The 137,383-nt window shown below is 40.4% G+C and overlaps 9 protein-coding genes and 1 non-coding gene across 11 annotated transcripts; 5 read left to right on the top strand and 5 right to left on the bottom strand.

Moving 5' to 3' along the window:
* Positions 1–21,048: 21,048 nt before the first annotated feature.
* mmp17b (matrix metallopeptidase 17b) lies at positions 21,049–34,254 on the bottom strand. 2 transcript variants are annotated; one of them, XM_063498801.1, is made up of 12 exons: positions 34,163–34,254; positions 31,670–31,864; positions 31,373–31,505; positions 31,120–31,273; positions 30,877–30,985; positions 30,624–30,801; positions 30,098–30,274; positions 27,659–27,761; positions 24,754–24,827; positions 24,490–24,639; positions 23,448–23,726; positions 21,049–23,318 (listed from the first exon to the last, which is right to left on the bottom strand). In XM_063498801.1, the coding sequence occupies exons 2-12, from the start codon at positions 31,796–31,798 to the stop codon at positions 22,936–22,938; spliced, it is 1,869 nt and encodes a 622-aa protein (XP_063354871.1). In that variant the 5' UTR covers positions 31,799–31,864; positions 34,163–34,254; the 3' UTR covers positions 21,049–22,935. The 2 variants fall into 2 exon arrangements, with proteins under 2 accessions (XP_063354871.1, XP_063354879.1); XM_063498809.1 differs by lacking the exon at positions 34,163–34,254 and having other exon boundaries at positions 31,373–31,468; positions 31,670–31,742.
* A 3,657-nt stretch (positions 34,255–37,911) lies between these two features.
* trnaa-ugc (transfer RNA alanine (anticodon UGC)) lies at positions 37,912–37,983 on the bottom strand. The gene has a single exon. It is a non-coding gene; the product is annotated as a tRNA-Ala (tRNA).
* A 657-nt stretch (positions 37,984–38,640) lies between these two features.
* zgc:154054 (Alpha-1,3-mannosyl-glycoprotein 4-beta-N-acetylglucosaminyltransferase B-like) lies at positions 38,641–66,801 on the top strand. The gene is made up of 15 exons (XM_063487605.1): positions 38,641–38,731; positions 43,350–43,523; positions 45,128–45,256; positions 45,580–45,713; positions 47,346–47,392; positions 49,161–49,274; positions 50,426–50,501; positions 51,010–51,124; positions 51,222–51,352; positions 51,724–51,831; positions 56,108–56,301; positions 60,445–60,523; positions 64,785–64,851; positions 65,518–65,630; positions 66,575–66,801. The coding sequence occupies exons 1-15, from the start codon at positions 38,641–38,643 to the stop codon at positions 66,590–66,592; spliced, it is 1,590 nt and encodes a 529-aa protein (XP_063343675.1). The 3' UTR covers positions 66,593–66,801.
* A 1,147-nt stretch (positions 66,802–67,948) lies between these two features.
* On the bottom strand, positions 67,949–72,037 carry LOC134645369 (short coiled-coil protein B-like). Its single transcript, XM_063498788.1, has 4 exons — positions 71,883–72,037; positions 71,237–71,305; positions 71,073–71,153; positions 67,949–70,177 (listed from the first exon to the last, which is right to left on the bottom strand). The coding sequence occupies exons 2-4, from the start codon at positions 71,250–71,252 to the stop codon at positions 70,035–70,037; spliced, it is 240 nt and encodes a 79-aa protein (XP_063354858.1). The 5' UTR covers positions 71,253–71,305; positions 71,883–72,037; the 3' UTR covers positions 67,949–70,034.
* A 686-nt stretch (positions 72,038–72,723) lies between these two features.
* mgst2 (microsomal glutathione S-transferase 2) lies at positions 72,724–74,607 on the bottom strand. Its single transcript, XM_063487592.1, has 4 exons — positions 74,468–74,607; positions 73,465–73,564; positions 73,012–73,164; positions 72,724–72,894 (listed from the first exon to the last, which is right to left on the bottom strand). The coding sequence occupies exons 1-4, from the start codon at positions 74,526–74,528 to the stop codon at positions 72,795–72,797; spliced, it is 414 nt and encodes a 137-aa protein (XP_063343662.1). The 5' UTR covers positions 74,529–74,607; the 3' UTR covers positions 72,724–72,794.
* A 3,354-nt stretch (positions 74,608–77,961) lies between these two features.
* setd7 (SET domain containing 7, histone lysine methyltransferase) lies at positions 77,962–87,815 on the top strand. The gene is made up of 8 exons (XM_063498755.1): positions 77,962–78,086; positions 80,385–80,514; positions 81,862–82,063; positions 82,165–82,354; positions 83,597–83,678; positions 83,774–83,891; positions 84,370–84,527; positions 86,868–87,815. The coding sequence occupies exons 1-8, from the start codon at positions 77,990–77,992 to the stop codon at positions 87,058–87,060; spliced, it is 1,170 nt and encodes a 389-aa protein (XP_063354825.1). The 5' UTR covers positions 77,962–77,989; the 3' UTR covers positions 87,061–87,815.
* An 876-nt stretch (positions 87,816–88,691) lies between these two features.
* On the top strand, positions 88,692–94,981 carry zgc:113425 (uncharacterized protein LOC541425 homolog). Its single transcript, XM_063498777.1, has 6 exons — positions 88,692–89,368; positions 89,637–89,696; positions 90,597–90,728; positions 92,035–92,181; positions 93,791–93,845; positions 94,493–94,981. Exons 1-6 carry the CDS (start codon positions 89,204–89,206, stop codon positions 94,600–94,602), a joined length of 669 nt encoding a protein of 222 aa, XP_063354847.1. The 5' UTR covers positions 88,692–89,203; the 3' UTR covers positions 94,603–94,981.
* Positions 94,982–95,051: 70 nt separating this feature from the next.
* On the bottom strand, positions 95,052–105,966 carry rab33ba (RAB33B, member RAS oncogene family a). Its single transcript, XM_063498767.1, has 2 exons — positions 105,511–105,966; positions 95,052–99,041 (listed from the first exon to the last, which is right to left on the bottom strand). Exons 1-2 carry the CDS (start codon positions 105,730–105,732, stop codon positions 98,547–98,549), a joined length of 717 nt encoding a protein of 238 aa, XP_063354837.1. The 5' UTR covers positions 105,733–105,966; the 3' UTR covers positions 95,052–98,546.
* An 8,085-nt stretch (positions 105,967–114,051) lies between these two features.
* On the top strand, positions 114,052–116,088 carry LOC134637212 (piggyBac transposable element-derived protein 4-like). The gene is made up of 2 exons (XM_063487579.1): positions 114,052–115,436; positions 115,547–116,088. Exons 1-2 carry the CDS (start codon positions 114,177–114,179, stop codon positions 115,970–115,972), a joined length of 1,686 nt encoding a protein of 561 aa, XP_063343649.1. The 5' UTR covers positions 114,052–114,176; the 3' UTR covers positions 115,973–116,088.
* Positions 116,089–121,817: 5,729 nt separating this feature from the next.
* Positions 121,818–123,851, top strand: LOC134637202 (piggyBac transposable element-derived protein 4-like). The gene is made up of 2 exons (XM_063487568.1): positions 121,818–123,202; positions 123,310–123,851. Exons 1-2 carry the CDS (start codon positions 121,943–121,945, stop codon positions 123,733–123,735), a joined length of 1,686 nt encoding a protein of 561 aa, XP_063343638.1. The 5' UTR covers positions 121,818–121,942; the 3' UTR covers positions 123,736–123,851.
* The last annotated feature ends 13,532 nt before the right edge of the window (positions 123,852–137,383 follow it).

Raw genomic sequence — 137,383 nt, 5'->3', positions numbered from 1 at the left:
AAGACAATGAGTTGAATGGGTCCTGTCAGATGAGTAATAGAAGCATCGCGCCTTGCACTCTTTCCCACAAAGAGCACAAGGTGCTGGACCCTACAGGTTTTGCACGAGGTGAAGAAGCAGGGAGAGATTTGTACTTCTCTTGATTTCTCTCATGAGAAAGTTGACACTTCTGATGGGAAGCACATCAGAAAGAGATTTTTTCTATAACTTGCTTGTTTTAAGCTGGTTTTAAGGTCCTTCAAAGAGAGTGTGTCGCTGTCTGCTCCACTCCAGGGACTGCCCATCTGCCTGCAGTGAGCTCTGTTGCCAGATAGAGGCAGTGTACAGTGTATTTGACACAACCAGTTAGGTTCGTTTCAAATAAAAGGAAGCCTTCTGACATCCAGCATTAAAGAGAGGGAAGCCATCCAACGTGATTTTCTGTGGGAGCTTTCACATATCTCTCTTCCTCTGTCTGACTGTGGGTGGGCAGCCACTAACCAGTCTCTTTCAGTGGTAAGGCAGAGCTTCTGGAGACTTCAGGCACACCTGTTGCCCATCACCAGTTTGTACTAAGCCCAGCTTCCACTCTCACTTATTTTCCACTGTCACCCTGCGAGCCTACTCCCCTACCTCAGGCCTGGAAGATGTGAAGAGAAATACTTTTTGTTTTTAAAGTACCTTACCGGCTGGAAAGAAAAACACACTGCATTAACCTCTGTTTGGTGACCCACTCACAGTCACTGACCAGAGTTCCACCAAGTAATCTATGTAAGCATCCTCTGACACTCACCTGGATTTGGTCCAAGCCTGCAAACTGATGAAGAGGAAATTAAGAATCTACCTGATTAAGAACTGTGCTTCTGGAGAAAGTCATTAGTGTGAATTCTTAAGACTCTGTTCATTAAAAGCTTGATGGTAAAACACCATTCAAGGCAATTTATAAGGACTGTAGTCATCTGTATCACAAGCAGAACTCAGATCCTGAAACAAAAATGTTGAGGAGAGGCTGAATCCTTCATTTCAGTGTAGAGCACTGTGTATGCTCTTTAATGGGGGTTAAAGGTGGTGCTCAGGTTGATCCTCTTCAATCAACCTTTAAGCTCAAGAGAAAAACCTTAGTTGGTTGCTTGTTCAATTACCCTGTCAGGGACCAAGCAGTAAAGCATAAAGGACACAGGTACTTAATTAAAAAAAGGGGTTTTATTGACCCAAAAATATGAAAATATATTTAACAAGGCCAAAAAACTTAAACAGGCAGACCAATAAAAGAGGTCAACTTAATAGACTAAACTCAAGATAACAATTAATAAAATCTCAAACAAACATAAGACAAACTGACCTGCTGAAATGACACAGAGGGAACTTAAATACTGGTTTAACTAAACCAAATGACACGGGGGGGGACGACGACAAAATGGCTGCCATATTACCAACTAATACAAAACAATTAAACAAACTTGAAACACCCCCCAGGCAATGAAGCATGTGGTTTCATCCAGTTAGGCTGTCAGTGATACTTCAGCTCTCCCAGCTCTTTGCCAGACAGGAGAAGCCAAACCCCAGGAAACTCAAACAAAGAAAGATGTATTAATACAACATAAAACAGAACTTTGACCTTGCAGTGTTAATATGTGTGCACGCCATATAAACATTGGAAGGTGTGATGGAAAAATAAATAAATTTAATAAAGAAACAATATTGAACAATAAGTAGAATATATTAAAGTAGTGACTGCAAAGTAAACTAAAGTGAATCAACTGGTGGTGAGGTGTGGAGCTTACCATGTGTGGCTTGCCATCACATACCCCATTACGTTCCCTTCTTAATGTTGGTGAATTTCAACGAATTAAGTCATTATAAGAATGTGACTTTGTTTTCAACTGTAACCTTTGTTATCCAACAATAAAAAGGGTAGTCTAATTTTCCTTTGAAACCTTGCCAGTTGCCGTGTGAAATAAATTTTCTCAAGCAAATAGTATTGAAAAAAGATATATTTAGCAGCTTTCCACATCAAAAGGCGTTCTCTACTTTTTGCAAGTTTGACACAGGACGCAGTTGAACACAGCAATAATTCTTAGAAAGTAAAACCACTTTGCCACATCTGAGAGCTTTATCAGAGAGAGCTGCGAAATGGAAGAGTCCACGATGTAAGAGCCGAGAGACGGCAAAAAGTTATTTTAGTCCCAGGTTAGTCTCTGGTGTAAATAAATCAAGCTCAATCTCATTACATTCTCATGAATCCTAGTTTGAACAGTAGGTTAGATTTGGCAGGTATTTCATGTCCTGACACAACCCAAAAGGCTGGTTTGTGTTTCCAGCTGGAACTTAACCTGCTTACCCAACAAACTTGGAACATTTTTTAACAATTTGTTAAAAACCTGTCAGTGGATGTAGTGTTAATATTACTCATGAATTGAAAGTGGTGGATTAGCACATTGTGTTTAAGCAGTAACCACTTTTACCTTCCCGTTAGCTCCTTTTCATTTATCAGGTTCTTACTATGACTTTACCTTTCTATGTGGTGGCTGCATGTTTGGAAGCTGTTAGTGTCAGTTTGTTTCAGCTGTGGTGCACTCTCACTTCCTTTTTAGTTTCACTAATGCACATGTGCAACTCTCTCTCTCTCTTTGATTGTGGTTTTTCTTGAAAGCCTATAGAGGGAAGCAGAATCCAGTGTACAGGCTGGTTTTTCTTACCTATCCCTCCTCTGTTCCACATCAAGGAAAGCATTTTGGTAACTGAAGAATAAAGTTGTCATCAGCATCAACCCGTCTCTTCTGTGCTGTACATACAGCATGGTCAGTATTACATTTTGTGCCAGAAAACATAAAAAACTGTATTCTAAGTTATGTTTTCAAAGAATATTGATTTTCTATAGAAAGGTGGCAGCAGCAGTGTTATGATTTTGTTTGCTGGTTGGTTTGTTTGGTGCTGTGTTGTAAACGGATAAAAGGATTTCAGGGAGAAAAAACTGATCAGGAAGATCAAAGAGATGGTGGGATATTTGAATGCCACAGAAGAATACGAGAGCTCAGGCAGAGCTGTGTCATTGCAGCATGAAAGCAAAAAAAATTGTTGTGTAGAGAAAATCACGACTACAATCAGCATTATGTTCTCAAACCAAATGGCATATTTGAAAACATTACAAAAAATAATCGGTAACAGGTAAACATTTTTAATTTGCACTTTAATAAATAAATAATAAATAATATAAATAGAAAGCAACATTAGAACATATCTGAAAACAGGTCAGCATCAATAAGTTAAATTCCACAAAAGAACTGCTGTCATACTGAGATAGTGTCTGATTTACTCATTGACAGATTAAATAGATTATTTATGAGGTACAGGGACCTACAGGGCACTTAAGCTGACTTTTCTTTTGTTGAGAACTTATACGGTGGTCCATTATTTTCCCAAACTACAGAGCATACTTAAATATGCGGCCAGTCTCTATCATAGAGGAAAAGGAAAGTGTAAACAATAGTATTTTTCTGTGAAAAGTAGTCGAACACAATTTCATATAAGCTAACATCAAATGTTGCAGCAAATCACTTTAACCAGAATTTCCATGAACACAAAAAATTCAGAATAAATCTGGATGCCAGTTGTATTTCGACTGAACAATCAGGTTGGCGTCGGGGTTTTACTTTCTACTGTTGTAACACTGAAGCAGCGTTTTCAGCTTCTCATGAAACTCTTTTGGTTCGATGAGCGATGGATATGGTTCTGTCGGCACACACCCAGACGCCGTGATATTCTAAAGGAAAACACATTAACAGAGATTAATGTTAAAAAGTGACATGAATAATTTTAGGTTCAACATAAATTAACAGTCATGATCCCTTACCTGACAGAAATGTTTCAGGCGTTCTGACAGATTTGAGATGCGTTGGTCTCCTGTACAGTTGAGTAACTTGATGCCCTCGATAAAATACTGAATGGGAGAGCTCTTTTCAGAGAAACACAGTAACATTAGTACAAACTTTGGGAATCCTACTTGTAAGTAGCTGTAAGCATAAGCATAAGTATCCTACTTATGCTGTTTAACTCCGAGAATGTAGCTGGTTTAGTCCTACAAGTTATAACACCGTAGTAAGTACGCCAGAAGTTGTCAATTTACACAGACATTCGTTAGAAATTTGATTAAAATGGTTTAAACCCACAGACTGAATTTAAAAGTGAACAGTGAATCTGTAACATCCCCCATTTTCTCAATTTAACACTTGTACCACAATTATACTTGATTTTTGAAAGCATACCTCAATTTATACTCTAATGGGAACTATAATTGAGAAACATAAACATCATATTTGAACTAGTTATGAGACCACACACAGGATAGTCTTTTCTGTGGTCACAAAGCAACAGAGATGAGCGCTGTTGCTACAACACAGTGGCGACAGCACTTTTTAAATGATGATTGCAGTTCATGAAGCAGCTTTCATGCCCAGTTGTGTCCTAACAAAGTATAAATCCAAAAGTAAGCACTTTTAAAGGATCTTTGTGCTAGTTTTCATTACATGTCTCCCTACCCTACATCTACGTGCACCCCTTTTAAAACCTCTCATGATTGAAAATTAAAGCACTTGGTAATGATAATTCCGACTTACCGATTGTGATACAGAGATGTTTAACTGCTGAGAAAACACAGTGAGAAAACAGTGATGAGCCATCATATTCTTGAATCAGTAAACCAGCAATTGTCCTTGTGCTGTTGTTAGGTCACATTTCAAGAGTTACAACTTGTTTTACTTTTTCCAACTACTGACAAGAAGGAAAGTGAATGGGTGCACTTTATAAGGATGTGTTTCTTTACGTATGGAAAAAAAAGAGATGAATTAGAAAGAAAGCATCCTCCAGTCAACAAAGCTGCACATGAGTAGCTGAAATTAGTTCAGATGAGATAAGAGTGAAGCAAAGAGGAAGTGGTAAAGATGCAGAATAGAGCATGCATGATACAAAATACATTTGTGAACGTTTTTGAACATTTTCTAGTGACAGTCAAAAAAGCATTATCAGTCTGTTTGCTTATTCACATTTAACCTTGTGTGAATTGTAATTTTATATTCTATTGTTGTTTTTTTTAAATTTGCTATAGTTCTGTTCTTTGTTTAGAAATGATTTATGAATGCAAGCTGTGTTGTTAGTCCAATCTCTTCCCTCCTGTTATATAACAGATACAATCACAGTCACAGAATGGAAGCACGGGAAATAAGTCGGGAAAACACTAACGCTAATGACCAGTGTTAGAACAGAATTTGTTGTGCACTGAAATACTTACTACTCATGGTTGAATGAATGGAAATAATGTAGGAAGCAGGAATACAGATAGACATTGTTCAGAAAGAAAGAAAGCAGAGGCCGCTAAGGGCTGTCTAACAGGCTTATGAATTTGAACTCTGATCAATTAAAATGACAGAGAACAGAGAAAGTTGGTGAGAAAAGTCATAAGTTCAAGCAACAAAAGGTGTCAAATGGAAAACAATTGTAGGCTTACAGTTTTGCTGGATCTGTCAGAATACACCTGTCAAAAAGAGAAACAGAGTTGAAGCAACAGCAGTAACAGACATCCTAAATGTCAAATAGACGCCGAGCAGCAACATCGGCTACTTTATCAGCTATCTATTCCGCACTTCACCCACACAAAGTCATCAGTTTTCTTGTAGCTTACACGAGAATGGTGCAGGCGAATCCCTGAGAAGAGGCTTTTGATTCACCAATTCAAAGTTTTACCCCTGGCATACTGAAACCCTACATTACATGTCTATAAAACAACCTAAAAATTGAACTTATAGAAAGAGAAACACTTTGGATAACAAAGTAAGTAATCAGATAAAGCAGACAGGATTACTTTTGAAAGACACAACAACATCTGACTGCTTTTTAAAAGATGGTTTTGTGCATAATTTTGTTGACTTTCTTTACAGTTCTAAGTACCACCACATAAAAACAATCACAATACAATTTTTCACTCACTGGTTGGTCAGCTTACCTTCAGAGCTTCAAGCTCTGTGTTGGTCGCTGATGCTGATTGTGCTGATCGTGCTGATCGTGCTGATGCACAATTATTAGTAGCAGGAGCTGAAAAGGATGAAATGACAAAAAGAGCCAGAAGCATTGGGAGCAGCATCCATGAAGAGGTGGAGGTAGAGGATCCAGTCATGATGACAATAATAGATATAGACCTGAGAGCTTACACTGAAATATTCTTTTAGATTTTCAGTCAATATTTTAATTCAAAATAATTGAATGATAGGCTGTATTTTCAAGCTCAGATCAGGTCCCTGCAAAGGTACTGTTAACTGTTTATACAGCTTTATCAGTTTTCTAAAACGTCCCAAGTCTTGTTGTACGAACCTTCTCCTGAGTTTGTGGATAGGTGATAGCTTGCCACCTTTTTAATACACCGGGTCGACACATTTCCAAACTTTTGGGGAATCCCTACTTGTTTGTCCATTAGGTTATGCTCCCACACAGGACGTCCTTAGTCAGTTGGACCCTGACATGGTGGCAAGACTGATACAGCATGTTTGTGCTCATGCTAGCCACATATCAGTGAGATCTCACTACTTATGACTGTCGCGGCATTTCCTCACCTCTGTGAAGATCTGGCCGTCACTGTACAGAGGAAAATAAGTCAGATACTTTCTCTTTTGTAGTTTGGTGGCTGTGCACTGAAATCAGGTTTTATCCAGCCAGCTCTGAGACTTGGTGTAAACTTGGTGAAACATGTAACAATGTAGCACAATGGTAGAACTTGGAGAAAATTTAATTTGATTGTATTTATATAGCCCCAAATCACAACAAGTTTGTCATATTGCAATGATAATAATGCAGTTTATTGATCCCCATGGGGAAATTACTCTCTCTGCATTCTGGGCTAAGTGAATGACCAGTTTTATTATTTTGTTGGCTATTATATGCACAATGCCAGTTACAAGCTACCAGTCTTGGCACAAGCAGCGAAAGCAGATATGAGGAGATGTGTGGAGATGAGAAATGAAATGAGAAGAAAAATTCTCCCTTGTTTTCTTGTGAACCTATAAACATACTGAAAAATTATGCAAGTAACTGACATTTGTTTGTTATAGAAATCTGCATCTTGCTGTTGTTTAGTAAGATAAAATGTGTCAGATAAAGTTGGATGAACAAATATTAATTTTCATGTAATTACTTGTACTATTGGAAACTGTAAAGTTCGACCTTTTATTATGAAAATAAATGTTGGCATTTAATAAAAGTCAATGTCAAAAGTCAAATTCACCCAAGAAAAGCTTAATAATCTTTCATGTTGTGTTTGGGTCCAATCTGACTGATTTACAACTCAAAACACTCATAAATATTGTGTTTTACATCTGATTGCCACAAGGCCTTCTGACATCCTCCAGACTATGCACCTGAACATATAAAAGTGATGAGCACCTCTTTCATTCAATTTTGAGTGTTTTAATCAACCTTGTTACACCTGTGGGAATCCACTCACTCACTCACTCACTTACTGACTGAACGACCCACTGACGGAATTTGGTGGCGAAAAATGTTTTTGTGCTAATTTAAGAGCAGTTAAATCAGACTGGTCAATCTTAACCAGGAACACTAAAGTAAGGGGCGGGAGGTGAACACAACCGGAGGGGTAATCTGTGCTTCTCTTTTTACTGTTGTTCCTGCAACATCTGACTGTGAGAAAAGGGGGATGGAGAATACACTGTAGTGGAAGAATGAGTGAAACAGAAGACTCGGATTTACTTAACATTCTCTTATTAATTGAAATTAAAATCAAGCCTTTCAGAACCTTAACTCTGTGTTTTATGTGACAGAAAGAAATTAAGGCAAACATCTCTAATTTGCACGTCTTCACCCAAGCCATGCAAATGATCAGTTCTGAATTTTGATCAGATTCTGGAAAAGCATTCATTATGATTTTGGTAGAAGAACATTACATGGGAATCAGGAGCTGAAAACAAGCAGTACATGACCAAGTTTTCAGAGTTCACTAGAAGTGTTCAATACGAAGTGTATTTTACCCAGCTGCAGTGAAGGGTTGCTGCTGTGGTGAAGACAGATATTAGTAAAGTGTCACTGTAAAGTTTCAAGATTAGCTTTATGAACCATCCCCATCCTTGCATTTTGAAACTAGACACTTCGCTCTGTTCAGCTTACCATTTGCCAGTCACATCAGCTTTTGACATATCGTGCCTTTTGAACATGTTAAAGTAGTTAAAATATGAAATAAACACAAGAGAATAAATGATTCTATTAAAATAAATACTAAATAAACATTGATGTTTTTGTAAAAACAAGTTTTGAGGAGTGATTTAAAAGCAGACAGCTTTCTAACTGCAGCTGCTCCATCTCTTTTGCATTGAGGCGGGCTGTGGGAACAGTTAGGAGAGGTGGGGTTAGGTCAAAGTAATAAATAAAAGTTTAAATGAGTTTGGTATCTTAAACTGATTTAAACTGGTTTGGTATCTGGTAGCCAGTGTAGCGTAGCAAGGGTAGGAGGGATATGCAGTCTTTGATAAAAGTTTTGAACAGACTGGAGGGACATGAGGGAAATATTCCTCTTCCATACTGGTCGATTGCTTGTCATCTTTATTTTAGTCATTAGACACCATCTTGCTCAATTATTCCATTACATTCCCCTGGAATTACCAACCAAGACACTTTGTTAATGTCGGTGGCAATGAGGGTGCAAACCTCACACAGAATTCCACTGATGAATTAAAATGATAACAATGTGGCTTTGTTTCCTCAGCAAAACTAATTTTGCTTTGAAGGTTTTCAAGCTGCCTTGTGAAAGAAAGAAGACAAAAAGTTAAAAGATTTTTTTTTTTAAAGAGGTATCGGTGACAAACAAAACAAAATCTAGCACATTTTCGCACTAAAAGCCTAACATACTGTTAGTTTGTGACACTGACAAACTCAGCAGCGATTCTTAGAAAGTAAAACCACCTCGCCACATCTGAGAATTGCTGCTTTATCAGAGGGATACGAAATGGAAGAGTTCAGGAAGTTAGGGTGCACAGAGGTGCACGTTGCTCTAGTATCGAGCTAGTCTCCAGTATAAATGAATTAAACTTAATTTTATACCCATAAATCTCCATTTGAACTGATCCGTGTTATGTAATTCATTTTGCTTTGCTAAATGACCTCATATGCCTTTGTTAAAAAACAAAACTAATTACAAAAAAGAAGCAGAACACCTTTTCATCTTTCTTTCAACAACATGTTATAAAAAGGGTTATAAAGTAAAGTTTTGTGTATCTACAACATTTTGCTGTGTGATGTTGGCCCACCCTTTGCAGCTATAACAGCTTCCTCTGGCAAGACTTTCCACGAGGTTTAGCTGTGTGTTTATGGACCTTGCCGGCCTGACAGGTCTTTAACATGGCAGTATCACTTTACCCAGCTGTGCTAGCTAATTATAGGTCACTCTCCAACCTTCCTTTTATCTTCAAAGATTCTTAAAATATCAGGTTTATTTAAAGCAGGGGTCTCAAGCTTAAATGAGCTGTGGACCACTGCTATCACTGTCATCTCCTGTGAGGGCCACTTTAGTGTTCAAGAAGCATAAAAATACAAGCAAACAAACAAATGAGAAAACGCAAATATTTCCGAAAATGTAATGTTTTGTTGTAATTTTAAAATTTCAAATTTTGTATAACAAGACAAATTTTGTCCTCTCACTCTTAACTAACTGAAGCCTTTCATTGAACTACCAGTTAAACACTTTGGCACTCTTCTTCTGTCCGGACCCGTGGCAGCACCTCTGCTGTAATTTTGTTCCTATTTGATGAAATTTAATGCAGACATAAGTGTACACATTCGTTTTTGACTGCTAGTGAAAATTGTTTCGCTCTCTCACACGTGTGTACTCTCTGCTGTACATATTAAATCATTTTTTGCTTTTTAAAAAACGTATTTTAACATTGCACTCAACAACGAACAGAACAAGTAACTTCAAGGATCAAACTGCGTTGTATTTATTCACGTCAATATATGGGGTCACAAATATGGGTGGCGTGAGCCGCAAGTGGCCCCTGGGCCACGAGTTTGAGACCCCTGATTCAAATCATCACAGCGACAGTGATTCGGAAATCAGAGACTTTTAATATTAGGCTTCAAGCTTTCCTTTCTAATAAAGCATATAGTTAGGCCTGGATCAGGTGACCCTGTCACGCTGCACAGGCCTCGGCTGCTGGGGATTCCCATGATGCATTGAGCATTTCTTCTTCTCCTCATTAGTAAAGAGTTGTGAACAAATGCATTTACTGAGACTTTAAAGACAAACTTCAGCTCTCAGCTTTACTTATTGCTTTTGCAATAGGAGTCGGGAAATTCAAATAAATTTCCATACCTGAACTTGTTTTTGCTTTGTTGTGATTTTAATAAATAAATCACCCTGTCTAATGTTTCTTTAACTTTATGGATGTTTTCTTCTTTGGGGACTTGATGAGCACTCAGGCCATATTTTTATACATTTACATTTACAGCAGTTGTTGTACTCGTAGATGTAACAATGAGTTTTGTTTCTGATTCACCAAAGTCATGTTTTCTAATGTAAACATCTTTGCAAATCTTTAATTTGTGGAGCCTTTCATTCAGACCAAAGTTCACTCTAAATGTTCTGTAAGACATTTTCATCTGACGTTGCTGATAAGTAAGGTCACCAAAAACACCAGGACACAAATTTGTCAAGGGGTCATCAAAATTATTCATCATGTTGTAGAAACGCATTGTAAACAATCCTACGAGTGACTCACACCTCGTTTGTCAGCTCACTGAGGTTAACCACTTTGCAAATATGAAAGTGTTACTAAATAAACACAAAAGGATGTGAAATGAGTAAGAGACAGTCGGCATTCTCTGTTTAGACATTTTGGGGAAAATACTTGTTTTACTTTTTGCCCAGATAGGATCAGACCTGTTCATCTCAGTAGGTGATGTCCATCAGAGGAGGTGGGGTTTGTGTTACTTCACCAGTAAGCTGAGCTACAGTGGAAGTGGCAAACACAATGCAGAGTTGCCCTTTCTGCTGTGATTAGGCAGCAGAAATACGAGGCCCTTACTCTGCGATTACTGCTGATGAAATTTCAGTATTTTACACTTGTTTCAATAACATTTAGCAAACTCAAGAAACGTATTATACATACATACACACACACACACACACATATATATATATCTATATATATATATATATATATATATATATATATAGATATATATATATATATATTTGGAGGATTTGTTGTGGTGGTGATGGAAACGCTGTACCTTGATATAATACTTGATATCCTTTTCCGAACGCAAGGAGCCGAGGCTCCTGAGACCTTTAAACTTTATCACGTATTCTGACATCATCAACTTGGCCAGCAACTACCTACCATAGGCTTTAGTGACCCATTTCTACTATTTATACACCTTAAAAAACATTTTACCAGTTTAATGTCATGAAGATATCATCACATTTACTTCCACAGAATTTGAATATTGAATCTTATGACACAAAGTTACCCGGCGACAAGAGCAGGATATGTACTGTTATAGTTAACATTTAATGATCTTTTTGTCTTTTTACCATCACTTTAATTTTAAATTCTTACGAGGCGTCTCTGATTCTTACATCCTATTTGGAAATTCAAACGTTTGGAATGTAAACAGAACACACCATGATAATTTACGTGATGCTCTTTGAAAGCAACAGATAAAAACAATATAGTAATATAGTAAAAAGCCAAAACAAAACTCCGATGTACAAATCCTGGAATTACCTCACATTTGACTTAAGATAATGGAAATTAGTAACAATAATAAAAAAAAACCCTACTTAAATTTTTACACATCTGGCATCGAAAATATGTTTTTGGTGTGTGTGTCATCAACATGTAATCCATTTTTTTCTGGCTGCAGGACATTAGACTATTTGATGCAAACAAACACAACTTTCTAGGGAAACAACCTCACACCATCTCTAAGTATGTTTGTGGTTTGGGGTTTCTTTAGTGCCTCGAGGTCTGGGAAACTTTGAAGCATGAAACTTTGAAGATAATCTGAGGCCATCTGTCCAAAGTTTCAAAGGCTGAACACACGCTAACCTTTTCCTCAGAAAAACATTGAAAGCTAAAATGTATTTGCTGAATACATAAATGAATGGAGGAGTTGATTTTCCTTGTGATTTTGTGATTTTCACCTTTATCTGTGGCTGATGAAAGTAAAATAAATTTAAAAAATCAGCAAAAATGTGATGTAGCCGACTCACTAAACTGATATGGTTTATAACACATAAATATATCACATCGGTAGGATATGCATAACATAAAATGCTACAACAATAAATAATTTCTTAATTAAATATTTTTGTTTATAGCAAAGTGTAATATACAAATCTGTACTTGCCTCCTGTACTTAAGATCTGGGCGGCGTACTGTTCCTCACTGGATCGTTGTACTTACCTCAGTTAGTGTAGTCTCTTCTTAGTGAATTCCCTTGTGTTTCCTGGTTTTCTTCAAACAGCTAATTCTCCACCTCCTTGTACAGATCTCCCTGGATCTTGGATGAGGATGAGTGAGGATCTGCGTGGAGTAGATGGAGTGTGTTTTTGCCACAGACTGAACGAAGAACCTGGAGCCCCCTTCCCCAGATCACTATATATGTATATATTTCACTTGGTGTTGATATTAAATTCCCCCTACGACTGCACAGTTTGAGACATGGCTCACCCAATGTGACAGCATCATATCTGAAAAAACAAAACAAAACACTTAAAGATTCTCTTTATTTCCTGTGTTTACTAATAGCTCTATCTCTAATATCTCTCTCTCTGTGATAATAATGTCTGCTATACTGAGACACAACACATTTCCTTATGAAATATCTCCATGCCTGCAGTAGTGGGCCTACTGTTGCTTTTAAACAAATGTTTAACTGCATGTATCTGACTGTTTTGAAGCGGTTAAGTTAAATTATATTGTACATCAAATTATGTGTGCACTGATTTCTGTTTTTATTTCAAAATGGAGAGGTGTAACAATTAAAATGTGCACGTTGCTTTTCAAAAGACAACAGTCTAACATTTCTACTTTATGAACTCACTCCTCAGACTGCTGTCACTGTCAGAGAAAGTGAGAAACTCCTTGTCCAAATCTTCCCCCACAGGCCTCTGGGATGTCTGTACTTTCCCCTCTCCTCCTCTATTTCCCCCAACTTCAGGTAATGCTGCATCTTGCTTATTTGGCTAACGTCAAAAGAGTCAACAAAGTGCATATACATGTATACTCACGATGCTTACATATCAAAATTAAGTTGAATGAAAGAAAGCTTCTTGTGATTCTCAGGTCAGAAATGCTCCCATCCTTACTGAGCTGCCAGAGCCAGACTGCACACTTCCCGCTTTCAGCTCATAGAACAACTTGAGTAGCACGTTTCCATTTAAGCTGTTACCTGTAACGATAGATAGCATCAATCTTATGTCTTGATGATGAGCCTCTGAGATTAAAGTAAACTTTTATTATTTATTTAAATTGTACAAATTACTGTGAATGATGTTAACCAAACTCTGTGTACTCAGGCTCTAATCATGCTTTGCTCCATATGGTTTCCACAGCCTGCACTGTTCTCCCTGCCTCAGCTCTTTCTGAGGGTCCTTGACTTTAGAAAACATTGTTAGGAAAAATTGGGTCTGTTTCAAAAAACTTAACTTGAAATGACAACTGCAGAACTGATCCAATATGGCTTTATAATGATGCAAAAACAGCATTGTACGACATGTGCTGGGTTGGCTGGCAGAGTTCCTGCAAAGTTCCTGGACTTATTAGCAACTGGTAATAATCGTTGGTAAGGACTGGAAGATGGAGACTTGTGGAAGCAAACCAGTCAAGGATACGTGGTTAGAATTGTCTCCTATGGCAGTTGGAGACACGATAACTGGCGCCTGATATCAGTCACCACCAGTTTTAACTGCTTAGACGGATGCACATTCTCATATAAAACTCTGTGAACTACTGGGAGAGGTTACTCTCTTCACGGACGTTGGCTGCAGCTGTGCGGATTTCTGAACACAAGAGATCCACGTACATGCTAATATTTAGAAGTCAGTAGAAGTCAAAACCTTCTACTTGTCAGCTAGATCCCATTCCTACAGTTTTGGTTAAGGCATGTCTACCTTCTTTGCTTCCCCTAATATCTCCCATAATCTATTCTTCACTTACCACTGGAACTGTTCCTGCTTCCCTCAAAATTGCTGCCATCACCCCAATATTGAAAAAAAAAAACTGGTCTAGATCCCAGTAATTTTGAGAATTTTCGGCCTATTTCCAATCTGCCATTCCTTTCAAAAATTCTTGAGAAAATAGTTGCCACACAACTCCACTCACATTTAACTAATAATAATCTGTATGAACAGTTCCAGTCTGGTTTTCGCCCCTCCCATAGCACTGAAACAGCAATTATAAAAATAACCAATGATCTTCTTATGGCAGCTGACTCCGGTTTACTTTCCATTCTTATTCTCCTCGATCTGAGCACTGCTTTCGACACTATTTCTCACTCCATTCTTCTCAGTAGGCTAGCCTCCATCGGTCTCTCTCATACTCCACTAGCCTGGTTTAAATCATACCTGTCTGATCGCACTCAGTTCATTCAACTCAAATCCTTCACTTCTCAACCCTTTCCTCTGACCACTGGCGTGCCCCAGGGATCTGTCCTGGGGCCCCTTCTTTTCATTATCTACCTTCTACCGCTCGGACACATTTTTCGTAAATACAATATTCAGTTTCACTGTTATGCTGATGACACCCAGCTGTATCTGTCCACTAAACCTGATTCTGCTCTTCCCCCATCCTCCCTCACCCTCTGTTTAGCTGAACTAAATTCATGGTTCTCTTCTAATTTTCTCAAACTCAATAGTAATAAATCCGAGCTTCTCTTGGTTGGCACTAAATCAACATTATCCAGAACCAACAGTTTCTCTGTTACTATCAATAACTCGCCGGTCTTCGTTTCTTCCTCTGTGAAAAGTTTGGGTGTCATCCTCGATAGTATTCAACTTTCAATTCACACATTAATAATGTCACTCGGTCTGCATATTTTCAATTGCGCAACATTAATCATCTCCGTCCTTTTCTCACCTCACATGCCACTGCCATTCTTGTCCATAGCCTTGTTACTTCCCGGATTGATTATTGTAATTCACTTCTTTTTGGTCTTACTCAAAAATCCATCCACAAGCTCCAATGTGTCCAGAATTCTGCTGCCCGTATTATCACCAGGACCCCTTCTACTCACCACATCGGCTCCCGGTCAAGTATCGTATCAATTTCAAAATACTCTTGTACACATTTAAGGCTATTCATCATCTCTCTCCTCCATATCTCTCTGATCTGGTTCGGATCACCGCCCCATCTCGATGTCTTAGATCTTCTTCTTCTCTTTCACTCTCCGTCCCCTCCCACCGTCTTGCCACCATGGGGAGCAGGGCTTTCAGCTGCTCTGCTCCTCGACTCTGGAATTCCCTACCTCCTGATTTAAGAAATATCTCTTCCTTCTCTCTCTTTAAGTCCCAACTCAAAACTCACTTGTTCAAAATAGCTTATCCCACATAACCTCTCCACTCTGCTATTTTAAATTTGTTTTATGTCTTATGCTTTTATTATTGTGTAAACTGTTTGCTTTTATGTTGCTTTTATTATTCTACCATGTACAGTGTCCTTGAGTGTTCTGAAAGGCGCTTTCAAATAAAATGTATTATTATTATTATTATTATTATTATTATTATTATTTAATCATCTAATGACTTAATAAACAACAATCACAAGTTAAGCCTTTTGGCTCGTGATTCCTCAAAGTACATCTGTTGTCACACTTTAATAATTATTTTGCTTTAACATCCATCCATTGGAGCCTGTCCAGCTTCCAGATTTATGAATGCATATATAACATCTAAGATATTTGTATTTGATTTTAGTTTTTGAGGTATTAAAGCATGTCAGTAAATGATATGTGAGTGACCCTTGATGTGACAGGTTTCCACAGTGGCCCTTAGTAATAGTTTGACTCACCTGCTTAAACATTTGAAGAGTTTTGGATAAGGTTGGTTTTTTTTGTTTGTTTCATTTGCTCAGAAGTTGTGGTTTAAATGACACCTCATTAAATGTCATCATTCATTCTGGCAGTATAGAGTAGATTCATGATAACTAACCTACTTCCTTTCACTGAATTTCAATCTTCTCTCCATTTCTTTTTTGTTTCTCTGGAGGCCTGACTTGTTCCATGATTTGAGCTTCCATGGAACATCGCAGAAAAACCTGTCAGTCAATTTGAAAAGTGAGAAAGGTCTTTATTTCTCAGTTCTGAAATGTTGACTAATTTATTGGTGGAAAGGGCTCTGTGTGGCCTGACCAACGTGATGGTGGCGATAGGGAGAGAGAAGAGCCGCTGGGTTGTCTTATCTTGTTTGGTTTGAATGCAGAAGCACAAGGTTTTCCACCAGTCTGCTTATGAAAGTGAAAAATCACAATGTTTCTCTGAACAATCCCCAATTCAGTGAATTCTTTTCACAAGAACAATGTTTCTCAAAATGTTTGCACTTTTTGAGGTTTTAGCTTTTTTTACTGCCTTCTTTGTGTCTCTCAGTAGTTGTACATACATTAATAACTGAACTCAAACATCTGAGGGCTGCAAGGTGTTCCTAATGAAACGCTTTGATTTTAGTGATGTCACTGAGTTAAAGTATGTTCCAGGTTTAGATGCACATAATTTTCCACAATCTCATCAGAAACTACTCTTGTTGAGTTGAATGAGAAGCAATGCAGCTTATCTTATTGCTGCTCTTTCTATGAGTGTAATGGGAAAGCCTCACAGCTGAACTTGCAGTAAAGACCGTTGATGAGGTGGAATCTTAAGATTCCCCTTTTCAGTGTGTAACTTATCCAGCTGGGGGAGTTCCAGTGTGGGATGTCACAGGGTTGATACTAAAAATGAATATATATACATTTATATATACATTTAATTTTATATATATCTATCTATAGATATATAGCTATATCTATAGATAGATATGTGTGTGTGTGTGTGTGTGTGTGTGTGTGTGTGTGTGTATGTGTGTACGGGTTCGTACTATCCTGGTGGGGACCAAAATCTGACTTTTACTATCCTGGTGGGGACTTTCTGCACCGTGGGGACCAAAATCCAGGTCCCCTCGGGGTTGAAAGCAATTTTCACACTCAAAATGCGGTTTTACTGTCAGGGTTACAATTAGGTTATGGTTAGGTTTAGGGTAAGGGTTAGGGTTAGGCATTTATTTTTAATGGTTAGGGTTAGGGTAAGGGGCTAGGGAAAGCATTATGTCAATGGGATGTCCCCACGAGGATAGCAAACCAGACATGTGTGTGTGTGTGTGTGTGTGTGTGTATGAACAGAATCAACTTCTGGAGATTTACTTACTTGGATGATTGAGCATGCATCAAGACGACAAACATTTAGTTTTGCTCACTCAGAAGAATCAAGTTATTCTCAGTACTGTTTACTCACAATGAATAAGTTACACTAACTTAGTTATTTTAAGTTTATTTTTTTAACTTTACTTTTTGCATAATTTTTCCCCCAGTTCTGTGGACAAATTAGATTTCCCAGTGTATGTATGTTCACCACTCAAGACTCTGTAGAGTCTTCAACAGCATGTTGAAGCACATGGCAAACGCACACTTCATATAATTGAAGGGAAAAAAATCTGCTGCCATCTACCAGGATGATGAAGATGAAACAAGGACGTTTCAGGAAGATTATGACCCAAGAACAGCCAAGAAAACTCTTAAACGGTTTCAGAGAAATAAAAAATAAAGCTGCGCGAATGGCCCAGCCAATCACCTGACCTGAATCCAACTGAAAATCTATCAAAAGAACAAAAAAAAAAAGTTTTTCCCCGCTCGCACCTGCAGGTGATTTGGGTCCTCTACCAGAGGCCTGGGAGCTTGAGGGTCCTGCAGTATCTTAGCTGTTCCTAGGACTGCGCTCTTCTGGACAGAGATCTCCGATGTTGTTCCTGGGATCTGCTGGAGCCACTCGCCTAGCTTGGGACCGCACCTAGTGCTCCGATTAAGTTGAAAGTTGAAAGCCTTTATTGTCATTATACATAGTATAACGAAATTAGAAACAGCTCTATAAAAGTGGACACGTGCTTATAGCACATTATAAAAACTATACAATAATTTAACTATACACTTACTATAAATATAAATACACAGTACAGTACTGACAGAGACAGACAGGCAGAGAATTGATGATATTTCAGTGCAGATTACTTTTTGTACAAGTTTGAGTTGAGTATGGTGATGGCTTTGGGGAAGAAGCTATCCCTGAGTCTGTTTGTTCTGGCCCTTATGGATCTATAGCACCTGCCAGAGGGCATTAGGTTGAAAAGATGGCAGCCGGGATGGGGAGTGTCCTTTAAAATGTTTCTGGCCCTACTAAGACAACGGGAGTTGTAGACGGCAGACAAGGAGGGCAGGGGGCGGCCGATGATTTTTTGTGCTGTGTTTACCACCCTCTGCAGTCTCTTCTTGTCTGCCTCCGGGCAGCTGGCGTGCCACACTGCCACTGCATAGGTCAGCAGGCTCTCGATGGTGGATCTGTAGAAGGTCACCAGCAGCGGGGTGTTTAGTTGCTTCTTCCTGAGCACCCTTAGGAAGTGTAGCCGCTGCTGGGCTTTCTTGACTAGGGCCGTGGTGTTAGCTAACCAGGAGAGGTCTGCAGAGATGTGGACGCCAAGGAATTTGAAGGACTCCACTCGCTCTACACATTCTCTGTTGATGTGCAGGGGGGGCAGGGGCAGTTCTGTTCTGCCTGAAGTCCAGGATGAGTTCCTTGGTCTTGGTGATGTTAAGTGCCAGGTTATTTGATGCACACCATTCTCCCAGTCTCAGGACCTCATCTCTGTAAGCCGCCTCATTTCCCCCTGTGATCAGCCCCATCACTGTTGTGTCATCAGCAAATTTGACAATGATGTTCTCTGGGTGGGCGGGACTGCAGTCATATGTGTAGAGGGAGCAGAGTAGTGGGCTTAGTACACAGCCCTGGGGAGAGCCGGTGCTGAGAGTGCGAGGGGAAGAGAGGTGAGGACCCAGTTTCACCCGCTGGGGTCTGTTGACCAGGAAGTCCTTTATCCAAGAGCAGGTGGATGGGGGGAGCCCCAGGTTGGCTGACTTGGTGATCAAAATGTCTGGTATTATTGTGTTAAAGGCAGAGCTGAAGTCAATAAAGAGCATTCTGACATAGTTCCCCTGTTGTTCCAGGTGGCTCAGTGCTGTGTGGAGTGCGATGGCTATGGCGTCCTCAGTGAATCTGTTAGTCCGGTATGTGAATTGGTGTGGGTCCAGAGTGGGGGGGAGGCAGGTTCTGATGTGCCCCAAAACCAGTTTCTCAAAGCACTTGGTGATGACAGGGGTTAGTGCAATTGGACAGAAGTCAGCTGCAGTAAGCCGCTGCGTCTGTGCGCGCTGCCATCTTGGTTTCAGAGAAACTCTGTCTCTGATTACCACTGGGACCACTGTTACTTTCACCCTCCACATCTTCTCCAGCCCTTCTCTGAGCCCTTGGTACTTTTCCAGCTTCTTGTGTTCCTTCTTCCTGATGTTACTGTCATTCAGTATCACTACATCTATCACTACGGCGGTCTTCTTCTGTTTGTCTACCACCACTATGTCCGGTTGGTTAGCCATCACCATTTTGTCCGTCTGTATCTGGAAGTCCCACAGGATCTTAGCTCGGTCATTCTCCACCACCCTAGGGGACGTCTCCCATTTTGACATCAGGACTTCCAGGCCATACAGAGATGTTCCTGTATACTATGCCGGCCACTTGGTTATGGCGTTCCATGTATGCCCTGCCTGCTAGCATCTTACACCCTGCTGTTATGTGCTGGATTGTCTCAGGGGAAACTTTACACAGCCTGCACCTGGGGTCTGACCCCAGCCTCTATGGATCTTGTGCTCAGAGCTTGTTCCTGTGCTGCCATGATTAGTGCCTCTGTGCCGTCTTTCAGTCCAGCTACTGGTGGGATTTCTGGATGTCAGCCACTTCCTCTACCTCCCAGTATAGGATATGTGTGTGTGTGTGTGTGTGTGTGTGTGTATTGGTGTGTTTCTTTGGAAAGGTATTTTATTTCCCAAATGCCCCATCCATAGACATACATAGACATCCATAGACACTGGAATGCTTGATTTAGACCTCTATGTAGTAGCTTACGACGTAACCTGAAACCCCTTTTAACTCGGTGCCATAATCTTCCAACCCATTCAAGAATTATGGCACCAACATCAGGAAAAATGTTCATGAGAAAATAGAGAAGTACCAGGGGAAACAGCAGTCCCAATGGTAAAGGAGCTGTAACCCACAAACTGGAAGAGTGGGTCCTGCAGATACCAGGTACAACATCAGAGGACTCTGACCAGTCCTATGATACAGCGCCAGTGGCGCTCTGTTAAGACAAGGAAGGCAAGGACTGACTGCCTAATCAAATCTAAAAATAGTCATAAACTAAAATGTACTACAGTAAAAATGATCTCTCACCTTTCATTTCAGCATCATAAAGCTCCTTGTCTGTTTGTATCTATCTTTTACATACCTGCCATCTTGTGGCTGCAGATGGCTATTGTCACTGGAAGCATTCACAAGAAACCTGATTGGTTCTTGCCATAATATGAATTCTAACAGTTGTTAAATAGAGCTGTCAGCTGTGTACCAACCTGACTTCTGCACTGATGGTCCCAAATCCCATTAAGAAGGCAAGAAATTCCAGAGATGAACCCTGACAAGGCACACCTGTGGGGTGAAACCATTTCAGGTGACAACGCCATGAAGCTCAGTGAGAGAAGGACAAGGGTTTGCACTGTCAACAAAGCAAAGGGTGGCTCCTTTCAGGAATCTCAAATATAAAACATATTTAGAGTTACTGATCAATTTTTCTACTATATTCCCCATTTGTTGTGGATTATGGAGTTGAAGCAGCAGCTGCAGAATGCTTTGACAAAAGTTGACATATTTCAGTCACTTCATTTCAAACCCTATTTACAGGAATATCATGATCAAAATCTTGACTGAGTTCAGAACAAGCAGGCAGTCTTTAAATAACAGAAGGGCTCATAAGCACATCGAACTAAGTAAAAAGCATGTGAAATACCAGCAGCAGGCCAGAACAACAACCTCTAACAACAAAAGACAGAGGAGGGAAAACGCAGTAAGAAATGCTTTTTCTAAGAGAGCACTTCATACATGCCAAAAATGACACCATTAAAATGCATAGTTTATGTAAATGCTGTTAAGATGAATGGAAAATGGGTAAAAATAAATGGTCAGAAAATAGACCAGCGGTCCCCAACCCCCGGGCCACGGACCGGGAGCGGTCCGTGAGTCATTTGGTACCGAGCCGCGAGAGTTGAGACTCGGGTGTGAAATGTATGGTTTTCAGGGTTTTTATCATTTTTTAGCGTTATTTTGTTATCGTTTTTTTCGTTAACTCGGTTTTCCTGGGTCCTTTCACGTGTGTTATGAATAAATCTTCTTTTTTTCGGTACCGGTACTAGTTTTATTTTGTTGTATTTATCCACGACACCTTAAAGGCCGGTCCGTGAAAATATTGTCGGGCACCGTGGCGCAAAAAAGGTTGGGGACCGCTGAGCTAAACTATTTCTCTCATGTGTTGTTATGTGTTCAGAAGTGATTGTCTATTCTTATTTAATTCACTTAATGTACAGAATTCACCTGCTTGTTGCATACATGGTACGACTGCACATTCACCTAATGTATATATTATATATAATGTTCTTCCTCTCTCCCCCTTTTGCACAAGTCGAGGAGCGTGTCAGGTTACATTTCATTGTGTGTTATACTTGTATAACTATGCATGTGACGAATAAAGAACCTTGAACCTGAAATATGTGGCAGGATAATGTTTTTAAGTTTGATAGCTGTCCTTAAGTGATGTCACCTGAGTCAGTGTCAGCTGCTCTTTGAGTTATTAAAAGTACAAATTGGTTGGTGTACATTTACACTGCTCAAATCTGCTGCATGCTAAAGGCTACGTCCATCACTGACTGCCCTGTTGGAGGTTGTGTTCAACTGCAGTAAACACAGGCTTTGATAAAAGAAAATAATGTAATTTCTTGTCTTTCTTCATAGATTTTTATCCATATTTTTAAACAGTGTGTGCTTGCAGACTGTCACCTATGGGACGCCAATAAGAGAAATTAACCAGGAAGGTGAAATGACTCAGTCAGATAGTCATAATAAAACCACTACTCCACTTTTTGTCTGTATAAAGAGAAACTTAGTTTAAAAGCTAAGGTGGATTTGGGGTGAACTATGCAGGTGAAACTGGTCAAATTGAAATTAAAATATTATAAAAAATATATCAAAAATGATATTAAAAATGATCTCCCTTTTAATTTTAATTTCCCCAAACCACTTCAATTTTCTAGCGTGGTGAGTGTCTGTGATGCCTGGGATAGATTAGTATTGCTGTAAAGTACGAATGTAAAAGAAAAGTAATACAGAGATCCATACATACATTTAAAACACTGACATCTGTAAATACAAACATGTCAAATTATCAGTCAGTTAATGTCTGCGTGATTATTATTATTAGTATTATTATTATTTATTATTGTTGTTTTTGTTAATAATTGATTTTGGCAACTTCAGTCCTTCACAGATGGAACCAGTTTCTGGTCATAACTCACAATATGATCGGTATGACTGGCGGACAGGTAAATAAATATGCCTCCTAATTAAAATAGCACTCGTAATTAGCACCGCTGCTACCTGAAACCAGCAGCACATATCTAATCTCACACTCAGACAGGAGTACAGGGCGAGGATGTGAGTGCTTGTGGAAAGGTTGTACACGCACTCTATTTAGTCCAATAAAACCTCCGTTTTTTCTTTCATTGTGCACCTTTAAACAGCTAACAGTGCCCATGTAAACTGCAGCAAGGCAGCTATCAAAAATGTCGTCCTGCCACCCAGGGCTCCGTTTCGGCACGTGCATTTTGTCCAGATGTGAGAACCTCTGTCCAGCACCTCTTTGTGTTTAGTTCTGTCTCTGTCCTGCTTTCTTTTTATCAGTTCTTCCTCCTCTCCCCGATATCTCCAACTCTCCCTGAGCTCCTCTCTTCCTCCAGGTGATGACAGTGAAAAGGAGAGGTCCTGCATCCCAGGTGAGGATGAGTCAGTGCAGCCCAGCCAGTCTGCAGCAGAGGATCGTGGGTATCCATCATGCAGTGATGAACCTGGAAACATGAACTTCCAGTAGGACTCTCCTTTAAAGAGATAGACAGAGCCTGGAGAGAAAGAAAAGAAACTTCACTGAATTTAGTCTGGTTCTAGTTGTAAATTGATAAATTAAGTCAACTTTGTCCGTTTATTTGATCCTTTAATAGAAAGATCCCACACATGAATCAGATCCTCACCATTAGTGTCTGTAGTGATTCCATTCACACCTTCTTTAAGTAGTTGTGTCCAGGTGTCTCCTTGATTCTCTTGTTTGGCATCTCCAATTTTTCCCCACACAGCCCCCTCCTCTGGGTCCCAGACTAGGCCCCATCTCTCTAATGCTCCTGCTGCCTGCTCGTCATCATCATCGTTATCAGTGTCTGCTAAATCTAAGCTGACGCCCGTCCTGAGAGCAGACAGGGGCTGAGGGTAACCTTCTTGCAGAGACAGGTCCTTGAAGAGCCAGAACTGGTGACCTGCAGCGAGATGTCACATGAAAAGGTTAGTAAGTCAGTTTGATGATTCGCAGTGAAACACCATCGATTGTTTCAAAAAGGTTTAAGCTTGTCCACTGTGACTGCTTTGATGTATTATTTTGTATTTACACTCTCATTTATTTTATCATTGCATGCGTGTTCTAGGCAGTGGATGTCTGTTGCCAAAGAAATAAGAAGGAAAGAAAGGTTTAAAAACCTGAATCCACATCCAAGGCCAGATGAAGTTTAATAATTGGAAACATCAGTTTTGATGTTGGAGAATTTAGTCCTTAACTATGCTAAAAGTATTTTGGTCATAGAAAATGTAATCTACAGGCAAACTGTAGGAGATGTTCAAAGATGCTATAGGCCAGGTGCATGTAGGGCTTCTGAAAGTAGCAGCAAGTAAGTAATAATCTCATAAATCTCAACAAGTTCTGCTTTCTGAAGACATCACTATCTCTGATACGCATCACTGCTTGCTTGAAAAGTAATTCAGGAATGGCAATAGGCAGATTTTATGAAAAAGACAATTTTGAAGAACACATTCTGTATACTTCAGAGTGCAAAATGTAAAGGCTAGAAGAGATATGAGCTAAAAAAAAAACAAACCTCATGTCAATCAATTGTTACAGAAATAAAGAAATAAGGAATCTTCTTTGATTTTTTTAAACAGTTTTAGTAACGATTTCAATAGCCAGTTATGGTGCGTAATCTGCACTGACTGTTTTACCCCTCTCACAAGTAGGTTACTGTACTGTACCACTGATAAAGATGATAGCATGATCCGAGCGCCTCTCCAGCACAGCTTGAAGACGAAGCAGGTCAGAGGGTAGACCCCTCCACAACCTCCTCACTGAAGACCCGCGCCCCGACACCAAGCCTCCGCCATTGACCCTCCACATCATCTGACCTGAAGCGATGACCCAATGAAAATAATGAATTGTGGTATCCTGTTACTATAGATACATCTTCCATAGTTAAACTGTTTCTCATTGTCTACATTTATAAAAATCTGTTTTCAGACCTTTGAAGAAGAAAGTCTCTCCTCGAATCTTTGCCACAGCATCAAAACTGGTGTTACAGCGATCTATGGAGGGGCTGAAGGACAGAAGCACACAGGGATACTTGTTAAAGGAATGTCATGCTTTCATTTGGTTAACAGTAGACAGCACAGCCATCCTCTTTGTCCTCCGATGGTAATTAATGTCTGTCTGTTGCAACTGTACTGTTTCAGATTGCTAAAGGAACTTGCTAGCATTAGCTGTTAACTTAGCACTGTAAACATTTTCCTGTTTACAAAATCTATCTATTGTTTATCTAGCTTGTTTATGTAAATATCTTTGGTGGCTGAAATTAAATTTAAAATCTTAATACTGATATTAGATGATTTTGCAAAAATATGGAAGAAAAGAGGCACACAGTAACAATTCTTGTAGCCATCTAGCATATTTATGACAAAGAGTTTTTGTCTTCTTCTGTCCGTGTGAACGTCCCTTCCCCCTGTTTGGCTTTTATGGGATCTAGACCTTCTACTGCTCTGCTCCTTGCCTCTGGAATTCCATCTCGCCAGACATCCAGAACACTGACTCTCTCCATCTTCACATCCCGTCTCAAACCACACCCCTTTAAATTGGTTTAATTACTCGGCTGTCTTCCACCTAGGGTTGCCAACCGTCCCTTAAAAAACGGAATCGTGCCGTATTTAGAAACAAAAGTACACGTCCCGTATTGAGCTAATAAGGGACGCACTTTGTCCCGTAATACAGTGAGAATCAAAAGTAGTCTATAAATGTTAATGGAATTAACGCTTTGTTTGAAAACATAATTCCCAGCCCCTCTCCTGCTTTGTGACCAATGAGCTGACAGCACACTTATGACAATTCGAGTATGACCATTCAGATTACCGCTTATCTCATTGGTCGAGGAAAGGTCGCTTACGGAGAAAATACTGGAAGACAACAGATGACCACAACAAGAAGCATGGCCAACAGGGAAACAAACGCCGACACTGCGGTGCAAGTCTCGGACGACAGTACACCTAAAGCTGGGCAGACACTGTGCGATTTTTTCAGTCGCGTTATTCAGCTCCTGCTCAAACTGCACGATTGACTCGCAGAGGTTATAAGTTGGTAGGTCACGATGCAGGGTCTCACACTATACCGCCCGATGCTCTGATGCGACCTGAGTGCTCACACTGTGCGTCCATAAAATGAAGGTTATAACAGAAAATCTGTCGCTCGCTCTCCCTCTGTGTCTTTCACTCACACAGACACGCACACCACCACCATCAACTTTGCTATATTGCTAATGAAAAACATTGATCAGGCAGCTGTGATTGAGCAGCAATGTAAATCCAACTATTTTCACGGTTGCTGTGGTCGTGATAATTTTGTGAGGCCACATCGAAAAGGCTCGGATGAGCTTTCCAAAGTTCTACAAGTTGTGCCTCCATCGCTTGTGTCCAGATCACACGCTGCACAGCCGTACTGCTCCGTCTTTTTCACCGACGTTTACGTGTTTGCGCGTGGGCAGTGTGAGCGGCTGCGGTGACACCCTCACGAGCGATTGATGATCGGGAGCTGGTCGTGAGGTGTTAATCGCTTCTCGTTACCCCACGTATACTACACGATGCATGACGCACGATGAAGGCCAAAATCGGGCCGATCACCAAATCGGTCGCACGACTCAAAAATCGGCTCAAAATGGGCCAAAAATCGCACAGTGTAATGCCGGGCTCACACTGTGCGATTTTTGGCCCATTTTGAGCCGATTTTTGAGTCGTGCGACCGTTTTGGTGATCGGCCCGAGTTTGTCCTTCATCGTGCGTCGTGCATCGTGTAGTGTACGTGGGGTAACGAGAAACGATTAACACCTCACGACCAGCTCCCGATCATCAATCGCTTGGTCGGGAGGATTTCAAACATGTTTGAAATCCTCCCGACCATCGGGAGGGTGTCACTGCTGCTTCTCACACTGCGCACGCGCAAACACAAATGTCAGTGAAAAAGACGGAGCAGCACGGCAGTGCAGCGTGTGATCTGGACACAAGCGATGGAGGCACAACTTGTAGAACTTTGGAAAGCTCACCCGAGCCTTTTCGATGTGGCCTCACAAAATTATCACGACCACAACAACCGTGAAAATAGTTGGATTTACATTGCTGCTCAATCACAGCTGCCTGATCAATGTTTTTCATAAAGTTGATGGTGGTGGTGTGCGTGTCTGTGTGAGTGAAAGACAGAGAGGGAGAGCGAGCGACAGAATTTCTGTTATAACCTTCATTTTATGAACGCACAGTTTGAGCACTCAGGTCGCATCAGAGCATCGGGCCGTATAGTGTGAGACCCTGCATCGTGACCTATGAACTTCTAACCCCTGCGAGTCAATCGTACAGTTTGAGCAGGAGCTGAATCGCGCGACTGAAAAAATCGCACAGTGTGAGCCCGGCATTAGCCCAGCATTAGACCACCAATGTTTGTTCCCCTCAGAGAAAGAAAAAAAGGCTGCAAAAGTACAGGGAGGAATGGGACAAGGAAAACACCTGGCTGGAAAAAGTGCACGATAACACCTATAAAGCGCACTGCACTGTGTGCCGGCGCACGTTTTCCATAGGCATGCTTCTAATGGTGGGCTGTTCATATCACAAAGAATATGCATCTACTTAAATCAAATTCAAGTCAAATGGTTAAAAAAAAAAATTCACCACACTGGGAAGGTTGAAGACAATCGGGTCGCCCGGCCCTGGCCACGAGGTGTCCCTTATTTATTTTTCAGGGAGTTGGCAACCCTACTTCCACCTGTCACATGAATCCTCTGCTTTTTATTTTTTTACAGTCTTATCATTTTATTTATTCTTAAATGTATTATTATTAATAATGATACTATTAATATGATTGTTATTAACAGAAAAATCTCTCAGTAAGTCATACCCATGCCTATGATGATGCTGACGACGATGATGATGATGGCCTCTGTGGTGCAACTCTGTGGTGATACGAGGAGCCTCCGTAGACAGCAGCTTGTTCATTTGACCTAAATCAAAAATCACAACAATTTAAATGAAAAAGCTATAAACCCCCCCCCTAAATTCCCCTTCCGCCCCTGCGGAGAAGTACCAAGGGCTCTTCTCTGAGCCCTTGGTACTTCTCGAGCTTCTTGTGTTCCTTCTTCCTGATGTTGCTGTCATTCAGTATCGCTACGTCTATTACTACAGCCGTCTTCCTCTGCTTGTCTACCACTAGTATGCCTGGTTGGTTAGCCATCACCATTTTAAACATACTGTGGTACCATACCCTCGTGTTCATCAGTTGAACAGTATTGTACTGCAGAAAGTAGTGTGTTGCTACAAAAATGGTGAGAAAAAGGCAACTAATAATGGAAGAGACATAATATAATAAAACTTATAAATGTAGGTCTGTCCTACAGAGAAACTGCAAAGAAAGTCAAAGTGTCAGTGAGTACAGTTTCCTTCACATCAAACGCACTCAGAAACAAACTGACAGGAAGAGGTCTGCAGACCCAAAGACACAACTGAATCGGAGGACAAGTTTCTGAGAGTTAACAGCTGTGTGATCGGCGGCTCACAGGACAACAGCTTCAAGCAGTTTAATAGTGGCTGTAGTGAGCAAGTCTCAGTTTCAACTGTGAAGAAAAACTTCGAGCTGTAGGAAGAAAGCCATCGGTAAGATTTCAGGATAAGACAAAGACTACTGAAGACTGGAGGAAGGTATTATTATTTTGATGAATCAAAATTTGAACTCTTCAGTTCATCACACAGGCTCTATGTACGCCGTCAAGTAGGTGAAAGGATGGTTCCACAGTGTGTGTCATCAACTGTCAAACATGGAGGAGGAAGTGTGATAGTCTGGGCCTGTTTGCTGGATCCAGGGTCGGTGACTTGTACAGAGTGAGAGGCTCCCTGAACCAAAACAGCTACCACAGCATTCTGCAGCACCATGCAGTACCCTCTGGTATGCACCTAGTTGGTCAGGGGTTCATCCTACAGCAAGATAAAGACCCAAAACATAAGTCCAAGCTATGCCAGAACTACCTCAGAAAAAAGAACAAGATGGTGATGGCCAGCACAGTCTCCAGATTTAAACCCCATTTAACTGGACATAAATGTAGATTCTAGTAGAAAAATTTAGCCAATGCAGAAATGCCTCAAATCTGCTTCTATCTCAAGGGCAGCAGCCAGTGATAGATACAAAAAGTCTTGCAGCACTATATGGGTCCATAGGAAAACGTCATTCTTGACCTCTGCAAACACTTCCCTGCTGAGTTCATGGTGATCCATTTTGGGTTATACTGACTGGTTCTTCACTGCTCCTTCGGCGGTTGGCTCCATGCACCACTAAAGAGGCCCACCTGACAGTCTAAGAACCACTGCAGGTTGGTGGGACACAGCCAGAGCTACTGTCACTTCCAGTGTGTCACACATGCTTGGTTAAGCCCAGCCTACTTCCCATTATTGTGTGATGATTACTCGTTTAGCTTCATTTTAGAAGGTTAGTACAACACAGCTCAATGTCCCAAACTATTGCCACAGTATTTGGTAACCAAATACTGTGTGCTTCATATTGTGAAGTTATTCATTTATAAACTATGTGTCAGACAATAGTTTTGTATTTCACTTAAAACCACAGATACGATTTCATATCATATCTGTGGCAAAGATATTCAAGTTTAACTTCTAGGAGCCACAGACCTTTGCATAAAATGTTGTGTCAATGAATAATATATTTTACATGTTCATTAGTTTAAGTACCAAATATAAAAAAATGGATCATGGTTGTTGATCAGAATTGAAATTTTCACAATGACAAATTGTTAAACTTGAGATGCAAATACAGTTAATGAACCTGGAACGACACTGAGTGGAAGGATGTATTTTTTGGAACATGTGGGCAGAAGCTTGAATATCCACAGACACAGCGGTTTGCCTGTCAAGCATTCATGACATTATGCAAAAGCAAAATGAACTGAGAAAGTTAAGAATGGTTTCCGAGCAACAGCGCAGTCAGACATTTCCTCGTTTTTATTTTTTACAATATGAGGCTTTCACGAGAATCTTTGCTGAATGTGGAGGCTAAAGCTGTGAAGAAACTAAATTCTGTCCTTCCTCAATAAACACACCAGAGGTCAGACCAGGGAGCTATTTCACAACCGTCCTCATTCATCCTTTAAACTTCACGTCAGTTTTTAAACCTTTTACATCATTTTTAAAGTATGTTAAATTCTTGATATTGAAACTTTATATTATCCTATGTGTGCTAATACTGAAATTTTACATTCAGTCCAGTTTACGCATCCTCACACATCAACTATAATCAATATTAATGATTAAATCATGGTGTGAGAAGCTTCACCATAGAGCTGAGTGATGTGCTCCAGGTCTTGGGGTCCCAGGCGGTAGTGGAGAGGGTCTCCGACAGGACCCAGGTAGTATGGCCTCATGACTGAGTGACGGGATGAGGAATGAGGAAGGCCCAGTGCGTGGCCAAACTCATGAACCAGCACTGTGAACAGGTCGGTACCCTCAGAGACTGGAAAGGAAACAGAGGAGGAGGAACAGAAGACAAAATGATGACCTGATTAGAAGAGGAAGATAAACAAGTCATGGTTTACTGGTATAGTATGGCCATAGACTGTGTGGAGGTAGCATTGTGGTCCCAAACTCACTGGTTTTGGACTCAGTGTTATTGTTTTGTCCACTGCCATTTGGCAACTTTGGAGCAAGAAGGGACCATAATTTGACAGAAGTGTGGAGCACTGAGTTACCACCTAGCACTGTCAAGCTTGGTCAGCAAGATGCATTTACCAACACCATGGGAAGACACAAGACAAAAGACGAATAAAAGGTCAGACTTTCATGTTTTTGACGTGTTGTTCTACCTGGCTGTCTGAATGCCCACTCTTCCTCCGCATCCAAATGAACTACTCCTGCCCGGGCTGGGTCTGAGGGGAAGAAAGCGTGGCCTACTGCTCCACCTGCCCCATCAAAGGGATAGTCATCACCATGGTAACCATGGAAGAAGTCTACCTGCAGGTCAGCTGCATCCGGACTGCCCACCTGGAAACAGAATGAATGAAACTCATCGACTGTGTGACTTTGGCTAGTTCTAGTCAAAAGTGGCATCTGACAAACCTCATGGAACTCCAGTGGTGTTGGCTCCGCCCACACTCTTAAGGCGTAGAAGATAAGTGAGCGAATTGTTTCCCGAGACAGATGAGAAGAGGAGGGATATGATTGCAACCTGACGAGGTAAGATAGACGCAAAGACCTCACCAAGTGGCAGATACTTCACCAAGCACAGCTTACTGACAATAGGAAACCATTGTGAATTACTACATCGAACTGATCACAGTCTCCTCGCAAATCTTATCCCACCTCCAGTTGATGTTCCTGCGCGTCCACATGGAGACAGCCCATCTTCTCCGTCTCCTCATATTTATTTTCTCTTGGTTGGCCGATAGTATGGATGATTCCTCCTGGTCCGGTAGTGAGCAGCGTGGCGTGTTCATCACCGCCATTGTCTCCTCATCTGGACACCAGAGAACAGACTTTATCAAATCACACAAAGAACACTAGATTTGAGAAGCAGCATAAACATCTTTTTACAGACACCATCTGTATTCCTCACCTACAACTCCGCTGTCTTTTAGGCCTGCAAACCTTTGCATGGCCCTCACAGCATTGGTGACACCTGTCCAAGCCTGCAGCTGACCAGTGGAAGGGTCTGAGGGTGGGAGGTAACCATACTTCATCAACCAATCCTAAAAAGGGGGCAAATGATCTCTTTAACGGGGTGTTCTTCTTCCATTTCTATCCTGCAGTCCTGTATCTATATTATATATAAAGCTCACTACCTAAGTAATATATGAGAGAGTTGGTAAAGATATTATTAATTCCCCATCAATAGTTGTATGGTTTCTATTACCACAAGTTTGGAGCTCTCATCTTCAGTGGGTGTCACTGGTGCAGAGGATGGTGACAGAGTCACACTAGCAGCACAAGTTGTTTGCATCCATCCAAAGCTCAAGCAGAGGAAAGTCATATACATCTTCATCTTGATTACATGTTTTTGGAACAGAATATTCAGTGGAAAGCAGTATTTTCAGTGTGTGGAAATCCACTGGAAATGAAGCAAAGTCATTTTAAAACATTAAAGACAAAGATACAGACAGGGCAGAAAAAAACCCTAAAGCCCGACATTTAAAGACATTTAAATTCATTCGTGTCCTCTGTGAAGGACATGAATCGGCGACCTCTACATCAACCAGAATCTATGCAATCTGAGTCCTACTGTGGTGTCGAGGGCACATGCTGGGCTTTTATTGATGCCACATTTTTGGGGATTGGGCTAATAGAGTAATAACAGGGTTCTTTTCCAAATGACTGGCATTGGAGGTTCCACATTTTAGATTAAGTGATATGATATATAGGAGTCTACCTACAATATAAAGCGCCTTAAGGCGACTATTGTTGTGATTTGGCGCTATATAAATAAAATTGAATTGAATTGAATTGAATGTTATGATGAAACCTCAAATTGTTTTTTCAATATTAGATTGTTATCTTCAATTTAGTAGGATTTCAGAAATGTGCAGTAATGTTAACACTTTTGAAAGACAACTTTTATTCAGTGTCCTTTGTAGTGGACGGAGGAATTACTAACTCTGACATTTTTTTGTCTGAGACTGAGACCTGACATTTTTTTTGCCTGATACCTGATGACTTTTTTCCTGATACCTGACGACTTTTTTGTCTGAGACCTGACGATGTCCTAAAATGTACACCGTACCCATGGCGCTCAATCATCATGAAGGTTATTAATGGCACGTCTCTGGATGCTGTGCAATTTGCACTCCAGTCTAACAGATCCACTAAAGAGTTATTGGTAATCTGGCATGCCCGGTGTGCTGATGTGTCAATATCATTTTTTGGTCAATATAGTTACACAGGCTACAGACTGGATTGAAGGTCTGCTGTGCACCGGCCCTACAAGCACTGGCAGAAGCCCATCCATTCATTTTTACCGGTGACACTAGATTACCCAATCAAATCTCTTCATGCAGCCAGGCCCTTCCCAACCTTCCCTGTGTGGTGATGCACGTCCCGTGGCTACTTTTGCTACTGCTAGAAAGTAAAGTGCAAAAACTGTCACAGAATAAACAGGAAGAACACTGTGACACTCCATGTCACAATAGCACGAACGCGTTAAAGCAGTGAGTAAAAGAAGCTGATGGGAAACGTCCGTAGTATATTCCCACAGGGTGGAGAAACCTACCAGATTCAATCACGAGATGGACGAGAATTACCATAAAATACAGAGGGGAGGGCATTGTGCCCTGCCGTATAGGACACTGCTAGATATGTGTGTGCCCATGTCAATCAGAAGATGACTCAATTAATTAAGTTAGAGGGTGTACCATTTCAGTTAGAGCACTGGGGCAGAGAAGGAGGGAGGGAGGATGAATGGAGGACAAGGCAGCGTTAAAGTAATGAGATTAAAGCAGCCACAAGAGTAGAGGGCGAAGGCCAAAGGAGCAGACTGTCAGAAAGAACATTCTGAATTAAAGAAGCTGGAATGAACATTAGAGGAACTGCTTTGGTGGCAAATCACGTTGCATCAAAGCAGTTGATCAGGAAAAGTTCATACTCTAAAATGTAAGTGCATACATTTTTGTCTTAACCCCAAAGCTGACTTATTTTTGCATTTCACAACGTTTGACTAGTTAAAGCTGCATTCAGGACTTTTTATGTTTCTTATTTGGTCTCTTGGGGGCAACAAATCAAGTTGTGTTAATAAAGGTGAAAAAAGTGGTGTCATTTCAGCCTCTTGCAGGGACAAAGACACAGTAGCATTTATTTGGAGTTCTATTTCTGGCCAACTGGTTGAGTCCAGCTATACAAATATCTGCCTCTACCAACATTTCATTTCTGTCTGCGCATATCAGGTCAGTTTTAACTTATTATATTACTGGAAATTACAATTATAATTGTGATTTGAATGTCTCTAATATTACTGTTTGATTTTAAGTAGTGACTTGGGTCACAGGGATCACAGGATTTTTTCAGAAGACTTTACAAACAGAATAATCAGTTTTATTTAGAGGCCTAATTTTTAGTGGCTGATCAAAATCTTCTGATTAGACTTATTTGTAATCCTGACTGAAGTCAGGCTTTAAATGAAAAAAAGAGATAGTTTGAAGGAATTCGAGCAGTGGTACTGGCACAGCTGTACAGTAATTCAGGTTGTGTATTAGTTCCTGCACATGCAATATTGTCACCATCTGACAATGAAACCTAACATCTCACACCACTGACCACAACACATTCATTCATTACATTAAGTTACACTAACTCCAAATTTAGTCTGAAAACTGAATCAAAGCAAGTTAAAGATGAGAAAAGTGCTTTTAACACTTACCTTCCTCCTCCTCTGCATTCCGCTTCTCCCTGCTCTCTCTTCATTTGCCACAATGGGAACAGATGGGTCCTTTCTATTCTCCTGCTCGTTTCCTCAAAGCCTGACTCCTAACCCCCACCCCCTACCCCACCCACTGCCACAGCAGCATGACAAATGAAGAGTTTCATCTTTGCAGAAATATCTTCCTTCTTTTATCCCAAGATTGTGCCTTGGTTTTTCCCAACTTGTTTTTCCTCCTATCAGTCAGTTATTTGCCCACAGTACAAGATTTCTGAACAAAGAAAATCTGATTTGAAAACAATTAGTTGTGGCACAATACTCTGTGAGTCCAGAATGCAACATTTGACTCGTGCAGGATTAGTGATGCACAGTAAAGATGGGTTTAGACACATATGTGTGTGTGTGTGTGTCTTTGCATGTGTGCAACATCTGCATGTTTATGTGTATCTTCTCTCATGATGACATTTTTACACACAATCCTCTTAACATGAGGATTAAAACAAAACCAAGACAGACAGATTTGTGGCTCCCTCTCGTTCTGCTGCAGCTTTTTCCTTGTGTTTCTTCTTTGTGTTTAATCCACTGAACTGGTGGGAGGGGTGGTCTCATGTTGGCCTCTTTCTTTAAATACAACTGATATCCTACTGTCTTGAGTGTGACGTTCATGTCAATGAAAAAAGCATGAACTATGTGCATGCATGCACTAAGCCATGTTCTCCATATTCTTGTCAATGCTAATGTTATTTCTTCCATTGGTGAGTCCCCTTCATATTAACCCTGCACCATCCTGCTGGGATCATGAAGCTCAATCTAATCTGGTCTTTCTCTGCTGAGATAAAAAAAGCTGCGACTAGAAACACATGTAGGACTAATGCAGTGTGTTTTCAGGAAACCTGATTCCTGTTATGTGTGTCTGTAGCAGAACAGGCAGATCCAGTGACTGACTGATGCTCAGGACTGACAGTTCTCTGCTCTTTGACTTCAATTTCTTAGACTGAAGTACATTTGTCATGGGTGTGCTGACACACAGGATGCACAGCCAGCAGTGATGGTGCATGTCATTCATGATGTTCATGAACATCATTAGTGGCCTATCCCTGTGAGGGGACAAACTGGTCAAAACCACTAAACGAGTCTACAGATGCCCTCGCTGTAGGGGCCAAATGTTCAGGCCTAACTAGCATTAGTCAAATGCTCCTTTCAGGCTCCTTTTGAACCGTAAATTGTTATACTTGCTTTATGCTTTCTGTTGCTTTCTGTGCTTACTTCACAGTAAAGTCAAGCAGTGTTTTCAATGGGAAACATTAAGTAATTTAAAAAGACAGCTGCTGATGAATTACTGTAACAACTTAACAACAATTTTCATTTCTGTCTTCACCAGAACCTGTGGGTCTTCAGGGGTCCTGGGTTATATGTGTGTGTTTGTGTGTGTGTGTCATTTTTCTGGGTATTTAATTATAACAATTACAGCAAAGACTGAGTGTATCGTCCTCCTGGTGTACAATGCAAATGCATGTAAGACATGCTGAGGAATGCAGTTGTTTTTAGGATAGTAACACAGCAGAACAAGAAGATATTTAAATTGAAGTCAACACCGTCAGGAGAGGACAATAACTCACATTCCTAATGGATCCTAAGTTGTCTCTGTTTTAAATTGTGGACAGCTTCTGGCTTTGAAAAGTTCCCTTAACCTGCGTTCTTTTTAATTACCAGCAGGGGGTTAGCTACTGTGGCAGCCAAAAGAATTTTACTTGTATAGACCTACAGGGGAAAACAACGCAAGGCTCCTTTATTCTATGATCTCAGTTACTTTCCTGGTGGGCTCATGGCTTCAGTTGCTTGTTTCAAGGGTTACTGAGTACATCATGAAGCTGATTTTGTAAAATATGGTCCCCTTTAGCTGCTACAGTATATGAGAGTGCACTGTCTGTGATATCCACTTCTAAAAAGCTAAGATTACAGTACAACAACTGTTCTAACACATTAAGAAAGGCAACAACTGTTCTAGTCCTGGTTAGTTATAGCATATGGTACTCCAGCTTAAAACACTTTTGCTGTTAGAAATATTACCATATATATTTTCATACAGGGGTAAACATGTGGATAACTTACAAAAAGAGTCAGATTTGAAACTTTTTATTCCTTGTGTGTTTTTGTTCACTGTTTAAGGGGTAAATGAAAATAAAACTGCTCCTCAGTCACCGTGACAACAGCCTATTTCCCGATAAATGCAGCTGCTGGGAGGTGTCAAAGGTCACTCTGGGGTAATGGGTGATGGATGACGGGTGGGGGGATCTTGGTAAATATGTGAATGGGGCTGTGTGTGGTTCATCTTGCTGTTACCCGTAGTGACAGAAATGGCCCTTTTTGGTGTGCATGGTGTCTCTGTTAACTTGTCTGAATGAGCCTTTCTGAAGCGCTGCACACATGGGATCGCTCTGAACACATCTGTGTTACAGTGGGACTGATGTTCTAAAGGCCATGTGGTTATTTTGAAGCTCAAGTTGTTAAAAGACAATATATTGTTTCAGTATCCATCATTTTAACAGACATGAAGTCAGGGTGTCCGCAGCTGATTACCTTATGATAGAATATGCCATTAGCCTGAGGTCAGGCTACACTGTATGGCGCTAACAATGGCCAGCCGTACCACTGGTCCTGATGGAGCTGACCTGGTGATCTGATGGTGGCAAACCCCAAACAGAGCTGTGAGTGGAGGAGAGGTCATGACCACAAAGAAGGCAGTGTGAAGAGTGATTACTAATGTAGATGTCAGAACTGAGATCATCAGACTTTATGAAACTCACAACAAAGTTAACTTGATATTTCATGTAAATCTTTCTTAAATTCATATCAGGATAAAATCATTACTTGGTTCAACAATGACACTACTGTCAGCTGGAATAGTACAATAGCACATGCTGTATTGCCAGTCTTGAATGCATTTGGCTACGGATGCATTTTCTATTGCCCTGAGTGTTCTCTCTGTTCCAGTAAAGGTGATGATGGTGATCAAAACTACGGGAACCTTTTTCTGACAAATCATTTTGTTCTGAATTTCTTACACAGGTGGATGTCATGATATGTAAAATGGGCAGTGGTGTGGTTGTCCATACTGCTGACTCAGAGCAAGAAGATTCTGGGTTTTGCTCCATTCTCCATGCCCTCTCTGTGCCGAGTGGTGCATGGATTCTCTCCAGGTAATCCGTCTTCCTCCAGCAGTCCAAAGACATGCATGAGGTTTGGTTAATCGGTGATTCTAAATCGGCCATAAGCCTAAATAGTTGTGCGTCTTAGCAACCAGAGTCCCCCCACTTAGAATAAATGGATGGTAGGAAAGAAGTCTCAAAGGAATTGGATTGAGCAGGCAGGACACAATGACAAAAATATAATTGTTCTCTACAACCTAAAATGGTCTTTAAAATATGGGAAACGGGGATATGTCATCTAACTGAAACAGTCACTTCCTGCACTTTGTATTTTGTCTCAGACATCAATTAAAATATATACTTTAAAATAAATAATTAACTTAATTTTACTTTGAAATCTTCCTGCTTTTGTTTTGGACATCATACTAACAGTGCTTTCAAACACAGAGTAACTAGCGCATTTGGCAAACTAGTAGCATAACCATGAAACAAGAGATATATATTACTAATTGCTACTTTTTTTAAATTAGAAAATTTGACTTGGATACAGAATCTAACAGTCAATTTATGAATTTATTTAAAAAAAAAAAAAAAACACGCTGGAGATGCCGGGGATTGAACCCGGGGCCTCATACATGCAAAGCATGCGCTCTACCACTGAGCTACATCCCCACACGAGCAGTAGCATACACTGTAGCCTATATAAACATGGCACGTTTCGTACTATTATATTCTCAACGCAAGCATAGATTGTCAATGGTAACATTCCGTACCGGTCACTTAAAAGGACTTACACAGGCTACCTTGAAGTACACGTTTCCTTAACCATACTGTGAACTACGAAACACGTGTTACTAAAAATGTGCTGCCTACTAAAAATTGGGCTATGGTTTATTTCTCATGCTAAACCTGAAATATTACATAAAGAGATAGTAAGACTTTCGATTGCTACTATTTATTTTATTGTTCTGTGGGTTCCTGTCATAGACCGGTTCGTCCGAGGCTGTGAACGCCATGACACGACCAGCAGGTGTCGCTGTTGGCCGTGCGTGCCTACAACACGTTAGCTCGTGCTCACCGAGAATTTCACAGCGTTTTCTCAGGAACTGTCATCATGCGACCGCGTAACAACGTTTTCAACATGCGGAAAAGCATGAAAGCGGACACGTAGATGCTTGGCTTTGACGTAGGCTAGAATCACAGTTGTGACCAGCCACTAAGCGTTTCCTCTAACTTACCTGCATTTACCTGGTCCGCTCACATCCACCTGTTGTCCCATCGGCGGCAAGTAGGCACACAAAGACGGTGGGACTGTGAGTGAGGAATGAAATGAGGTTTTACCCCTATAAGTTAGCTTGTCTCTTGGCGTTCGGGTGTTTTGTGTCGGTTACTTGGATTAAATCGATTCCCAGTGATGAAGGTGAGTGTACCTGCTTTTACTTTTCACATGCTGACTCAAACGGAAACTTTATACTCATCTGCTGTTTATTCTCATGGAAACAGAAAATACCGCAGGGTTAAAGTTCGCGTCACAGCGTAGCATGGGCAACTTTTACATATGGTATTTTTATGTTCTTAAATAATTTATTTATTTTTACAAATTATTAGCATAACCTTCTCGATAGTCGGGCGACGGTCTCTCTGTATACAACACTATCTGTTTCACATGGAGTACAAACGTCTTATTGAAGAGGCTGTGGGAAATGTTGTTTCCTAAGAAAAAATTGAAAGTTATACCGGTTATAAAGTCTTTCCCTAACGTCATAACATCACCGTGTGAGTTTTAGTAGTAAGCCAACACACCCACCATACAATTCTGATGTAGGTAAAAGTGTATCTCGGTCTGCCAACCTGCTCCATTACTAACAGCGAGGTATTCGGGGAACAAACGCTTTCTACTGTTGCTTTTTCACTCTGTTCTTCTTTATCAGCCTCTTTCCGAGCTCTTGTATTTTTATTGCGAATGACTTTGTTTATCTTTAAAGTACAAATACTTATTTTACCTGGTAAAAAGAAGGGAGTAAAGGCCTAGTAAGCTGAAACACAGTTTTAATGAAACCAACAGTTTTATTGAACATATAATATTTACATGATTAATAAGGCACTGCAGCTCAGACAACAGACATCTTAACATAACAGCAAAAGCACAGGTATCTTCACAGCTGGGCTCCTCTCAGCTGCTGTCGTGGCTTATTGGGACTCTTGATGGAAATGAGCCATTGTCATTAGGCTTGTCCTTTTTCCTCCTTACCTTGAAAAAGTTCTATTAATAGTGGGATCGTAGTTTAAAACTGGAAATTAATACTAGAACTTTAATTTGGTATATTTTGAGTTATTTGAGGATTTTTTTTTTTGACACATTCAAGCTGTGCAGGTAAATGTTCTATCATAAATACTCCAATAACTGTAGAAACCATCAAATCTGCTGCAATACTGGTGAGCTCTCATACCACACCTTTCATCTTAATGCCAGAGCCACACCTGTGAAGTTGGGTAGCTGCATTTTACATTGTTGTGAAGGTATTGTGTTGACAAAACCCGCCCACAGAAAAGCAGACCTATATGGCTAACTATAGAAAAGGTAAATGGACAGGCACATACAGAGTGCTCTTCTAATCAATTTGAGCACCTGATGTGCTTTCTTACTACAAGCCTGCATTACAACAGTGCCTAAACAAAGTCTTATATGAGATTTTTATCAGTGAAGTTGAGCTCCCGTAGGGATACTAATTAGGGATGGGTATCGTCCCTAATTGCCCTGGTGGTTTGCAGAGTATGGGGGTGCCTACTGGGGTCAGCGGGCGAGCTGGCCCCATGGAGGGGCCACTTGCCTCTCCCTTCCTTCCCTCCCCATCTCCAGCTGCCTCCCTCTTCCCGCTCCACCACAATCACCCACACATGCAGGGCCTTGGGGTAAAGGTGTATCACCAGGGTGAAGGGGAGGCACCCCCCCCCTCTGTCCCCTTCTGGCTGCCTGTGCCTCAATTTTATCCCACAACTTAGACATTCACATTACTCACACTCTCATAACACATACATATAGGACCTTGGGGGTGGGCACGCTACACGGCATCCAGATGACCATCAGGGTGTACAACCTCACCCCTGGCACCGTTGCCCACCTCTCAATTTTAAATACACGTATACATTGAGGGCTATCAGGAGGGGCTATGCGCTTACCTGCTGCTCTCTGGCAGGTAGCTCCATGCCCCCCTGGGTTTTAAACGCACCTTAGAACACACATGCATCAACACTACATATGAGCGGGCGGGGGGAGGTTTGGAGTCTTAGATAAAAATTTGAGAGAGGAAAAAAAAAAAGGGATGGGTATTGTTTAGGTTTTATCCGATACCGGTGCCAAACCGGTACTTTTGAAACGGTGCCGGTGCTTAAACGGTGCTCGAATTGGTGCTTAAAGAATGGAGAACACAAACTTTGTCCAAAAACCTCTCATGTTCAGCTGTATTTTTTTTGTAAAAAGATAACAATGTTAGCCTTTTCTGCAGCTATAGGGCATATCACTCGTGGCTGGAAGCAGTGCTTAAACAATGGAAAAAACACAACCTTTGTCCAAAAACCTCTCATGTTTAGCTGTTTTCCACTTTTTCTTTGGTCATTTTAGCCTTTTTGGTCAGGGTGAAGGGAGTATCTGCCATCAAACAAGAAGACAGCTGCATGTAACTACGACGGTGTTTGCTAGTTCACCTTACATGCATTAATTTAATAACGTGGTTAGCCTACTCAACGTAAATTACACACGAACAGCATTAAGCTACTCACGCAGAGAAGAACGGCTGCTGCTGCCATCATCATCCATCATCATTTCTGCTACACTGGCAGGGCTAGGGGCCAGGACTCTCCTCTTCGGGTTTTTGGGGGATGTTGCTAACTCCGGGTCCGATAACAGGCACCACACCCGCAGTAGATGTGCCCGGTGTGAGGTCTCGCAACAAGCTATCAAATACGGTGCATTTCTCGGCTTTTAAAAAAACGCTATGCGTCACCAGGTGTTTCATCAGATACGAGGTGTTACCTCCTTTGCACAGTATCACAGTATCACCTTAAAGCACTTGTTGCAGGCTGCTGAGTTTGCATCTTTTGCTGTGAAGTACAGCCGGACTTTGGACCGCTTCACCTTGGGCATTTTTAATCTGTAGCTCTAAAAGAACGTACGTACCTGGGCCCGCCTACTATCCTTGGAAAGGTAAAATGATTGGCTAGAATCCAAAGTGTATGACATCTCAGGGGAAAAAAAAGCACCAAAATAAAGCACCGAAATGTGCGCTGCTTTTCGGTCTGGTTACTACCGTTTATGTCAGAACCCGTGCCATAATGGCACCTGATACCGGTACCCATCCCTAATACTAATGCGACCCCAAGAGCCTCTACATCTTAGGAAAACTCAGTCATTCATGCATAAAAAAAATCTTGATCACATTGATTGTTGAATGTGTAACATGTCCTTTCAAAAGTACTGTCATTTATAAAAGTGGCAGATAAAAGCACAAAGTGTGAACCGATTACATGAAAATGTTCCGTGAGTGAACGTTGATGTCGGAGAGTTGAAAGCAGTTGAACAAAGAGATTGGAGTGATTGAAAACAAGAATCTCTTCAAGTGCTGCAGACGGTGTCTGCACTATAAATAGAGCTGCCTGGTGTATAAACAGAGAGAGAAGCGTCTGTTAGAAACATGAATGTCATTGGGAAAACAAAAATATGGGAAGATGCTGAAATGCCAGCTCCCAAGCAAAGATGACAAAAGCTTACTGATTCCAACTTCTTTGAAGATTTGCATATTTATTACTTTTCTGTGGTCATTCAGATAAAATAAGGAAAGTTGACTCAAGTTAGGCTTTCCACCATCTGAAGGGACATATCTGCTTATGGTGGGCGGTTATTATGGAATGATGTGACTTTAAATCAGAAATTAAGCCAATAAGTAGGGATGGGTATCGTTTAGGTTTTATCCGATACCGGTGCCAAACCGGTACTTTTGAAACGGTGCCGGTGCTTAAACGGTGCTCAAACCGGTGCTTAAAGAATGGAGAACACAAAATTGGTCCAAAACCCTCTCATGTTTAGCTGTTTTTTTGTAAAAAGATAACAATGTAAGCCTTTTCTTCAGCTATAGGGCATATATGGTATCACTCTTGGCTGGAAGCAGTGCTTAAACAATGGAAAAAACACAAAATTGGTCCAAAAACCTCTCATTTTTAACTGTTTTCCACTTTTTCTTTGGTCATTTTAGCCTTTTTGGCCAGGGTGAAGGGAGTATCTGCCATCAAACAAGAAGACAGCCACATGTAACTACGACGGTGTTTGCTAGTTCACCTTACATGCATTAATTTAATAATGTGGTTAGTACTCAATGTAAATTACACACGAACAACATTAAGCTACTCACGCAGAGAAGAACGGCTGCTGCTGCCATCATCATCCTCATCATTTCTGCTACACTGGCAGGGCTAGGGGCCAGGACTCTCCTCTTCAGGTTCTTGGGGGATGTTGCTAACTCCGGGTCCGATAACAGGCACCACACCCGCAGTAGATGTGCACGGTGTGAGGTCTCGCAGCAAGCTATGAAATACGGCGCATTTCTCGGCTTTTAAAAAAAACCGCTATGCGTCGCCAGGTGTTTCATCAGATTCGAGGTGTTACCTCCTTTGCACAGTATCACAGTATCACCTTAAAGCACTTGTTGCAGGCAGCTGAGTTTGCATCTTTTGCTGTGAAGTACAGCCAGACTTTGGACCGCTTCGCCTTGGGCATTTTTAATCTGTAGCTCTGCTCTAAAAGAACGTACGTACCTGGGCCCGCCTACTATCCTTGGAAAGGTAAAATGATTGGCTAGAATCCAAAGTGTATGACATCTCAGGGAAAAAAAAGCACCGAAATAAAGCACCGAAATGTGCGCTGCTTTTCGGTCTGGTTACTACCGTTTATGTCAGACACCGGTACCCATCCCTACCGATAAGCATTCAGAGGTTTGCTGACAACTAGTTTGTCTTAACACTTAAACTTTGCCGTATGCATCCAGGTTCAACAGTGATGCCTGACCTGCAGATCCTGTACAAGCGTCTGCTGGTGGCCGAGGAGCTGGGGGGGCAGGTCAGTCAGGATCTCAGCAGCATCCTGGAACAGCTAAAGAACCTTTCCAAAACTGGCAACGACACCTATCTTTACTCTGTCCACAACAGGACAGGCTTTAAAGGTGGGTAGCAGAGAACCCAGCACTAGTTGTTTTTATGACTTTGAATAAAGGCAAACGTCTTTGGAAATACACCATAAGAGCAAAATATTAGAAACAAAAAAGATAAGTACATGGATACACTAAACAGCATCAACAGACCTAAAGCTGAAAACACTGAACACAGTCCTGGATAGCATGTACTGACCAATGCTATTCACCACTCACTGGGAATCATTCTTTTATGTGTAAGGCAACACTGGACTCGACTTTAAACACAGATTTCTTAACTTTGTAATAAGAATGATAAAAAAACAATAAAAAAGACAATTGTGGTGCTAAAGTTCTACAGCGTGTTTGAACTTGCCAAGGCCTGTTAATTTCTTATTAGTGATCACGATTGACTCAAACTGGCAGTTCGTTCGACTGCACTATTTGATGGCATTCATTGGACCGAATAATAGGCCAAGTAACTCAGCGAAGATCTAAGGGGAAAAATTGTAGTTTGGAAGATCTGTTGGAGACATTTTTAAGCAACTGGAGATTCCAAGGTCATGAATTCAAACAACTGTAAGTTGGTACAGATTATTCAGTTGGAAGAAGACCCAAAGTGTCACTCTCAGATGAGAGGAAATTGGTTCAGAACAACCCAGAGGCCAATGAGGCTCAAGCCTGCCAAACTGAAGTTAGTTTTATATCGCTGTGGACTGAGGGCGTGCTAACCAAGAAAAAAGGCCTCTGCTCTAAAACTAATGCCTTCGAGCTTGACTGGAATTTGCAGCTTGCGCTATCTGGCTGTAATGACAAAGGTATGTTTGGAGGAGTAAAGGTGAGGCTTTCAAACCTGAACACTAAAGCCAAATGTGAAGCATGGTGGTGACAGTTTCATGTTCTGGGGCTTTTTTGCCACCAGTGGTAGTGGGACATTGCACAAAGTGGACGGAACAATGAATGAGGACTAGCTCTAAATTCTTTAACGTAACCGCAGATGAACAGCTAGTTGATTGAAACTTGGACACAATTAAATGTTCAAACAGGACAATGGCCAAACACACAACAAAGCTGCTTTTAGAATGGAAGCAGGCTAACATTATTCTTTCAGAATGGCCTTTCCACAGCCCTGACCTCAACCCTATTGAAACTTTGTAAATGTTTCTTAAAATGTCAGTGTTCATGCAATGGTGAATATACAGTATTTCTAGGATTTCTCTGAATCTGGTTAATTAAATTGGCATTTTTTGGCTTAATGAAGAAGGGAAAAAAAGTCACAACAGAGACTTCTAGCTGAAACTGTACTTTGTTTAAGCATTTCCACACAATCAAAAAAAATGTGGACCTAAGTCATTTGACTTGCAAAATATAAGGAGATCGCCCAGGTTTCCCTCTGTGTAATGTATCATGGGCAGTTTATCTACAGAAGTTGCAGTTGATGGTTGACACAGGAGCACAGGTCTCATATTTTGTCTGTCTGCCATAATTCATATTTATTTAGTTTCCTGTATGTACAGGAAACAAAATACATATGAAAGTTAGTCATATATTTTTACTTATGCCTATTAGCATGTTGCGTGCTAACTGTGCTAACTATAACACCACATGCCTCTATCCCTTTTTCTTTGTGTTTACAGAAACAGAAAAGCAACCTACAGGCTTGCAAACATTCCTTCAGCCCAACATTTACATTTTCATGCCCCACCTCAGACACCATCCGGGCAGCCTTGTACCTAATGTAGTGCTGGGACAGGGACGTCGTGGAGGTATGAAGCCCTCACATTCAATAAAAATGCACAGCCCTACTATTCAATGAATCTTGGTAGGATAATTTATTTATATATATATATATATATATATATATATATATATAAGCTTTAGTTTTCAAGATTGTATTTCAGACGTTTCCATAAGGTGTACTTAAGATGCCCCTCCTACACTTGAGCTCACCTAAAATGGTTTTGTAAATTGTGTGGGGAAAGTGAATGCAAGAGTCAAATGAGGGATAGTCTGTTTTACATCTGCTATGCTAATGGAAGCAGACAGTGACTATAGTTTTTCTTTGGTTCCCTATCCTGTCATCTCTCAGTGTCCATGGTGCTTGGCATTCCCACTGTGAAGCGTGACAAGCAAAGTTACCTGGTCAACACGCTTAGCTCTCTGCTATTTAGCCTGACTTCATCACAGTGCCAGGATCTCCTCATCATCGTCTTTGTTGCTGAGGTTACACACACACACACACACACACACACACACACACACACACACACACACACACACACACACACACACACACACACACGTAGTGAGTGCTCGTGCAAGCTAGCATCAGCCAAAACAGATATGAGACATATATATAATTCTGTATAGTTCTGTATTATATGTATGTCATGGAACAGTATTATAAAACATACATAATGAATATGAACAAATGTAAGTTATTCATATCTTTGCTTTGAATCATTGGATGATTTCTTGCTAGACTCAGTGTAGTTTCATATTAAACACAAGTTACTAAGAAGAGTTATGTTAGCCGGTGAAGTAATTTGGCCTGCTATATAACTTTAATTTCTGCTGGGATGCAATTATGCTAAGGTAACTTAGCTACGGTGCATTCATGTGGTGGTGGTTAATTTATAAAGTTAGCTGATAACTTTAAAAAACAACCGCCAAATCTCAAGCACAGTGGTAAAAGTTTCACGTAGTGGGGATGTTGTTTTCTCCTCTCACTCAGATGGGCTTCATTGGATTAAAGTTGTTTTTTTTTTTCCTTTCCAGCTTATACTAGCTAATTTTAGCTTACCTGCAATAAATTCTTTGATATGCAGTGTAGCAGCTGGCTTGGTTTACCTAAGGCACATTCAAGGTTCAAGGTTCTTTATTCGTCACATGCATAGTTATACGAGTATAACACACAGTGAAATGAAACACGCTCCTCGACTTGTGCAAAAGGGGGGGGCAAGAACATTATATATAATATATACATTAGGTGAATGTGCAATAGTAGCATATATGCAGCAAGCAGGTGAATTCTGTACATTAAGTGAATTAAATAAGAATAGACAATCTGAACATTTTGCAAAATAGACAATATGAACATATTTAAAATTAAAGGAATTTGAAATGTACATTGTGCCGGTGGGTTTAGAGTGTCTAGAAGAGAGTCCTGTCTCAGTCACTTATGGATGATGTGAGAGGGCGTGTGTGTGTGTGTGTGTGTGTGTGTGTGTGTGTGTGTGTGTGTGTGTGTGTGTGTGTGTGTGTGTGTGTGTGTGTGTGTGTGTGTGTGTGTACAATTAATTTCGATTGCATGTCATAAATTATGATAAATCATAAATAAATACCATAAATAAGTATTAAGGACCAGAATGACCTTTGCTTCCTTCTTTGCTCCCACATGCTGATTTACGTATTGGGTGAGATCTGACACACAGCTGTTATACAGTGCTACTAAAGAACTTTTTTTCTGATGTCAGTCTGACTCACTGAGAGTGCTCTTGCATATGGACTATAATGTGCTGTTTGCTAGACATCTGAGAGAAAGAACACATGAACACCTAATGACTTTCATACCTGCCCATCTTTGGGGTTTTCTTTTGTTGTTGTTTTTTTTTTTTTTGTGAGTAACAAAAACTATAAACAGGAATACAACGAGTCTTTATCAACCCCAAAACTGAAACTGATAATATGTCTGGCCTTCAAAGGACTCACACAGTTACAGTCTCAGTCTGTAAGAGCACCAGCGTGTATTCATTGTTGCAAAAGCCTCGAGGAGCTCAAGTTTAATATTAACTCAGTCAAATATGCCCCCCTCCCCATCACTGACCCAGTCCTGTCTCTCTCTCTGTCTTTCAGACAAACTTAGACTATGTGAACGGTGTAGCAGAGACCATCATGAAGAAGTAAGCGAGCTAGATTGCCTCCCATGGGGCAGTTTCTCTGTTGTATCAGTGTTCACGTTAGACTTAAGTTTCATGCTCTTTATTGCTTGCAGCACCAGCAGCAGACTGCTGTTTCTGTCTGTAAGTGTATAAAAAATAAGATGTTTATTATTACAGTAGGATTGTATTGCATGTGGGCATTCACCAATCTATTTTTCTTTAGTCAGCCATGGACTAACTATGGCTGATGGTCATATGTGTGAGATTTACGTCTGCTGGGGAAGTATTTCTCTTTATGTTCAACTTCAACATGGAAATGGTCTGTTTTATGTATCGCTTTACAAATAAAGGAAAAGTTAGGCAGCTACATTTCCATTTCTCTTCTTTTAGATTCAAACACAGACTAAAAGAAATAAACCTGAGATAACAGGGGTAATCTGTAAGTCTTAGCGATCCTGTTTACACATTGGCATGTAGTTTTATGCAAAGAGAACAGAGAAAATGTCCAAATATTAAATGGCTGTATCACTGAAGTGTATAAAACCTGTCTTCATACATTCATTCATTTTTTTGAACTCAATTAGATGTTCTGGTAAAATGGAACTGGAAAAGCCTGATTACATTTCTTTTTACACAAATGCTTCAGTGTAGTCTACGTGCACTGATGCCTTACATAAGCCTCTACTACATGCTAACGAAAGCTGTCACAAAACAGGTTTTTAATGTTGTTGCTGCTCTTCCGTGGCAACGGGGAAGTGTGAAAGTTGGTTCACAGCACATTTTTTCAGGAATGTGTTCTCTGATTAACCTAAACGCCTGTGGGTCAAATACAATGTTTGATCTGTGATTTAGGAAGAACTTTTCAGGACAGCTAGGTAAAGTGTGAGAATCAAACGCCCTACAATTCATAAGACTTGTTATTACATATTTTGTTAGCATACACATAACTGTATGATTAACCTCTGAATACTAACAAAGAATGTCTGTTATTTCTGAAAAAAAGCTAAAGGCTTTGATTTCATTAGACTTAGTGGTTTAAAGCTATTCACCTGTTTCAGACTTCCATATTGAATAAAAAAAGCCCTCTTTAAAATATGATTACTGCACAGAAGGGGGGGGGGGGGGGGGTATTCAAACAAAAACTAACAAGGAAGTGGTATAGAAGGGAAGCCAGTCCTATCAGCTTAATATGACTTTCCACAGTCTGTGCAAATAAAGAAGCTTTCTCGTGATGTGGAACATTTTATCAGTGTACCGTTTTAAATGCCATGCATAGCCATAAAATGTAGAATCTTGTAAGGGTAATAGAAGTATTTAGATAGTGGCGTCATAGTATAGTGGTAAATACATTTGCTTGGCAAGTGAAAAGTTGCTGGTTTGATTCCACTTGGAAATACGACTCCCACAGAGCTGTCTCAGGATGGTATCCAATGTATAAACATGGCTAAATCTAACATGATGAGCTACCTGTTGTTGTGACTCTTTGTGACAATGGAGCAGCTGAACGTAGCTTTAACTGTATCGATGATGTTTGCCAAGTGACTTTTTGATCTCCCTTGGTTTTACTGTTTCTGATGAACATGCTGTGGCTCGTCTTGACAGAATTTGTGATGTAAACTATATACAACTACTCCAGATCATAAAACCCGTAAGAATGTAATGTATTCTAGAGTCAAATTGGAGCACTGATGATACAAAAAAACAAGAAATGAGTATATTTCTTTAAATGTCACTGTTTTCTTTGTATCTTGATGTTGATCTCTGTAGTTAACTAGCTCACTCTTTGCAGTTTTCCCAAGGAGGTGCAGTCTGGATTGCTGGAGGTCATCTCTCCTTCACAGCATTACTACCCCGACTTCGCCAGCCTTAAGGAGACCTTTGGAGACTCCAAAGAAAGAGTCAAGTACGGTGCATATACAAAATCACATGATGCAGTCTCGAAATGCTACAAATGTTTTGTCAGTGGTGGTAATTCTGAAGTCTTTTTTTACCGTTTTACCGTATTTTTCGGACCATGAGGCGCACCGGATTATACATTACAGAATCCTGCCATTCGATTGCATTTGTCCCTAACCATCGGGAACCTTCGCGTTAACTTTTATCGAGTGGGGGGAAAAAAAGTTAGCGTTCATCCTCCAGCTTCACTGTGTTTATGTTATGCTAGCATAGCTGTGTCGCTAGCGATCACATAGCACAACATTATATACCAGCTAGCCCAACTTTAGTAATGCTACAAACGTAACTGCTGTTTAGTTTCATTTATGTTGGAAGTGATAGCAGAGCTGTACGTTTGAATTTTTTTTTTAGAAATCTCTCAGTCAGAACATGCTATATCATGTTTAGGTGGAAGCTAGCGAGCTAACTTCCTGCTAACTTCTAACTCTGTTAAATTTAATAAATTCTGTTTTCATGGATGCCTGGATGTTAAACTTAATTGTTACACCTGGTAAAGCAGCAACGCTGATCATTTTATTAAAGATGAAAGAATTTAGACAGTTTTCTAACTCTCAGTGATGCTGCAGTGTTCCTTTGACTTTGGGACCTAAAGGGGACGGAGTTTAGGACCCAGATTACTCCGCGAGGCTCCTGACAACGGTAGCCGTAATGCTCCGACAATCCATCAAGCGGTGCGGCTTCGTAGCTTACCAAAGTCGTACCAAAACATTTTTTGACAGATTTCTGCGCGCCGTGTAGCACATAAAATCGGTTCGAGGTCAGTAAGCACAACCAGAATTCATACATAAGACGCATCAGATTATAGGGCGCACTGTTGATTTTGGAGAATATTAAAGGATTTTTAAGAGCGCCTTATAGTGCAGAAAATAGAGTAGGTGTTGCTGCAGTGGCAGAGAGGACAAAAAACCAACATATACACTATATAACCTAATAAATAAATGATGAAGAGTAGGAGACTTATAATGTGTTTGGTGTGTTAAACAATAAACTTTGATTTATTGAATGCAGAGTGGTGTATAAACACACAGTGAGTACCAAAACCAAAAAGGTGAGTGAATTTCTGCCCGTGTTATATTTGTGCTTCTTGTTTGTTTTTAGATGGCGAACAAAACAGAATCTGGACTTCAGCTTCCTCATGCTCTATGCTCAAGACAAGGGAATGTTTTATGTTCAGGTTAGGGTCAGACTTTAGTTATTATTTATTAAACACCTTATTTCTATTGTGTTTTGCATATCATGTTGCAATGGTGCAACTTATTTTTAGCACCATTTATCTGTTTGTGATATCAGCCAGAGTAGCTTTGCATGTTATAATTCTTCCTTATATATCTTTCGCTTTCACATTGCCTGTCTGGGTAGGGGCACTGCAGATGAGCTCAGACTATAAATGCTTACAGAAGACCCAAAGATGACATCACAGAAATGTGAAATACAAAAGTCTGAAATGATAGCCTGTTGTAAACTCTTTCTCCTGGAGTGGTCTGATTGGGCTGTAGCTGTGCTTATGTTTAAACTTTTTATAAATAGTGTCTACTTCCTGACATGACTGTTTTTAACAAGCTAAGCAGATCTAAAATGTGTGGTCGAATGCCTAACTGCAGCACAGAGTCCTGTTTAGTTTAGGATAACTAAGAAAAAGGATAAAGGAGCGAAATTATTATTTGTTGTCTGTTGATTTCCAGTTAGAGGATGATGTTGTTGCTAAGTCGGGCTACTATGACGAGATGAAGGCCTACGCCACAAACGAAGCTTCAAAGCCATGGCTCTACCTTGAGTTCTCCCAGCTTGGATTTATAGGTGTGCTTTTGTGTAAAATACTGAAGTGATTTTGTGTGTGTGGATTTTTTCAGGTAATATTACACGAATGCATTTGTGTGTATGTGTGATTCTCCAGGCAAGATGTTTCGGACCCGTGACCTCCCAATGATCGCCGAGTTCTTCCTCATGTTTCACAGAGACAAACCTATTGACTGGCTGCTGGATCACATTCTGTGGGTGAAGGTTTGCAACCCCGAGAAAAATGATGTAAGTCAGTTATATCAAGAGTCAAGAAACGTAAAGTATAGATTCATTTGTGTTTTGGGAAAGAGTCAGACCACTTCATTTTTTTTACACACTTTACTGTTTGTTACAGCCCTACAAATAAGAAAAAACACGTTGTTGTTGTAGATTTTTGTTAAAATGGAGCATAAATCTCTAAATAAATCTGTGGTTAAATAGATCTGGGACTCAGACTCTACATACTCTATGTAGATGACACCTCTTGTCTATACAAAGCATGGTATTTCCAGTACTGAGAAAGCATTGAACAGTACATTTTTCCTATTGCTTGTTTTTTTGTAAAGAGCAGCTTTTACAGTGCGTTTCAAACTCACATGTTCTCATATTTTATATAGAAACACTGCACAGAGCAGAAGGCACTACTCAAGCAGAGGTACAAGCCTTCCCTTTTTCAGCATGTTGGTCTCCACTCTTCTCTGCCCGGGAAACTGCAGCATCTGAAGGTGAGAGTTCCTTTGACTCCCAGAAAACGTGTTTCATGATGGATATGAAGGTTTATCTGTCAAAGCCATTGGAGAACGTTGGGGATAGTTGGTGAAAACAAAACACAGTGCATCCGCATGTATTCCTCATACCATCTGTGAAGCCACTAAGTCGACTATGAACTCCTCCCTATACCAAAGTATATTCCAATCGAATCTAAGGCCAGATGTAAAGATAACACCTGGGCCAATTTGGGTAATGCAACAGGACAACGGCACCAAGCACAGAAACAAACTGAATGGCTGAAAAAGAAAAGATTCAGGGTGTTGGAATAGCCCAGTCAAAGTCCAGCAGGAGTCTGATTTACTCTTTATGACACTTGTAACACTTTAAAGTAAATGTAAGGGTAAAGTTGCTTTACCAGTTTTATTGCTGTCTTTGGACTTTATCAACACTATGACATCTTGTAAAATGCCAATGAGTAAATAAAATGTGTTTGACCCTGTAAATGGCCATTTTTGTGCATGTACTTTAGTGGAGGTCGAGGTGAGAATGCAAATGTCTCGACCCAAACCAATTTGTGCAGATTAAATTCAGGCTTCGAGCACCACTCGGGCAGCACTCTCCTAAACCAATCAGTTCATTAGTGAGAACATGGCTGATGTTAATGTCCCCTGCTGAACATTTTCTACAGTTCATTTGTTAAAAAGAGCTTTGATAACGAGGTTCAAGGGTCACATGTGCAGGGGTTGCATATTACTAGAATCTGGTGGTAATGGTGTCGGGACACCTGAGTGGAAGTAAAAGAGAAGGCGCTTTTCTAGTCATCTTTTCTTCTGTTAAATTAGTAGGCCTTTATTGAAGACTCGTAAAATATTTTTCAGATTTAAATATTTAAAAGCGGTTTTACAAATATGAACCAGGAAATGTGTCAAACGTGACTTAAACAACAGAAGAAGGCTAAAGGTGAACGGGTGGTAAAATATCTCTCTGAACTACCTGTAAAACTAGTAGAGTTACATAAGAAGGCGTGACAGCTGAGCAATGAAAAGCATTCCTGTGAAACACTTCAGGGCTTTGGAGCGTGATGTCATGGGAGCGGGCGTGACCGCCGAGGCGCCATTTTAGCAGGCCAAACAAAGGAGCGAAAGCATCAGCAATGGTTCGCACTTGCTGTGTTGTCGGTTGTAATGTTAGATCGCACGATCGGGAAGGGAATAAGCTAGAAAAGGGGCTCTCTTTTTATCATTTCCCCACCTGGAAGCAACGTGAGGAAGCTCATGTATCGGATGTTACCAAAAGAAGGCGTCTAGCCTGGATAGCAGCTGTGAGACGATATCTCTACCATCTCCAGATATCTGTTGGTGCTCCAGACATTTTCATTCAGGTAAGATCTAAATAAGTTCATATTACTCTTTATAGCCTAATAGTTTTATTTTCAATGCGCTCTGAGGTCATAGCAAATTAGAACAAACATCCTAATGAGTGATTTTGTAGATATATATAATAGAATTCAACTTTACTGTCATTGCACATGTCACAAGTACAGGCAACAAAATGCAGTTTGCATCCATCCAGAAGTGCTTTAGCCATAATATAGATATATTACAAAATATATATTAGCAATAATATAGATATATAAATATATTACAGAAACGGGTCTGTTATAGGTATGAGGGTACAAAATATGGGTCTATTATGGGTATGTTACAATGTACACGGTATGAAGGTATGTTATGAATATGCTATAACTATAAGTATGTACAGGCTGTAGTGGTGTACAAGCTATGTACAGACTATGAACAGGATATAAATATGAAAACTATACAGAATTATGAACTATGCAAGTTATAAACAGTTATAGAATTATAATTATTATAGACTTTCTCTTTATAAAGTTGCTAATTGTTTTTCATTATTGCAGCAAACCAGTCTATGAAATGGATGAAACAAATCCTGACTGGGTTCCAGTGCTACACACGGGGCACTACGAAATCCCTGCTTCACACCACATGCTACACACCACCATGCCAATCAGATTACTTCTTCCATGTGAGGGTGAAGAGGTGACCCTTCTGGATAAGATGGTGAAGGTTTGCTGCGTTTTGGTGAACATGTGCACCAGTGTGGTAGTAAAACCAGGGAAAAATGCTCTTGTTAAATACTCTTAAAAGTCTTGTGCTGTATATGTAGTGATAAGTTTTCAAAAGAGACAGTAAATTACAGAATGCTAGCAGTGGGTGATATTATTTAAATGCTGTCATGATTTTATGTGAACATTTTGTCATTTGTAAACTATACATGACATTGATTCTACATTGTAACTGATGTGATGTTCTACAAAGTGGTTTTAATTAAAGGCAAACATTTATTTGTTTCTTTATTCAACTTTTGAACAGTGTTACTTAGTAAGTACATATTCAGTAAATGCTAATTATTTACATGGCAATGCACTTCAGGCACAAATGTAGACCCCCTAAATAAAACATTATGGGTTATTCAGAACAGAACTATGCTTGGAGAAATATTTTCCCATCAGTTGAGACAACTCCTCCACAGTAGCAGGTGGAATTTTTCTTTTCTGAGGACGGCTTCTTTTACCTGTCACTGCAAATGGTCTGTTTATGTTTTAATTGAGAGCCTTTTTTTGGGCAGCTGAAGAGGAAGTCTATCTTATGGCCAACCACTGACTGTATCTTGGTCATATTACACAGCAAAACCCAGTATGCAGGTTCATCTGTAACAGTACTTGTGCCACAGATCAACACTGTTGCTTCTACTTTAAACAGAAGAGCAGCGACATGGGTGCAGGTCTCCGCGACTCCGGCCATACAGGTGCAGTGGGCGGCTTCAACCTTCCCTGTGATGCTCACAATGACCCACGGCTGCAATGCTGGTTCATTCGGTCTTTGAGAGTGCAGTACCTGAAACACACACAGACAAAGTTCATTTAAAGACAAGAACTTTAATGAGCCAAGGCCGACACACATGTGTTTTATCTACTTTCAAATCCATTTATCATAAATGTAACAAAGTGTTGAGAAAGTTAGCACATACATGTAATTTTTTATCTTTTTATGTATCCATCTATAGAACGCTGCATGTTATATTCTAAATCTGCCTGTTCTCTCTCAGAAACCTGCCTGCAGAAAATGAACCTAAAGTATGTAATGCAAGGATGTAATCACTTTCAAGATGGAGAAAGCATAAAGTTCGACTTTAAGTGACAATTATGAATCACCTAATATAATAAAGAGATTCTGCAGGTCATTAATCAATGTATAAAACCAAAATGGAATGTATTTTTAGTTACACAGGACATAAACACGGAAGCAAGGTGTATGACTAAATCCTCCAGGACAATGTCACATCAATGCACTGAACTCAATATGTCATCCCTCTAACGGAGCCTCCACATGTTCTCACTGTAATTTCCCCTCATGAATGAATTTATGCTGCACTAATCTGAATGTTCGGGGGAATATCAAACGCATTTTACTCGCAGTACTCAAACTGACTTACCTTTGTTTGAATGACGGCGTACTCACAACGTGGAGGCTTAAAAATAGCCAAATCTTGTACCCAGTCCTTGGTGGATGTGCACCTCCACAGAGATTTGTAATTGGTTCGCCGTGTATGCGCTGACTCCACAGACAAGGTAGGAAAATATATCAGGCTAAGTCAATAGCGGTTGGCCTAGTGTTTCTACTCCACGGCCGTTATTTCATACGGGTCCACATTTCCAGTGCACGCTATTTTTTGCAAGTACCGTCTCTTTGCATCCGGACGCAATCTGTCTCTATACCGTCCTTTTTATTTTGAGCTGCTTTTAAGTATGGTTCGTAGCACTCTTCCTTCCAACACAGTGTGTTTGTTTTGATTCGTGGCCTGCTAAAATGGTGCCGCGCTCCCACAATGCATTGCGGCGTGACGTCAACTCCAAAGCCCTATAAGATCAGCCATACAGTTTAACCTGAGCAGAAAAAATGTTGTTGATCTGCTGTTTGCTTAGCTGACAATAGAGTTCAAGACAAGAGAAAGCGACTGAGATGAGTGTGAAAGAATGATGGTGTTTGTCATGGAGTAGATACATGACAGCACAGCCCGATGAGTGAAAACATTTAACATGAACACTGGCATATAATGTGAATGTGCAGCTTTAGCATTTTAACTGTGTGTGTTTTGAATTGACTGCAAACCCAGAATCATTCATCTATGTTGTTAAGTGTTCTCGCCTGTGGATGTGCTGTGGTATGTGCAAAGATATTTTTCTCTTCTTTCTCTTATCCACTTCAGGACAAAGACTTTGGGAAGCAGACGCTGTACAAGGCTCACAATAACCCACCTGCAGAGGTGAGCAGCACTTTGAAACACTACCAGACGCACAGTTTGAAAAGTGCTTACGAAGGAAGAGATTTCTTCTGGGCAATAACTCCCCTCCAGGGTGACTACATCCTCTTCAACTTCTCCCAGCCAGTCTACACTTCTGGGTTAGTTTGTTTAGTTATTTTCCATACATTCTGTAAATTTTGCAAATTAATGTTTTCTATTTTAAAAAAAAGAAGAGGACAAAAACACAAATGCTGCTCAATCAAATTCATCTAGACGGATGATGGTGACCCAGTCTGCACATTAAAACTGCTTTACAAACTGCTTTCATTCATACACACGCATGAAACAAGCAGCAGCTAGAGGATGACAAGGTACAGCACAAATGCTGCGGCAAGGCAGAGCTAGGATGTCGGGTCAGGGGGAAATGTCATTATCCCCACCCTCAGAGATTGGGTACCAAGCCCTAAGAGCAACTGGTGCGTCGAAGGTGTTGAATGTGAGAGCAGCTGACCCGAAAGTGAAGGTCATGGCTAAGCTGGAAAACTGGCTGACTACATGAAGTACCCTCTGAAAGTCTACTAGACGATGTGAATGCAGCATTAGAAACAATCCCTACTGTGACCATTACTAAAACCGACTGATCTACACCACAGCAACAGTGATCATCAGTGTTGGGAAGGTTACTTTTAAAATGTATTCCACTACAGATTACATGCCCCAAAATGTATTTTGTAACGTATTCCGTTACATTACTCAGTGAGAGTAACGTATTCCGTTACATTACTCAGTGAGAGTAACGTATTCTGAATACTTTGGATTACCTATTATATTATCATGCTGTTTACAACTACATGAATGTACTATTGCTGTGTGAATTATTGCTTTTACTGAAGGTTACTCGCCATACCAATACTCGCCATACTAGATTTTTAAATCTGAATATATTTGCAGCGATCTCGTATAGAAAACAGTTTCATGCGTATATAAAACAGGTCCGCAGCTCCAATCCGTGTCGGGCTCGTAGCTTCACTTTGTTGTCTGGGTCAACTTTGCTAGCGAGAGACAGAGAGAGGCGTTGAAAGGCTGCTCCAACGCAACTTATTGTTTCGGAGGAAAACATGAACACAGTGTACAGTCGAGTCTTAATAGTGTTGTGGAAGTTTTCCATTAAATAAAGCCTGCAGACGAGCAGTGAGCGGTAGCTAACATTCTTTAATCAAAACACACAAAGAACAGACAACCAAGCTTGTGGAGAGCCTACATGACCACGGGGCAGGTCAGCAGAGTCTCACTGAGCCTAACATGGCTCTCAGTTAAATACCTTCTCCAGGAACAAAAGGCAGTACACAGCTGTTTCACACCTTAAGATTCACACTCCCTTGCTACCTCCAGAGTCCTCGAAGAGACAAAAGACTCCTTCCTGTGGAGTTGTCTGCTTCCCCCAACTTCCTAACTAGACCCCCACCATTTGTCTTACAGTATTGGTGTGAGACATGTTAAAATCCAGTGGCACCAAGGCATTATACAATAAAATAATGTGATTAATACATAAGTAAAAGAAATTTCTATACAATAGCTTACTTACAGCTGGGCTTGTCAGGCACTCTTTTTGGCTGCAGAGGTTATTATTATATTTACATGCTTCCAGCTCCCGTTTCTGCTCGGTGACAGCTCGTACTTTACCTTTTTCTCCCTCCCTCGCTCACAGACACATAACGGTTATGGCAGTCCGTTCTCCCTGCAGCACGGACTACACTGCCCATGAAGCTACATTCTTTAGGGCGATGCCTGTAACAGTCTGCCTATTGCCTTCATATTAAATCATTTTTGTGAATAATTTTTTAAAATATTTCTTCACGTCATTATGCTGCTGCAAGCAGGGGTGACATGGGCCGCGAGATTGAGACACAGACATTAGAGCCTCTTAATGCGTGTTTTGTTTGGGGCGTGGAAACCAAAAATAGAGAGGGCATAGCCGAACATATGAAACAGGAAAGTACCGCCATGTAATCCCTTTATTTCAGCAAATTAACTGTATTCTGAATACCACCTTTTTAAATGGTAACTGTAACAGAATACAGTTACTCATATTTTGTATTTTAAATACGTAACGGCGGTACATGTATTCCGTTACTCCCCAATACTGGTGATCATTGAGATGCTTGACTATAAGATGAACAACGGCTACAAGGAGCAGTACCCTCCATGGAAAACTGGAAAAAGGGTAGAGGTCAAAATCAAGGCTGCATGGAGGGAGGTTAGCCAACTATCAGAATGGCAGAAAGGATTAATGAAGATTGTAGTGGCAGTTTGTTGTGTCCAAGTACAACAAACTGCCACTACCTGAGGCCTTAGAGACAGTCAAACAAAGACTCAAAGCCTTGGCTAACTGCTTGAACAAGACCAATAGGATCCAGGAGAATAAACCAGCCCTGCTCCACTGAACTATCCAAGGTGTACTCTCAGTAGTAGGAAAGCAATGTGAGAACAGCCCCATAGAGTCTGGAGACGGAGCAATACTGGAAGAACATATAGGAGAAGGACACAACATATAACAACAATCCTTATTGACTAGTGGATCTAAGAATAGACCACAGGAACCTCCCTAAACAGGACCAACCATCACAATGGCAGAAATCCAAGAAAAAGTTTCCACTATAAAGAGTTGGACAGCAGCACACCCTGACATGATTCACTCCTGCTGGCTAAAGAAGCTAACTGCACTCAGTGAATGTCTAGCAGCACAAAGGAACCAGCTGCTACTGGATGAGATGCACCCAAAATTGAGGCCGGACAGCCCTTATCCCAAAGAAACCCAAGAGCTAAGCAGAAGGAAGGTGGCCAGGGGCAAGTGAGTGTCAGAACCACTATCCAGGATCAAACATTTCACCAGGAGTACATCAGGAAGATGGCCACAACCAACCATGTGCTTGGTGAGAAACCAGAGAAAGAAGAAGAGCAAGGAGAAGAACCATAATGGACCAGGTAGAGGAAGTGGCTGACATCCAGAAATTCAACTAGTGGCTGGACTGAAAGACAGCACAGAGGCTGGGGTCTGTCACACCAGGCAAGATCCCAGGTGCAGGCTGTGTAAACATGCCCCTGAGACAATCCAGCACATAACAGCAGGGTGCAAGATGCTAGCATACATGGAACACCATAACCAAGTGGCTGCCATAGTATACCGAAACATCTGTATACTATCACCCCCTGGGGTGATTGAAAATGACAGAGCTAAGATTCTGTGGAACATATACAGACAAACGGTGATGGCTAACTAACCGGGCTTTCAAAACATGAGATTTAAAATGTGTAACTAACAGATATCAGGAAGAAGGAATATGGGTGGCTCAAGAAGTCCCAAGGATTGAGAGAGGAGCGAGAGAAGATGTGGAAGGTGAACGCATTAGTAGTCCCCGTGGTAATTGGAGTACTCAGGGCAGTGACGGCCAAACTGGGCGAGTGGCTCCAGAAGAGCGCAGTCCTAAGTACATCAAAGATACTGCACAGGAAAAAGATACTCAGATTAGTATCTGAGTATCTTTTTAAAAAAATGTTAGCACTCATATTCTCTACCAAATTTGATAAGAACTGGTTATTTAATAGTTTGTGATGTATTTCCTAAGAATGTTTAAATCTCCTTGTGCTACTAAGTAAAGAGAAACTGGAGCATCAAAGTCAGTATGACTCTATCACTCGTTTTGTGAAACTTGTGCTGTTATGGTCGAACAAAAAGCGATGATTGGTTGCAGCACGTCTTTCTGGAAAGTCAACATTCTAACTGTATGAGCTTCATGACTTTTCCTGTACAGTACATGTGCCAGACTGTGATCCTATGCTGACATGACTGTCTGGTAGTCACACAGCTGTTTGCCTGGTTCCAAAGAATGACTTCCCTCCATAATATGAACCAACTAGAAAAATGCATCAAGACATCAAGACGAAAACTAGAAAAATGACAGTTTCTTTGCTCAATTTTAAATATTTTCCTCCTGTCAAGTGATACTGTAGCAGTTTAAAACATCTTTGCACAGGTTTCAGTTATTATTCAGAATAATTTCTGTATGTTAGAGCAGTAAAGTTTAAAGTGATAGGTTGAAGTTTGTTGGGTTTTTTTTTTTTCATTGCACAAATGAACATGAACGCCGGTTTAAAGGAAAATGTAATTTAGAAATGAAACTGATATGACATGTGATAATAATGTTGCGTGCAGTATTTGAGCCCAGGAGCATCTTTGTGTGTAGATGTTACCAGTTTGGCGTATTTATATTCCACCTGTGCTCTTTTCTTTAACGATGCAGGTACCTGTTTCGCAGTGGAAATATCGAGACCAATGGAGATAAATTCTTCAATACAACAGTGGAAGTACTGCCTAGCAGTGTGAGTAACGTGTGTGTGTGTGTGTGTGCGTGTGTGTGTGCGTGTGTGCTTATTTTCTGGGCGTGTATTCTTTAGTTCTAATGTTGCGGTTGAGTAGGTCTTGGTTTTCATCTCAGGTGTTGATGAAAAGAGTAGCAAGGCAACAGGAAACATCTACCACAACAAGCTATCTGCTATCAGCCTCTGCCTCTATTTAGCCCTGTGTGTGTGTGTGTGCGTGTGTGTGTGTGTGCGCGCGTGTGTGTGTCTGTGTGTGTGTCAGTTGACATGTATGTCACGCTGACGGGGAAAAGTGGTCAGGCCAGCGGTGGCCTTTGAGTAAAGTTAGACAGACATGGAATCCCTGTGTGGAAGATAAGAGGGAAACCTCATCGTTTAGCTTCAGGTCCAAAAGCTTTTCAGTTCACAATAACAACAAACAAACAAAGGATTGGAACAAGATTTCTGTTTTTATTTTTTATTATGAAATATCCAGTGCTAGATGTGGTTCCTTAAAGGCCAGGACAGTTGATTCTGCTCATCTGCACACAGCAGTGTCAGTGGGAGAAACGTTTCGTCACTCATCCAAGTGACTCAAGTCAAGTCATCTTTATTTATATAGCACATTTAAAAGACATCAAGTGTCGGCCAAAGTGCTGAACAGAGGGATAATGTGATAAAAAGAATTAAAATAGATAAGATGAAAACATTATAGAAAACATTCAGTTTTAGCTGACTGCAGGTTTCTCCAACCTCATCAACAGTAAAATTACATAATGATGGAAACTATCACCACTCACAACAAGTTTTTCAGTCACAGTCATGCACAGACAAATCCCGCACTAGTGGAACTGATCACAACCATAAAATAGCCGTTTCAAACAATAACACTGCAGATGTGGAAGCAAAGTAATTGTGGATGTCTCAGCAATACAAATATTAGGAAAATGGTGATAGACAGATTAGGAGGAATTTGAATAGGGCACTGATACTGATCAGGCCTCATAGCACAGAGTGTACCCGGGGAAATTACACCAAGTCTGTATAGTTTGCTTAAGATACACAGCATATGCAGCTGAGGCCTTTTAACTTCTCATAGGTGATCGTGATTGACTGCGAGGGGTAGTTTCTCTTTGCCATTATTTATTTTAACAGAATGACATCACTAGTCCCCAGAGTCTGTGTCTGTTCCCAGACCACCTAAATATAACTTTTGACTCAAACAGTAAAATGATTAAATGTGGACTATCCAATATTATGTTACTCTTTTCTAAGTTAATAAATGATTTAATAATTGATCAAAATACAGATTTTTTTTTCTTTCAAAAACCTGGCTGCAGCAGGATGAATTTGTTTAAATGAATAACCCATCCAGAGTTCTGCTAAACTGCTATCTGGGTCCTCATAGCACAGGCTGAGGACGAGTGGCAGCAAATTTTTACTCAAAATTATTATCAAGAAATCCAAATATTTAGACAGATTCATAATTCATTTGAAAGCCTCACTCTTGGCCTTGTACCCTCTAACACATAAAGAAGTTTGGTTTTGTTTCTGTCTGATTTCTTAGACTTTTTACCTGAATTGGTGCTCATAACATTCACGTGGATGCTCCAAATGACAACCCCTACACTGCATTGTTACTCTTTGCTAAATATGAATGAACTGACTGTTTTGACCACACACGACATAGAAACTGACCAATAACCCAAATCTGTCTGGACAGTAACGTCCATTTTACAATAATGGACTGCACAGTTTCAGTACACTCTTTTTTTTTTTTTTATGAAAGTGCTGTAATAAAATTTTTTAAAGGTGCTTCCTTCTTTGTTATCTTCTTCAGTGGAAGAATATGCCACAATAATGTAGAGCAGCTATGTAAATTTTATTCTCAGAAGTCAAATATCTCGTGTTACGTCCTCACTGCATACGTTGCAGAAAACTGTGGCTCCTCTGAAAAAAGCTTGAAATCAGAGGTTTGATCCCCTGATATAAGACACAAGCAGATAAAGCAGATAACTTGTAAACTGGAGAGGAAATGACATTGCACTCATTTAAAAGAACTTGCATAGAAAGATAGTTTGCAGCTCTATAAAAATCCTTCCATAAACTAGGTCATTTTACTACTGGCTACTGATGTAGTAAAATGAAATAACGCCAGGCTTCTTTTCAGCACTGTCGCCAGGCTGACAGTCAGAGCTCTGCTGCACCAAGTCTTCCTTTTTTTTTTTTACCTGTTTTACCTGAACTAATAATGAATTTCACCACAAATAAAATGTTCCAGTCACAAAGAAAAAAAACATGTACATTTTATTGCATACGTATACATTTTATTTTTGCGGGTCATACCCACATGTATTGAGCTATGAAGCTGGATGACACCAATTTAAAGCAGCGGTCCCCAACAACCAGGGCACCGGTACCGGTCTGTGAGTCGTTTGGTGCCGGGCCGGGAGAGTTGGGCTCAGGTGTGAAATTTATGGTTTTCAGGGTTCTTATCGTTAACTCTGTTTCCCTGGGTCTTTTTCCCGTGGTGTAGTTGTGTGTCTTATTTTGAAAGAAATATTTACACGTTACCATAGTGACCAGAGAGCATTAAGGGGCAGAGAGGAGGATGTTACTCTCAGTGTTGTTGGCAAATTTCAGGAGGACGCTGCTAACAAAGTTACACGATTACACAGTGAATTCACATTTATTATTATTATATTTACAAAATACCACAGTTTTTGTCTTTGTCCTATCAAAGACAGCTTAAAGGCCGGTCCGTGAAAATATTGTCTGATATTAAACCGATACGTGGCGCAAAAAACGTTGGACTGCTGATTTAAAGTCATGTCTTAAAGACATAAAAGGCTGGCTGACTTCTAATTTCTTACTTCTGATCTCAGACAAAACTGAGATTATGTTACTCGGCCTGAAAAATCTTAGTAACATTGTTTCTAACCAGGATGGCATTAGCTTGGCCTCCAGCAACACTGAGAGAAATCTTGTCCTTCAGGGTCCAAATGAAGCAAATATGTAGCGCTGCTTTCATCCACACAGTATCTCTAAAGTTATATCCTGTCTCCGAGTGATGCCGATGCTTTGGGGCTGGACTGCTGTAGACCAGGATTAGGAGGTTGTTCTAAAAGTTCCTGAAAAGCCTCCAGTTAATTCAAAATGCTGCAGTGGGAGCACAAAGAGAGAGTGTATTTCTCTAATACCATGATGTCTTACCAGTTTGGATGGACAGCAGCACTCATGCCATTGTTTTGCCCCCCTTAGCTCCAGGTGTTGTGCCAGAAAGTGATTGCCGTCCGCGGGAGCGCGTGCAGCTGCTTAAAGCTGTAGCGCCCAGATTACTTACAGCTACTTCCGTGCAACTGATATAAGGTGCAGTAAGCTGAACACAGCTTCAGTCGTCTATGTGTTGAAAAATAGTAACGCGACCGCACCGCATTTTCTTATTAGTAACGGTAACGGCGTTGTAACGATAGAAATAGTAATTAGTTACTCATTACTGAAAAAAGTAACGCCGTTATTTGTAACGCCGTTATTCCCATGACTGAGCATTACCTCACATTACACACTGACAGCAGAGAGGTCCAGAGTGGTCTGTATGCTGTGAGCTTACATGTTTACTCAGCACACTGTCTTTCATCTTTAGTGTGACCGACAGCACCAGGGTTTCCTAACCACATAGCGGCCTGGAGTTTCAGTTTGACCTGAATAAATAAAATACTCTCTCGTCTGTGCAGACTCATTTTAAGATACTGAATGTGAAATGTGGTATAGCACACCTTATGGTGGCAGAGATCAAACTGGTTCAGGGAGAAGTGGTGTAATCAAAGCATTACTGTGGGTATGACAGATGAGCTGGTGTGTCTGCGTTTCGTCGTTTTTTTCTCTGCCCCAGTGATTTAAAATTAACGTCCACACACTCACGCTCTGATGGTTGTATCTAGGGTAACTCAGTGTTCAGTGTCCTGCTCAAGGCTACCACCAACCCTCAGCAGACAACCCTCTCTACCTCCTGAGCTGCCCCACATTACCAGGAAAAAAGGGAACCATCCAGTATACATGCAGAAATACAGGAAGTTGTACATCGATGTAGCTGGTCTGAGGTCTGTTGTTCGCCTGTGGCACAGTTTTTAAAATATAATCATCCATGTTTGCTTCTGTGGGGAATACGTTACCCGCTTTCTCTGGAATACCACAGCTCCTGCTGATCATGCTGAAATCCAAATGATAGGCAAATATCAGTGTTTTGCCTTTTACACCTGAGATACTTGTTTTCTTCTTTCAGGTGCTGGCAAGACACAAACTGGCCAATCCTCATTACAGGGAGTCAGGCAATGGCTTCATCATTGTTGGTAAGTACATAACACAAAGGAAGGGGCTTCCAGCGTGTACGAGCAGCTCTCAAAAACACTCATTTATTGTACATTTAGCAGCAATCACACAAGCATTTTGGGAACAGTTGGAGTTATTCATCAGCCATCCGTGTTAAAACTAATGAACAAGGAAAAGCATGCCAACAGGTTTTATTGTGATCCTATTACACGCTGTATGGCCGAGGATGAAGGAGTTACTTATTATTCCAAAAGGGAAATATTATTGTACAGTTAGCCGCTGCTCAGGTTGCTCTACCTGATGTACCAGCAGCTGGTGCTTTGAACCTCTGCTGTGATGCCTGAGTGAAGCTTCCCTGTTATAGAGCGGCAGTAGTTTGATGGTGTCACAGCCTTGTAGGGATCCCTCATAATCAGGACTGTTCTGCCCTCTGTTAGCCAGTCCCTTTGTGATGTTCTTGTTCTGGTAGAGTACTTTACCACAACTCTGAGCAGCTGTTCTTAGTTTGTTCTTATTACCATTAAACATGTTCACAGCACTAAGTATTTTGCATGTTTGAAAAAGCTTTTGCATTATATGAGAAAAGGAAGTTACTCTGTTATCTGTGCTTTTTATAGACACCCCCCCCCCCCCCCCCAAACACACACACACACACACACAACCAACCTACTGCTGTGTGTTTCCAGGTGAATTTGTGAATGGATTAGCTGAAGGAAAGATTGAAGCAGCGCTGCAGCCGGTCTCTGCACTGCGCCTGGTGGTCCACTCCGACTCCGATGTCTGGGCTCTGCTGAGTGAGGTCTGACCCAAATACTTGTGTTAAGTGTGTTTTTATGCACTTAAAAACAATCTTGTGTAAAAAACCAAAAAAAACCCCCCAAAAAAACCAGTAAAAAAAAATGCACAAAACTAAAAGCAAGCAGCCATCAAACGAAAAGTTCTTCCCTGTTCTTATGTCACATGATGTAATGTGATGTTATGAAACGTATGTGATCAAAGTATCTTGTTGGATTTCTGTCATTCAAGTTGCTGATTCCTAAGATGAACCTTTAAAACGGATTCAGTACCACTGTGGTCAGCTCACAGTAGTGCTAGTAGATTGGACCACATGCTCTAGATGCAACAGTTTCTCCCATCAGTATCCCAGCCACTTCACATACGGCTGCACCCCCACTCCCACAGAGTGCACTGAAGATCATCATCTCAGGAAACAGAGTTGTGGCAACTAGTACAAGAAAAGAGTCAATGTTGTGGTTTCAGACCACCTTCAGTTCCTGTTAAATCAAACAGGAATATTCATTAAAACCAGATCAGGTAGAAAACCAGGCTTGTTGTACAACTGGTCTGACCTCTTACTCTCTTCCTATGACAAGTATGAGGTCAGACTGGAAAGAACAGAAATAATAGAAAAAAATAATTATGACGAAACACCCCTCACTGAGCGCCGCTGTTACTTTCACACCTGGGCTTGTGGTGGCATGCAGACATTCAGTCACACAGCAGCTAGTCTGACTGAAGTTATTCTGAGGTGCACCAAGTTGTTCCAACATATACTATATGCATGCGTGCAGTTCTCCCTGCAATAATTCGGTCTGTGAAAATCTACAAAGCTCAGTTTTTCTTTGTGTTACTCGTTAACCTAAACGATAAGCCAGGAAGTGATAGGTGGTGGCGTCAGTGGACGTTGTGTGTGGTTTTCTTCAGCTATGGTTTGCTTAACATTTTTCTTTTTCTGTCTGTCAGATACTCATTAAAGTTTGAAGACCACAGACAAGAAGGAAACTCTCACTCAGGCTGATTAGTGCGCCACCTGCTGCACAAAGACTTTGTCTACATGGACGTCCAATAAAAGGCTTACATGTGCCTAAACTGACTGTTATGTGAATAAGGATGGATGGAAGTGTCCAAATTGGCCACAGTGGTGGCTCATATTAGCTGCTTAAATTCACTCCACCCAAACGTTTCACTGATGTAACACCAGAGCTATTCAGTGAGTAAATTACTGCACTGTTCTATTTTTGTTACAAATAAAGAATATCCGATATCAAGTTGTCTTGTAAGGATTTCATTTCAGCTCTTTGTTGCATGCAAAACAGGTTCTTCAAAGTCCAAATAATCCCCTGCAGCGACAGCACTCTTTAGCTTGATGCTCAAAGTTGTCAAGTTTCATCTGATCATGCATCTGATACAGGCCATTGCTATAGGCTGTCCAAGTATGGTGACACTCTGTATTTTACTTGACGCAAACAAAATCCAGCATTAAAGCATGCAGAGGATTCTGATGTAGTGTTGGTATCCACAGTCTGATGCTATATAGATGCACAGAAGGTAGCCACACTGCAGCTGCATCAGTTCCCTGAGAGCTATACACACACTGTAGTTCTTCTTCTGACTCAATGATACTAATGCACCGCTGATATAAATATAACCGAGCAAAATATTTTTAAATTCACATCTGCAAAAATTAAATATTGCATTTTTTTGGTCTTGAGCAGTAGTTCAAGACCAAAAAAAAAAACTGTGGTATTTTGTAAATATAATAATAAATGCAAATTCACTGTAATTGTGTAACTTTATTAGTCCTCCTGAAATGCGCCAACAACACAGAGTAACATCCTCCTCTCTGCCCCTTAATGCTCTCTGGTCGCTATGGTAATGTGTAAATATTTCTTTCAAAATAAGACACATAGTCACAAAGCAAATATAAGGCTCGTGAAAATATATAGAAAAGTTATAACACACGGGAAAAGACCCAGGGAATCCAAGTTAACCATAAAAACACTGAAAACCAGAAATTTCACACAAGGGCCTCAACTCAATCTAGACCGCTGGTCTAGATGTAACACTGTAGCAAAGATACTATTTTAAATTGCATCTTTGTCATCATTTGTACATATTCTTCTTCTTCTTATCGTTATTATTATATAGTTGAATATACCAAAATTGTTTCTTTCCTTGTTTTTTAGTTTGACCACCTTTCTGTGTGTTCTTATTCATACACCAGCTGTTAAATGCATAATGGATGGTATCAGGTCCTGGTGAGCACCTTTAGTTGAGTGAGCAGCAAATAAAAAAAAAAGAGATTGTTATCTCAAGAAATATCACTTAGAAACGTCATGAAAAGATCGTAACTTTATTTAACTAAGACTTGCCAAGTCAAACTGGCAATCGAACAAAATGTAAACAATATACAGCATGGTTAAAGAGAAGTTCATCAATCAGCACACACAGGCTCAAATCAAAATGACACATCATGGTTTTAGCTGTGAACTCAAACAGTGCCACTAGTGTTGTTTAATCCCAACCTGAGGTGAGCAGCAAGAAAGAGGAAGTGACATCACACTGAAATGACAAAGATCAGGGGTTTGGAACTAAAGTAGCCATTCAAAGATCTACTGGAGCTGTAGCAATGGCAGCAACACTGACTCAGAATTAAAACAAGGTGTGTCAATCCCATTTTAGATCAAGCCATGCTCCTCACTAACAAGTATCGAGAGCAGAAGACAGAATTTAATGTAAACACTTCAACATCTGTGGTGTGGAAGTTTTCTTTTTGTGTGTAAGGCCTGTGTGCAGCGTTCAGGAGCAGTAACGTCACCGGTACTGTCAAAGCATCATCTGAACTGTGACAACTGTAATCCAGTTTCAGTTCTTCGGTGATGCCTTCCTGTGTATCAGAAGATCTGCAGGAGGTGTAACACTACCCACACTGGCTGGAAGCTAATCTAATATTCTTGTTTCCGCTGATTTGCATCTGTGAGCACTGAATGCATGGCAACATTGAGACTTTTGTCACACTCACAGAATAGCCATACAAAATCAAACCATTATTTATTTAATCACTCCGAAACGTACATGCAGTACAGCTCACAAGACCTGTGTGCTGCCCCTCGGCAGGCTTCCTAAAGGTAGAAACCTAACCACGAGTTCAAACAGCTTGTTTCAGAGCTCAAACACAAAAGGCCATTTGTCTTTACTTTGTATGTGTGCAAAATGCCAAAAACCAAAGTCTGAATATATGAACATGGCACAAAAGCTGAGCTCTTACGTCAGAGCACTCATCCTCTCTTAAACAGGAAGTCCATCTTACACACTGATTAGGTCTGGTTTCTTTGTTTACATCAACAGATTGCACAACAGGATTCTAGAAAGTCTAGTTCCAGGTATCTCACTGGTTTCCTGTTTGTGTGCCACGAGTTTGCAAACATAACTGAACTGACTGTGATGTCCACAGAGTTGGTGTTACAGTTAACCAGGTGACAGCTGCTTGAATCGTATCTCATCATTTAGATATTCCAGAACAATAAATGGGATTGACAGTGTTGTGTAAAAGTGTTCCTCCAACTTCCTGAGGTCGTATTCTTTTACATATTTGTCACACTTACATGTTTCAGATCAAGCAAACGTTAATATTAGACAAAGATAACCGGAGCAAATATAAAATGTAGTTTTTAAATGATTATTTGATTATTTAAGGGAAATAAACTATACAAACCTACCTTTCTGTCCCTACTTATGGTTGTTACCCCCAAAGACCAAATAACTGGTTGTGCAAAAACTGCTGTCGATTATTTGTGTTAAGTGGCAAACTCATCACTCAATTGGATCAAGTCAGGATTACTTTTCCCACATAGGTTGGTTTGAATAGTTTTAACATGTGTAACAATCATTTAAAAACTGCATTTTACTAATTTCAAAGTCTAACTTTTGATGATCTGTAACAAATATGCAAAGAAAATAAGAAATTAGGAAAGTGCTAAACACCTTCTCACAGTACTGTACTTTATGAAATAGGACTCATTATGTGGGAAAAACATAGCAAAGCATGTTTTCCTTCTGTAGACTTGCACAGATTTCAGGCACTCAGATATAAGAAGAGGATTCAGGCCAGCTGTCCTTCCTGACACAGAGCTGAAGTGTGTGTCAGCTCGTGAGTTAGGTTTAATATTAATGTGCAGCTCTGGATCAGGTCTCCCTTTCTTCTTTTTCTTCTGGACATTCTCTTTTAATGAATGCAACACTGGCCACTGCAGCCACATTACGAAAACAACAAATTCCCTTATTTGCACATGTTAGAGACAGAAACGGGTTTCAGGTTTCAGCAGTATTAAAGGGTCCGTGAGTCCCGTCCTCTGGTACGGTCTGGGGTCTGTTAAGGGACAGTGGAGGGGTGGATTTAGGTCAGGCCTCTCTGAAGGTCTCCTTACTTTCGTTTGCTCTTGGTGTCAGTGGTCTGAAAGACACTGGAAGCCGACATGAGGTTCTCAATGTACTGACCCAGGACCTGGTTCTCCGACTTCAGCTTCAGGTTCTCTTCCTTTACAGCATCGACTCGGGCAGACAGGTCTGAACACGTCAACAAAAACATCAGTCAACCATACAGGAATGTGGAAACTACACGGGTGGTAAACTTATTCATTACAATTTAAAACATCATCATTATCCTAGAATCCATTTTTAAAAAAACATTTATAGCTCATTCATAGTTCAGCAAACACTGTTATGTTAGGTGCTCCTATTCTGTTTCCTTCATTTCTGTCACACCTCCTGATCTTTCCACTCTCCAAACACATAAAATAAATGTGTGTGTCTGTTCACACAACACATCTCAGTGTTGCACGTGCAACAGGGAAATTATATTTAACCATAAGAAGAAGATTTGTATTGATTCAGAAAGTAAGGCAATCACTGAGGCCACCATCGACCACTGGCTTGGCGTGAAACACCAAGGACTTTGTCCACACTGCAGAGACTGTAGGGTTGTGTTGAAGTCACCTTGCCCCGCTAATGTTCAAACACTGTGCATCCAGAACTCTCAGAATGAGTTTCTACCATCAGCCAGACGGTGTAGAGTTCAACGGGCCAAACTAAGCTGGTTTAAAAATGAGGCTAAACAGCCTGCACTTCAGCTCAAATCCACTCTGAGTGATGTAGTGTTCCTGTTTGTTATCAATCTGTGAACATTCTGCTGGTACAGATACATTTATGAGTAACATTCACATAGAGAAATCAACATTCTGATGCTTCCCACTAAAAGCCCATCTACAGTGTGTAAAGTTAGGAGCAACTTTTAAAAATGTGAATGCACAATTTCATCTACAAATCCCAGCGTGACATGAAGCTGCAGAGCTTAACAGTCCAACACGAGTCTAAGCCACCCCACAAGAAGCCTTACAGTTTATATTTAAAACATTCATTTTCCATTTTAGCAAGTAACAGCTGTGAGGCTGCACGTGCCTACCCTCTAAAGTGTGCTGAAGCTCCAACACCTGGTTGATGAGCCTGGTCTTCTCTTCCAGCTCAGCCTGGTTCTCCATGTCACCTGCAGCAGGCGAACGGAGCCGTCAGGCACAGGAAAGAGTGAACATGCACACAGTGGAGGGGTGTGTGTGTGTGTTGTCTCACCATCCTCTGAGCTCATAGTGAAGTACTCGTCTTCCTTTTTGGAATGCAGGGCTGCGACTCTTGGGGACACTGCAGGAACATTTGACAGTTAAATATCTGTAAGTTAGGTTATCCACTGTTTGTAGCAAAAGCTACGCATGCTTGAAAACGACCGTACAGCTTTTCACACGTATGTTACACAACATGATGAAATGCTGTTTACCAAAACTGCTCTGGGCAGCTGCCTCTGCTGTCACTTGGCAGTAAACGCTTACATTTTGTTGTCATGCGGTGCACACAATTCTTTTTAATCATCATTTTTGCCACACCTATAATAATAACAACAAATTTTAACAAGAGTTTATTATTCTCAACACACCAGTGCAGCGCCGTGACTAAGAGACAGTACCTACAACAGCGTTAATAATGCTAACAGCTAAACCCTAAGACCGCTTGTTTGTCTGGTATCGGACCCTCCTAAAGGTCACGTGAACCACGGGTATTTTTAAAACTGATCAAAGAGACCAGCTGGCCAAAGTAAACCACACCGTGCTAACAGTGTGGCGCTAACTAGCTGCTGCTATGCTAATAACCGTTATCCGGATGCTATTTAAAATTAGCTGCCACACGCAGTTAGGTATAAGCTGTAAAATGAAAGGACCCATACCCAGCGACGTGAAAAACAAACGTTGCAGCGCTAAATATCGATAGGAAAATTAAAGACTAGCGTAATTTAGCACTGCTTGAGGTTCTCGGCAGTGCTAGAATTCATTGGCTATTATCAGGCACTTGCACCTCACAGCCGCCAGGGGGCAACGTACAACCCGCTGGGACAAACAACAGAACGACATCAGAATAGTTCATCTTTTTTTCCCTTTTTTCACTGTTTGCAGTTATTTTATTGTACCACAGTTCTTGCCGGAAACAACACTTAAGGTGTTGCACACTTGAAGGTAAATCGCTTAAAGCCACTCCTTTTTTGAAGTTGGAAAATGCTGTTTTAGATAAGCTATGCAGGCCATGGTCACACAGTTAAATATAACAGATATGTTATATTTAACAGATATGTCTTTGTTCCAAGATTATATTAATGAATCAAAACTAAGCTAAAAGTATAGAGAAAGAAAATAGTTAACTCGAAAAGTAAAACTGAATATACCTTTACATATTGTACATATATTTATTACTTTTTAGATTAGCCATTTTTATATTTTGCTTGTTTTACATTATTGTATTTTGCACAACTCTGTTGCTTGTGAAGCTCGCACACAAGAATTTCACTCACATGTACTGTACCAGGGTACCTGCACATGTGATGTGACAATAAAAGTGATTTGATTTGATTTGATTTGAAAAGTTAATCGTAAATAGCACACATAGTATAATAATAAGGAAAAATACACAGCACTGAATCAAACACTGAAACTAATTTAGAAACAACAACAACTGAACTTGTAAACCTACTCTAAGCTATAAAGAACTGAAAATATAAACACTGGAAAATAATTTTATAAAAACTTCTACCAAATACAAATAACTTTATTTGTTGGTTTGCACAGTTTGATGACATTTTTCAAAGTTAGATAAAGTATTTGTATAGTATTCCACGCAGTACTCCAATCGAACCCAGCAGAGACAGAATGCCGAGGACAACCAAGTTCAGAATAAAGCCAGGTAACCTGCAAACCAGAAAGTACTCAGTCAGCGTGCTGTAATAGGTCAAACATCAGATACTTTAAAGTCAGCGCTGCCACCATGTGCTTTTAAGTATTTGATATTTTAGCATCATGAAAGACCTTTTCTTGGGGGACGTGATATATGCGTTAAAATACATCTGTCGAGCGACCATGTACACCAGCCCTCCTGCAGCTGCAATCACCTCACTGAAGAAGGTACCACAGGTCCACATCGACACCAGGAAGAGAGGGTAGAACTCCACACAGTTCTGACTGAGAACAAACACAGGTAATGTTAGGACATCCTTGGAGCTCCACCTTGTCCCTACTCTCACTGCAGATCAGCTCCTTCCACCACACTGCTGCTCACTGATTGACAGCTCTCTTCTTAACCTAGCTTCAGAAACTCCTTTGAATAACTTCATGGTATGGTACCAGTAAACTGTTTCTCCATTCCTCAGGCATTCTCTCCCATATCACTCTGTAATCAGACTACTACTTTAAAGTAGTCTGTTTAAACTAGTTTTACCCTTCAGTTCATTTGACTATAGCATTACAATCAGGTCTTCTTACTGTGCACGGAATGTCCTCTCAAATTCTGGAGGTCCAGTGACAACAGGAGGTATGATGTTGTAAGCCATCCTGGATCTTCCTACCCGCCGAGCCAGGTAGCCTGAGAGGAGACAGTGACAGAGGTTTCTTTACATTTTTCTTTGTACAATTCACAAGTATATTTCCTATTTTAGCCACCTAATTTTTTTTGCACAGTTTAATAAACTGTAGATTTTGTTTTCAAGGGATAAAATTGAACATTGGAACAAAATCCAAGCTATGAACTTCTCTCTGTAGACCACCATGATAAAACTGACCAAGCTCCATGAAGTGTCAGTTGAACAGCAGGCACTTCTCAGCTCCTCTATCTCAAAGCAGATTCGTAGTTGTCCAAATGCTCTACAGAGTCTAGATTCTACCCAGAAGAATATTCTGAGCTTCATGGTGAGCCGTGGTGTTCGCATTATCATGTTTTTGACATTCTCCTCAGAATGATTCCACATTAGAAAATGCATCAACAACAGCCATGATCAAGAATTCCGGTTAACACTGGCCTGGTGATAGTTAAACCTGCACACAATTTTTTGGGCAAAGAAACGCTTGAAGCCACATTAAAGGCCCACAAGAATCAAAGTCTGAAAATACTATAAAAATACTATACTATAAAACACGGCAACATATACTGCTCAACATATGTGCAAAAAGAGCAGATCGCTCAGTATAAATCAGTAAACTTGTATAAAGTTAAATGCACACATTTAAAATAATAAGGATATTGTTTGCATTTAGAAATTATGTGCTTTTCTGTGTTGGAAAGCATGTTCAAGCTGCTGACAAGAGGAAATCCTCATTTCAGATGTGATCTGATGATCACTAAATGAGTGGAGTGCTAAGTGTAAAACTTGCCTAGTCTTGCTGTTGCACAGTACCTACACAGGAGTGGCAAACCACACCCACATTATTATTAAATTGGGACAATACCCTGACCTGCACAACATCCATTAAGCTGCTGTGTTTTACTTACCCATGTGCAGAACTGACAGCAGGGACACTGCAGCCAACAAAAGAGGGGAGTCCGCTTCCATCACACTGTTAGGAAGAAACACAGCCGTCCTCACAGTTTGCTCCTAAACACAAAGTCAGCTTTACATAACAAATAGGAGGTACTTCCTGGGGCAAAGGGACTTTAGCACATCCCACAAGTTCTGCAAGTAAGCAAGTCCCGTGACTCTTGTGCAGCTAAAGATCTGCCATGAGTGGGCAGGGCTCTCTATGAACTCTATCACTAACACTCCACAAGAAAAAAAAAACCTGGCTAAAACTTTAATACCTGCTGTTAATTTATCATCAGCATATCATATAGTCATATATGCACATGTATAAATGCATGCACAGAACTGAACAATTAAAGTGTGATGGTCCTTAATTACAGCGGCTCTAGCTTCGTTTGTCATGCCACTGTATACCATGCACTGTTATCAGTGTGAGTTTATTCTGCAGGCCTGATACTGTAGGGGGCATTTCTTAGATTGCATGAGCATAGTCCAGGGGTCGGCAACCTGCGGCTCTTAAGTCTTTATACTGCGGCTCCACGTGGTTTGAAAACAAATTATAAGTATTTAACTGAAGTGTATTTTATTTGTGTTAGTTCTTTTTTAACTTCTAGTGTAAATTGGAAGATTATTGTGGTCTTGAAATATCAAAATAAAATTATGTTATTATTTTTCATCGCTCAAAATAAGCGTCACACTCGCATAAACCATACCAGCCGAAATGCCATGCATTTATGGAGACTGTCAACCCCAAACAGGCCAAGTATGGAGCTTCGGATCCACATACGTATGTGAGCAGCTATTCTCCACCATGAACTATGGTAAAAACAAACACCGCTCGCGCCTCACAGACGACAGCTTACAGTCCTGCGTAAAGATGAAGTGACTTCGTGCAGACGCTGTGCGCAATAGCAGACCGAACGATGTTTGCATGTACATGCTTTTTTCTTTATTGAACACTTTTCACACATTGTTGCTGTAGCCACACAGCCAGCGGTAGTTTTCCAGTTCACAGCCCGACACAACAGCAGAAAGAGCACAGACTTTAAGCCGGCGAGGCTTGATTGCGGATGCCGCTCAGGTGCGTCCGCCTCCCCTGTAGCGGCACTGCAGACCACGCCCCGCCACACACGTCAACCACTTAAAATAAATATTTATGCAGATATTTTGCAAATATTTATTTTTCATTTTTTTAGCAGTTGAGTGAATTTTTCTTTTAAAATTCAGGTCAAAGCTCCGCTACAGTTTTTGTTTGGTATATGAATAATTTAAGTTCAGCTTTTTAATTCATTTAAAAGAGACCTTCAACTAGGTGTCTTTCCTTTTTGTTATATTTTTTAAGAGTTCAAAATGTGTTCATTCCATAAATAAAATTTAATTTTCTCTGTAGCACTTAATTGATTTCATAAGCAACACAATACAGGTGTTTATACAAAGCATAAAGGTAAAAAACAATAACAGTGTTATCTTCATTTTAGATGTCAAAAAGTATTTGCGGCTCCCAGTGTTTTCTTTTCCGTGGAAACTGGGTCCAAATGGTAGACTTGTAGTCAAGACCGCCTAAACCAAGACCAAGACAATACCAAGACCAGAGGGCATCGAGACCAAGACAAGATCAAGACTAAGACCAAGACAGACCGAGTCAAGACCAAGACCGAGACCGAGACAAAAAAGTCTCACCCTCTCTGTTTTTCACATAATGATATTATCCTATATCCTTGCATGTGATTGTCCACAATATGGAGGGGTTGGAGCATAGCTGAGCCACTCTGTGAGAGCTGAGCAGCGAAAGGAAATTAAGTGAGGAGCCGGCTCTCACTCAATGGGAGTCGACTCTTCTGATTCACTACAAATACTCTCTAAGCACGGCTCTTAGAGCTGGTGCTTTTGCGCATGACACATTATCGAATGTTACGTTGTTACTGCTGACTCCAAATCTCTCGACCACTATGTCGATCTGCGACAGCAAGACCGAGACAAGGCCGAGACAACAGTCCGTCGGGACCAAGACCACGTAAAAGTGGTCTCGAGACCAAGACCGGTCTCGAGACATCCAACTCTACCAAATGGCTCTTTGGGTGTTGCTGACCCCTGGCATAGTCTGTATAAACTGCAATTGTATTTGAATGCTACGACAAAATATAATGTATGTATTTAATGTTTGAGAAATTAATGATTACATCTGTATGGAAGCTTTCACCACATATTTTTTGTTTTGAGATAGTGGTGAATGGTTGATTTTAGTGGATTTGTAGGTGAAAGAAAATTGATAATGAGAAGGTGTTGGGTAGGTATGGACATGAGAGTAAGAGGATGACATATAAAGGAATGCTAATGAATCAGGAAGTATAAGGAGGAAGTGAGGGCAGCTATGAAAAGGCTGTGGAAAGGTAGTGAGTCCTTATGATTTACATGTGGAGGTATAGAGATGTCTGAGAAAGAGGGCAGTGGACTTTTAAACCAGATTATTTAACACAGTTTTGGAAAGGACGCCTGAGGAACGAAGAAGAAGTGTTCTGGTACTGATCTTCAACAAGGATGCAGGTATAGGAAGATCAAGCTGATGAGCCATACCATGAAGTAGAAGCTAGAGAGGTGACGATCAGCGAGCAGCAGTAGGGCTTCATGCAGAGAAACAGTGTTGAGAGTGTTCATGAAGACGTACAAAGAAGGCAGGTGTAACACTGAAGCTGCAAGGAGCAGATGTAGGGAATGAGGTGAAATACCAGGAGTCAACAAGGGGCATTTTATAGAGAGGTGATGAAGAGATTGTTACAGAAGGATAGGAGTAAGAGTGAATGGGTGGGTTTACAAAATGGCAGTAGGACCTGTTATGATGTTTGGTTTGGAAGTGATGTCACTGACAAAAAGACAGGTGGCAGAGCTGAAGGGGCTTTTCCCCTGGGAGTGACCAGCATTGACAACATTAGAAATGACCACATCAGAGGGACAGCTCAGGTGGACTGCTTTGGAGATGAAGCTGAGCAAGTTTGCACGTGGATGTTGTAAATGAAGTCGCCTGGCACAAGGAAAAGAGGAAGACCACACAGGACGTTCATAGATGTAGTAATGGAGGACATGCTGGTATGACAGAAAAGGTTAGGGTGAGATGACCTTTTCTTCTTCTTAATGCAGAAAGAAGAAGAAAATGTTACCTTATATAATGGTTATTTCGAAACACTGTTTTTTGTAGAAAACCCCACTTTGAGCAGAGACAGCTAAGAAATGCCATTAAATGTTTACATAAATTCTTTATGTAAATGTTGGCTCTACTGGGGGGAATCTAGTTGCACTGTCAGTTTATTTACTCTTATGATTTTTTATTAAAGAAAGCTCGTTGAGATTTCTTATTTTTTAATAATAACCTACTAGTTTTATATAAACACGCTATATTTCCATGCAAATTACTGCTCAGTGAAAAATGCCCACGAAACGTGTGGCATGTGAAAAAACGTGTCGCCGGTTGTCATGTTACCGTCCCCAAACGACGCCACATGGGTGGCAGGAAAAGCAGTCGAAGCCGTGGTGTGGTCACAGCGGTCTCCTGCAGCATGGACAGCGACGATGAAAATGTAGAAGAGGTTGTAGAAGGTACGTAACCTCTGCCATTCGTGCCGTGTACGCGTGAACGACTGCATTTGCACTTGGAGAAGGTATTCTCAGCACTTTGGCTGAGTGGTGTCGATTCTCTTTAAACAAATCTTAATGAGTGGATCTGTCGGCGGGCCTGCTCGGTAGCTCGGAGCGCCAGGCCCTCTGTTTGACAAGGAGATCCGCCGGACAGGCGCGTGAGGGCGGTATGTGGGGTATTAGTGCTCCGCTGCCAGCGTGGCTGCTGTGTTTAGTCAGCAGGGCAGGAAGTGCAGAATGACACCAAATGTTACTTTTTGTTTTAGTGCTGCACTCGTTACTGCGCTTTTTTGTTTTTAAACTAGCACCACCGTTACGCGCGGGTGATGTGGTGCTTCTTTCTCCCTCGTTCAGAGGCTGGACTGAGATTTCACTGTGTCGGACTAAAGTAGTGCTGTCGCGTTAGGAGACCCGGGCTAAAAGAAACCCCGCTGTGGTGCACACAGTGCTGAAAGCTACGGACCCTATTCTGAAGCCCCCGTTAGCACACAGCCCGTCACAGAGCTAATCACAGTGCTCTTTCAAAGGAAACCGACTGGACACGCGTTAGGAAGTCAGAAGGTTGTTTAAAAAGCCCCAACACCGTCGTAAAGGGTTTCTACCCACCCCGAGTAAATAACTGCCCCTTGTCTCAGTGGTTGAAACGGTTTAACCCGTTTCCCTGACTCAGCACAGCTTTGCACGTTTGAAGTCTGGCCTACTGAATTCTGCAAATACAACGGTATCGTGTTGCACTGCTGTTTATTTGCCTCATTTATATTCTAGCTGTAACTTAGTTTCATTTGGTGTAATCTCAGTTATCTATACTCACTCTGAGTGAAAGATGGCTGTAACAATTATGTACAAATATGCTGTCAACCAAACTCTCACATAACAAATATTAATAAATATTATTGTTACTTGAATACACGATGATTGGTTAAAAGTGTGTCGACTTATTATTGTTGAATTTATTTATTTATTTATTTTCAGGGAGTGTAGCTCAGTCAGCAAAGTGATGGCTGATTAGCACGTGCAAATGAAGCTTTTATTTCCACTCCAGGAACGTACTGATACTTCTTATTGTAATAAAATAGATTTTAGTTGGTGTTTTGTCACCAGCATTGCCGTTTCATTTCCTGACTGAAGTAAAATATTGTAACTGGTTCAGTGTGTCATTAACAACTAATGGGAACTGACTGAATTATTCTTCTGTTTCAGTTTTCTTTGAAAGGAACTTTAGTGCAATTAAACATAGAGGAACAACAGTGTTTGATGTTTAATTGCATTAGAGCCTGACTGATTTATCAGCAGGCTGATAATATTTGCTGTTTGCCAGATTATCGATGGCTGATAAGAACCTATAAATCCAATAAAAAGAAGAGATGGGAGAAGCACTCAACAACTTTGAGTGTTGATGTTGCAGTTTGTCCATCAGAGGGCACTCTTCAGCTTCGTTGCTTTTTAATTTGCATTGTCACGATATTATCACAAAACCTGTGATATTAGAAACCTGGGTTACTAAATCACCAAATATGAGTATCAGTCTTAAAAAAAACCCAAAACAAACCCTGTATCAGTTGGAGTTTAATTTCTATCGCCATATCTAAAGACCAAGTGTTTCTGCTGAGCTATGTCAGCACCACTGAAGAAACCACCTGATGTAACCTACACTGTACTTCTGGAACATTGATACTTTGATAAACATATCAAATTAACATTGATAAACATACTTTGTTTATTGTGAGGACTTTGAAAATAATGACCTATCTATGCTAAATAGACTTTAGGCATCCTTTGGTTCATACTTTACAAATCACAACTGATGTTTTGGTTGGATGTAACGGTTAAAGCAAGAGTTTTTCTGTAAGTTGTTGGAGTAGACAAAGCCAGAGTAAAAAATAGAGATGTCACTATTAGCAAAAGTGTCCAAAAACAAATTATTAGAGCTCTAGACTGACATGTCCTTTTAGCCAGGTGCCTCTGTAATCATCAATGGGTCTTGTTGCTGCTCCATGAGGGACGTGGCTAAAATGTAACAATAGATACAGGAAGTGCTTTAGGCGTTTAAGAAAGGGGCTTGAGGACCTCAGCAGAAACCTTTACAGGCTTTATTTGTAGTACACGTTTAAATCAGCTGAACATGCTTTGCTTAGTATTTTGTGGTAGATCCATGAAAACAAATGGATGGGCCTATCTGGGATCTATTTCAGATAACCTGATTTCATTATAAAAAGCATCCTCATCATACTGAAACATTGTTTCTGCATGAATTTTCAGGTCCATTGGATGAAGATGGTCAGCCCCATGGTTTCTGCACTGTGACCTACTCGTCCAGTGATCGCTTTGAAGGACATTTCACCCATGGAGAGAAAAATGGCAAGGGCAAGTTCTTCTTCTTTGATGGAAGGTACTGTAAACATAACAAACTAAGAACTTAAATAATCTGTTAGGATCACTGATGGGGACGTAAATCTGACATTACTTGAATTAAAAACATTTACTATATCTGACCGCTGTCACTGTCAGATATGAAAGATGTATGTTCTGCATTTATCTGACAAACGCCTTATTATTGTGGATATATCGGAAATAATAAAAGAAAATTAAGATTATGCATGTGACAGCAGAGGACATGGCTTTGAGCAGCGGTCAGTTTCCTCCAAGGAGAAGAGTGTAACACTGCAGGAGCAGTCAGACTCAGATATTGTGATAGTGCGCTGTGTGATAAGTGAACATCTGTGTTACTGCAGCTGTGGCCAAAACCTTTTGTAATGGCACCTTTCCAAAGCTACATATTTATTTGCCAATAGAAGGTTTTGAGACTTAAAGACAGTAAAAATATTCTTACTGTGAGTACATTTACTCTGCTCGTATCGTATTATTGCCCTACTTATTAATATTGTGTTAATGCATGTGTGCTTTTCAGTAGAAAAACGTAGTAAAGTTCTTGAGCATTACAGTTACAAACATTACTGGATTACAGGCAGTGGCATCAGAAGTAAACAAGAAAACAACTACTCTCCTCCTTCAAGTCCAAACATACAGTACAACACATGATTGAGCGGCTTGCCCCGTAGATGGAATAGGTTATTAATGGGACCATTGCAGATATACCAACACAGTCTGTTTGTGGGCTGTCAGAAAACCTGTGACCAAACCTGTCCAATTTAATTATAAATCCATCACAGATGTCATTTTCCTACCCCTAAAATTGTCTTGCAGTATACATTGTATAAACAGTAAAGAATACAGTTTACAATTTTTAACCTCAGAATCTGACTCTTGTATTTCTGTTAAGTAGACTCAGATCTTGTTTTCAAATATATTGCCTGTTTTGTCAAAAATGCTCTCTTTAATTACAGAATAGTATAGCTTTTATAACTTTACCGAAGATTTTTTTTCCATATTAGTTTTAATTGTAGAATATGAGTTATTTTATGCCATACCACCACTACCTCTCTCAAAACAATACCACAGAAATTTGAAAAAGTTTTGTTTGTTCTTTTTTAATAAATGATGTTATATGGCTGATATAATGATATTATATTATGTTGTACTTTTTAGAATGTCAGCACTGGTTTTGTTTTTCAGGATTAAAGTTTGTCCTGAATAAGAAGGAATAGTTAGACAAACCTCAGAAAGAAATACTCGAGACATAAATAACCTTTGTCTGGCCCTATTCACCTTGAAGATTGAATTTAGACTTTAAATGTAAAAATCTTAATTGCACTTGTCCTTCTTTTCCCTCCCACAGCACTTTAGAGGGGTTCTATGTAGATGATGCTCTGCAGGGCCAAGGTGTGTACACCTACGAAGATGGGGGCGTCCTCAATGGGACATATGTGGACGGGGAGCTTAATGGGCCTGCTCAGGAGTTCGATGGCGAGGGTCACCTGGTATTCAAGGGCCAGTACAAAGACAACAACCGCTGTGGGGAATGCTGGGTCTACTACCCTGTGAGTCAGCTTACTGTCTAACTTCTGCTTATACAGAACATAGCAGAAGTATTTCTAACCATGTGTATTGTGCATGTTGGCGTGTACTGTGGTGCGTCTAGGACAGAGGCTGTGTGTTTGGGGAGGTAAACGAGGACGGGGAAATGACTGGTGACTCTGTAGCGTATATCTACCCTGACGGTCGAACGGCTCTATACGGAAGCTTTGTGGATGGGGAGCTCATTGAGGCTCGACTTGCTGCTGTCATCTCCAACCAGACTGGGAGACCACGCTTCGAAATCAGCCCCAATAGTAAGGAGTGATGCAAACGTCCACTTAGGCTGAGTTGGTATTTGTTTGTAGAGACCATGTTTTTGGGTACATGGTTCAGGAGTTGATGCATTTAATAAGAAATTGCCCTTTTCCTAAAATTGATTATGCTGGATTTTCAAGATGCAAAAGGATAAAGCATTAATGGATGTAAATAAATAATAATACATTTATTATCAAGAAACTGTATTATGGTATAATGCATGATAACATGGATTGTTTCAGTGCAATGTAATATACTGGGAACGTAATGAATCCCTCAGTAGAAACCTCAGTCGTGTGCATGGGCAAGCTGTTAAATTGTTTAGCAGTTTAATAGCTTGCCAGCTTGACAAATGGACCAGACTAAAACATCCCATTTCATAATTTTTAATTCCTGTGTGAAAGTCTCTCCTTTGCATTTTGCTGCACTCTGCCTGGACAGCTTTACTTTCTGCTCCTACCAGGTTTAATAAGATTAACATATAACCAAGTTCACGGTTCATGTATGCTAATATGAAAGTTTTCGGTTGAGCCAAAGTGTGAAACTGTGTTAAAACCTACAAGAGCTGATCTTATGTTCTTGAAAGCTTCCCCTTAAAGTTCTAAAGGATTTATTAAAACTGCTTTAAGTTATACACTAACTTCTTCACATCATGTGATCACACATGCTGTCCAGATGATACATCAGTGTAATTTGACTGTTTACTTGCTGCCACTACCTTTTTGCATGTCTATAATATGGACAGATGGAAAACTGAGCCTAGAGCAGCTTGATTGGCACACTTGTCTGTAGCTAGTCTTCTGTTTCACTGCCATTGGTGAGCACAGGTTTGTCCAGAATGTACATGTGCAGACACTAAGTGCTGCTCCTCTCTCAGCTGGTCAGTGTCCAGCCATGAAAACTGCAGAAATGTGAGACACAACAACTATTAATATTTAGGCTAGTTTCAAGAGCCAAAAGCCAGCAGGAGCCATGGATGCAACCGTTTATTTAAGATGGCTAATGTGAGTGAACAGTTCTGAGATATATGTAGAGGAATTACTGTCACTTTGGTATCATTCTAATTGAAGTTTGTTTGTTTTTTTACATTTCACTCGTTAACCAATGCTGCCTTGCATGTCCTGTCCACCGCCCATGCTCGTGTCATTTCCTCTGGCCTGGTTAATATGGTTCCACTTGTATTTCATGGAGAAAGGCCTGTGGTTAAAGAATCCCACTAATCTGATAATCTTCTTTTAAAGGTCCTGTGTACTCGTATGACAAATCCACATCCACCTGTATTGCCACCCATACTCTGCTTCCAGATCCTTATGAGAGCCAAAGGTAGATACGTTTTATAGGAATCCTGACCAATCACATTGTTCCTCTTGAATTCGTGGTCAGTATTTCATTCTCTTACCCCTGCCTCTGTTTTTCAGAGTGTTTGTGGCAGACTCTACAATCAGAGGAGCAGGACAGGGACTTTTCGCCAAGACAGATGCTGAGGCCAACACTGTGATGGCTTTTTACAATGGAGTACGCATCACCCACTCTGAGGTATGAAACACAGACCACAAACAACGCACCAAGGTCATTAAGAGTATCTAAGTAGTGAGAGTAAACTAATTTATAAAAAATCAAATTATGGTTTCAATATCTTAATTTATTAGAATCTCAGCTCACATTCTTCTAACATTTATGGACTAATGATTAAAATAATTAAAAGTTGATGTTAAACAGATAAAAACTGCTAATACTTACGAATACTAATACTAAAATGCAGGGAGAAAGATAACATTCACTTTGGTTTAAACTGATGTTGATTTCTAGATTTCATTGGGCAAGCAGTGCTCCCCTGCTTGCCCTGGCAGAATTCCACTGGTTAGGTGTTAGGTCCCTCCAAAAAAATCATAGATTAACACGAAGCTTCTTTTGATAATCAATGGTGTTGAATGCTATGTTTTTGCATGTATGTAGTATTATCCCCATTAAATGCGCTTGTGTTTTCTTTGTGTTTTTATCTGTGACTCATCAGGTGGACAGCAGGGACTGGGCACTGAATGGAAACACAATTTCACTCGATGAGGATACTGTGATAGACGTCCCTCAGCCATTTGACCAGACGGACAGATACTGCGCGTCTCTGGGTCATAAAGCAAACCACTCCTTCATCCCCAACTGCAAATATGACCCGTGAGTATAAGCTGACAGGTTGACCAGCAGAGTCTGACATTTAAAAAAAGAAGCCTGATGTGATTACAAATTGAACAGAAATAACCTCACTCAGACCAGCTGAAGACTTTCTATAGTCATGCACCACCAATGTTGTTACTGTTCCCAAAGACATCAAGCAATCTTTGATGAGTTATACAAAAGGGAATTATTCTTAATAGAACTGTTTTTCCTCAGCTAGATCAGTGGTTCTCAAACTTTTTCATCATTTCCCACATGGCACGAAGAAATATTTTCACGCCCCATCGAAGCAAAACAGTGACAGAAAGCTGCAACTTTATTTAGATAACAAACTCATTCACAATGAATCCTTCAGTAATTTTTGTTTAAACAAACAACTTTCATTTCAAACAACTATTAGAGACTTTTGTCACTAGACTGCTTCATTAGTCTGCAGCACTTCTTCAAAAAAGCAACAAGTTAAACAGAATGTGAACATTGCCAAACATGGAAAAATAAAGTTCAGTCTTAGTTTTATTTAAAAAAAGAAATCCAGAAACTTGTTCACAGAGATGAAAATATATAATTTAGTGAGAGTTTAATACTCTTCACTCTTAGTGGCTGCAGTGAGCCTGTTTTTGACTACAGAGCTGTGGTGGGGCATGGTGTGCGGCTGCGGGGGAGGCGAGCACACCTTATCACGCCGATCCCCAATCATGCCTCGCTGGCTTAAAACTGAATGAACTGGGTCCTGTTGTTGTTGATGTGTGTAGGCCGTAGCCCAAAAGCTGCAGCCCCATGTGTTAGTCGACAGCCGCAATAAGAAGTGCACTGAAAAGTGTGAACACGTGGTCGGGTCTCTCGTGACCCAGTCCTGGGTTTCCGCACCACTGTAAACGATGCACGACAGACCCGACCACGTGTTCACACTTTTCAGTGCACTTCTTATTGCGGCTGTCGACTTGGACACACGGCTGCAGCTTTCAGCGGATGCGCATATTATTAATCGTAATTAATTATAAATTTCTTTGTTCCGCCGTAAAAGTTAGTTCAGCATGACTTTTCTGCCAGGTAACTTGTGCCCCACCTGTCAGAACTGAGAACCGCTGAGCTAGACAGTTTGAACAGTTCAGTGGTCATGCTGTCTTAATAACACAGAGTGTCATATAGTGGGGCTGGAGCCGTTTTCAGCTGTCAGTAGGTGAACAGTGAGCCATAGCCTGGACAGTGAACAGCTGATTTGCGTTTGGTTATTCCCCTTCCAGTAACAGCAAGTTAAAGATCAAGAGAGAAAAAAGTACATTTACCCCGCTTTAACCCCCTAACAGCAATGGTCCCATTAATGTTGTTATGGAAAATATCACATCAGCACCAGCAGTGGATTTTTTGTTTTTGTTTTTTTTGGGCTAGTCAGTGTAAAGAGGCTAATGCTATATTCATATATACCTCTTGACAGAGGTTGCAGTTATTCTGAGTACACTCAGAATAACTGCAACCTCTGTCAAGAGGTATATGTACAAAGATGACAAACAATACAGCTGCTCAGGAAAGCCTGAGCTAAGAGCTCATTGAACTAGCGACATGTAGTGATTTGATTGATTATTTTACTTTACTAAGCTTCAAATGACAAAAAGCTAACTTAGCATGTGAGCACTGTCAAGTTTTAAAGTTAAACCAGTAGTTGTTTTTATAAGCTCTATAAAGTACCTGGCAAATATTAGCATTAGCAGCTTATATCCCATCTGTGTCGAGTAAACACTGAGTTCAGGATCATCAATCAACCATCATTACTCTCATCATGCACACATTTATTTACGTGTTCGTCTTTGTAAACCAGCAAGGTTTCTTTCCAGGAGCAGGTGCTTAGAGCATTGTTTGCCATCCCATTCAATAGAATAACTGTTGTAACATTCATGTGGAATCTCCATCTATTCTATCCTTGTGTTAGCCTGCGTTAGCCTGCTGCACCATCTGAGAGTACAATGTAGAAGTCTCTAAAACACAGAGTTAGATGCTTTGAGAATAAATTCAGGCACCTGTTTACTTTAGTTAACTTGATAGCTTTAGTAAATTTGGAAGATGTTAAACTATTTTAAACAACACTTTCAGTCACTGCCACTTAGGGCAGTGGGTGATTCTAATAGGACCATGTCCATGGTACATCCTGCCTCCGGCCCTGTCTTATGTCACCTTTCCTACATCAAAAATGTTCCAAAGATTTGCCCCAAGACCCAGTAATATACTAAGCATCTAACTTGTGGTACCATGACAGACCTCACTGTAGCATATCTCACAATGAAATCACAAAGTAGTGTTTCTTGCCTGACTTTGTGCATGTGTGTTTATCCTGGGTTTGCACAGGTTTGTCCATCCTCGTTTTGGGCCAATCAAGTGCATCCGAACCTTGAGGGCTGTGCAAAAAGATGAGGAGCTAATGGTCGCCTACGGTTATGATCACCAGCCAACTGGAAAAAATGGCCCAGAGGCTCCTGATTGGTACAAGCGAGAGCTAGAGGCGTTTGAGCAGAGAGGAGGGGCTCCTACTGGACAGTGAGATTGCAGATGAATACCTCTGGACAATGAAAACGTTCCCCTCTACCTGTGCTACCACCTTACAAGACTGCTGGAGCATTGTGGCAATTGATATTAGAGAAATATTTGCAAAGTTACCAAGTTTAGTATTCAAATGGAATACTACTTGAGCAATTCAGGATGATTGGAGGCCTCTCTCAGGCCAAAGAAACACAAGAACTATGCAAGAAACCAAATGATATTAGAGGAGACACATCTGTGGCTGGAGGTGCCGCTCTGTCTGACATCCTCTTCATCACACACACCCTCACTCAAGTCAAGATTTCTGTGCAATGATGACTTCCTTCAGTTTCCACTGTCTGAATCCTCACTCACTGTATGTGTCTTCTAGCTGCTGTTTACCTAACAGAGCTCCCCTCCAAACACCACTATTTGGACCCCACAGTATTTGTCTCATCTGTTTCAAACTGTTCAGCCCACATTTCATTTGCACTAATTTATGTATCCCAATCCATACATTTCATAAAGTGTAACTTGACAGATCTGTTTACTTGCCATACAGGATAAACATTGCAGTGGCTAATTTATTTCTAAGATCTGAAGTGGTTAGGTACTGTATTCCCTGAGCTTTGTAAAGGGAGTTTCTAATCTAAGAACTTTGGGAGAAAATAATGGAATGTCTGCCATTACTCACCTGTGAGCTTGTTTCACTTTTCTAACCAAACTATCTGTGTGCATATGCTCTCAGAAATAAAAGTACAAGGTAAGGAAACCCAGTCTGCATGCATCATCATCTTAAGACATAAGAATGGAAAGTTTTGCCTTTTTTTGTTTTGATTTTTAATTGGTAGAATCTCCAGTAGCAGCAACTACCCCCATAACACCGCTGCTGATTTATAAAATGATGAGGATAGACTATTGACGAGTTCTCATCCTTTTTTTTACTCATGTGCTCATTATCCTGTGTCAGCCGTCTTCTACTAAGCTTGAGCTCATGGACAGCATTCTTATTGTCCTGATTTATCACATCAGCCAAAACAGCACTACCATTAATATTTTAATGTTTACAAAAACACAAATACAGTCACTAAAGAAAATGCGTTTTCACAGCTCTGGTTTCAGATGTCCAGGAGGCTACTTGGTAGACTTGAAAGTAAATCTTAGCTTCCATATTTTTATTCCTTGACTCTAGCTTTGTGTGATTCACAGTTATCTTGCGTACTTGTAATAAGAGCGGTGTGCCTGACAAAATACAGATGCAAGAATAGAAAGACTGTTTGAATCCTAAAGGTTTGGTTCGTGTGGATTAGGTGTAGATATCCTAACACAAAGAAAATCATGATCAAGATCTTAAAGATAACTTGTAAACCCACACTCACGCTGTACAAGAACAGCTTCTTACTGCAGCAAAACAATGTTCTGTAAACTTATCTTCTCCACAAATCTACTTGTGCAATAACCATTAACCTGACAGAGATGAGAGATGGATCAAAATGTTGTCTAAATCGGGAAAGTCTGTGGGCTCTATTGCAAGTTTTATTTCAGGGGAAAGCCTAGCTTCTTCTATGCAACGTGTCTTATCGATTTAATTGATTATCGTGGCTCAAAAATCCACACAGTTGAGATTGTTTTGCCCATCGTTGTGCAGTTTAGGAGACTAACAGGTTAGAAGCGCCAATTGGCCTAAAACCACGAAAGTCTTTGGACTGTGGAGAGCACAGACACTCCACGCCGAAAGGACCGGGCTGGATTTAAGGTCAGGCTCTTCCACAGTGGGAGTGTTAAACCTGCAGTGAGGGGTGGGGCTTGGCTGCCCACGGTCCAGACTCTGGACTCGGAAATCCCTTCCTGCTCTCCACCTGCCGCCGGGCACAGGTTAATGGATAAACTTCCTACCTGCTGAACCAACATCGAGATCTGTCGACTGCCCGGAAGATTCACTTTACCCGATAAAAGGGCCATTGGACGATAACAACAACGACGGTTAATGTTCACACACAGGTGTTGGTAACGGGACCCATGTTTCTGACACGAAAACCCAAGAAAACCGCTGCGAGCATCAAAGTAACTTCAGGTTTCCACCGTAACACAGCTCCACTTTTCTTCTGACCAGAGTTGGCACACGAAGGACTTCAGGGTGCTTTGCGTCGGGTTAGCACCTGGACATGGACCGATACAGGTACTTTATTTTTAACCAGAAGGGCGTGCTCGGCCTCGGTATCCTCCAGGTGGCTTGTGCTGGTCTCTGTGTGGTCTGTGGGCTCATGGACGCTGTTTTTCGCAAGGACACTCCGCTGAGTACCACCAGGACGCCGCTGTGGGGAGGACTGGTGAGACTAACGGGCATTCAGTATAACACAAACCCATACGGACACCTGACTGTTCGGGTATAAGGGAAACTAAACGCGTTTCGTCACTTAGATCTCCCGCTAGGATCCTTGTTTTGTCATCACTTTTCTTTATACTAAGCACTGTTTTCACCAAAGCTTTAGGCAACGAGTCTAGCGTTCTCTCCGTGAGAAATACACGGAGGATTTCCGCATGAACAGTCTGTTAAAGACTTTCTCCCTGCATTTTAAACTGTGTCACTTTCTTTAGATCATGGCCTCTCCAGGTGTGCTGGCGCTGTTTGCCTCCCAGAGGAAGAACCCAGTACTGGTCAGTGTGATGGTTGCCATTTATTCTTGACTGATAATGACATCAGCAGTACTTTTAGAATGAACATGTCTGTTTCTCTGAAAAACAAACAAACAAAAATAGTAAGTAACTCAACTAACAAGAAAATAAAAATAAAAAAAATTCCGCAAAGTAGGAGGAGTAAATTCAGAGTTGGGATCATAATCTAAACACAATGTAATGAATAAACGCAGGTATTGGTGCATCCCTCACATTCACATTAAAGGCCAGCTGTGCACCTTTGCTGAACTAATCTGTTATTTGATGCCTGGCCACAGTTTTTATGTTTGTCCCCCACACACTGCACTCTGAATAAGAACATTACAGCCAGTGAAACTTCACACAGATACAAGTGTGTGACGGGTGTTACTTCAGCAGCCCTGTCACAAGAAATAACCGTTTAAGGACCCCTGGTTAAAACTTGGATTTGGGCCTTTCCTCACCTCCCAACCTGCTAATGTTTACATATTAAATCTGCCACTAGCAGGTTCCTGTTCAGTCCATCATCAGGGCTTTGGACTAAAAATAAATTATTTGGATTATGATGGTCAAGGATGCAAAGGACCAGGCGAGGTAGAGGCAGATGATCCAGTGTGGAAGAATAAAGTTTATGATGTACTTAATTTATTTTCCTTTTCAGACAACATGTTCTCTAATCTAACTCTAACAAACTGATACCCCACCCTACACCTAATTCTAAACCAATACAAAAGTCATACAGCTCTTTGGAGCGGTGTAAGAACCGGCCAGACTGTATTCACTTTCTAAAAATGTCCTTTCTCCAATGGTTTGAAACTCAAACTGGGCTTCATTAAAAGATAGTCGTACACACATATGCACAGAGTCCTCTTTCTTTGGCTGACCTTGTGTGTCTGTCCTCAGGTGAGTGTGATGGTGGTGGCCTCAGGCCTGTCTGTTTTGGCTGCAATCATCATATCAAGTTACTCCTGTCTGACCCTCACCTATGGGCAGGAGGATAAAGAGGTCTTCCATCACCACAACAGTCCTCAAGTGGTAACCAGCACACACACACAATCACTGTTTTAATCAGTGACTCGTTTCTTGACAAAGTCAGTTGTAGTAAATAAGACCTGGTTGCATTTCATCAAGAACTAACAGGTCCTGCTGTTGTGAATGACCAGCTTGATGTGCTTTTACACCACGAGTTTCAGGAACTTTAACTTCTCAAGATCATCTGCAGTGGTTGAAACATTCAGGAAAATACATTTGATCCCTGTCTGCTCCAGTCTGCATGCCAAATATCCTTTGGGAAGATACTGACCCCAAGTTGCTCTCCAGTACATCCACCGGAGTATGAATGTGTGTGAATGTTAGATAAGAAGTGCTTGTGCGAATGGGTGAATGAGGCAAGTTGTGTGAAGTGCTCAGAGTAGAAAGTGTTATAGGAACCGGTCCATTTATCATGTTCCTTATCCGAGGTCTCAAATTATTTTAGATTTGACACTGGTCACCTGCATCTCCTGCACAGTTACTTGTGCAGGAACCTAGCATAACCTTTCTGATTGTCCTGACACATTAATGTTGTTCAGCAAACAAACAAATCAAATTCCAATGTTTTGGGTTTTTATTTGTTGTTTTTCTGTTCCTCGGAGTGGGTCGATGATTTACATATTTACCAGCAGCTCATGTTAGCAAGCCTTTAAGCTCACATCTCTGGTCTGTTAGTGTGGTTTCCAACAATGTCAGAGGCGCCCTATTGGACAGGGAAAGCTTGCTATGTGTTCTCCTGATATGATATTGACTCACATCAGCAGCACTTGTGGCCAGCTGTTTCACAATAGTGCAAACATTAGGATGAAGCATTGATGTGTGAGCTGGTGTTGCTGCTAAGGATGTGGGACGTCAGTGCTGCCTGTCTGTCACATCCTGATGTTTTTTATGTGCCCTCCGTGTACGACTCTATATATGCAGACTTATCCACAGTTCATGGAAGTTGATTACACACAAACATGTCTTGTGGCTTTCCAGGTTTTTTTTGGTAGTTTGCTGAAATGTGTAACAAACATGTCCAACACATGGAGGGATAATTAAATGAGCAGCTTTTTGGTTTCTGTGCTGGTGTTTTTGCAGCACTAAGCTGTTTCCACACAGCAGTGCTGTCACAGTGGCGTGCAGTTCACCTCTACTTGTTTTATTATTTCAAAGTTCCTCCTCAGGAGAATATCAGATGTGTCCGTATATATCAATAGCTTTGGCTCTAGTGGAAGATTATTTGATATAATTTCACTCTGATCTCCCCCCATATTTCTTTATTACACACACTCTTTATGGCTGTAACATTGTTCGTCTCCCTGCACAGACGTTTGTGCTTCATCGGATGGTGAAAGGCGCCAATGCCACCATCCTGCTAACCTGTGCCATCAGCCTGGTTTTCTCCTCCGTCATCGGCTACATGGGCTGTCGCAGCATCCCCTTGTGTGCCTGCTATGACGCCAGAACTGGACTGGTAAGGACAGCATAGTAAAAAATCATAACATGTTTTCATCTCAAATTATTTATTTAGAATGAATAAAAAACACGTAAAGATCAAATTTACTCTAATGTACTGTAATTGTAAGGAACACTGCCTCTCGCAAGAACAAGAACCCTGAAAGTCACGATTTCATTTGATTAAAGCAACATGATAACCCTCGCATTAAAAATATGAGTAACAGTGTTTTGACTCTGGTTTTTAAACTAAAGAAAAACATGAACATATAACACGTGCAGAATGTTTTTATGTTGCAAACATACTTGGACAAAGAAACAGGTCAGGACTAAATGTGTTTGGCACACAGATTTAAACAAACAAAAAAAGAAGCTACCTATGGTTGTTTTCGTAGGATTGTCTACATTCACTAAGGAGCTGCTAACATTAGCCTAAAACATTAGTTACAGCTTGCTAGTACCAGCATAGCTCTGCATATTTCCAGACTAGATGTTGCAGATTTTGGTCCGTACTGACAGTTGCAGCAGTTGCTATAGATTTGCCATTTGCACATCCCTGACACAAATCTCCCACTTTGCCACATCCCTGTAATGGACTGAGGTGTGGTGACTGTGGAGGTGATTTGAGTGCAGTGAACTCAGTGTTACGTTCGGGACAGCTGTTTGAGATGAGCCTTGTGACGCTGTGCAGCCATCAGAAGATGAGCACACTGAAAGACGACATGGTCAGCTTCATTTATAACGAGTCTCCAAACGTGTCTCCACCATTACAAGTGCCACCAGCATCCTGAGGTGCTGCTGAAAGCCAGGATGGAGCCGTGCGTCTGAGCCTACCATCTGAACGCTGCAGCAGAAATTGAGACCATCAGAGCACAGTTGATAAGATTTTGGTGAGTCACTGTGACCTGATCGGCTCACAGGAGTAGCACCCAACGCCATCTTCTGCTTTAGCCCATTTGATTCAAAGTTCAACAAGGCCGTGCTTTCTGAGATTCTCTCCTCCACACCTTGGTCATAACGGGTGCTTATTTGAGTTCACGTTGCATCAGTATCAGATTGAAATAGTCTGGCTCTGATCTCTGGGATCAACAAGGAAGTGCAGCACGCTATACATTTACATCAAAAGGGCTTTGAACAGGTGTACCTAATGAAGCGGTGATCGTAAATGTTGATAGGAAAATGGCCCAGCTGTTTGAGCTGCTTTATTGATTGTGCGACGTCAACAAGTGCTCTCTGATTAGTTTAACGTCTCATTACAAAGTCCTGCGAATTTCCTAACTGTGGGACTAATAAAGCCTATCTTATCTTATGTGTCTTATGATTATTTTCAAAATGATGGTTCCAGTTGGAGTAAACAAGGCAATTAAGGCCAGATATGATTAAGGGGTGGGTGTTGTGGTTGTCAGGTTGCTGCCATATGAGTCCAGTGTGTCTTCATTCTTAGTTGGGTCCACCCCTTGGTTCTCATGTCCAGTTTCATAAAACCAAGCTGGTGATGTCTTTAAAAAAAACAAAAAAACTTTACTAACCAGTGTGACATAATCACAGTGGGGGTTCTTATGAGGCCACACCTGGATGTTCTGTTTTCACTTCACTCTGTTCACTTTGTGTCGTGTGTGTGTTTTCAGGAGAGCCTGGTTCCTCAGTGTGATCCCGGGGACACTGAGATGTGCACCTTGCAGAGTAAGTTTTAAATGTTAAATGTCAGTCGAAAACTGGTCCTCCCGTGGATCCCGTGTTAGGAAATTGTCTCAATAATATTCAAGGTAAACCCAGCATATAAAGTTTAATATGGTGGATTTAGGTTAAGTAAAGTGTGTGTTGGTATTTTTCCTGAGTAGTGTCTGAAATTTCTTTCTTTGTTATCATTGTTTGGTGATAATCTCACCATGAAGCCTCTGACAGAGAATGAGACAATCATGTACAATGAAGCAGCAGGTTCAAAGTTCACGGGGCATCCACATTAGTGTGCTGCTCTGTCAAGTTTGTGTAGCAGTGTGCCTGATTGGTCTCTAGTGCTAAAAGGAAGTAGCATGAGCACTCTTCCTCTGAAACATATTCATTAATCTATTTTCTTGTACTTGTCAAATGAAGCATTGTGGGAGGGGCTTAAGTCTAATCTGCAAAACAACAGCATCCTTTTTATGATGCCAAACAACATAGGCTGAGCGGGCCACCATTATGATCCAGAGACTTCTAATAAACGTCCCACCACTTAGCTAGTCGTGCCTTTACGCACCACAAACTCAGGGGACGTAAGTCTCGCCCGTGTTTGTTTTTTGTTGTCCAACTCTCAGCAGTCCTGTAATGAAGTTCTCATATGTGTCCAGCAGGAGGAGACAACAGGGTGTTTAACTCTCCAGCTCAAACAACTCACAAAGACGATCCAGAAGAAGAGGAGGGTTCCTCCAACCTGCCCCCATACAGCAGACTGACCTGAGACGCATGCCTGTTGGGGACGTCATACTCCTGCTTGCTTCCTTCTGACTGCAGGTTCATTATATTTAAAGATAAAGTCTATGGGTTTACTTCTGAGCACAGACAGAGGAGGAATTACATAATTCAAGTGAAGCTCAAGATGCCAAGTCTTGAAAAACTGGACTTTTTACAGATCTGTTGGAGAGACACGAATTGTCGTGCTGTGGCAGTGTCTTTTGGTTAATGGCCTCACAATTCTACAGTCAGACTCATTTAAACTTGCCAAAGCCTGAATACCTGTGTGTGCATCGTGTCAGTACTTTCATGTTTAATTGTTTTTATGCTGTGTGAATGACTTTTGCTCTGACTTAATATATTTAATATGTATGCATTAAATAAAAACTGGACTGAACTGTTGGAGAGCTGAAACATTGTGGGCAGTTTATTGCACATAAAACCACTGCCAGGATCTACCTTTTTCTCCACCAGTTTAATGGATTTAATTCATTCATTTCTTCCGGCCCATTTACAGTAAGATATACAGCAATCCTGTCTTGCATCTTTAAAGAACAAAAGTAAACCAAAGGAAGTTACAGTAGAGCCCAGTGTGAAGGCGGACTTGGAATGAAAACAAAGGACACTTTGCGAACAGAAAAAAGCAGCAGCCGAACCCACAACAATTAAAACCCACACAGCGCCCACCCTCCATTCCAGTCACATCGCTGACAGGCTCCACAGATGCTTGGGCTGTGAACAGGAAGTCCTGAGAGAAAGCGGCGTTTTCATTTACTGTCTGTGTATTAAGACGACGTAAGCAAAACCTGTAGGTGATCAGCAGAATAGCCACAGGACCAGCTGTGGTCAGACATGCACAAACTGACACAAAGCCACAAAATTACTCTATGGACACCAGCCAAGGGGCCGTCGCTGCTTGTGGAGGGAAAGATGGCATTTATTGTAGAATGCTGCCAGACATGCTTAGTATTATATCACAAGCTTATGTGTAATCTAAGTAGCGGATGTAGACATCACTCCACATGTTAAGACACCTGAGCGACACACTATGAAGTAGGGAAATCCAAGGTCAGTGCAATGTCTACAATAACAATTTGCCTGATAGTTACTTTTCCCTTTTTTGTAAAGAAAAAACTATTTAAAAATTGAGAGTCCCAGGTATTTAACCCTTTGATGAACTGTCCTCTTGGAGGTGGTTTCAGAGTAGATTCACACCTCTAGGTCACGCTAGCCAAGGTGTCAATCCTTCATCAGGTGTTTCCCCCTCCCCACCATCCTGTGAGTTGTTATGGTCACACAGACAAACATGTGAGTGAGGGCTTAATGATCTGGGAGGGGATCTGAAGAATGCATCTTGGGTGGATGGCTGGCGTCTTAGGCCACCACCACCACCTTGATACATACTTACTAGAAAGCTTTTACTTTTGAATGAGAGGCATTTGTTTTAATCATCTGATTGGCCAGCTATGCAGAATTGTACCCTACACATAAAAAGAAGCAGGCAAACAAAAAGTTTTAACCAGTATTTCCCTTAAAGGTTCCCTTTTGACTGAGCACATTCCTTATATGTCATTGCTCCTGAATTACAGACAACATTAGGAATTGGAAAAGCAATAGCGCCATATTTTTGTGGGGCATCTTAGAACATTAGCATAAATCTAAAATGTTTCAAAAAGCCAAAGGTGTTTTCAAGATTTATCGATATCTTAATAAAATTTGTCAGCAAATCATTTTAGCATCCCCACTGCTTAGCTCCTGTTACATTTTATATTCCTGACAACTTTTGCAATGCCATTTAACCACTTCTTAGCTAAACCACAATCTCAGTGTTCATCAGCAGGGTATTTACTCCCAGTTTTTATGTTATAGTAAAACTACAGATCTTGTTTCAGGAAGCAAATCCATTCAAAAACAAAAACCTGGAGAAAAGAGAGTGAAACGATGCTAGCTCTTTTCAGACTGTTTCCTGTGGTACTCTATTGCAGTATATAAAGGTTCATTTGAAGGCCTAATAATAACAACTGCTGCACACAGACTGTACATACATAGAAAACACCTTACCAGTTCCTCCCACTGTTCAGAAGTGAAACAAAAACAGAGGAAATTAGCAAACTAGATTAGCAGCTAGATGGTAGCCACGATTTCCTGGATATTTTAGCTCCAATTATGAGGAGCTATATTAAGGCCTAACATGAAAAAGACTTGATCATTTATTTCTTTCCAATTTTTCCATCCTCACCTTTTATTGGCACAATTTTTCAGTAAAGGTGTGAAAGATAATACCGTTCGTTAACTGTCCGCTAATGCTAATGCTACGTCTACAAACAATTTATTAGCAAAGATTTTGCTCAAAAAACAAATTTGAGTTGTCTCGTAATTATGTGGATGTTTTTGTGCTTTCCTGGGACATTTATCAGGACATTAAGTACCAAGTATATCTACTGGTAGCTGTGTTTAGCAATGACTGTACATGCACTGAAAACACCTTAGCAGTTTCCCCCACTGTTCGGAGGAACAGTGGGAAGTGGATTAATATCGTTTTCTCTGAAACAGCTTCAGCTGTAAAAACAAAAGTGAGCTGAAACAGAAGTGAGTGGTTCACTAGGTGTGATGCCAGTAGCAGACATCACGGCATGAACTTGATGTTAAATCTTTTTTGTTTGGCTGAATTGCATTATTTGTTAAAGACTTTATAGTCAGTCCTTCTTTAAACCTTCAACTGATGCAAATGCATCGGCATAATAATAAAGTTCATATAGTGGGAGGAAAAAGAAAGGTTGTCCATAACTCAATAAATCAGCCCAAAACTGAGTGGACAAAACTCCACTTTTTCTATAAAAAGTCAATAATGTGGATATTGTTCCCTCCATGCATTTCATTCCAATTTAGTATTTCAGTGAACTCGTTATGACTAAGTTACACACAGAATATTAATATAAGTGGACTTCCATTGGCAATTTTTTAATCACTGGAGTAAAAGCAACAGGATTTAAAGGCACCCTGTAAAGTTTTCAACTCATAGTAGTAGCCGCTGTTTTTAACAGTCTGCACAGCCTGCTAGCACGCGCCTGTTTCTGGTTCTTATAATTAACTTTAGCATTAATGGTGATAACAAGCTAAGAAAGCAAGCAGTTCAGCAAAAACACCCTCAGCTTATGGAGGGCGACCAATCAGAAGAAAGTGTATGAACAGAGGGGATACACTGGAAATTCAAAGTCCCAGGAATAAAGAATTAAATGTAGTGTTACTTGAGCAAAGTTAGTCTGATGGTGTCCCAGAATAGAAACATAGACCGTGGACTGGGAAGACCAGATCCCATGTGAAATATTCAGAATACTGCTTCTGCATATTCGCACTCAACATAAACAAAGAGTGAAAATACTATTTAGATGCAAACTTCACAGGGAGCCTTTAATGAGACAACTAAAACCAGCCACCTGCAGAGTATTACACCCACGGGGTGGGCAGAGATAACCAACACCTTTAAGATAATGCAGTCTACAAACATTATAATACCACAGTGACACCGCTCTTCTAACATACAGTCTAATTAAATGGCATGTAGTGCATTACTTTGTAAAGTGCTCTGTTATTTTGACCCTACATATCTGCCTCTGCTGAAGGAGTTAAAAGAATAATTACTGATTTAATATCAGATTTTTGGCCCCAGTTTTCCAATCATTCATTGGCACAGTTCATTTCCATGAACCCTGCCAATCCCAGACAGTCACATACTGCCTCAAATGGTTATAAGTCAGTTAAGCACAAGCAGTGAACTAATATATCCTCTACTGGAAACATTCGTCTGTGTTTTTCTGATTGTGAAGCCATTTTTAAGAACAATTTTCTCTTTTTTGACATCCGTTCTTTGCTCTGCCCCGTCTGCCTCCAACCTCATCGGCCATCAGCCGCCTTGGGCCGAGCTCGTCTCCTTCTATCCTCTCCGTTAGCTCAGCAGCTGGTGCAGCCCCAGCTCCTGGTCCCGTCCCCCCCATCATCCCGCCCCCTGTTTAGGTTGATGGTTCCCCCTGATGCCTCAGGGGGCTGACTGAGCACCAGGGGCTTCTGAGACTTTAGCTTATGGGCGACTGTCATGAAAATAGCCTCGACATGGTCACTATTTCCATAGTTTCCGTCTCCTTGGCTGTTGGGATTCTTTGCAGATGTCTCAAACAGCGGCATGGAGTGGGCGTCTGCGAACTGTTGAGCCAAGTCCGTGTTCACTTGCACGGAGTCTTGGAGGTCACACTTGTTTCCGACTAAGATCCTGGGTACCTCTGTGCCCAGTGCGTGCTGTTTGCACTCTTCGATCCAGGCAGGGAGGCTGTGGAAGCTGGCAGCGTTGGTGATGTCATAGACAAAGACAACAGCGTGCACGTTGCGATAGTAGTGCTGCACCATGGACTTCCTGAAACGCTCCTGGCCTGCAGTGTCCCACAGCTGGATCTGTACGAGACAATACAGAAGTGAAATACTGCCAGAAGACAAGCAGTGATGTCATTTACTCACAAATTACATTCATTATTATAATAAGATTATTATTATTATACCGTTTTTCTGATCTTACTGACTGCTCCAAGTGGTTTTAGTTAGAACAGTCCAAACTAGTACTGTGTTTTTATCCATATTATTGTGTCACTAAGTTCTACTGTCAGCCAGAAACCATTACAAACACAACACTGACACACTGTTTCTACACTGTTGCAGGTCTCATGATCTGTGCATCAGTATTAGAGATTAGGGAAGAGTCAGTTAGTCTTGAAATGTGGCTGTCATTGTTAATGGGCAGATTATTCATATTTTAATAATGCCAGTTAACTGAATTAGCTGCCAACTGGAGATACCACAGCAGCTGTTCTAATTGTATTATTTCCTATGATGACGTATGTGTTGCTGGCACTGTAGTGCAGTGCCTGCAATCGTGCAGCCACAACAAATGAAGCCCTTTACGATTACATTTATGCAACACAGAAACCCAAATGTCTGTGCAGATCATTGATGCAGCTAGTTCATTAACTGAAATACCTGAACTCCACCCTCTGGTCTAAATATGTTCAAAGTTCTTTCTCTTATAAAGACCCCCCCCCCCCCCCCCCCCCCAAAAAAAAAAAGTCAGATTAAGTGGTACATTGTTCTAAAGTGAGCGCAGTGGAATAGGCGAGGTTAAACATTGGCCACACAAACATACATTTGAGTGGATTTAGGAGCCATTTGGAAATTAAAATCTTTGACAATCAAGTCATGATTTAAATGTTGTAGAAATGAGTGGCACTTTGTAAATATTACTGAAAACAGATTAGCTAGCAACAGCAACCTTTCCTTCTTTACAGGCTCACAACTGTACAGAAAAAATCAACATGGTGTGGACCAAACTGTTGAGGCAGTAGAGTAGAGTGCAGTAAAAAAATTAGAATCACAATTGACAGGGTTTTCCATTAGCTGGTACTACCTGGTACAAGATACCTTTTTAGTACCTTCTTGGTTGGGGTTCCATGCCAGCCAGGTGGTCTGAAAATGTGACGTCAACAGACTGCATACCAAATATTGGCTAGTCAGTGGCACCACTTCTAAAACCAGATCAAACTGAGGTTATTGTACTTGCTCCTACAAAATCTTAGAAATATGGTATCTAACCAGATTCTTACTCTGGATGGCATTACCTTGGCCTCCAATAACACTGTGAGGAACCTTGGAGTCATTTTTACCAGGACATGTCCTTCAAACAAATATGTAGGACTGCTTTCTTCCATGTGTGTAATATGTGCACCAATATCTCTAAAATCAGAAATATCCTGTCTCAGAGTGATGCTGAAAAACTAGTTCATGCATTCATTACTTCCAAGCTGGACGACTGTAATTCATTATTATCAGGAAGTCCTAAAAACGCCCTGAAAAGCCTTCAGTTAATCCAAAATGCTGCAGCAAGAGTCCTGACAGGGACTAGAAAGAGAGAGCAGATTTCTCCTGTATTGGCTTCCCTTCATTGGCTTCCTGTTAAATCCAGAATTGAATTGATCCTGCTCCTCACATACAAGGTCTTAAATAATCAGGCCCCATCTTATCTTAATGACCTTATAGTAGAGTTGGATGTGTCGAGACTGGTCTTGGTCTCGAGAAAACTTTTACATGGTCTTGGTCTCGCTGTCTCAGTCTTGCTGTCTCAGATCGACATAGTGGTCGGGAGATTTGGAGTCAACAGTATCCATGACACACAACGTAACATTCGATAATGTGTCATGTGCAAAAGCATCAGCTCTAAGAGCCGTGCTTAGAGAGTGCTTTGTAGTGAATCAGAAGAGTTGACTCCCATAAAGCGAAAGCCGGCTCCTCACTTAATTTTCTCTCGCTGCTCAGCTCTCACAGAGTGGCTCAGCTATGCTCCAATCCCTCCATATTGTGGCCAATCACATGCGAGGATATAGGATAATATCATTATGTGAAAAACAGAGAGGGTGAGAGACGCGACAGTCAAGTGGAGCGTGCGTTTGTCCTCTCAGTAAGTGTCTGTCTTGGTATTGCTTGGTCAAGGCTGCTGAGGAGGAGTGGACGCTGGCGCGTTTGGCTGCCGCTGCTCCCCTCTGTATACAGTAGTAGTATACAGTCTATACTTACTGCTTAGTATAGTTACAAAAGTTTATTTTTATTCTCTGAACCTACTGTCTGCCAGGTAAAGTGGTTCCCTGCCTGACCTGTTTGGCCGGTGTGCTTTGGACACATTTACTGTCAGCTGTTAGCATCAGCTGTTAGCACCAGCTGTCAGCATCAGCTGCTAGCCGCTGCGCTGTCTTCGGATAGGCGGTATTACATCATGACTACTGCTAAGGTGCTGCTCTTCCGGGCTCTTCTCGCTGGGTTTGTTCTGCAGTCCATATTCCGGCCCGTCTCCTCCACGCTGAGGTACTCGACATCACAGCTACTCTTTCTGCGCTTCCAGCACCTCTCGACCTTTCCGCCGGCTTCACTGCTACACCCTGGCATCGCCTGGCGCCCGCGTCGAAAGTATGTCCACCGCGGATCCAGACGGAATTACAGGATCGACAGCAGGAATTCGATACCATCCCTGTGGTCATCTCACCGCCGCTCCGCTAGGAAGTCTGGTGGACGGACTGCTGACCCTAGTGTGCTTGCTAGCCCTGCCCAGTCGGATTGCAAAGATTGCGGCGACTATCCCGTTTCCGTCGGATTGCTTAATGTCCGATCCCTCTCCAGCAAGGGACCTCTTGTTTATGATCTTCTTAATGATCATAACCTGGACTTTCTATGTCTGACGGAGACCTGGCAGCGTCCAAATGATTTCGCCGATCTCAAACTGACCACTCCGCCTGGATTTGTTTACACCTGCCAGCCCCGTGTGTCGGGACGTGGGGGTGGCCTTGCGATCCTGTACAACAGCAAGTATAAGGTATCCTCTCTTTCTGCTCCTGCCTACTCCTCGTTCGAATCCATGCTGATTCAAATTAATGGACCAACTCCCACAGTATTAGTTGCTGTTTACCGTCCACCTAAAATCAACTCTGACTTTTTAACTGATTTTTCTAACTTTCTCACTGAAATCCTACTCTTATCTCCAAATATACTACTGCTGGGCGATTTTAACATCCACATGGACAACACATCAAATTCAGTCACAAGAGATTTTATATCCTGTCTGGACAATTTTGGCTTACACCAATATATGGACGTGCCCACACACTCCAAAGGACACATTTTGGATCTTGTTTGCTGTATTGGTGTCACCCCTAAGAATTGTGCTGTATTGGACATGCCTTTTTCAGACCATAAATTAGTTTTATTCAATACTAGTCTCCCACTATACAAAAATAAACAAAACCGCTCAATTACTTTTAGAAATATTAGGGGCATTGATCTATCAGCTCTTTCCCATGGCATTAATAATTTACCTACCATTGATGCCTCAGCTTCCATAGACGACCTGGTATCTCACTATAACAATGAACTTATCAACCTCTTAGATACCTTGGCTCCCCAAAAAACTCGAACTGTTTCATTCTCTCGCTCTGCGCCATGGTACTCATCTGAACTTCGCCAGCTTAAAGCTACTGGACGCCGCCTGGAACGTCTCTCCAGGAAAACAGGACTTACTATTCACAAGGACATGTATCTCAGTCATATACAACACTATAAAGAAGCTATTCATCATGCTAAATCTGCTTACTACTCCTCTGTTATTGAATCCGCACTTTGTTTTCTACATTGCATAATATTGTTAAACCCCCAGATACCTTTGCCATACATACACACTCTGCCGCAGTTTGCAACGAATTTATGGACTTTTTTTACACCAAGATTGAGAATCTTCATCAACAATTGCCCTTGTCCTGTGAAATGGTCAATTGTTCTATCTGCATTTTTTGTCCTTCTCCGCTGTCATCCTCTCTATCCAATTTTGAACTTCCCACAATAACTCAGCTATCTTCCATAATTACTAACTTAAAGTCATCATCGTGTAAACTTGATCCACTGCCAACAAATCTTGTTAAACTCTCATTCCCGTCTCTTGCCCCACTGATTGCTAATATCGTACACTCTTCTCTTATATCTGGTTCTGTTCCTTCTTCTCTTAAAACTGCAATAATAACTCCAATACTGAAAAAGAATGGTTCAGATCCCTCCAATCTAAATAATTTCAGGCCAATTTCAAATCTCCCTTTCCTAGCAAAAATTCTTGTAAAGATAGTGGCTGCACAGGTTCATCGTCATCTTACTGGAAATAACTTGTACAAACAGTTTCAGTCTGGCTTCCGTTCATGTCACAGTACAGAAACAGCTCTAGTAAAAATCACCAATGATCTTTTGCTTGCAGCTGATTCTGGACTTATATCCATCCTCATTCTCCTTGACCTTACAGCAGCTTTTGATACTATCTCCCACCGCATCCTCCTTCACAGATTAGCATCTATTGGCATCAATGGTACAGCACTCACCTGGTTTACTTCTTATCTCTCTGGCCGCTCACAGTTTGTTCAATTACTCCCTCACAGATCAGTATCTACTCCAGTTAATTCCGGTGTACCCCAAGGCTCTGTCCTGGGTCCTTTACTTTTTATCATCTATCTCCTACCCCTAGGTAATATTTTTAGGAAGCATAACATCCAGTTTCACTGCTACGCAGATGACACCCAGCTCTACCTATCCTCCAAACCCACAGCTACTCTCCCACCTACATCCATTTCTGACTGTTTAAGTGAAATCAAGGTCTGGTTTACTCACAACTTTCTTAAACTTAATGGCAATAAAACAGAATTCATTTTAATAGGCACCAGATCAAAACTGACTACAGTTCCAACCAGTCTTTCGTTATCCATCGATAACTCTGTTGTCACGCCCTCCCCTCAGGTTAAGAGTCTTGGTGTCATCCTCGATAGCACTCTGTCCTTCACAGCACATATAAATAATATCACTCGGTCTTCCTACTTTCATCTCCGTAATATTAACCGTCTTCGTCCCTCACTCACACCACACAGTACCGCCATACTTGTCAATGCTCTTGTCACATCTCGTCTGGATTACTGTAATTCTCTTCTCTATGGTTTACCTCATAAATCCCTCCATAAACTGCAGTTGGTTCAAAATACAGCTGCTCGTATTATTTCCAGAACTAGATCCACTGAACATAGAACAGCTGTTCTTAAACAGCTCCATTGGCTCCCAATTCACCTCCGTGTCAATTTCAAGATCCTGCTTCTCACTTTCAAAGCGCTTCATAACCTTGCCCCTCCATATCTATCCGATCTTCTCCATACATACTCACCCCTTCGTACACTCCGCTCTTCTTCAGCTTCCCTTCTGTCAGTTCCACCTGCTCGCCTGGCTACCATGGGACTCAGAGCCTTTAGTTGTTCTGCCCCTAGACTTTGCATGCACTTCCACTTGCTCTACGGACCACACACTGTCTCACCACTTTTAAATCACTACTCAAAACTCATCTGTTTAGAATTGCATACACCTGATCTGTCTTAGGCCATTTTTACCTTGCTCAGTTTTTATATTTGCTTTTATACTTTTATGACTGTTTATGTCTAAATTTTATCTTACCGTGTTTGCTATATATACATTTTTCTTATGTTTTTATGGTATTGTTTACGTGTTACTGTAAGGTGACCTTGAGGGTCTGAAAGGCGCCTATAAATAAAATGTATTACTATTATTATTATTATTATTATTATTATTATTATTATTATTATTATTATTATTATTATTGTCTTGGTCTTGGTTTAGGCGGTCTTGACTACAAGTCTACCTTATAGTAACATATATTTTTTAAACCTGGCAATGAGGCTTTATAAATAACAACAACGTGGCCCCCACGTGTGACAAATAGCCATAGACTAAGCAATAGGTATATCATTGCTCAACATCCTCCATTGTTGTGGTGTTCACAACAAATGACATCACAGGACTTTTGGCCAGTTCGTGGACGAGTTGAAAATTCCGACTTCAACTGGAAAACACTACATGATTTAAAGAAGACAGAATTTAGAAAGAAACGATAGGACGTAGGCAAGAGTACTTCAATTAGAGCTTCTGAATGTTCGTTTTCATTTAATATCGATTAAGTGCCCATGGCTGATGTCACGATGACTACGTCCATCGTTTATATACAGTCTGTAACCACTTACATACAGATGAGAACTTGTAACAAGGATTAAATAGTGCTGTTGTGACCATCCAAATTATCCTAATGACCTGCACATCAGGGTTGGTATTCAGTGAGGTCGAAGTAAAACATGTCCCAAGTACTACTGAAGGCATTTTTTACACTGATAAGACCTGCAACTAGCTGTCAATCATCATATAGCATAAACCGTTTTGTGTTGTCTTTGAACCTTGCAGTCCAGCCAAGACACCCTGAGGAACTGGATGTGTAACAATGAAGCTCCTCTGCAGTACACACCTTAATATTTTCGCCGTCAATCTCGACCAGTCTCTCCCTGAAGTCCACCCCGATCGTGGCCTCGGTCTTCTCGGGGAACTTGCCGGCACAAAAGCGGTAAGTGAGACAGGTCTTCCCGACCCCGGAGTCCCCGATCACGATGATTTTGAAGATGCGGGTCCTCGGCGGTGGAAGACTCGTCAGGGAGCTGGAGAATTCAGCTGACGACCCGCTCTCCGCCATATCACAGCGACGAGCTGGACGACACTGGGCTCAGTGTCCACTAGCTGTCAGTTATCAGGCTCCACTGCAGCTACTGCTCGGTCTGAACTCAGGCGGTTACAGGACGAAAAGAGCAGCTGCTGCGTGAGCCATCTTTAGAAAATGTCAATGTACACACTGATCTTTGTCTCTAAACGAGTGCATCCCTGTAAACACTCCTATCCGCAGCCTACCTGCGAAGACACGTTCAACGTAGTCCAAACAACGTGGCGTCTCGCGAGATTGTATTTTATGTGAGGTTCATGTCCAGTGAGAAATAATGTAAAAATGAACTTCATATAAGAAACCTCTAATCACTAAAAAGGGACACTGAATTTAACCGATCATCCATGACCTGTGTGGGAAAAGCATAAAGATTGGGATCAATGAATTACGTCAGAAATCTTGAAGGTACAAAAAGGGGGGAAAAAAACAGATAGCAGAGGATGGTTTCGATCCATCGACCTCTGGGTTATGGGCCCAGCACGCTTCCGCTGCGCCACTCTGCTACAGCTGACGATTGTTGGCTGTTACGCTATTGGTTTTGAAAAAGCATAAAAAAGAAATAGGTTTGATTTCCGAGTCCAAACTCCGCTTCAGGTCCCAAAGTAAAACACACACTGCGGCATCACTGAGAGTTAAAAACTGTTTAAATTCTTTCATTTTTAATAAAATGATCAGTGTGGCTGATCATTTTATTTAATGACCATTCGAGCTCGAATGCTCATTGGATGTGCTTTTGGCAGACTGAAAGCGCGGTTTGGGGCATTGTGGACATTAATCTCTTAATATCTCTGTCTAAATAAATAAATAAATATGGGTAAATTCCCAGATGATTAAACATGCAACTATTTTGCTGGTAATAACTGAAATGAGTAAAGAAAATCAACAGCCTATTTATGTAAGATAATTCATAATTTTATTGAAGGGGTTATATTGGTTGGGTCTGATTTTTTTTGGGGGGGGGGGCTGTAAATTACAAGGAAGACCTCTTACACTTAAGTCAAAGTCAAAGTCAAAGTGTTGTTTTGAACAGAAAAGATTTGAGCTGCATAATAGCTAATAGAAAACATTTAACATGCCAACAGTTGAGCATACAGATGCAGCCCCAAAAGCTCCCAACATAGGTTTTTTTTTTCAACTTTATTTGAAATTATAAAGCGAACAGTCAGTCATTCCAGTTCAGTTTGTACAATAGACATACAGGACAAATAAGAGTAACACTATACAGTACAATGAAATAAGAGGGATAAATAAATAAAGGGAAAAGAAAAACAAAGGGGGGGAATGTGACAGACTTCATAAAAACTTTTTACTTGAAAGTTTTATCTGTGACAGCTTATTCGTTAAACATTTCTGAATGAATTTCGATCAATGATAAACCTTTTTTATTAGAAGTTAATTTAAGAGAGTTTAAGTAATATTCAATTTCAATCAAAAACAAATTAAATGATGGGGTTGAGTTTTGAAATTTACATTTATGTATATGGAATTTCCCTAATAAGATATAAAGATTGACAATGGTACATATTTTTTTTTCTTTAGTTTCAAAATAAGTGATAATGTTCTTCTCTTCAATTTTGATTTCGTATGTTGTTTTGCACAGTATATAATTTTCAAGCTCTCTCCAAAATGTAGCACTATATGAACAGCCATAAAACAAATGAGTAACACTTTCAAGTTCAGTTTTACAAAAGGTACATTTTCTATCAATGTCACAGAATCTTGAAATGTATGTGTTGGATGGATATATGTTATGTAATATTTTCAAATGTAATTCTCTTACTTTGTTTGTAATACAAAATCTAAAAGGAACAAGCCACGCTTTATCCCAGTTGATATTATCAAAAATAGCATTCCAAAAAAACTTCCCTCTTGGAGTTATTTTCTTCGCATTATACAAACATTCTCTAATATGTTTATTGGTGCATTTCTTGCTTAAGAGATCAATACCATTTATATAAAGAGTGTTAACGGATGCATGTAGTGCGTTCTGTTTTCATCAACTCAGTCAGTCCGCTGGGAATGGACTTTATTACTGAGCTAAAATCTTTAAATTTGATAGGGAATGTTTTTTCTGTAATAAAGTCATTGTAACTGAGTAGTTTGCCTTCAGAGTCAAATAAGTATTTTAAATAGATTATATTTTTATCAATCCAATTCTGCAAATATAGTGATTTGTTCATCTTAGTAATACATTCGTTATTCCAGATAATGGATCTATGTGGAGAAAAGTTATGTGAATAACATAATTTCCAAGCCAACAATGCCTGTTGATAAAATGCAGACATTTTAACTGGTAACTTTGATATACTGTAATTACAAGACAATAGGAACTGTAAACCTCCAACATTTCTAAAAATGTTATGTGGAATGAAATGCCATAATGATCCAGGAGATTTTAAGCATCATCGATCGATTTTTTTAGACGGTGGTGCTTATTCTTCCATACAAAGTTAACAAATAAGTTATTAACATTTTTACATGTGGAATCATACACATTAAGGGAAAGGGCTGGATACACAAATCTGGAAACACCTTCAGCTTTAGTCAAAAGGATTCTACCAAAAATTGATAGGTCTCTTTGGAGCCATAAGTTCAGTATAGTTTTAGTTTTTTCCATCCTAGGAGAGAAGTTGAGATATTGACGCTCCGTGTCATTCTTACAGATATGAATACCAAGGTATCTAACACAGTTTTTGACAGGAATATTGTATAAGGATTTGACATTTGATTGGTACAAACATAAAATTTCACATTTAGATTTATTTAGTTTTAATCCAGAGGCAATTGAGAATTTGTTTATTAATGAAATAGCATTTTCAATCTGATCTTTGTTTTTTAAGAATAAAACGGTGTCATCTGCTAGTTGAGTAACTCTGATTTCTTTACCAAAAATAGATAAACCTTTAATAACTGGGCTATTCAAAATGTGTAATAAAAGTAGTTCAGCCACAATCAAAAATAAAAAGGGTGAAATTGGGCAACCCTGGCGAACAGATCTCATGACTGGAAATCTTTTAGTAGTATTTGGATATAGTATAACACAACTGTCAATATTTTTATAAAACATTTCGATAGTTGACACAAAGTTTGGACCAAAACCAAAGGTTTTGAGTGCTTTAAATAAGAAATAATGTTCTACTGTATCGAAAGCTTTATGAAAATCAAGAAACACAATAAGGGAATCATCATCTATATTGTCAGAGTAGTCTAATAGGTCAAAAATAAGCCTTATGTTTGAACTGATATGGCGGTTGGTCATAAATCCGGTTTGCGTTTCAGCTATGATCTCATCAAGATTTTTCTTTAATCTTTTGGCATAGACCAATGAGATAATCTTATAATCTATGTTCAAAAGCATGATAGGTCTCCAATTTTCTATAACAAGAAGATCTTTATCAGGTTTAGGAATTAAAGTTATAATACCCTGTTTCATGCTTGTGGACATTTCTTTTCTATCAAGGCATTCCTTAAATAATTCTAATAAAGGATCAACAATGATATCCCAGAACTGTAAATAAAATTCCACTGACAAACCATCATTGCCTGGAGATTTGCCCTTTTTCATTGGTCGAATTGCCTCTGAAATTTCTGATTTTGTTATGGGATGTTCACAATTAGTTTTAAAGTTTTCTGAGATAGTTGGTGCAAAATTTTTAACTGACTCGATAAATCTATTACAATCATTGATATTACAATTTGATTTGTATATATCTTTGTAGAATGAACCAACATGTTTTGAGATATCTAAATGATTAGAGGTTATGTTATTATCAATCTTAAGAGCAGATATCTTGTTTCTTCTTTGGTTTCGTTTCTCAAGAGCAAAAAAGTAACTAGAATTTCTTTCACCTAGTTCTAGCCATTTTGCTTTGGACCTTATAAAAGCCCCTTTCGCCATGTTAATATATGCATTATCTATTTCTTCCTTTAGTCTTTTCAATTTAATTTCTTCATCATCTGATAGAGCATCTTTCTTCATCAATATGTTTAATTCATTCATAATACTGATTTCTTTAGTGTCATTTCTTTTTTTAATTTCTTTGCTTCGCCTTATTGCCACTTCCCTTACCTTGAATTTGAAAAATTCCCATTTTAGTGTGTGATTCATATTGGTATCCCCGAATATCTGTTCTGCAGTTTTTTCCACTGTACTACAAAATGTATCATCATTCAATAAATTATTATTTAGCTTCCAAAAACCACGTAGTTTGCTTTGACTTTGTTTATTGCCAACTAAGTGAATTGTGATCAATTTGTGATCAGTTAATGGAGCAAAATCATGAGAAGATTCTGAAACAAAATGTAAACATGAAGAAGATATTAACCACAAATCAATTCTGGATAGTAGAGATCTATTTGCATTGCTCCAGGTAAACTCGTTTGTATCAGAGTTCAAGAATCTCCATACATCTATAACTGCAAGTTGTTCACAGAAAAACGCAGTGCTTTTAAATTTTGAGTGTTGAGATGTTCTTATTGGTACTCTATCCATAAGATCGTCTGGAGCATCATTATAATCTCCTCCAAGAATCATGTGGGCTCCCTTATATTTTGATTTAAAAAAATCAAGTTTCTCAGATAATTGTATGCACATAGATTTGGCCTGAGTTGTGTTGTTATGACTGTATAAATTACAGACTATAAAGAAGGTGTTGTCCAATTTGAAAACCAGAATAATCCATCTGCCTTCATCTGAAGACAATGATTCAATAATATTACCTTTAAAGTTGTTAAGGAGAATGGCTACGCCTGCCGAATGTTGAGAGGTGTGGCAAAAATAACACTGATCACCCCACTGTGCTTTCCAGAATTTTACATCGTTATCACTCGAATGAGTTTCTTGTAGAAAAATCAAATCAGCATTTTTCCGTCTACAGAAAATGAAAATTGACTTTCTTTTGGTACTGTCACGAATACCTCGAACATTAAGGGATAGTATTTTTAAGGAACTGAAATGTAAGTCTGTCATAAGAAAAGAAGGGAATGAATAAAGTGAACTGGATGTCTGTTAAATTAACTAGAAACTTATAAGGTGCTAAGGTATAAACACCTAAAGAAGATACTCTCAAAAGGGAACTGTCAAAGGAAAATCGTGTATTTGTGTTTTCTAACTCAGGTGTCTTAGCTGAAAACCTATGGGGTGATTTAAAGAAATCCCCTGTCAGGAACACTAAGTGTTGAGCACCTAAGTAAAAGTCTTCAGACTGTTTGCTTTTCTTTTTCCCATTGAAGTGACCCAAATGCTTAAGCAAATTAACATTTATACACCATTAAAAGTAGGATGTTTAACTACTCACACTGTAAAACATAAGCAAGTTCAAACATAACCATAATAATGTTTGCCAAATATTGGTACAACTAACTTGGAGGTATGAAAGTTTTATAGAAAATCTAAAGAGGATATTATTAGTTGTAAACATATTACCTAATGAACCTGAGGTATTTCAAGCAAAAACAAAAAAAACTAAAACAATATACAAGTGCCTCAAAATTATTAAATATTGAACAGTAACATTGGGAGCCTGAGGTAGTTGAAATACCTGTTAATGTTAGGTAACTTACAAAGTGAACTAAAAGTATTTCAGTCATCTTGCCGATCTTTTAATAACCTCTTATTTATGCAGTGTGTCTTACACCATCAATGATGGCCACAGGACCGATCCATTTGGTCTTCTTTCCCTCGTCACGGGCTTGTTTGACAGTTGGCCACAGTTTATTTCTGCACTGTCTCTCCATGTAGGTGAGATCTTCAGCCAACCTGAGATTCTTCTTCATCACATCAGAGTTGAGGGAAGCTCTCCACACTTTGTGTCGGAAGGTGCGCATGGTGAACTGTATGATGATGGGGCGTGAGCGGTTTTCATCTCTTGTTCGACCAACTATGAACAGTATCTATCATGAACTTGAATTTGTTTTTTTCCTCTGGGATGATCAGGGCGATTATATCCATCACCTCTTTTCTTATATCTTCGTTACTATGCTCTGGGAGATTCAGAAAGCGCAGGTTCCACCGCCGACTATATCTCTCCGTCTCCTCTTGTTTCTTGAAGTGCAGCAATGCGATCTTTCAGCTTCTTCACAGCGACCTCTGTCTCTTTGCTCTGTATTTCAAGACCTTTCACGTGATCCCGCACGGCAATAATCTCCGCCGTGTTTTTGTTCACCATTTGTTCGAATTTGGAGAATCTGTCATTCAGCCCATTAATAGCTTTCAAGATGTCGGCATTGGATACAGCTTCCTCTCTCACCTCATGCGCTTCGATGCGGCTCTTCTTTGGGTTGGGGCTGTTAAGAGGGGTCTGAGGGAGAGGTTTGCATAAGCCTGCAAAGGTTTTATCTGGCTCCAAGTCCATTATCAGTCCTTCCTTTCTTCTTGCCTCTTTTTTGGCCATTTTGCAAGCTTATCCCGTGGCTATTAGCTAAATGTTTCTATACAAGCTAACACTTCACCGTGTCGGAATTCAGCAGGGAAAAAACAAGAAACTTAGTTAGGCCTGATTTTATGTTATAAGATGTTCTGTACGTGCGCAAAACAAAAGTGCAATGACTCACTTCTAATAAAGGAATTATCTGAGTCCGTTTAGATCATTTAAAACGTTAGGTACTCATCAGAGATTCACGAGCTTACAGAGAGGCGTCCACACAGGTCGCCATCTTGGCTCCTCTCCCAGCTCCCGACATAAGTTATTTATTGCCCAGCATAGGTAATGATGCAGATTATTTCAAATATCATCCTACAAAAGTGCTCGTGTGAAGGAAAATTGCCCTGCTCCCTGCAAAGGTAGGGGTGGGTAGGGTGTACTGCTTGGCAGCTCAGTTATGGTACTGTTGGGTGGAAATGAGCCAGGTACAGCGTGTGGTGGTGGTGCACATGCATAGATGTGCCCACCATGGTGTGGTGGCAGGTTGAAAGGTTGTGGTGGTGGATGCATGACTTGTCTTAGCAGTAAAAATCCATCTGCAACTGAACTTGTCTCTCAAGAGTGACTCATAATTTACTGTGATGTTCAGAAGCTCGCCTCTCAGATGTCTCCATCATATCCAGAATTCTTTTCTTCATCTGTATGTCCACCTCTGCAACATTACGCAAATGTGTTTCAGTTGAAAGTCTTCTTTTAAGTCTGTCCTGTCTGTGGCCCTTGAGTTTTGCCTTGACAAAAGGTAGAATAAAATAATGAAAAACAAATTAACCACAATAAATGTTAAAAATAAATCAGTGGTGGAATACCAAGATTAATATTTACTTAAGTGCTACACTTAAATATTTTAGGTTGTTCGCTTTTCCTATACTTTTAACTCTACAACTTTCTTGAGGTAGTGATTCAACACCAACACAGTTACACTGCAGATTCAGATGAATTTAAATCTGTAATTATGATGACTTCGTATAGGTTAAGCTACACAGTAGTTAAAGAAATGAAGCTGAGCTGTATCATTACTAGGTCAAACCTAAAGGTGCTAAAGGCATCTATAATTGGGCTACTGAAATACAGTAGGGCATTCGTTTATACATGTATGGTAGGCTAACCTTATTTCGCCTGACAAGTCTCCCAGTCCACCCCCCCCCCCCTTTTTTTTTTGCTGTCTCATATTCCAGTGTGATATTGAGGAATAATTCCACCTCATTGTCTGTAACATGTACGACTCAGTTCTGCTTCTATGCGATGTCTTATCAGATTTTGTGCTTTTTTACCAAAATGTGCTATTTGGTTATACTGACTTTAGTAGGAAAGACTGGAATGCTTTTTAGTTCTCAAGTAAGAAGCCACACTTTTTCAGCTTCAGTTAAGAAGCTGAACTCTATGTGAATACAATCCTTTATTTCACACCAAAAAAGCTTTAAAAACCATCAATATTTGTAATATGTTTAATGTCTTTGTTTGATTATTCAATGTCTCGCACCCCTCTCTCTTTTTTGCAGTACTATTGCACATTCTCTGTTTGATGTTTTATATTTGTTGTTATTGTTCTTCTTGAAATAAAGTTAGAAGTAAAAAAAAAGTTCCACCGTCTTTGTTTATGCTTTCCCGCTCTGGCTTCAAGACTTCTGATTGGCCAACATTTCTGCAAGGTTAGGATTATATCGCCACCTGTTGCTTTGGCGTGCTCCTTACAGCGTTTGCCTTTTTTTTTTTTTCAAAACTGCACGTGTGGACGGGATTTTTTTTTTAAAAACACGAAAACGGAAAATCTCTGTTTTCAAAAATACCTGTCTACGTGTGGACGTAACCTAAACAGTACAGATATTTGTAGCTTTACGTTAGCTGGACTGACCGGAAGCAGGGTCCATGCGTCACCACTAACCGGATAGAGTTTTGAATCGGTTCAGTCCTGCATGTGCTTGCAAAAGAGAATGCAAGAGAAACGATCTCCTGGCCGCATAAGCAAATATATTTAAATATCCGTGATATCCAGTGATCATGAACTCTGAGTACGAGGATAGCTCCGCGTTATCCCCCGTGGAATCTGGGGACGAGGAGGAAGCGGAGGAGGTATCGGAGGCAGAAACAGAGCAGCTGGGGTCCAGTTCCGACTGGGATGAAGATGAAAGCGGAGAGAAAATTGATGAAACAGCAGCGGCTGAAGATGAAAACGGAGGAAAAATTGATGAAACAGCATGGACTTCAAAAAATGGAAAAATATCTTGGTCTCCCACAAACGCTGAGACGTTCCGCTACATCCCAGCAGCCACTGGTCTGACCCCGGGACCTACACGCTATGCCACTGCCCGAATCGTTGACCCCATATCCAGCTTCGCACTGTTGCTAACGGATGAGATCGTGCAGCATATTGTGTCCATGACAAACCTGCATGGGAATCGCAAAATCCCCGGCTGGCGAGATATAGACGCAGAGGAGTTTCGGGCTTATGTGGGGCTGCTCGTTTTGTCCGGTGTTTACAGGTCAAAACATGAAGCAACGATGAGCCTCTGGAGTGAGAAATGGGGACGGAGCATTTTCAGGGCTACGATGTCCGAGAAGAGGTTTCACCACATCAGCAGAGCACTGCGGTTTGATGACAAGCTATCCCGCTCCCCACGCCGTGTTGACAAGTTGGCTCCCTTCCGCAAAGTCTGGAATATGTGGACGCACCGCCTGGAGATGCTGTTCAGCCCAGACAGAGATCTCTGCGTGGATGAACAACTCGTCGCGTTCAAAGGCAGGTGCAGCTTCAGGCAGTACATGCCAAAAAAGCCGGCCAAATATGGTATCAAGATTTGGGCAGCCTGTGATGTCAAAACATCCTACGCCTGGAGACTGCAGGTGTACACGGGCAAAGCAGCTCCAGATCGTGTTGAGGTCAACCAGGGGATGAGGGTGGTCCTGGACATGACAGAGGGGCTCCAGGGACACGTCGTCACCTGTGACAATTTTTTCACTTCCTGTGCACTGGCAGATGAGCTACTCAAGAGGAAAATGACCCTGGTTGGCACAATTCGCCAAAACAAGCCTGAGCTTCCACCTCATTTGCTCCAGGCAAAAAAGAGAGAGATCTTCTCCTCCATCTTCGCTTTTACGAAGACCCACACACTCGTGTCTTACATCCCCCGACGGGGCAAGAATGTGCTGCTACTAAGCACAAAACACCGCCGTCCAGACGTGAGCAATGAAGGGAAGAGAAAGCCTGTCATAATCCAAGATTACAACAAATGCAAAGGAGGTGTCGACAACCTTGATAAGGTAGGTGTCATTACGCACCAGTTACGCATATATTTATTCATTCTTGCTCATATATTCTTGTCTAAAATTTATGTAAGTTTTATGTTTTATGCTTTTTTTTTTTTTGTTAGGTTGTTGGCACCTACTCCTGCAGGAGGAGAACAAATTATTGGCCACTGGCCCTCTTCCACAACGTCCTTGATGTTTCACTTTACAACGCCTACGTCCTGTGGACATCAATCGACTCATCCTGGCAGAAGCAGAAAGGACACAAACGGAGGCTCTTCATTGAAGAAGTGGGAGAAATGCTGGTGAACCCACACATAGCAAAGAGAGAGCGCCTTCCCCGCTCATCAGCTGCTGCAGCAGTAGTCACAGATGTGACTGCAGCGGCTGCAGTGGCTGCAGGCCCCTCTCCCATCATTAAATGTAAGGGCAGGAGGCAGTGCGACCTTTGCAAAGAAAAAAGGAGAAGAATTGTCAACACCTGCTGCAAATGTGAGAAGTATACATGCAAGGACCACAGTGTGTCCATTTGTAACAACTGCGCCGCCTGAGCAGGACTCTCACACCCAGACACATACTACCTCTCTCTCTGTCTCTCTGTCTCTCTCCCCATCCCCAACAACATAAATGTTCATGTTCGTCTTTCTAAAATAAATGTTTTTCTAGTTCAAACCGATCTTGTATTTTTATTTACATTATTTTTTATTTTATTTTAGAACGCAAGGTAATAAACATTTAGTGTGGAAAAAGTGAAAAACATATATCATTAGAGGTTCTAACTATTACATTTACTGTGCCCCTGCAAAAAAAATAATGATGAATCAAAATCATCGTTGGTGCCAATCTAAAGGCCTAATTATAATAGCAATGAAATCTTTCTTGAAATGTATTTTATGGTAAATATTTTAGTTTTTTGGGTTTTTTTTGGTTAAATAAAACAGTGCAGCTATGTAAACATACTGGCCTTCAAAGGGTTAAAACCCCCAAAATATAATGACACTTGATACGAATATCTTAGGCAGAAGTAGTTTTAAAAGACGGACTCATTTAAAGTGGAAAACAATATTAATATATAACATTATTATTGCACTTTTTGGGAAGCTGCCAGTTTTTGTCATTAGGAACAATTACTTCAGGATATTTAAGGATCTCCTTAGGGTTAAAGGGGACATGCAATGCTACACATAACTGACATAGACGTAACACTGTGTGTGGAGCTGGATTTAAGAAATAAGTGCTTAAAGTTTTAACAACATGTTTACCGCCATTTTCTGTCAGTGGCCAACGTGACGTGGTGTTTGCGGCTGACTGACTAGTGATGGGAAGTTTAGGTCTTTTCAGAGAGGCGGCTCTTTTGGCTCCCAAATGGCTCCTAATTTATTATCATCCGTAGCCTCATATTTTAGCTTTACTAGGCTAATATGAATGCTTTGTGTGTTGATGAACCCTTTTGCATTTAGTGTTTTTTTATGAGAAGCTTTATAATTGCTTAATTTTGTTAATTTGTTCTGTTACAAAAGCAGGAATTCTTACTTTTGTTTAGTATTTTAATCAAACTTTTAATTTCAGTTCAACAGAAAAACAAAACACTGCAAACAAATCCACAGAACAGAACCAAACTCAGCAGCCAGACAGTCTGTCCTCAGTGCAGGTCTACATTCAGAAACATCAAATGCCTCAGCTGATTCGGTTTCTCTTAGTGAGTACCTGCTGCTTCTTTAAACTGCAGCCAGATGCTGCTTCGTTTACAGGTGTCAGTCATATTTATGTGTTTTTGCGATGCACTTGCACTCTCCTCCTCACCAGGAGGAGCGATCCTGGAATCTCAGTACTTCCAATATCAGCATTTCATGTTGCAGGATCAATTCCCACATGAAAATATCAATATCTAATTTGATTACTTTCTTTTTTTATTCATAAATACGACGTACAAACAAAATTAAACTCAGTAGTATGTTTTGTCTGTCCACATTCACTCCGACCCACATACTGAATATATAAAAGTTGTGAGCATACTGCATGACTCGACTGTACATTTAATTCAGTTAGCTGTAAGGCTCCGATGACCACAGAGCTTTTAGATATAACATTCCTATTGCTTCAGTACCATATTCGGCCACGGCGTTCACCTGGGTAGCCTGCATGTCTGTTTTCTATAGTTCTATAATATGACAACCTGCCCAAGTATCTTTGTCACTAGTTTGCTGGCATTTTTTAAAATTCATTAAATCAAGAAAAAAATAGGTTTTCATTATGTTACAACAGCATTCTCATCCTTCCGGCGGACAAGGCTAGGTGCACAGTTTTGCTAAACCAAAAAGACTATGATGAGAAAATGTTGTCACTGAGCACAAAAATATTTATGAGGCCCTGAAACGAGACCCAGGAAGTGGCTACAGGAAGAGGGTGATAGATGTCTGAAGCAGTTAGAACAGGACAATGCTATCAACCAGACCTCATACCACAGGATATTCTCACTACTCTGGACGTCCTAAGTTCACACGGGAGTCCAGACTTCCCAAGAACGCAGCACGATCGTTCTACAATGGGAATGGCAGTGTACTTGACGACAGATGAGTCTTCTTATGGTCGTGTTTGATATGTTCCTGTAGGCTGTTCCTTCATCGTTCTTTATGTTTCAGTGTTAGAATAGAATAGAATAATCCTTTAATTGTCCCACAAGGGGAAATTTGGTTGTAACAGCAGCCAAAAAGACACATATACAAACAAACAGTACACAGGACACAGAACAGAAACATACACAATGTTTCTTACATATTTACATTAAGGACAAAATTACTATATATAGAGAGTATTGTACAGTTATTAAATTAAATAAAAATAACTACAGATAAGAGGCAAACCAGGTTGTAGTGCGAATTGGTTGATTAACTTATTGCAGTTACAGTGCTGATGTAAACATCTATGTTTGTTGGGAGCAGTTCTGATTGTACAGTCTGACAGCTGCAGGGAGGAAGGACCTGCGGAAATGCTCCTTCATGCATCTAGGATGCAGCAGTCTGTCACTGAAGGCCGTTACTGGTGCCGTTAATGTTTGTATCAGTCCTAAGTTTTACTTTCCATCCTGATTTCCTGATTGCTCTCTGCTGTTTACTCATCTGATTTCTATTAGCTCTTGATATTTTTTAAAAATAAAGGTAAAAAAAATGCCAAACACGCTACGGCAATAAGCAAGAGAGCCAGAAGAGTTAGTTGACAATACCGGCCACTTTAATTATCGGTTTGGAAAAATCACACATGCACTGGTGAAACAAAACACAATAACAGAGAAATATAATTACAAAAGTTCTGACAGATTCTTGTCTCAAATAAATTTTGAACAAACACATGGTTAGCATATTTAAATGCACCTGAGAACGCACATGCATCAACACTACATATGAGCGGGTGGAGGGAGGTTTGGAGTCTTCACACACCCCCGTTCTCTGTTGCCTGTTGGGGTGGGGGGGGGCTGGGAGGAGGAGTTGGCCATCCAATTGGGGTCTGGAATGTGGGGCCTCCCTGCTGCTGCTGAGGTCTGCTTCTCTCCACCCCAGGGGAAAGGGTAACACTACCTGGGTCTGGGTGCAGTTTCCCCCTCCAGGGGCAAGGGTACCTAGACCTGGGGTATAGAGTACACTTGGGGAGTGTGATTGTGTGTACAGTGTCTATTTATGTCTGTCTCCACGTTGGGTGAGTGCTGAGTAATTGCATATGAGAGCATGAGGGTGGGAATGTATGTTTGTATCTGTGTGTGCCTGTTTGTCTATATGTCAGGTCGGGTATCAGACTCGGGCTCGCTCGGGCCCCTTCGGGGGTGGGGTGCCCTCAGCCTCTTGGCCTGGGGCTCGGTCACTCTGGCACAGCTGGCTGCCAGCGGAGCTCAAGGGCACGTCACTGCAACCCCCCCTGGCTTCTGGATGTCTGGAGCCTGAATCTCCTCCATACCTCCTTCATGCCCTGGAGGACGGGGCTATGGCTCCCCACACCCTCTACCATATCGTCACAGGTGCTCACAGACACAAACTACACCTTTTTAGGCTGCTACCTCAAAGCACACTGTGCGCTGTCGATCTTACGTGCTGCACAATAATATTCAATATTTAGTATTTACTCTTACATTCACATAGATCATCGCGATGATGTTGTTTATTATATTGCTGTTTTTTTTTGCTTGTTTTCTCTTTTTTCTTTCTCAACAGGTGATTGATATTTGTATTTTTTGTCTGTTTATTTTGTTTTTTGCCCTTTATCACCGTTCCTCTTCCCCGCTGTTTTTCTTTCCATACCTCTCTTTCTTTCTCCCTTTCTTTCCCCCCGTCATGTCTGTCCCCGTGTGTAGCAAGTGAAAATAAAATAAACAATAAAGGCAAAGGTCAATCAAATGGACCAATACGGTAAGTCCGGGATGGTCCATTTGGTAAAGAAAATCAGTTGGGCATCTTTCTTGGTCTTTAGACAATTTCCAGATGATTAAACATGCAACTATTTTGCTGGTAACAACTGAAACGAGTGAAGAAAATCAACAGCCTATTTATGTAAGATAATTCATAATTTTATTGAAGGGGTTACATTGGTTGGGTCTGATTATTTTTTTTTTGGGGGGGGGGGGGGGGGCTGTAAATTACAAGGAAGACCTCTTACACTTAAGTCAAAGTCAAAGTCAAAGTGTTGTTTTGAACAGAAAAGATTTGAGCTGCATAATAGCTAATAGAAAACATTTAACATGCCAACAGTTGAGCATACAGATGCAGCCCCAAAAGCTCCCAACATAAGTTATTTATTGCCCAGCATAGGTAATGATGCAGATTATTTCAAATATCATCCTACAAAAGTGCTCGTGTGAAGGAAAATTGCCCTGCTCCCTGCAAAGGTAGGGGTGGGTAGGGTGTACTGCTTGGCAGCTCAGTTATGGTACTGTTGGGTGGAAATGAGCCAGGTACAGCGTGTGGTGGTGGTGCACATGCATAGATGTGCCCACCATGGTGTGGTGGCAGGTTGAAAGGTTGTGGTGGTGGATGCATGACTTGTCTTAGCAGTAAAAATCCATCTGCAACTGAACTTGTCTCTCAAGAGTGACTCATAATTTACTGTGATGTTCAGAAGCTCGCCTCTCAGATGTCTCCATCATATCCAGAATTCTTTTCTTCATCTGTATGTCCACCTCTGCAACATTACGCAAATGTGTTTCAGTTGAAAGTCTTCTTTTAAGTCTGTCCTGTCTGTGGCCCTTGAGTTTTGCCTTGACAAAAGGTAGAATAAAATAATGAAAAACAAATTAACCACAATAAATGTTAAAAATAAATCAGTGGTGGAATACCAAGATTAATATTTACTTAAGTGCTACACTTAAATATTTTAGGTTGTTCGCTTTTCCTATACTTTTAACTCTACAACTTTCTTGAGGTAGTGATTCAACACCAACACAGTTACACTGCAGATTCAGATGAATTTAAATCTGTAATTATGATGACTTCGTATAGGTTAAGCTACACAGTAGTTAAAGAAATGAAGCTGAGCTGTATCATTACTAGGTCAAACCTAAAGGTGCTAAAGGCATCTATAATTGGGCTACTGAAATACAGTAGGGCATTCGTTTATACATGTATGGTAGGCTAACCTTATTTCGCCTGACAAGTCTCCCAGTCCACCCCCCCCCCCCTTTTTTTTTTTGCTGTCTCATATTCCAGTGTGATATTGAGGAATAATTCCACCTCATTGTCTGTAACATGTACGACTCAGTTCTGCTTCTATGCGATGTCTTATCAGATTTTGTGCTTTTTTACCAAAATGTGCTATTTGGTTATACTGACTTTAGTAGGAAAGACTGGAATGCTTTTTAGTTCTCAAGTAAGAAGCCACACTTTTTCAGCTTCAGTTAAGAAGCTGAACTCTATGTGAATACAATCCTTTATTTCACACCAAAAAAGCTTTAAAAACCATCAATATTTGTAATATGTTTAATGTCTTTGTTTGATTATTCAATGTCTCGCACCCCTCTCTCTTTTTTGCAGTACTATTGCACATTCTCTGTTTGATGTTTTATATTTGTTGTTATTGTTCGTCTTGAAATAAAGTTAGAAGTAAAAAAAAAGTTCCGCCGTCTTTGTTTATGCTTTCCCGCCCTGGCTTCAAGACTTCTGATTGGCCAACATTTCTGCAAGGTTAGGATTATATCGCCACCTGTTGCTTTGGCGTGCTCCTTACAGCGATTGCCTTTTTTTTTTTTCAAAACTGCACGTGCGGACGGGATTTAAAAAAAAAAAAAAAAAAAAAAACGAAAACGGAAAATCTCTGTTTTCAAAAATACCTGTCTACGTGTGGACGTAACCTAAACAGTACAGATATTTGTAGCTTTACGTTAGCTGGACTGACCGGAAGCAGGGTCCATGCGTCACCACTAACCGGATAGAGTTTTGAATCGGTTCAGTCCTGCATGTGCTTGCAAAAGAGAATGCAAGAGAAACGATCTCCTGGCCGCATAAGCAAATATATTTAAATATCCGTGATATCCAGTGATCATGAACTCTGAGTACGAGGATAGCTCCGCGTTATCCCCCGTGGAATCTGGGGACGAGGAGGAAGCGGAGGAGGTATCGGAGGCAGAAACAGAGCAGCTGGGGTCCAGTTCCGACTCGGATGAAGATGAAAGCGGAGAGAAAATTGATGAAACAGCAGCGGCTGAAGATGAAAACGGAGGAAAAATTGATGAAACAGCATGGACTTCAAAAAATGGAAAAATATCTTGGTCTCCCACAAACGCTGAGACGTTCCGCTACATCCCAGCAGCCACTGGTCTGACCCCGGGACCTACACGCTATGCCACTGCCCGAATCGTTGACCCCATATCCAGCTTCGCACTGTTGCTAACGGATGAGATCGTGCAGCATATTGTGTCCATGACAAACCTGCATGGGAATCGCAAAATCCCCGGCTGGCGAGATATAGACGCAGAGGAGTTTCGGGCTTATGTGGGGCTGCTCGTTTTGTCCGGTGTTTACAGGTCAAAACATGAAGCAACGATGAGCCTCTGGAGTGAGAAATGGGGACGGAGCATTTTCAGGGCTACGATGTCCCAGAAGAGATTTCAACACATCAGCAGAGCACTGCGGTTTGATGACAAGCTATCCCGCTCCCCACGCCGTGTTGACAAGTTGGCTCCCTTCCGCAAAGTCTGGAATATGTGGACGCACCGCCTGGAGATGCTGTTCAGCCCAGACAGAGATCTCTGCGTGGATGAACAACTCGTCGCGTTCAGAGGCAGGTGCAGCTTCAGGCAGTACATGCCAAAAAAGCCGGCCAAATATGGTATCAAGATTTGGGCAGCCTGTGATGTCAAAACATCCTACGCCTGGAGACTGCAGGTGTACACGGGCAAAGCAGCTCCAGATCGTGTTGAGGTCAACCAGGGGATGAGGGTGGTCCTGGACATGACAGAGGGGCTCCAGGGACACGTCGTCACCTGTGACAATTTTTTCACTTCCTGTGCACTGGCAGATGAGCTACTCAAGAGGAAAATGACCCTGGTTGGCACAATTCGCCAAAACAAGCCTGAGCTTCCACCTCATTTGCTCCAGGCAAAAAAGAGAGAGATCTTCTCCTCCATCTTCGCTTTTACGAAGACCCACACACTCGTGTCTTACATCCCCCGACGGGGCAAGAATGTGCTGCTACTAAGCACAAAACACCGCAGTCCAGACGTGAGCAATGAAGGGAAGAGAAAGCCTGTCATAATCCAAGATTACAACAAATGCAAAGGAGGTGTCGACAACCTTGATAAGGTAGGTGTCATTACGCACCAGTTACGCATATATTTATTCATTCTTGCTCATATATTCTTGTCTAAAATTTATGTAAGTTTTATGTTTTATGCTTTTTTTTTTGTTAGGTTGTTGGCACCTACTCCTGCAGGAGGAGAACAAATTATTGGCCACTGGCCCTCTTCCACAACGTCCTTGATGTTTCACTTTACAACGCCTACGTCCTGTGGACATCAATCGAGTCATCCTGGCAGAAGCAGAAAGGATACAGACGGAGGCTCTTCATTGAAGAAGTGGGAGAAATGCTGGTGAACCCACACATAGCAAAGAGAGAGCGCCTTCCCCGCTCATCAGCTGCTGCAGCAGTAGTCACAGATGTGACTGCAGCGGCTGCAGCGGCTGCAGGCCCCTCTCCCATCATTAAATGTAAGGGCAGGAGGCAGTGCGAACTTTGCAAAGGAAAAAGGAGAAGAATTGTCAACACCTGCTGCAAATGTGAGAAGTATACATGCAAGGACCACAGTGTGTCCATTTGTAACAACTGCGCCGCCTGAGCAGGACTCTCACACCCAGACACATACTACCTCTCTCTCTGTCTCTCTGTCTCTCTCCCCATCCCCAACAACATAAATGTTCATGTTCGTCTTTCTAAAATAAATGTTTTTCTAGTTCAAACCGATCTTGTATTTTTATTTACATTATTTTTTATTTTATTTTAGAACGCAAGGTAATAAACATTTAGTGTGGAAAAAGTGAAAAACATATATCATTAGAGGTTCTAACTATTACATTTACTGTGCCCCTGCAAAAAAAATAATGATGAATCAAAATCATCGTTGGTGCCAATCTAAAGGCCTAATTATAATAGCAATGAAATCTTTCTTGAAATGTATTTTATGGTAAATATTTTAGTTTTTTGGGGGGTTTTCGGTTAAATAAAACAGTGCAGCTATGTAAACATACTGGCCTTCAAAGGGTTAAAACCCCCAAAATATAATGACACTTGATACGAATATCTTAGGCAGAAGTAGTTTTAAAAGACGGACTCATTTAAAGTGGAAAACAATATTAATATATAACATTATTATTGCACTTTTTGGGAAGCTGCCAGTTTTTCTCATTAGGAACAATTACTTCAGGATATTTAAGGATCTCCTTAGGGTTAAAGGGGACATGCAATGCTACACATAACTGACATAGACGTAACACTGTGTGTGGAGCTGGATTTAAGAAATAAGTGCTTAAAGTTTTAACAACATGTTTACCGCCATTTTCTGTCAGTGGCCAACGTGACGTGGTGTTTGCGGCTCACTGACTAGTGATGGGAAGTTTAGGTCTTTTCAGAGAGGCGGCTCTTTTGGCTCCCAAATGGCTCCTAATTTATTATCATCCGTAGCCTCATATTTTAGCTTTACTAGGCTAATATGAATGCTTTGTGTGTTGATGAACCCTTTTGCATTTAGTGTTTTTTTATGAGAAGCTTTATAATTGCCTAATTTTGTTAATTTGTTCTGTTACAAAAGCAGGAATTCTTACTTTTGTTTAGTATTTTAATCAAACTTTTAATTTCAGTTCAACAGAAAAACAAAACACTGCAAACAAATCCACAGAACAGAACCAAACTCAGCAGCCAGACAGTCTGTCCTCAGTGCAGGTCTACATTCAGAAACATCAAATGCCTCAGCTGATTCGGTTTCTCTTAGTGAGTACCTGCTGCTTCTTTAAACTGCAGCCAGATGCTGCTTCGTTTACAGGTGTCAGTCATATTTATGTGTTTTTGCGATGCACTTGCACTCTCCTCCTCACCAGGAGGAGCGATCCTGGAATCTCAGTACTTCCAATATCAGCATTTCATGTTGCAGGATCAATTCCCACATGAAAATATCAATATCTAATTTGATTACTTTCTTTTTTTATTCATAAATACGACGTACAAACAAAATTAAACTCAGTAGTATGTTTTGTCTGTCCACATTCACTCCGACCCACATACTGAATATATAAAAGTTGTGAGCATACTGCATGACTCGACTGTACATTTAATTCAGTTAGCTGTAAGGCTCCGATGACCACAGAGCTTTTAGATATAACATTCCTATTGCTTCAGTACCATATTCGGCCACGGCGTTCACCTGGGTAGCCTGCATGTCTGTTTTCTATAGTTCTATAATATGACAACCTGCCCAAGTATCTTTGTCACTAGTTTGCTGGCATTTTTTAAAATTCATTAAATCAAGAAAAAAATAGGTTAGAAGAATATATATGGCACCTTTTTGGGGGAGGAGGGGGTGGGGTGGGGTGGGGGGGTGAGGGGTCAGAGGTCAGGGGAGGGGTGGGGGTTTTTTGCCTGGGGGGATTGCCCCCCACACCCCCTTTGCCGAGCTTAAAAACTGGCATCTTGTGCACGTACGAGCACGCGCGCATGCACTCTCATGTACGCGCTTTCACTCTTCCGAAATGGGGCACTTCCTGTGGCCGTGCGGTCCCACTGCGCATGCTCTGTTTCCTCCTAGCAGGGTGTTTTTTAATTAAGGTTCATCAGCCTCTGTAGGCATTTTGTTTTTCATGGTAAATTTATACAAACAGGAATTTCTTTGTCTTTTATTCTATAGAAAGAGTTTTGTTGTCAGATAATCGAACTGAAACAGCAGTGTGCTTTATAAGCAGATTTTCTACGGTTAGTTAAGCGACTCCCCAACCTTGTTGCATTGTTTCTAACAACTCATTGCTGGCTGTTTTAGACTTTAAGACGCCGTTTATCTCAAAAAATGGTGAATAAGGAGGTGGAGAGAGACCAAACTTTTATCCCTTTCATTAAATAATTGCATCCCACCCCAAAAAACTTTCACCTAAGAACAGCGCCGTTAGTTCGCATTAATTTTCAGTTAAAATTTAAAATAATTAAAACAAAAATACGCGAAGGCTTTCCCAGACATTCTTTAAAACACAGATGTGCAACGCATTATTTAATTAGTGTTTATCAGCCGATGCGTTTTAGTTTTCAGTGTGAATATATACAAACAGGAGTTACTTTTGCAATAGTGTTTTTACACACTCTAACCGAAATGGTAGATTTTGTGTGTTTTTAACAACTGCACTTTGGGGAGGGGGGTAGTTAAGGTGAATTTGAGGTCTGTGCTTTGGGGTGGGGGAAGAGGCATAAAGGTTTATAAAAGCCAGCAAACTCTATCCTTGAGCCTGACACCCGCACGTTAGTTTGTGTATTCGACCGTAAATTTTTAGAGAAAATACGCATTGAATTTTGATGCCATTTTTAAAACATAGATGTGCAATACATTATTTTAATGTTGTTTATCAAACGCTGTGTGCGTTTTGGTTTTCACTGTGAATGAGTTACTTTTGTAAATGCAGGATCACATTTTTTTAATGGTGCTTTTTAGACACTGATCTGAAAGATAAATGTTTCTGGTAGAAGCAGCTTTGCTGGATTTGTTTTTTAACTTGGTGAAACATAGTGCAAAACTCTTAATTCAGTATTTTACAGGTTTTAACTGTGTGGTCTTTCTGGAAAATGTAGGTCCACTTGTGAAATGAGAGCATGCACCGTGCTCTTCAGAATTGTCAGCTTTGCTCGTTTCATGGGTCCTCTGTTGATAAAACTGATTTTTAATGGATCTTAATGTTTAGAGACAATAGCGAAGGTACTGACCTGTGTGTCTTTTTAAACTCTAGATGTTAAATTCTAAGGCTACACATTATTTATCATGCACTAAGTCTGCTTGACATATGCTATGTATAAAGGCTCTTTCCAAAAAAGCGTAGAGGCGACTTTAGCGTGATTAATTTATTACAATGTCAGTTTCTGGGAAGTTTTCAGTTTTCCCTCCTGTGTCTATGGCTGGTGCAAGCATTTTGTTTATTTGTGAAACTGAGCGCGGTTGCGGACAATACCGAGTGTGCTGTTTGAATTGAGTTTCGTGTTGGATCGCTTTCTTTAATTGTTAATTCTCTGCGAGCAGTGAAGAACCAAACTAGTACTTCAAAGTTTAAAATCCGTTTTGCCCCAGTGGCCAGTGCGAAGTTGTGCTGCAGATCCCAGCATGAAAGCTGAGGGTCCAGCCAGCCGGCAGAAAGGCCAGTTGATGCCTCGACGTGCGTTGGAACCGGCTTTGCCCGCACAGAGCGTTTCTGACATGCTGGCGTTGCTTATGCATAAGAGAAAAGCAACAATACAGCGTGCTTCTCTGCTCCAAGACATCCTTTCACACGGTATGTATGTATGTCTCTCTGTCAGCTCTAATTATTCAAACCCTTTTTAAAAGGCGACTCATTTGTTGACCAAAAACATTTCCTCTAAATTTGCAAAGTTACTGATTTAAAAATATATATTTTCGATTTTTAGCTGGATGTCACACTCTAGACTCTTGAGCATATTTATATAGCAAAATTCACAGTGGTATAAACATGTTAAATAAAAGATGCCCAAGTGTGCACCAATGCACTCTAATGCATGCCTTTAAACTGTATGCTGATAAGTCTGTATCCATAATTTGTGGATCTGCTGATTTGTTTTTTTTTTAATGTGGCACTTTTTTTTTCACGAACTGCAGATGATGAAATCCTCTTTATTTGAGAAAGTGTCCCTCAGCTATTGCTGCTCATACTTACTGAGTTCCCTAACCACTTCTTTACTATGTCAGCAAACTTTCTGAACAGGAATGGTATCGTAGGTTTAAAGACACATCTTCATTGAAGCAAAGGCAAAAAATTGGAATGAATTTTATGTTCATATTAAAGAGTGAAAATCCAAAAGCTGCTGCAATCTTTTGTATTAATGATCTCTCTCTCTCTCCCTGTGTATGTGCATGTGTGTGTGAGTGAGTATGTGTAATGCTGCGTGTGTGTGTGTGTACAGGAGAAAGGTGATGGCAGGAGCTTTTTTTTAATGCATTTTGAATCAACTTTTTTTGTTTTACAAGAAGTGTATTTCATACATTGGAACAAATGTAATCTTTTCTATACTTTACAACTATGAAACTAAAGATTTTGAGTTTATGCACATTGTGAAACAAGAATCTAAATCTTTCTGTCACAATGATTTCTATAAACGCATGTTGTTTATGGGGATAATGTGAAAAATCTTTTGTGGGCTCTAATAATGATCAGTGGTGATTGAAGAGGAAGCTTGAACCCTGGCTCTGGAGATTTTCATGACAAGTGACAGCGCAGACATTTGTTAATGAGAGAACATGTTTTATCATCATAACGACTGTGAATTTAAGCGTCGTTAAAGTGTCACTTCAGCAATGCTGCCAGGAGAAAGAAGTGTTGACTCATGTTTTTTAATAGAAGACTTAAAACACTAAACTCTAATTTCTGGGGTTTTATTTTAAGTTTACAGAATATAACATCTGGTATGACAATGAGTTTTACTTCTCACTGTCTGTGTTATGTGTATCCATTTATCATGTATGCTACTTTGCTCTGTGGACTAAAATGTTTCATTGTATTCATGAAATAAACCAGAATTTCAATGTCCGAATCTTTTACTGTTTTTCTGCTTTTGTTCACTCCAAGTTTGACAAAACCCACAGCTCACTAACAATGTGGCGCAATCTCAATGTATTTAGCTGCTTTTTCCCTAAACACAATCAGTTGACTGAGAGAAATGCCAGTAGTCATCACTTTGGTCATTATGAATGCTGAAGGAGATTTGTTTCATAGACACCTTATACTAGTGTTTCCTGCACTTAATCCAACACTACTGTGTTCTATTTAAACCCAGATTCCTTTTATAGTTTGCAGTGAAAAACCATTGCTTAATGGGACAGAAGTACAAGTCACTCTTTACTAACACATTGTAGATAAGTTTATTGCTGGACAACACAGCTAGCAGTCTCACACACTCTTTAGGTTTTTGAAGTTTTGTCTGTAATGGTTTAGTCTATCACACCTTACCCTTTTCTCCCAGTATCACAACAGTATGACTCCCAAAGTACGGCTCAGTAAACAAACAAGGACTCTGAAGTCAGAACAGAAAGATACAGTTGGAAGATGAATGATTGTGTTTTTATGATGCGTAGTAAAACTACCCCCTCTTCTTTTTCTCTGTGTTGTTGTTCTTGTGTGTGTGTGTGCTTTAGAAGTCAAAGTATACATTAGCAACACTTACAAAAAACATTTTGAATTTAATTTAGAACTGAGATTCTACATTGTAAGCAGAAATCTTATGCTCAGCCATAAGCGTGTTTCCCCACTTTCACAATGCTAAGGTGTCAAATCCACAACCCCCAACAGATGGTTTGTCACACACTGGGTTCAAGAAGGGCAAGGCCCCCTTTATTTGCACAACCTCACACACTATAGATTTTTAAAGTTGTGGTGTACAATGGTATAGCCACAGATGTGACTTCTACTTTTGATAAAGATCACTCCACATGCATATTTCTTAAGAAATGAAGCATCTTTATTAAGCTCTTATTTATAAATATCTACACAATAATAGACACCGTGTGCTCTGTGACATTATAGTCTTCTACTTCCATTGGTTTGCATTTTCAACTCCCAACCTTTCAGGTTGTTATGAACGGCTTATATTTCTAACATTTTGTGATGTAAAAGTGAACCACGCAGCTTTGTTATTTTCTGTCTGATGGAAGGACTTAAGACACGAGTTATTTAAACAATTCTAAATGACAGTGTGACGGCCATAGTACTTTATGCGGGTGAAATATGTTAAGGATAATGTTTCTCAATGTAACATTGCAAAGAACTTTTGGTTAGGATACAACATTTTGTAAACAGTTACCTCAGAAGCTGTACTGTCAGATCTATGTATGTAAGGTTAAACTTTCCACAGTACATCCACTTAAGTAAGTAACCAAACACATGAAGTCACCCTCACCAATAATCCACTGTTCCTTGAAAAAAGTAGCACAAACAGACAACTGACTCATCAATGATGAGTAGAGCTACCCGAGGCCGAGACTCAAGCAGAAGAAAATTAAAAGTTGTTTTGTTTTTTTATGGCTCGAAAGATTGAAGAAAAATATGTTTAATAATTCAACAAGAGCCGCACCTTCAACACATGTACATTCAAATTTTGGAACAGGCTCAACATTGCTGTTTGTTCAATAGTTTTTATCCACTCTCAAAAGTCATTTTATGGCTTTAATATTTCCAGCTGATAAGGAGACTTACAGCATTTCAAATGCCCGTCCAAATGCTTTAAACATCCGCTTTGTCTGTAACAACAGCATCAAACTGCAGAGCATTGTTTTTACTCAAATTCAGCATTTTCTGATGAAAATTTAGCTGCTTTTTTTTTTCCACTGTAACACCCCCATCAGTGCCATTTTTTAGGATATTCTTGGAGATTCATTTTTTTATATATATATTTATGCTTTTGGAGTGAGGGTATCTAATACGCACGTTGTCACTGTGTTTTGTACAACCAACTGTGAGGGCTCTGCTTTTACTTTGAGAAGTCTGGTTTTATTTTGTCTCGTGAGTGTGTGTGTTTTACAAAGGAGATCTTCATCAGTTTGATTTTGTTACCACAAACTTTGTGTAAAGTTCACAACAGAGGTAAAGAGATTTAAACACACCAGTTTAAGGAGGCATGCAGGGGTTGGACCAGCTGCACATGACAGGTGAAGAAGAGAGTGTCAGCGGAGATGTGCAACAGAAGCAGAGGGAACATTTTACAAGATGATAAATGGCACATTTAGATGATTACGGATTATGCTGACAAGATTAAAAGACACGTCCGTCAGAGTTCAGCAACATTTCAGTTTGATTAAATTAAAGTTGTTTTCTTTTCTTTCTTTTTTTTTAAACTACACAGGGTTTATTTTCTCCTTTGATAGTAATCATATTGAACATGTCAGTGGAAACAAGAATATAAAGAAAAATGCTAAACGTGTGTCTAATTAAACTGTTCCTGTGAACCATAAATCATCCTTTAGTATGTTCGGTGTTACAAACTTGAAGAAGCACAGAAAAGATCATCAGACATTGATCTAATCCGTTTCCAGACTTCATTCATATTGAAATGTTGAAATCTTTCCTGCTAGACCAAAGTGTAGCGTTTGATACCGTTGGCCATAACATTTTATTACATCTATTATTAAATGGAGAGTCCTCTTAACACACTGAAGTCAATTATGAAGCTCCACGGCTTCTGTGCAAAGACTAGTTCTGTTTACATTATACTTGCTTTAGAAGGCATAGCATGCATTTTTACTGCTATGCAGATGATACCCACTTTTATTGGTTAAACTGCTGGTATGTCTTAGATACATAATGAGCTTTAATTTTCTGCTTCTAAGTTCAGATAAAACTGAGGTTATTGTAATATGGCATAAAAATCTTAGAAACACTGTGGCTAACAAGATCCTTACTCTGGGCGGCATCGTCTGTTGTAGTGATTAGACACATTATAAGTAAAATTGAAGCACACAGTCCCGTCGCACAACATCAACATTTATTTATATACAAAAATAAAAATGCTTTTTTTACATAAAAGAATTGTAACTTTACAATTCATCACCGATTACGTGGGTACATAGGGTAAGTCCTTAAGAGTGACTTGTACTGCTCTCCCATTAAGTTTAAAAAAAAAGAAAAAAAAAAAGAAAAAAGAAAAAAAGAAGGAAAACTCAGTCTTTCAGAGAAAACATTAGCAGCCTCCTTTGTAACACTCTGCAATCAACCGTAGCTGTCTGATTTTCACCATGTCCAACCCTACCAGATTGGTGTATGCCTCGGCGATGGCATCAAAGACTTTCCTTTCCGATTTCAGTTCGTGCAAGAGAGTTTCCGCCACCGTGCGGACTTTGACGTCGTCCATTTTGATGTTCCGGGCAATCAGCAGGCGTTGAATGGAAGGAATGAAATGAGGGGTGAGTAGTCTTTTTCTGATGCTGTAATAATTTTCAGCGTAAAAGTCATCCTCCAAGACTTGCACACACTCATGCTGTTTCTGGTTGGGGTGATCGGACTTACAGCCGCTGCATTCGTCAGTGAGGTACTTGTTGATTACAAGGTTGACTAGATGATACACCGCGGTTTTCACGGTATCGATGAATAAAGAAGATGCCCAACCGTCAAGCTCGTCGGCTTGCTGCTGCTGTTTCTCCAAGGGGCGATAGTAGCCGGGCGTGTCGGGTACTATTGTGCCCTCGCCCGCAGATCTTTCCTCCTCCTCAGTGTGGCGCAGGGATGCAGAGTCCATCCTTCTCTCTGTTTTTGAACTAGAAATGGTTTTGAAGGAATGAGACGGCGGTCTTCTTTTTAAAATAACAGAAGGGGGCGTGATCTGGAAGTGGGTTGATCTTAGAGAGCGGGTGGGAGTGGCAGCGATTTTTAAAACCGGAGAGCTGGCTGTCAACTTTGGAAAAGAACGGTAATGTCCTTTCTTATCTGTTGGGGTTTAAATTCTCCATGAAAATGACATCTTGCATCCCTTCTGCTCAATCAACCATCAATGTGGCAGAACTTGGTACAATCAGCACCGGCAAGAGTAACAGAAATGAGTGTATCAGGGACGCTGGGCAATCTTTAGTCTCTGAAGATCCAGCCATGAACCCTACATTTGAAGATTGGAGTGAAGACGCACCGTATTCACCAGTATCAGAGTGGAACCCACCCCCTTCACCGCCACAAGTGTGGACTATGGACACCGACGACGAGGAAGATTTTTTGTATTTCGGGGACTCTCCCGACATTAATGAGATAGACTGGGCATGGCCACCCTTTCAAGGCCCTGAGGAATTACCCGAACCACTATGGGTTAAGGATGAGGACTATGTACCCACGTAATCGGTGATGAATTGTAAAGTTACAATTCTTTTATGTAAAAAAAGCATTTTTATTTTTGTATATAAATAAATGTTGATGTTGTGCGACGGGACTGTGTGCTTCAATTTTACTTATAATGTGTCAAATCACTACAACAGACGATGCCGCCCAGAGTAAGGATCTTGTTAGCCACAGTGTTTCTAAGATTTTTATGCCATATTACAATAACCTCAGTTTTATCTGAACTTAGAAGCAGAAAATTAAAGCTCATTATGTATCTAAGACATACCAGCAGTTTAACCAATAAAAGTGGGTATCATCTGCATAGCAGTAAAAATGCATGCTATGCCTTCTAAAGCAAGTATAATGTAAACAGAACTAGTCTTTGCACAGAAGCCGTGGAGCTTCATAATTGACTTCAGTGTGTTAAGAGGACTCTCCATTTAATAATAGATGTAATAAAATGTTATGGCCAACGGTATCAAACGCTACACTTTGGTCTAGCAGGAAAGATTTCAACATTTCAATATGAATGAAGTCTGAAAACGGATTAGATCAATGTCTGATGATCTTTTCTGTGCTTCTTCAAGTTTGTAACACCGAACATACTAAAGGATGATTTATGGTTCACAGGAACAGTTTAATTAGACACACGTTTAGCATTTTTCTTTATATTCTTGTTTCCACTGACATGTTCAATATGATTACTATCAAAGGAGAAAATAAACCCTGTGTAGTTTAAAAAAAAAGAAAGAAAAGAAAACAACTTTAATTTAATCAAACTGAAATGTTGCTGAACTCTGACGGACGTGTCTTTTAATCTTGTCAGCATAATCCGTAATCATCTAAATGTGCCATTTATCATCTTGTAAAATGTTCCCTCTGCTTCTGTTGCACATCTCCGCCGACACTCTCTTCTTCACCTGTCATGTGCAGCTGGTCCAACCCCTGCATGCCTCCTTAAACTGGTGTGTTTAAATCTCTTTACCTCTGTTGTGAACTTTACACAAAGTTTGTGGTAACAAAATCAAACTGATGAAGATCTCCTTTGTAAAACACACACACTCACGAGACAAAATAAAACCAGACTTCTCAAAGTAAAAGCAGAGCCCTCACAGTTGGTTGTACAAAACACAGTGACAACGTGCGTATTAGATACCCTCACTCCAAAAGCATAAATATATATATAAAAAAATGAATCTCCAAGAATATCCTAAAAAATGGCACTGATGGGGGTGTTACAGTGGAAAAAAAAAAGCAGCTAAATTTTCATCAGAAAATGCTGAATTTGAGTAAAAACAATGCTCTGCAGTTTGATGCTGTTGTTACAGACAAAGCGGATGTTTAAAGCATTTGGACGGGCATTTGAAATGCTGTAAGTCTCCTTATCAGCTGGAAATATTAAAGCCATAAAATGACTTTTGAGAGTGGATAAAAACTATTGAACAAACAGCAATGTTGAGCCTGTTCCAAAATTTGAATGTACATGTGTTGAAGGTGCGGCTCTTGTTGAATTATTAAACATATTTTTCTTCAATCTTTCGAGCCATAAAAAAACAAAACAACTTTTAATTTTCTTCTGCTTGAGTCTCGGCCTCGGGTAGCTCTACTCATCATTGATGAGTCAGTTGTCTGTTTGTGCTACTTTTTTCAAGGAACAGTGGATTATTGGTGAGGGTGACTTCATGTGTTTGGTTACTTACTTAAGTGGATGTACTGTGGAAAGTTTAACCTTACATACATAGATCTGACAGTACAGCTTCTGAGGTAACTGTTTACAAAATGTTGTATCCTAACCAAAAGTTCTTTGCAATGTTACATTGAGAAACATTATCCTTAACATATTTCACCCGCATAAAGTACTATGGCCGTCACACTGTCATTTAGAATTGTTTAAATAACTCGTGTCTTAAGTCCTTCCATCAGACAGAAAATAACAAAGCTGCGTGGTTCACTTTTACATCACAAAATGTTAGAAATATAAGCCGTTCATAACAACCTGAAAGGTTGGGAGTTGAAAATGCAAACCAATGGAAGTAGAAGACTATAATGTCACAGAGCACACGGTGTCTATTATTGTGTAGATATTTATAAATAAGAGCTTAATAAAGATGCTTCATTTCTTAAGAAATATGCATGTGGAGTGATCTTTATCAAAAGTAGAAGTCACATCTGTGGCTATACCATTGTACACCACAACTTTAAAAATCTATAGTGTGTGAGGTTGTGCAAATAAAGGGGGCCTTGCCCTTCTTGAACCCAGTGTGTGACAAACCATCTGTTGGGGGTTGTGGATTTGACACCTTAGCATTGTGAAAGTGGGGAAACACGCTTATGGCTGAGCATAAGATTTCTGCTTACAATGTAGAATCTCAGTTCTAAATTAAATTCAAAATGTTTTTTGTAAGTGTTGCTAATGTATACTTTGACTTCTAAAGCACACACACACACAAGAACAACAACACAGAGAAAAAGAAGAGGGGGTAGTTTTACTACGCATCATAAAAACACAATCATTCATCTTCCAACTGTATCTTTCTGTTCTGACTTCAGAGTCCTTGTTTGTTTACTGAGCCGTACTTTGGGAGTCATACTGTTGTGATACTGGGAGAAAAGGGTAAGGTGTGATAGACTAAACCATTACAGACAAAACTTCAAAAACCTAAAGAGTGTGTGAGACTGCTAGCTGTGTTGTCCAGCAATAAACTTATCTACAATGTGTTAGTAAAGAGTGACTTGTACTTCTGTCCCATTAAGCAATGGTTTTTCACTGCAAACTATAAAAGGAATCTGGGTTTAAATAGAACACAGTAGTGTTGGATTAAGTGCAGGAAACACTAGTATAAGGTGTCTATGAAACAAATCTCCTTCAGCATTCATAATGACCAAAGTGATGACTACTGGCATTTCTCTCAGTCAACTGATTGTGTTTAGGGAAAAAGCAGCTAAATACATTGAGATTGCGCCACATTGTTAGTGAGCTGTGGGTTTTGTCAAACTTGGAGTGAACAAAAGCAGAAAAACAGTAAAAGATTCGGACATTGAAATTCTGGTTTATTTCATGAATACAATGAAACATTTTAGTCCACAGAGCAAAGTAGCATACATGATAAATGGATACACATAACACAGACAGTGAGAAGTAAAACTCATTGTCATACCAGATGTTATATTCTGTAAACTTAAAATAAAACCCCAGAAATTAGAGTTTAGTGTTTTAAGTCTTCTATTAAAAAACATGAGTCAACACTTCTTTCTCCTGGCAGCATTGCTGAAGTGACACTTTAACGACGCTTAAATTCACAGTCGTTATGATGATAAAACATGTTCTCTCATTAACAAATGTCTGCGCTGTCACTTGTCATGAAAATCTCCAGAGCCAGGGTTCAAGCTTCCTCTTCAATCACCACTGATCATTATTAGAGCCCACAAAAGATTTTTCACATTATCCCCATAAACAACATGCGTTTATAGAAATCATTGTGACAGAAAGATTTAGATTCTTGTTTCACAATGTGCATAAACTCAAAATCTTTAGTTTCATAGTTGTAAAGTATAGAAAAGATTACATTTGTTCCAATGTATGAAATACACTTCTTGTAAAACAAAAAAAGTTGATTCAAAATGCATTAAAAAAAAGCTCCTGCCATCACCTTTCTCCTGTACACACACACACACGCAGCATTACACATACTCACTCACACACACATGCACATACACAGGGAGAGAGAGAGAGATCATTAATACAAAAGATTGCAGCAGCTTTTGGATTTTCACTCTTTAATATGAACATAAAATTCATTCCAATTTTTTGCCTTTGCTTCAATGAAGATGTGTCTTTAAACCTACGATACCATTCCTGTTCAGAAAGTTTGCTGACATAGTAAAGAAGTGGTTAGGGAACTCAGTAAGTATGAGCAGCAATAGCTGAGGGACACTTTCTCAAATAAAGAGGATTTCATCATCTGCAGTTCGTGAAAAAAAAAGTGCCACATTAAAAAAAAAACAAATCAGCAGATCCACAAATTATGGATACAGACTTATCAGCATACAGTTTAAAGGCATGCATTAGAGTGCATTGGTGCACACTTGGGCATCTTTTATTTAACATGTTTATACCACTGTGAATTTTGCTATATAAATATGCTCAAGAGTCTAGAGTGTGACATCCAGCTAAAAATCGAAAATATATATTTTTAAATCAGTAACTTTGCAAATTTAGAGGAAATGTTTTTGGTCAACAAATGAGTCGCCTTTTAAAAAGGGTTTGAATAATTAGAGCTGACAGAGAGACATACATACATACCGTGTGAAAGGATGTCTTGGAGCAGAGAAGCACGCTGTATTGTTGCTTTTCTCTTATGCATAAGCAACGCCAGCATGTCAGAAACGCTCTGTGCGGGCAAAGCCGGTTCCAACGCATGTCGAGGCATCAACTGG

The sequence above is a fragment of the Pelmatolapia mariae genome, linkage group LG2 (genome assembly GCF_036321145.2).
Source record: "Pelmatolapia mariae isolate MD_Pm_ZW linkage group LG2, Pm_UMD_F_2, whole genome shotgun sequence".
Taxonomy (NCBI): domain Eukaryota; kingdom Metazoa; phylum Chordata; class Actinopteri; order Cichliformes; family Cichlidae; genus Pelmatolapia; species Pelmatolapia mariae.
This window is presented reverse-complemented; position numbering and strand designations above follow the sequence as displayed.

Bases quoted from the DNA above. Each gene is read 5' to 3' on its own strand.
- rab33ba (XM_063498767.1), bottom strand. From the start codon at position 105,732: ATGGCGGAGAGCGGGTCGTCAGCTGAATTCTCCAGCTCCCTGACGAGT. The intron at 99,042-105,510 runs GTGTGTACTGCA...TGTCTCGTACAG, and splicing joins TTGACGGCGAAAATATTAAG to ATCCAGCTGTGGGACACTGC.
- LOC134645369 (XM_063498788.1), bottom strand. The intron at 70,178-71,072 runs GTAGGCACGTGC...TGACGTGTTCAG, and splicing joins GCTTCAGCACACTTTAGAGG to ACCTGTCTGCCCGAGTCGAT.
- setd7 (XM_063498755.1), top strand. From the start codon at position 77,990: ATGGGTGGCAGGAAAAGCAGTCGAAGCCGTGGTGTGGTCACAGCGGTC. The intron at 80,515-81,861 runs GTACTGTAAACA...TCCCTCCCACAG, and splicing joins TTCTTCTTCTTTGATGGAAG to CACTTTAGAGGGGTTCTATG. The intron at 82,355-83,596 runs GTAAGGAGTGAT...CTTCTTTTAAAG, and splicing joins CTTCGAAATCAGCCCCAATA to GTCCTGTGTACTCGTATGAC.
- mgst2 (XM_063487592.1), bottom strand. From the start codon at position 74,528: ATGGAAGCGGACTCCCCTCTTTTGTTGGCTGCAGTGTCCCTGCTGTCA. The intron at 73,165-73,464 runs GTAAGAAGACCT...GTTTGTTCTCAG, and splicing joins GAGAGGACATTCCGTGCACA to TCAGAACTGTGTGGAGTTCT. The intron at 72,895-73,011 runs GTCTTTCATGAT...TCTGGTTTGCAG, and splicing joins ATCACGTCCCCCAAGAAAAG to GTTACCTGGCTTTATTCTGA.
- zgc:154054 (XM_063487605.1), top strand. From the start codon at position 38,641: ATGAGGTTTTACCCCTATAAGTTAGCTTGTCTCTTGGCGTTCGGGTGT. The intron at 50,502-51,009 runs GTTAGGGTCAGA...GTTGATTTCCAG, and splicing joins AGGGAATGTTTTATGTTCAG to TTAGAGGATGATGTTGTTGC. The intron at 51,832-56,107 runs GTGAGAGTTCCT...TATCCACTTCAG, and splicing joins GGAAACTGCAGCATCTGAAG to GACAAAGACTTTGGGAAGCA.
- LOC134637202 (XM_063487568.1), top strand. From the start codon at position 121,943: ATGAACTCTGAGTACGAGGATAGCTCCGCGTTATCCCCCGTGGAATCT. The intron at 123,203-123,309 runs GTAGGTGTCATT...TTTTTTTGTTAG, and splicing joins GTGTCGACAACCTTGATAAG to GTTGTTGGCACCTACTCCTG.
- LOC134637212 (XM_063487579.1), top strand. From the start codon at position 114,177: ATGAACTCTGAGTACGAGGATAGCTCCGCGTTATCCCCCGTGGAATCT. The intron at 115,437-115,546 runs GTAGGTGTCATT...TTTTTTTGTTAG, and splicing joins GTGTCGACAACCTTGATAAG to GTTGTTGGCACCTACTCCTG.
- mmp17b (XM_063498801.1), bottom strand. From the start codon at position 31,798: ATGAAGATGTATATGACTTTCCTCTGCTTGAGCTTTGGATGGATGCAA. The intron at 27,762-30,097 runs GTGAAGCTTCTC...TTTTTGATTTAG, and splicing joins GCACATCACTCAGCTCTATG to GTCAAATGAACAAGCTGCTG. The intron at 23,727-24,489 runs GTACAGTACAGT...ATCTCGCTGCAG, and splicing joins TGCTATCATCTTTATCAGTG to GTCACCAGTTCTGGCTCTTC.
- zgc:113425 (XM_063498777.1), top strand. From the start codon at position 89,204: ATGGACCGATACAGGTACTTTATTTTTAACCAGAAGGGCGTGCTCGGC. The intron at 89,697-90,596 runs GTCAGTGTGATG...GTCTGTCCTCAG, and splicing joins AGAGGAAGAACCCAGTACTG to GTGAGTGTGATGGTGGTGGC. The intron at 93,846-94,492 runs GTAAGTTTTAAA...ATATGTGTCCAG, and splicing joins TGAGATGTGCACCTTGCAGA to CAGGAGGAGACAACAGGGTG.